This window comes from Mercenaria mercenaria, chromosome 2 (assembly GCF_021730395.1).
Source record: "Mercenaria mercenaria strain notata chromosome 2, MADL_Memer_1, whole genome shotgun sequence".
In the NCBI taxonomy this organism is placed as follows: domain Eukaryota; kingdom Metazoa; phylum Mollusca; class Bivalvia; order Venerida; family Veneridae; genus Mercenaria; species Mercenaria mercenaria.
In genome coordinates, this window is record NC_069362.1 from 81,523,227 (window position 1) to 81,658,360 (window position 135,134).

At 35.0% G+C, this 135,134-nt stretch overlaps 1 protein-coding gene across 1 annotated transcript; it reads left to right on the forward strand.

The window, feature by feature from the left end:
* Positions 1-298: 298 nt before the first annotated feature.
* LOC123564419 (transient receptor potential cation channel subfamily A member 1-like) lies at positions 299-94,110 on the forward strand. The gene is made up of 30 exons (XM_053526829.1): positions 299-713; positions 24,556-24,712; positions 25,278-25,453; positions 26,565-26,672; positions 28,175-28,283; positions 32,092-32,195; positions 33,790-33,837; positions 43,241-43,365; positions 43,860-43,908; positions 44,463-44,657; positions 46,818-46,901; positions 47,542-47,624; positions 50,373-50,534; positions 50,702-50,813; positions 51,438-51,607; positions 53,920-54,004; positions 54,158-54,217; positions 56,767-56,844; positions 58,334-58,404; positions 58,768-58,957; positions 63,261-63,377; positions 66,098-66,112; positions 75,737-75,903; positions 77,422-77,482; positions 78,252-78,320; positions 81,666-81,839; positions 84,007-84,075; positions 84,407-84,520; positions 87,429-87,547; positions 90,194-94,110. Exons 1-30 carry the CDS (start codon positions 405-407, stop codon positions 90,345-90,347), a joined length of 3,534 nt encoding a protein of 1,177 aa, XP_053382804.1. The 5' UTR covers positions 299-404; the 3' UTR covers positions 90,348-94,110.
* Positions 94,111-135,134: the final 41,024 nt, after the last annotated feature.

A 135,134-nucleotide genomic window follows, 5' to 3' on the forward strand; every position in this document is an offset into this window, starting at 1 on the left:
TGGGAAAAAGTGGCTGCTTAATGCAGGTAATCTATAGAATGAATGGCTGTTTGGGAAATGAGACACTGGCTGCTTAAGACAGGTTGGCTGCTTATTAGAGGCGAATGCTAAAGCAGGTTTACTGTATTTAGCTGAAATGATGCTTGACCATTTTTACCACCATCTCTCGTTTGGCTATAGCTACTGACTGTTAAGGGCAACATATCCTGGTTATTGTATGTTAACATTCAAAAATGTTCTGAGTTTTTTTATGTAGACTTGTAGTATTGTTTATGGTAGCTTAGATAAAGTCATATCCTATTATATTCATGGTCTAACTTAAATTTTCAGATTTTTGATGAGCAAGTCAAATATCCTTAAACAATAGGGTTGTTCCTGTCTATGAGGGAAGTACTACATTTGAAATGGATGTGAGAGAGACACAGGCTAGTTTAGGAAGTGCAGGAGATGGTTTGTTAGAGACACGGTATATGACTGAAGCAGGTAGTTCCGAAAAGGAACAAAATGATCACGAAATTGAAGATTCCAACTACAAAGCTGGACGGTCTAAGAGGACAAAAGATGTAACACTATCCAATGGTATAAAGAGGCAAACTAGTTCTGTTGGTAGTGTTTCTGTAACATTCTCAGACAGTTTGAGAAAGGACAACATCCGGGATGTCCCAAGCAGCCCATGTAGATTATATAGAGATATTAGTGTGGATTTATGGCTGGTAAGTTTGTTTAGTTTAACTTCTATTTGCAGACTCACAAAAAAAAGGTTGCACATAAAAGAAATGAAAACCTAATTACATGTAGAGTTTAACTGAAACCCTTCTTGTTGTTGTTTATAACAGTCTGTAAGAATTTTTAAAATAGAACTAGTAACTGAAGGTTTAGAAAATGGCTGATCACGGGGGCAGCAATTTTGAAGTTTTAAGATGTCACTGTCACTCTTTTGAAATACTTTATATTTGAAATACCCAGAAATTAATTGTTCAAGTACTATGATTTTTTGTCTGTAAGCATATTGTGAATTAGTTCCTTAATTCAGGAGAGACCAATTCAGTCTAATACCCTAGTTGTTATCGTAAAGACCTGTAATCTTACCCACAGTCATAAAATGCTTTATAGTATTATTATGTTTCCCCCCATGATGGGGGGAGAAAAACTGTTTTTGTCCTGTCCGTCAGTCAGTCCATCCATTCCTCAAAGGTCAAGGTCACAAGGGCCTGAACATGGAAAGCCACTTCCATTCAATAACTTGAGAATCACTTGACACAGAATGTAGCAACTTTGTAGGATTATTAGACATGCCGAGTAAATGACTTTTATTGATTTCGGGGTCACTCCATCAAAGGTCAAGGTAACAGAGGCCAGAATCAGTCAAACTTCATTTCTGATCAATAACTGGTGAACCATTTGACCTAGAACCTTGAAACTTAAAATAGATGTTTGAGGTCATTACATTAAAGGTCAAGGTCACAGGGGCCTGAACATGAAAACTGTTTCTGGTCAATAACTTGAGAATTACTTGATCCAGAATGGTGAAACTTCATAAGATGACTGAACATGCAAATTAGATGACCCCTATTGATTTTGGGGGTCACTCGATCAAAGTTCAAGGTCACAGGTACCTGAACATGGAAAAACCGTTTCCGATTAATAACTTGAGAACCTATTGACCCAGAACATTGAAACTTTATAGGGTGATTGAACACTCGATCAAAGGTCAAGGTCACAGGGGCCCGAACATGGAAAACCATTTCTGACCAATAACTCAAGAACCATTTGACCAAGAAAGTTGAAACTTTATAGGTGATCAAAGGTCAAGGTCACAAGGGCCTGAACATGGAAAACTGTTTCCGATCAGTAACTTGAGAACAACTTGACCCAGAATGTTGAAACTTCATAAGATGACTGGACATGCAAAGTAGATGACCCCTATTGATTTTGGAGTCACTCGAACAAATTTCAAGGTCACAGGGACATGAGCATGGAAAAACAGTTTCCAATTTGTAACTTGAGAACCTATTGACCCAGAACATTGAAACTTTATAGGGTGATTGAACATGCAGAGTAGATCAACCCTATTGATTAAGGGGTTACTCAATCAAAGGTCAAGGCCACAGGGGCCTGAACATGGAAAACCGTTTCCGATCAATAGCACAAGAACCACTTGACCAAGAAAGTTGAAACTTTATAGGTGGTCAAAGGTCACAAGGCCCTGAACATGGAAAACCGTTTCCGATCAATAACTTGAGAACCACTTGACCCAGAATATTGAAACTTCATAGGATGATTAGACATGCAAAGTAGATGACCCCTTAAGATTTTTGGGTCATTTGATTAAAGGTCAAGGTCACAGGGGCCTGAACATGAAAAATCATTTTCGATCCGTAACTTGACAACCATATAACCCAGAACCTTCAAACTTCATAAGGTGATAGGACTTACAAAGTAGATGAACCCTATTGATTAAGGGGTTACTCAATCAAAGGTCAAGGTCACAGGGGCCTGAACATGGAAAACCGTTTCCGATCAATAGCACAAGAACCACTTGACCAAGAAAGTTGAAACTTTATAGGTGATCAAAGGTCACAAGGCCCTGAACATGGAAAACCGTTTCCGATCAATAACTTGAGAACCACTTGATCCAGAATGTTGAAACTTCATAGGATGATTAGACATGCAAAGTAGATGACCCCTTAAGATTTTTGGGTCATTTGATTAAATTTCAAGGTCACAGGGGCCTGAACATGAAAAATCATTTTCGATCAGTAACTTGACAACCATATAACCCAGAACCTTCAAACTTCATAAGGTGATAGGACTTACAAAGTAGATGACCCCTATTATATTAGGGTTCACTCCATCATAGGTCAAGGTCATAGGTGCCTGAAAATGGAAAACTGTTTCTGATCAATAACTTGAAAACCACTTGACCTAGAACTTTGAAACTTCATAGGATGATTGGACATGCTAAGTAGGTGATCCCTATTGCATTTCAGTCGTCACTAAGCCAACCATCAGTATCACTTTGATTTTCTCTCCTGTCCACGATTGACTTATTGCCTTTTGCTACTATGATTTGGGGGAGACATATGCTTTTCTACAAAAACATCTTCTAGTTTTAAACTGTCTTTTCTCGCATGGTAAGACTAAATCCAAGAGAATGTTGTAAACAGCTACTGAAATATCATATCTCCATCACACAGCGACAACTACAAATTTCTTGTCGGGAAATGGAGTTATCAAACTGGACATGAGCAGCATATGGGTTTTAGAATTTGTTGTTGAGCAGAACTACATTATAATATAGAATGTATTCAGTAAGCAATGAAGTTTGTTACCCTTTGGGAATTAAAGCCCTGTTATGTTCTGTTGCTTGCTAATGACCATTGATTTAGTCATTAGGGTTCAGTCATAGCTTTTCTTTCAGAGATGATTTACTAAGAATAATTGGATCATTTTGGAGAAGAAGCAAACAGTTTTTTTCAGCAACATTTGGAAACAGTAACACCTACTTCTATATAGCTCGCCCACTTAACTTAATAGGGAGAGCGCATATCTACGGATCGCTGGGTCGTGAGTTCTTGCCTTTGGCGAGAAGAATGTTCTCAATAACGATTTGATAAAAGATATTGTGTCTGAAATGATTCGTCCTCCACCTATGATTCATGTGGGGAAGTTGGTTGTTTCTTGCAGAGAACAGGTTTGTACTGGTACAGAATCCAGGAACACTGGTTAGGTTAACTGCCCGCCGTTATATAACTAAAATACTGTTGAAAAGGGGCGTTAAACACAAAACAAACAAGCCTACTTATATATAATGTGTTTCATGTAATCTTGAATGCTGGTTATGTTGCATGACAAGATAATTGGTCTTGGAAAAAAATCTGACCCATTTGTCATATGTCTAGAGTTGGATATTTCAGTTGTCATCTCAGATTTGTCTTAACAAATATAGTTTGCAACCAATACCATATTTATTGTGATAAACACACCCTTCCAATACAGTCAGCAAGAATTTCTGAATATTGTTACATATCTATTTGTTTTGTTATAATTGTTTAGCTGAGAAATGAGGTGTATTCAGAGTTCTTACCTAAGTATTATGTGGCATCCTGTAGAGGTTAATTAGTTAGAATTTTGTATAATAGGAAAGACAATGTCTACCTCTGTAGGTTGTTGTTAACAGAGGTAAGATTGTATTTCAAATATTAAAAACTATTTAATATGTAGCGTTTAACAATAGAAGTATTTAAGAAGGTGTAAAATTTGAAATTTTGAAGAAAATGGTAAGACTGTCTGGGTCTGTTACCTGCTTTCAATGTACAATGATTAAATGTTTCTAGAATGCTAATTCTAGTGCAGAATTTCAAACTTCTGCCAATGCATGATCTTCAACTAATCTTCCCTGCCACCAAGCAAATCACATGACTATGGTAAAACTGTATGAAGGCTTTCCAAAGCCAGGTGATTTATGGTCTAACCTTCAGGAAATTGCCAGTTTATGTTTCCAGTATTAAATTTATTTGTGTGCTTCACAATGCCTGGAAATGAAGTAAATTATTTTCAATATTTTGCTCAGTTTATTTTGTTTCGTTCATTTTCTTTGAGTTAGAAACACATTGACACAATTAAGGTCATACGGCAACTTCTCCAGGTTCAGCCTCTTCTTGGGTAGAACTGCTGACCAACTGAATGGCTTCCTCACTTGAAGAACTCTATACCTCAAGCAAGGTTTTGAGCCAACATCCATGAAGGTCAAGTGATTCCAAAGTCAGTGACTTTACCACAAGGCCATGGAGGCTTGATCTTTTTGTGTTTCTTGGTGTGTTTTGTTTACTCTTATTACATGCAAACTATAAAGTTTTTAATAACTACTTTAAGGTATAACTTTGATAAAATTCAGCTCAATTTATATATTGTGGCAGTGTCTACTATATAGAGAAGGGGAAGTAACACTGTCTCAACAGAAAGCCTAGCATTCCTTACAACATAGATTATGTCCTAACATTAATTAGATTATTTTCATACAGGTACCTAGACTAAAAGGTACCAAGCTACTTTTCAGACAGATTATGCTGTTTATTGCTGTATTCAGCACATATATTTTGTCTAACCTTCAAATATACCGAGAGTTTTGGTTTTTTGTCTCTTCACTAAATGAATTTATTTAAAAAACAGACTTTTTAGGTTTTTCTGATAAGCTGTAAAGATGAAAGTATTACTGAGAAAATAGTCTTCCCTGACAGGTATGAGCTATTTACTTTAATCCTTACCCTGCTAAATTTCAATAATGGACTTGTCCATCTTTCAATCTGGACAATACCATTAACTGTTAAATGGGGTGCTTACCAAAAAAAGATAACTGAATGGCGAACAGTGCAGACCATGATCAGACTGCATCTGCACTGGTCGCAAAGGCTAAAGCATTTGCCGCCAGCAGGCTAAGTGTTAATATATATATTGTTATATCATTTTCTATCAGTATTTATGCATGAAATAAACTACAGAGGAGAAGATCTTCCTTGCTTTGAAATTCTAGATGTCGGGTTTTCCAGGAAATACAATTACATGAAATTACCTGCTGGTGTTGAAATATCTTGTGTAACTTAATAAGAGTCACAAAAGTAATTACCTCACCATGGAAGCACCTTTCTCAGTTGAAGTAAGCTATATTCTGTAATACTATTCATGAAACTTTCTTACAAATTGTTCTGTTACTTCTAGATTTGTCTGAAAAACTGCTTTGGTCAATGCTGAATATTTGCTAAAATTGGCATGATTTAGTAAAAGTTTAAGAAATATTCAGCTGTATTTGCTGAAATTGTCAAACAGTACTTAATGAGTATCCAGCCACATTTCTGTGTTAATCAGAAAAGCTTTACATCAGTTCATCAATATTCAGGAATATTTCTGACTATATAATTATAAATTTGCACAATTCGGTACATATTCAGACTGGCTGAAAACTGTCTGAACTATAAGAATCAGAACTTTTGCTAAATTGTTTGATTCTGACAAGAGCTCTCTAATGACAACACACTCAACTATTTTAAGCCCTTCTACCTAATACTAGCTTACATACAAAAGCTTAAGCAAAACTTTGTAAGTTGAAAAAGGGACATAATTTTGTCGGTTTAAGCCAGAGCTTTGAAACTTGCTCTAACATATAACATCATCTCATGGCACAAAAGATGTGTTGAAATTATGAAAAGATTTTGTCCAGTAGTTCCTGAGAAACATGCTTTATTGCCAAACTTTGAGGTCATGATGCAGGAGACATGTGTGAAGTTTGAAAAGATTTGAGGAACCTGTTTATATGCAAAATTTAACCAAAATTTCTTACTTGAAAAGAGGCATAATTTTGACAAGAAATAAAGCCTTGTTGCTTAAGCCATCAATGATGCCAGATACATATATGAAGTTTGAAAACATTTGGAGGAAACTTGCAAACTTCATAAAGATCCATGTTATTGGTGAAACTGTTTGGAATTTTTAAGTTGTAACTTTACATTGTTAAATTATTAAATACCAAAAAAGCATTTCCTTCAATCTGTTTTTTCCTCTATGTATATATTTATGAAAAATTGACTTCTGATGGCTAAGTTTGTTAATGCTTGACAGCCATGCTAAAAATATATGCATGTCAGCTACAAAGTTTAGAGGGGGCCTCTGTGGCCGAACGGTTAAGGTCTCTGACTTCAAATCATTTGCCCCTCATCGATGCGGGTTCGAGCCTCACTCGGGGTGTTGAATTCTTCATGTGAGGAAGCCATCCAACTGGCTTACAGAATGTCAATAGCTCTACCCAGGTGTCCGCTCATGATGAAATAATGCACGGAAGGGCACCTGGGGTCTTCCTCCACCATCAAAGCTGGAAAGTCACCATATGACCTATAAAATTGTGATGATGCGTCATTAAACCCAACAAAAAAACAAAGTTTAAAAATGTTTACTTCCCAAACTCACCTCTTATACATTTCTTACATATATATGATAGGCAAATATGTTACAATTCTAAAATGACAATGAGGATGCAGCTTAGCCATTTGAAGACAACACTATAGTATCTTAATCAAATCTTTGTGCTGATGATGACAAAATCTAATGATTTACATTACACTTCTTGAGAAATGTGTTTCTAAAGGCAAATATGTTGCATGTTTTGAGATTGTAAAATTAATGCATTATGCATTGAAATATAAGATATTTCAGAACAGCTGTGAAAGACAATGAACTATCAAGTTTTGAAATTAAATAAAGATAACTCTCTTCAGCTGTGTTTGTACATCTATGTCATAATAAATTCTTGAAAATATTTTCCAAATTATATAAATCATACTGTTCTTACAGTTGCCAAGTAAACAATGATGGGATGCTTCCAGATATTGTACAGGAAAATAAACATTTTAATGAGGATAACATATTGAGCAAGTTTCATTAAGATGGGGCCAAAATTGTGACCTCTAGAGTGTTAACAGTCAAATTGTTGACGACAGACACAGGGCGATCACAAAAGCTCACCTTGCATGAGCACCATGCTCAGGTGAGCTAAAAATAGAAATACCTTTAATTGATTCCTTCTGATGATCCACTTGATGAATCTTCATCAGACTTGGTCTTTAGCATAAAAATAAGGTCCTCTTCTAAAGTTTTTCAAAAGGGGTACACTTGGCACCTGTCTGGAGGCCACTCGTAGTAAAATAGAAATAGCTTTAAAAGGACTTCTTCAGATGAACTGCTTGATAGAACTTCATCAGACTTGGTCTGTAACATCTGTGTGAGGTCCTCTCTTAAATTTATTCAAAAGGGCACACTTGGCACTACAGGTAAGAGTAGAAAAACCTTCAAAGGATTTCATCTATTGAATTGCCTGATGTATCTTCATCAAACTTGGTCTGTGACATCATAGTTAGGCCCTGTCATAAGTTTAATCAGATTGGGGCACTTGGCCCATTTAAGGGGATTCTGGATTTGAAAAAAGATTAACCTTAAAATGACTTCTTCTCATGAACTGCTTGATGGATCTTCATCAAACTTGATCCGTATTATCATTTGAAGGTCCCCTCAAAATCTGATTCAGATGGAGGCACTTGGACCTTATATAATTGAACGATTTCTTTTCCTAAACCACTAGGTGTTAGATCTTTATGGAACAAAATCAAAAGCACCATTGCTTGGAACTGTCTCAGTCTTTTTCCAAAATATTCTTCCTGACTGCACTTAGGGACTAAAAATTGATAAACATTCGATGAGTTCTTCTTGTTAATGTGAATCTTGGTCAGAAGCATACTAAATGCATGGGTCTTTCTCCAGTTTATCAAGTTGGTGTTGCTTAATTGCACAAAGGGACTGCCATAGAAAAAAGATAAAAAAAAATCTTTGAATACTTCATCTCTTTAACTGCTTGATTAATATTTACCAAACTTGGTCAGACACAAGGTCAAAAGGTCAAGGTCAGGTGAACATTTTAGAGTCTTCATCTCCCTGTCATTTAAATACACAAAATGGTGAATGTGCATTTGTGAACCATAAAGTTATGATGAAAAGATCCATAAATAATGATTTTTAACATACATGTGTTGTCTGAGTAAGCAGATGCCAGTGCATAATACATTCTGTGATGTATGTCATATTTCATAAACTGCATAAAAAGAATTTTTGAGAATGATGGCATTCATGATATTTTGCATTCACTTTTGATAAGGAGTTGGAGTGGTATTTATTTTGTTGGGTTTAACGTCGCACCAACACAATTATAGGTCATATGGCGACTTTCCAGCTTTTATGGTGGAGGAAGACCCCAGGTGCACATCTGTGCATGATTTCATCATGAGCGGGCACCTGGGTAGAACCACCAACCTTCCGTAAGCCAGCTGGATGGCTTCCGCACATGAAGAATTCAACGCCCAGAGTGAGGCTCGAACCCACATCGAAGTTGGAGTGGTAAGAATGAATATTGTGAAAACTATTTTATATGAAAACAACTGATAATATAAATTAAATGTCACACACATATTTGCAAAGCAGTCCTTGTTAAGAACTATTCTTGTTACATTTTTACAGGATTAAGTATTATTCTTCAACTTTTTTTATGACTGTACAAGCACTGTTGTAATAGATTATATGATTTTCATACGCTCCTACCTAAAAGTATAAAAAGTAGTTCTGTAGGTCAGAGGGCACTAAATTGAGGAAATAAGGTCTTTCTTAATGTTAAACATGCTGATAGATGAATACAATAGAAAAAATCTTTTTGAGTAGCCTGGTGTTAAGGAATTATATTGTAAGCCAATGAGCCATAGTTTCTTTTTCCTTCAGTTAGATAGTTTCTCAAAATACAATAATAGGTGATGAGGATGTGAGTACATAATAATGTTGATACCTAATACTGATAAGTATAGTACTAATATTTTGGCCAGTGGCATGTTGCTTTTCAGTTGATATGTCGCTATTAATTGGACATTTAATTATCTAATTGATTATGCTGTACCTTTGCAATGCAGTCAGGTATTTCTGACTAATCCACAGGGGGAATATTAATGAGTGTAGTTTTATTAGGAATAGAATTAAATATATGCGTGACAGAAACAAATGGATTTATCTGTTAGTGACCACTCCAATCAATGCAAATTTTAAACAATTTGATGGTAATTTACTTTAAATGGATTAGAGCAAAGCACTATGTTATATAGCAGAACACCAGTAATTTTTGATGTTTGATGAAAATAAATAGATGAACAGAAAGGAATACCTAGATGAAATATGATTGGCAAGGTAAGACCATCAAGTGTATTGTCACAATGATGTTATATTTTGTACATGATATTTACAAAAGTATTTACTATCATATTAAATAGGTGAACACTATAAGAAATAGGTTTGAATTTTCGGCCCGTATGTCACACTTTTGCTTCATTATTTTGAAAACCACCCATTACAAGCAACTCATTTGCATTTTTTTCAAAGCTGAATAACAATGTAAAACCACACTTTAGTTCTTTTTCTTAAAGTACCCGGAATATAGCAATAGAATTATGTCTCCCCCAGGAGACATATTGTTTTTGCCCTGTCCGTCCGTCCGTCTGTCCGTCCGTCCTTCCGTACGTCACACTTCATTTCTGAGCAATAACTGGAGAACCATTTGACCTAGAACCTTCAAACTTCATAGGGTTGTAGGGCTGCTGGAGTAGACGACCCCTATTGTTTTTGGGGTCACTCCATCAAAGGTCAAGGTCACAGGGGCCTGAACATTGAAAACCATTTCCGATCAATAACTAGAGAACCACTTGATCCAGAATGTTGAAACTTCATAGGATGATTGGTCATGAAGAGTAGATGACCTCTATTGATTTTGGGGTCACTCCGTCAAAGGTCAAGGTCACATGGGCCTGAACATTGAAAACCATTTCCGATCAATAACTAGAGAACCACTTGACCCAGAATGTTGAAACTTCATAGGATGATTGGTCATGAAGAGTAGATGACCCCTATTGATTTTGGGGTCACTTCGTCAAAGGTCAAGGTCACAGGGGCCTGAACATTGAAAACCATTTCCAATCAATAACTAGAGAACCACCTGACCCAGAATGTTGAAACTTGATAGGATGATTGGTCATAAAGAGAAGATGACCCTTATTGATTATGGGATCACTTTGTCAAAGGTCAAGGTCACAGGGGCCTGAACATTGAAAACCATTTCTGATCAATAACTAGAGAACCACTTGACCCAGAATGTTGAAACTTCATAGGATGATTGTACATGCAAAGTAGATGACCCCTATCGATTTTGGGGTCACTCCATTAAAGGTCAAGGTCACAGGGGCCCGAACATTGAAAACCATTTCCGGTCAGTAACTTGAGAACCACTTGACCCAGAATGTTGAAACTTAATAGGATGATTGGTCATAAAGAATAGATGACCCCTAACGATTTTGGGGTCACTCTGTGAAAGGTCAAGGTCACAGGGGCCCACACATTGAAAACCATTTCCGGTCAGTAACTTGAGAACCATTTGACCCAGAATGATGAAACTTCTTAGGATGATTGGTCATGCAGAGTAGATGAACCCTTACGATTTTAGGGTCACTCTGTGAAAGGTCAAGGCCACAGGGGCCTGAACATGGAAAACCATTTCCAATCAATAACTTGAGAACCTCTCAACCCAGAATGTTGAAACTTCATAGGATGATTGTTCATGCAGAGTAAATGACCCTTATTGTTTTTGGGGTCACTCCGTTAAAGGTCAAGGTCACAGGGGCCTGAACATTGATAACCAGTTCCGATCAATAACTTGAGAACCACTTGACCCAGAATGTTGAAACTTCATAGGATGATTGAACATGCAGAGTAGATGACCCCTATTGATTTTGGGGTCAGTCTATTAAAGGTCACGGTCACAGTGGCCTGTTCATGTAAAATCATTTTTTGGAAATAACTTGAGAACCACTTGACCTACAATGTTGAAACTTAACAGGATGATTGGACATGCAGAGTACATGACCCCTATTTATTTTAAGGTCACTTGATCAAAGGTCAGGGTCAAAGGAGCCTGAACAGTGACTTGAGAACCACTAGGCCACGAGTGTTGAAATTTAGCAGGATGACTGGACATGCCAAGTAGATGATCCCTATTGCAGCCAACATTCAGTGTCTCTTTGACTTTCGCTCCTGACCCCTATTGACTTCTTGCCTATAGGACTTGTATTGGGGGAGACATGCGCTTTTTTACAAAAGCATTTTCTAGTTAATTTCAAATTATTATTTGTTCCCTGTGTTTTTGTTTTTTTTTTAATATATGATACAGTTTACCGAACAAACACATTGTTAGGTGTAGGGATTTATACACACTTGTGTTGTGAAAAAGAGTTGAAAAAAACACCAAAGCCATAAAACTAAAAAAAAAATGCAAGAAAAATCCGCAATAATAATTAGCGTGTTTGTGAGGGGAGATCGAGATAGGTGAAGTCACAGATATATTTTTATAAAAAAATCATGAAAGCTCATAATGTATAGAATGTATATATTGTGATTGTAAGTATTTTTTGAAAAGTCTTAAGTAAGGGCATATTATGGCAGACTCCTGTGATAATTATTTGTCTTATGGATATTTAAGAGACAAGTAGAATGTATTAATACAAATTCTAATATGACAAGCAATGATTAAATCATCACAATGTATTATGTTGATGTCATGTTGTCATGATATTTAGCGCCATGTATGCATCTAGAAATAGCGCTTTCAAATTTGATCAAATATTTTACTTAATAGCATGCTTAAAATGAAAATGACATTGCACAACTGTCTTGATTAATTTATATACATACTGAGTTGGTTACTCGCATTCATCATTTTTGCCCAAATTGAACTCTTCTGCAAGACGTATTACCATTTCCGGTCATGCCTGTATAAACAAAGGAGCATGACGACCTACCATTTGGCACCATGCATGTCATGTGCAAAGAAACATTTCTATCAATTTGATCTAAATTTTACAATAAAAAACATATTGAATTAAATAATTAAAAGCAAACCCATGTTTGAACACTATTTATACACCCAGATGGTTATATGTATTAAATTCTAAATAATTTCACAAGTGCTGTGGCCTGTGCCCTCATGAAATTATAACTCCCAACATATAACTGCCCATCATGTTAAAACATGGGTTTGCTATAAATTATTTCTTAAATGAATGGAGAAAAACATATAAATTTATATGTATGATTATTATTTGGAATATCTTAATTATGCTTTCATGACTAACATAGTAACCATCTGGATAGAAAATACATAATATGCTGTTTAAAGCGGGCGGAGATGGAAACCGCAACTTATTTTGTTTATGAAACAGTGATTTTATATTTCATGGAGAAGTCATTGTTTGGTGTTTAAATGCATAGCAATTTATGTTGCATATCAATGAAAACAACAAAATCTCCACACAGCAGCAAATATTTGAATTTTTTACATCATATTACAATGCAGACTTGCCATGTAAAACATTTAGATAATATGCAAATTTTCCTACAAGCATAATTTCTTTAAACTGTGTGTACTGACTGAGAATCAAGTTTAAAACGGAAATATGTATTAAAAATCATAGGTACTCAGGCTTGATCTTGAGTTATCTGCCCTTGAAAATCAGAAAATACTAAAAAATCCAATTTTCAAGGGCAGATAAATCAAGATCAAAGCAAGAGAACTGTGTATTTTAAATTTTACTTCTGTTTCAGACTTCATTTGCAGTCAGTATATAAAGTCCATGGGAAAGACGAGGACTTTGTGGTATCATTTTGTTATGTTCATAGTTAAGGTCATTTGCAACAGTCTCTATATTGACATGGGGCAAAAAATTTCTTACAGAAGGAATTTCTTCTCTAAACTTTTTTACTGACAGAGAATCAAATCAAAAACAGAAATATGAAATAAAACAAACCATAGGAACCCAGCCTTGGTCATGAATTATCTGCCCTTGAAAGTCGGAAAATACTGAAAAAATCTACTTTCAAGGGCAGATAATTAAAGATCAAGCCAGGGTATCTATGCTTTTTTGATACATATTTCTGTTTTAAACTTGTTTCACAGTCGGTACACAAAGTTTAAAGAAATTCTGCCCGTAGAAAATTTTTGTCCTTTATACATATAGGCAACTGTGGCATTTCCCCTTAAAGGTTAAGTTACTAGTTAGAGCTGATGTACATCAGCTGCATGCATAGCTTCATCTGAAAATGTATTTTGATTGTAAATTTCAAGCTGTATCACGGGTGGTAAACGCACAATCCAATTCCCACCGGGAATACGCTTAAAATGTGTTGCGCAACGTCCGGTGCTGGTGTTGCGCGTAAAAAAAGATGAAATTGAGGTATGTGCAGTTATGATTTTGCTTAGTATGAGACAAGAATAAATTTTCTCGAAAAAAGCAAAATGCTATTCGACACAGATATGATAATACATCATATGGGTAAAATATCTGGTTTATAATTTATGATTCGGCTCTATTATCACAAAAACTCTGGCAACACGAAACGTGAAAAAAGTATGAAATCAACAAAAATGGAAGTTTCTGACCTCAAATGCCTAATCTGAGGACATCTGATGCTTTTTATGATAACTCAACAGTTAAATTTACTGTTATAAAGTAACGAATATCAAAATTATTTGTTTCAAATCCTGCTTACGGGGACATAATTGACAAAATAATCATCGGGAATGGGGTTGCGCACCGGGAATTGAGTTGCTCGTATATATCATAATGTATATAATGTATACGCGCAACTCCATTCCCGGGGCACAACCCCATTCCCGATTATTTTTTTGCCAATCTTTCCCGCAAAAGCAACATTTCATTCAAATGTATGTAATATTCATGTCTGTTTTACACGTGCTTGATCATTCGAATCGTCACATTTCCAGAAGGAAGGCACAAGAGTTAGAAAACTTGCATTTTTCATGATTCCATGCTTTTTTGACAGCTCGAGCCAGCAGAGTTTTCTTGATAACAGAGCTTATTCTTAAATTAATAAGTTGGTATTTCACACATATGATCCTTATTCATTTTTGTGTCGAATAGCATTTTGCTTTTTTACGAAAGCACCCGTAAATGTGTAATTATTTACAAAAATAAAAACCCACCTACCGTGTCGAATAGCATTTTGCTTTTTTACGAAAGCACCCGTAAATGTGTAATTATTTACAAAAATAAAAACCCACCTACCTCGATTTTGTATATATTGATGCGCAACACCAGCACCGGAAGTCGCGCAACCCATTTTTAGCGTATTCATTCCCAGTGGGAATTGGATTGCGTGTTTACCACCCGTGTGTATACTCTGTTCAAATGTTCTTTTCATAACAATGTAGACTATATTTTGAGCATGGCCAGCAATCATGTGACACAAACATGGTTTGGCCTCATTCATCTCTGCATTTGTGTACAACTAATATAATAAAGTAATTTTTACAAATATTGTAAAATGGTACTAAGTATAAAATGAGCACAACAGATACACCTTGTACAGTGGCACTATTTATGAATAGAACATTATGATTATGTATATATGTATATTTTATAACTATTAAACAAGTGATCATGTGGCACCATACATGAGTCAAAAACATAACTCAAAAATGGTTCAAAAATAATTTTTGTCTTTTGCCGTCTATCCCTCTGTCTGCTTTTTAACTCTAAACATATTTGCTTTTTAACAGAATAAACAGTAGATTTATTAGGATTGTGAAAAGTAGTCTACTTTAATTGAATTTTAATTACATACACTTGAGGTTTAAAGTTCTATAAGGCTTTTAATTTAAGGTTAAAAAACAAATGAAACAGCTATCCAAATAGAAGTTATGCATAATTATATGGTTAAAAAAGCGCTACTTTTAATACTGCATATGAACTCTTACAGTTTATCTCATAAAGGGAGGTAATAAAAACAATGTGTTCAATAAAACTTTCTACTTTGCTCATGTTCATAACAGGAAAAGTGGTAGTCACATTTTAAACAAAGGCACTATGAGCCTTTAAGTATTAAGTATTACTTCCTTAGTAATTTAACAGACGTGAAGTCTTTAGATGGATGGAAGCCTCAACCGACAACTAAAAACTGAAAGTATCTAACTACACACAGAATTAACAATTTGCATACATTAGTTAAAATTTTCAAAAACTTTGGGGGATGAGCCACGAATACCCCCACAACTTTCAAATGGAAATACCAAACATAATTGTTTGAACTCATTATATAGACTGATTAATGTATCTGTATATAAATTTAATTTCTATTTAGGTTCCTTGTGTATTGTACTATTTTATTTACCTGTCAAAATGCATATTGATTACATGGTCGGTGCACAGAATATTTAATCTTCGGTTGATTTTCGGTACATTCCGTACAGTGTACGGAAAGTAACCTGCAATTAAAATGGTTTATATTTAAAGCGTGTATACCGAGGTTCAACAGTCACGATAGCTCAGTGGTCACTGTCAGTAGCATGAAACCTCGAGCTATTAAGATCGAATCTGTGCAGTATCTGTATTTTTTTCACAAACACATTGTACATGTACATTTTATCTAATATTTCTTCCATTGTATTTTTTACAACTATTTTTTTATATTTTTATCTCTTTTTTAATTTCTTTTCTTTAATATCATTTTTATTCATGGTTTATTTCAGTATATTACAATTTCATAGATATTAATTAAAACAAGCTTTATTCATGATTCAGTTTCGATCGCTATAATTTCAGTATGAAACACATTTAAACGTGAAGCCCGTGTATTTTGATTTTCACCTGTCCCTTTGTAATTTAAAACATATAAACCAATAAACAATTAAAAATGAAAATAAAAAATGTTCTCACTTATGGGCTCGAACCAGCAATTTCCTGCATAAAAGCCATGTGTTGTAACCACTGAGCCATCGATACGAACGACAATAAAGGTTTCACTTACAATACTAATAATGGCATTTAGACACTTAACCAAAATTTATTCCCGTAAAACATACGGATAGCACCGAAGTTGGGCCGAATATTATAATATCGAATGCACAGAGCGTATAATGTATGCACATTTGACAGGTTAAAAAAATAGCACAACACTATTATCCAAAAGTCACCGTTTGCAGGTTACCAAAGTTTTGAAACTGTTTAAAATAATAAGGATTTTTCTACATGATGAAAATCTTACCCACAATTAAATACCAGATTTAAGCATATTGTACAAATACAATGCTACACCTTTGATAATTATAGTTGGTTGTCTTTTGATGTAAAACAAACATAATTTACATTAGATTGATTGAAGGGATTTCAGTGTCACTGCTTTGTCGGACAGCAGTGTCTGAGTTATGGAAGTTTTGCATGTAAGCATGTTCCCAAAAAGCTACTAGACCAACTGCATCTATCAAAATTGACTGTATGCTTTTCAATTTTCTGGTTTAATTAATATGTACATTATTAGATAATAATCTTCATACAGGTAAAGCATGTTACTGGATTTTCAAACTATCCATTTACCTTTCAAATAATCATCAGATTAGATTCTATGATGATGAAGTGAAGTCAATAACAGTATTATATTTAGATTGAGCAAAAAAATGTTGTTCATGAATTGTTGCAAGTTTGGTTAAGCAAGCACTAACCAATGTCACCCCTGTTATCAAGCTGTATTCTTAGAATTCTGTCTGCAGATGATTAATTAATTAAATCAGACAGATTTGATGGCATTTATTCAACTGGGACTTGACCATGAATAAATACAGACAATTGTTTTATTCCCCAGATACCTGCTGTTCTCAAATATATCCATAGGCATCAGTCATTGTTTCCTTCTGGGATTAAATAATTATACAAAAGGCTTTATTTAAATGATTATTATCTTTGAAATATTATATCATTAGGAAGTGTCCTGGTACCAAATAGCACTGATCTAAAAGCCAAAGACCTGACTAGGAGTAAAATATTTAATTAGGGCTATGTATCTCCTAAATATGACTTACTTCCCCTAACTATGACTGAGTAACTCCTAATTAGCACTTAGAATCTCCTAATTGGTCCTAATAAGTTGTTGCTAAGTTCAATGAGGAGTTACTAGATCCTAATTAGGAAATTTATAAATACTAAGAAGATTTACATGTTTATATTAAAGAAATGGAGACACCAAGTTGTAAACAGGATCTACTAAATCCTAATTACTACAGAGTTTTTTAAGTCCTTATAAGGAAACAAAAATCTCTCTTCTTTAAATTCGGCTTTTCAAACTCATAATTAGGAGTTAGTATCTCCTTGTTATATGAACACCCGTGGTGGGCCGGTGTCTGGTTGGTGTCCAAAGCATGTCTGTTCTTTAAGTCAAACAGTTTTCATTTGATCTTCACCATACTTGCAGACAATGTTTGTGGGCATAATATCTCGGTCAGGTTTGATAACCACCCAAATTGCCCCAGGCACTTTTGGATTATGGCCCTTGAATTACTCGAAAAACTGTGATTTAGCCTTGTCCGCTTTCTTAAGTCAAACAGTATTCATCCGATCTTCACCAAACTTGCTGACAATGTTTTGAGGCATAATATCTCGGCCTAATTTGATAACTACCTAAATCGTCACAGGCCCTTGGCTTGTGAACACGATAGAGACCACATTTTGCAATCAATTTTAATCAAACTTGCACACAACTTGTATTGGCATAATATCACAGTTCCTTTGGAAAACTGGTCAGATACCATCATGGGTTCCAGAGTTATGGCCCCTTAAAGGGCCAAAATTTACTTTTTTGGCCTTTGCAGCCATATAGAGACTTCATTTATGGTTTGACTTGATATAAATTTGAAATAAAATAAAATAATAATAATAATAAAAATCCCGAAAATAAGCCAGTTTTGAAAATAAGCTGGTCTCGAAAAGAAGCCACAATTTTACTACAGGCAAAAAGGGCTCATAAATAACCGCACTTGAAAATAAGCTGTCCAGTTTTTTGTATCAGTAATTATAGTATCAATGACTTTGTTAGGACACCATAATGAGATAGCAAAAGTTACCTATGTGTACATAGCAGATTTATTTCCACATGTAATTGCAATAAAACATACTTTGGAATAAAAGCAATAATGCAAGTTGTGCTGATTTTTAAAAGCAAAAAAAATCCTGTCTCAAACACTTCCTACTAATTAACATGCTGCCCGGTCTTTATAACATAATGCAGTCACGTATTGTATAAGTAATTCATACCCGTTGGCCAATTAAAGACCTGCTCCAGTCCTTCTTTTTAACCTAAAATTGTCACTGAAAAAGCATGAAAATCCTGACTATGAATAGTGACGCCTGTCAAAATAGAGTCTATTTTATGTAAAATTCTATATTAAACACCTGTGGTTTTGTGTGCTAAAGTGTTGCACGTGACCGTTAATTGTTACCTATTGTAATCATGGGTTGCATAGTATTTAATTTATTTACACACAATAGAATTTTATTAGCTGCGGAGCAGGGCTTTAAATCATAGGTATATTTGTTTGTTAGGCCAGACAAAACTTTTAATGGGTAATTATCTGTTAGCATTGGATTTTTTTCATTAAGAAATTGTAACAAATTGTAACAAAACTGGTATGTCAGAAGTATAAGTATTTACCGATGTTGATGTTTTTACTAAAAAGCAAAATATATGACATCCGTATCTTCAGTATTTCGGTACTCAAAAATATGCCGGTTTTTAAACCATTACTGAATATATGTACTCAAAAGTTCGCCACCAAATCTTTACGAAAATTCAAAATAAGCTGTGGCTCATTTTCGGGATTTCAGGGTATCTTTAACAACAATAGATCTTGGATTCCATGATAAATCTGTCAGATCCAATCATAGGTGCCGGAGTTACATCCCCTGATTGACCCCTGAAAGAGACAAAATTTGTTAATTTTCACCTTGTGAACTTGATAGAGGTGACATTTTACATTAAATTTTGATTTTAACCACACTTACACACAACTTAAGTCACAATAAGATCTCCATTCCTTTCGAAAACCAGCTAGATTGCATCATGGGTTCTAGAGTAAATTTTCTATTTTGGGTCTTTCAGCCATATAGAGGTTTCATTTATTCTTTGATTTGATACAAACTTACACAGAATATTTATCTTGATGATCTTTAGGTCAAGTTCAAAAACTGGGTTATGTTGGGTCAAAAACTAGGTCACCAGGTCAAATCAAAGGAAAAGCTTGTTAACACCCTAGAGGCCACATTAATGATCGTATCTTCATGAAATTAAAATGATCAGAATGTTTATCTTGATGATTCCTATGCCAAATTTAAAACTGTGTCATACGGGGTCAAAAACTAGGTCATCTAGTCTTATCAAAGGAAAAGCTTGTTAACACTATTGAGGCCACATATTTGACCCCATCTTCATGAAACTTGGTCAGAATGTTTATCTTGATGATTGCTAGGCCAAGTTCCAAACTGGGTCATGTGGGTTCAAAAACTAGGTCACCCGCTCAAATCAAAGGTATATCTTGTTAACACACTAGGCCATATTTATGACCCTATATCTTCATGAAACTTGGTAAGAATGTTTATCTTAATGATTCCTAGACCAGGTTCGAAACTGGGTCATGAGGGTAAAAAACTAGGTCACCATTCAGATCAAAGGAAAAGCTTGTTAACACTGTAGAGGCCACATTTATGACCCTATTTTCATGAAACTTGGTCAGAATGTTTATCTTGATGATTCCAAGGTCAAGTTTAACAGATGAGCAATGTAGGGTCATCATGACTCTCTTGTTGGGTTTTGAGTCACTCTGACACAATTTAGATTATATGGTGACTTCTCCGGCTTTTATGATGGAGGAAGACCCAGTTGCCTTTTCAGGCAATGGGCCAGCACCTGGGTAGAACCACTGGTCTTTTGAAAGGCACCTGAAAAATTCTACACCCAAGTGATCCAAAGTCTAGAGAGCTTAGCCACTTGGTCAAAGAAAAAAAGTACAGGAATATGTTTTATTATGTGCTGTATATAACTTTGTTGGTTCCAATCAATTTTTTCATCTTTGATGTTATTTTATATTATCACACATTCGAATGCATATGGGATTTTTTTCTCTAGGTGCTTTCTGTACAAGTATACAGCATGGAAAGCTCATTTAATGGATGAATTGTGAAAAACATAAAAATCAAAGTAGAAAATAGTATTTTTATGTCAGAAAATTTGTCTTAGTTCATGGGAGACTTGAACTGTTGAAAGTTCTCCAACAGTAAATTAATGGGTAAAGTAATTTCACTAGAACAGACACAGAAAATATACCTGAAAGTCTGAATGTTGGTTTATCTATTCATTATGTCTCCCACACCACTGTAGTGGGAGACATATTGATCTATTCCTGTCTGTGTGTCAGTGTGTCTGTCTGTCTGTCTGTCACAAATCTTGTCCTCACTCTAAGTCGAACATTTCTCATCCGATCTTCACCAAACTTGAACAAAATGTGTTTGCCAATAAGTCCTCGGCCAAGTTTGATAACTAGCCAAATCGGCTCAGGCACTTCGGAATTATGGCCCTTGAATTACCGCAAAATACTGACGACTTAAAATTTTGTACCAGAAATATCCCAGAAAGTAGTTGACCTAAGGTCATCAAAAGTTATGGGAATGTTATTCAGCATGTGACAATGTGCACCTTGGGATTTATTTGGGATTTGACTTTAATAGGGTCATGAAACCTCATAAGAATTTTATTCAGTGTGTGAAGTTGTGCCACTTGGGTTTTATTTGGGGTTTCATTCAGTCAGACCAGAGTTATTGCACTTGGCTTAAAGTTCATGAAGTATGTTTCACATATATCTCAGAAAGTATTACCTAGAGACTTGAAACCTTACAGGATGTTAAGTTGTTGCACCTGAGGCTTTGTTTGGTATATCTCTCAACACAACCAGAGTTATGACCCTTGACTTATTTAAATATTGTACAGGGCCTTCAGTTAGACTAGCTTCTAGACTATTTTAATCTTTTTATTGTTAATATAACCAGTCTTTATCTCTGGTTCAATATCATAAAGAAATGTAACATGGCTGAAATTCAGCTAAATTTATATATGGTGGCCATGTCTACTGTATTTGATAATGGGAAGTAATGTCCAGCAACTGTCAAGTGTCCCTTGTAGTAACACTCTAGAGGTCACAATTTTGATCCTACCTTAATGAAACTTGGTCAGAATGTTTCCTTCAGTAAAGTCTCTGACAAGATCATTATTTGGTAGTCTGGTGGGGGAGGGGGGTTGGGGAGTCAGAAACTAGACCAGAAGGTCAAATTATATAAAAACATGGTTAACACTGTTGATACCATTTTTATGCCCCTGAAGGGAGGCATATAGTTTTTGAACCGTCTGTCAGTCTGTCGGTCTGTCAGTCTGTCAGTCTGTCCGCAATTTTCGTGTCCGGTCCATATCTTTGTCATCGATGGATGGATTTTCAAATAACTTGGCATGAATGTGTACCACAGTAAGACGACTTGTCGCGCGCAAGACCCAGGTCCGTAGCTCAAAGGTCAAAGTCACACTTAGACGTTAAAGGTCATTTTTCATGATAGTGCATTCGTGTCCGGTCCATATCTTTGTCATCTATGGATGGATTTTCAAATAACTTGGCATGAATGTGTACCACAGTAAAACGACTTGTCGCGCGCAAGACTCAGGTCCGTAGCTCAAAGGTCAAGGTCACACTTAGACGTTAAAGGTCATTTTTCATGATAGTGCATTCGTGTCCGGTCCATATCTTTGTCATCCATGGATGGATTTTCAAATAACTTGGCTTGAATGTGTTCCACAGTAAGACGACGTGTCATGCGCAAGACCCAGGTCCGTAGCTCAAAGGTCAAGGTCACACTTAGACGTTAAAGGTCATTTTTAATGATAGTGCATTCGTGTTCGGTCCATATCTTTGTCATCTATGGATGGATTTTCAAATAACTTGGCATGAATGTGTACCACAGTAAGACAACTTGTCATGCGCAAGACCCAGGTCCGTAGCTCGAAGGTCAAGGCCACACTTAGATGTTAAAGGTCATATTTCATGATAGTGCATTGGTGGGCGTGTCCAGTCCATATCTTTGTCATTCATGCATGGATACCACAGTAAGACGACGTGTCGCGCGCAAGACCCAGGTCCGTAGGTCAAACGTCCTAAACTCTAACATCGGCCATAACTATTCATTCAAAGTGCCATCGGGGGCATGTGTCATCCTATGGAGACAGCTCTTGTTCTACCTGATCTTCATAACACTTTGTCAGAATGTTTATCTTTATGAAATCTAGGTCAGATTTGAATGTAGATTAGCTGAGGTCAGAAACTATTTCTTCAATAGGTCAAATCATAGAAGAACTGTATAGGCCACATTTTCTTTTTGATGTTAGTATGTTTATCTTCATTAAATCGAAATCAAGTTTGAAACTGGGTTCCATAGGTAAAAAAGTAGGTCACTAGTTCACGAAATAGAAAAAAATATATGTAGCACTTTAAAGACTGCACACCATCCTGATCTTCATATGACTTTGTCAGAATGTTGTCTATATAAAAATTTCATTCAGGTTTAAAACTGGGTTATCCGTAGTGTCCTCGGCCATTAGGTCAAATCGTGGAAAAACCTTATAAATGTAGAGTACCTAAAAATTCAAAATTATGAAAAACAATGAAAAAAACTGTCTTTGAGTGCTTACATATAACATTTAAGACTGAGATTAAGCAGGCTATTTTAGCATTTCCAAAACTTATTATTTAATCAACATATAATTCCACATGTGAATAGTCCTACCTACCCTCACGTCTTTGATAAACAAGAAATCCCCAGTTATTACAGGAATTTACCTGACTGCATATTGTTTGACATCACAAAATGTTTTATGCCTAATAAAATATATTTAGATCTAACACTAAACCTTAAAGTTTAGATATAATGTTATTATCATATCAAACCTCATATATAATAACAAGAAAAAAAGCTTCAATAAATACCTTGAAAACTCAGACATGTGGATGAAATTACCTAACCATACCTCATAAATGATACATCACTACTACTTTATCTGTCCAAAGGCAACATTTTCTAACTGATCTTCATATTCTTTTGCTAGAATATATCACTCAGTTAATTACTTACTATGTCATCTGGGTTCAAAAACTAGGTCATTTGGTCAAATAATAGAAAAACATTGTTAACATGCTGGATGCAACATTTTTTGCCTGATCTTCATAAACATTTGTCAGAATGTCTCAATAAAATGTAAGACAATGAGAAAACTAGGTTATGAGAGGTCAAAACTAGGTCGTATCATAGTTGAAATCATGTTTTACCACATCTTCATGAAACTTTGAAATAATATTTTATGTTCATAAAGACTACAGTAAGTACAAAACTGGGTCAGCTTAGATAAACAAGAGGGTCATGATGACCCTATATCACTCACCTGTTAAACTGGCCTTGGAATCATCAAGATAAACATTCTGACCAAGTTTCATGATGATAGGGCCATAATTGTGGCCTCTACAGTGTTAACAAGCTTTTCCTTTGATTTGGGTGGTGACCTAGTTTTTTACCTCAAACCAGTTTCCAACTTGGCCTAGGAATTATCAAGATAAACATTCTTACCAAGTTTCATGAAGATAGGGACATAAATATGGCCTCTAGGGTGTTTACAAGCTTTTCCTTTGATTTGAGTGGGTGACCTAGTTTTTGACCCCACATGACCAAGTTTCCAACTTGGCCTAGAGGTCATCAAGGTAAATATTCTGGGTGAGATGTATCAAATCAAAGCATAAATGAAACCTCTTTATGAACTTCTTTTAATGAAATTTAGGTCAAATTGGATACTAGATTATCTGAGGTATAAACTAAAAGACATCACTCTCTCAAGGGATGGGTCCCTTACTTTTGCTTTGCAGAGAGGGAAGCTATTAAAATGTAACAGATTTGGTCTTGAAAAGTACATGATCCTTTTACAGCAGAGAGGAATCAAACAGTTATTAGTTAATACAATAAAACCTGATATATATATATAGCTAATATAAAACACTGTTTTCAGATTATTCGGGATGATCTAGTCGCTGACCTTGAATATCAGCTGAAGTTGACCCCAGAGCGAATCAGTGTCACAGACAATGCTGGTAACACACCTGTTCATGTTGCTGCTAAGTACAACAGAGTTAGGTCCCTTGCTGTACTGCTTCAGTTCAAAGCACGTGAGTTTCGTTTAATTTTTCCAAAATATGTTTACTTGGTTAAATGGGTCTTAAAGTGTTCACTATTACTTAATGTGATACATGCCATGATCATGAATTATGCTTTTTAGACTGATGCAATATTAATTTACAAATTGTTTCGTATTTATATTATGCACACTTCTCATTTGTCATATCACAATGTAGAGTTTCTCAATGCCATTAACGTGTTTTGTAGTCTCTGTGACATTTATTTACTATGTATGTTTAATATTTATTAGATCAGAATGTAGCAACCGAAGTTCCTGCGACAGAATAACTTACCATTAGATGTTTACATTTGTAATTTGTTAGATCTGACTGCCAAAAGCAGGTTACTGCTTGTACGTGAATTGGAACAAAGTAGAAGTTTACAGTGTGTCTGGTTAAGGCAAGCGGTTGCTAAGGCATTTTCAGATATAGATCTGAATAAAGCAGGCTGTTTGACAGTTACTTACGTCATGTTTACATTTATCAGTTGGAGATCCCGATGCAGCAGAACCCTTTAACATTTAACTGTTTAATGTTTCCTATTGCTCATTTTCAGATCCAAATGCAGCAGGACCCTATGACATGTACCCACTCCACCTGGCAGCCAAGTATAATTCTATAGAAGCTGCCAAGTACCTGTTAGAGCATGGAGCTAACATCATGTGCCGGGACTGTAAACAAAAAACGCCCCTTCATCATGCAGCTAGGAAAGGCCATGTTGGCATGGTTGAGGTAAGAGATAGTAGTAAAATTCAGTAGTAAAATTCATTAGCAATCTAGGCTAGGAGCAATCTGAAGTACTAAAGTACTTGATCTTCTAAATGAAGATCTGAGAATGACCCTCTTCTGTATATTTTGGATTTCCGATATTGCTATTTTTATTTTCGCAAATCTATTTTTATTTGAACCAATCAGACGACTCATTTCAACAAGCATTTGGCTGAATCATCAAAATAGCATAGAATGTCACAGGGTGAGAAAAATGTGCATTTAGTCCGGGGCTCGAACCCAGGACCCCTCGCTTATAGGGCGAGTGCTCCACCGACTGAGCTAACTGGCTGCCTGACACATATTTTCCCCTTACATGACCAAGTCCGTACTGTGACATATGATACCTCTCAAAACACGACGGGGCAGTCATGATGTGGCCGTCATAATAAACATGAAAAACCCAGGCTAAATATAGACTTTTTAAACTTCTACTTTCACATACAAAATGTTGTAAGTAAGGCTCTGATTGGCTAGCGGAAGGGTTGTCAGAACGAGGCTATCAATAGCACGTCTTCAGATCCAATGTGCGTAGCGTTAAATGGAGATGTACTGTAGTCAGATTGGGCTTGGAGTGGCTTAATCATGTCATAACAGATGCACGTCTAGTTTTTCATCCTGACTAAAATTTAGGTGGTATGTAATATGTGATATTTAGATTAGTATCGTTGTTGTAAAAAGTCACTTACTTACTTTACATGGTTTAGCGATGATAAAGGACATAATTATTTTTAATGACATTTGTCACCTACAGGACATTTTCTGCTAAATTAAGGCTAAATAAACTCAGATATGAAAAAATACAAATAGGGTTGAAATAATGTATAGGTCCCAACAGTCTGGCATACCTTGGTAACCTATTCAGGTTTAATGTTACTTTGTAATGTGTACTTTGTCTGATGAATACAGAACTTTACCCATATTCTCAAATGGATCTCTCATATATGTATTTTTGAAGTGAATATAAATTATGGTAGCTATTACCATAACTGACTGGCCTTGCACCAAGTCAGTATTTGTTTAGCTTAATGCTTTGCTTCAACCCATATTTCATACGTTTCTGTATTACCTCTAGATGCTGTTATTTACTGAGGGGTGTGCAATAGATTGTAAAGATGAAGACCGTCTTACACCATTGCATGAAGCTTGTCAACTAAAGCAGTCTCTTGTAGCTAAATACTTGGTAAGAAATTTAATAGCCGCTTGAATTTGATATTTATCCATGATTAGTAATATAAATTCTATTCTGTGGTATTGTATCAGTTTGAGCTGAAGTTTTAAATGTTGTTGTTACAAGAAACTAAAAGTTGACTGTAACACTGACTATTGAGCAATAATACGCAGCAAGAAACATACAGAACAGCTGATGTGTAATATATAACTGCATGTATTCTTTTTTTACATAACAGTATTTCTGGATTCATTTGTAAAGAGGAGCCAGCGTGGTCAAATGGTTACGGTCGCTGACTTCTCTCGGGTTGTTGAATTCTTCATGTGAGGAAGCCATCCAACTGGTTTACTGAAGGTCGATGGTTCTACCCAGGTATCTGCCTGTGATAGAATAATACAAGGAGGGGCACCTTGGGTCTTCTTCCACCATCAATGCTGGAAAGTCACCATGTTACCTTTAACTGTGTTGGTGCAAAGTTATAAACTCATCAGAATTTTTTTAAAAAGTCGTTTGGAAAGAAATGTATATAATGATTTTGTTCATGTAGGAATTAGGACATAGTCTGCCAGCTTAACAAAAAAATTAACGAGTAACTGCTGTTGCCAGCAAGATATGAGCTTACTGTTTTAAAATTTAAATCTTTCTGCACAGATCTTCCATTAGTGATAATTCATATAAAGAGTTATTTACAAGACAGCTTGGCATTTGAGCTATGGGCCCCGCCCGCTTAGCTCAGTAGGTAAGAGCGTTGGTCTACGGACCGCTGGGTCGCGAGTTTGATCCTGGCTGAGGCGTATGGTTCTACCGAGATCACTGTGATGAATAAACGGGCACTGAGGTCTGAACATCATTAAAATCACCATGTTATTTACTGTGTGGGAAGTAACTAGCAGTTTTTTAAAGTCGTTGAAAAAACAGTGTTTGTAGGAATTAGCATATTCCAGTAACAAGTTACGGTAACTGCCCAGCAGATTACATGACTGAAATTACTTTTGAAAGACGTCCTATGTTTCAAAAAAAACAAACAATATTTGAGCTATGGGCCTGACTTTTGCCTGAGACCTATTTCTAATCAAGGGTAACATTTGTATCTAGTATTATTAAAAACACTTGATGAATTGCAAAGCTATGTAATGGTATAAACATAACCTGTAAACCTTTAGCCCTTCAAGTGTGACCTTAACATACAGACCTTGATTCTGCATATGACTCTGCCTTCTTATGGAGAACATTTATGCAAAATTATATTTATTAATAAATCCTTTCATAGATGGCAAAGTTATGGATAGTGAATGAAAGAGGCAGCTAGTGGCTTTGGTCTTGGGAAAAGCACATAGATTATTAAGGGACAACAAAGTCATAAGAGTTGAAGATTTATGTTATCGATCTTAAAAACAACTTATTTGTTAATACCGTTAATTGTACTGGTAATTAATAGATTTGAAATGTGTAAACTTAGTATTAATAAACTACATACGATATCTCTTGTTGAGTTTTATGGCTTATTTACCCAGATTGACCATGGAGCTGATACAAATGCAAGGGATATCTCTGACAGTACACCACTGCTGTTTGCTGCAGCCGAGGGGCTTACTGATATCATAGATATAATTCTAGAGAAAGGTAATCATTGATTTCAATTTAGTGAAGGTGTGCTCAGATTGGCTCCTTGGGGTCTTCCTAATCCATAAAAAGCTGGAAAATTGCAATATGACCTATAATTGTGTCAGAGCCCACCGGCTTAGCTCAATAGGGAGAGTGCCGATCTATGCATCGCGAGGGGTCAAGAGTTCTATCCCCGAGCATGGCATATGTTCTCTGTGACGATTTGATAAAAAACATTGTGCCTGAAATCATTCGTCCTCCACCTCTGATTCATGTGGGGAAGTCGGCAGTTACTTGCGGAGATCAGGTTAGTACTGGTATAGAATCCTGGAATGCTGATTAGGTTAACTGCCTGCCATTACATAACTGAAATAAAGTTGAAAAATGGCGTTAAACCCAAAGCAAACAAACAAACAATAATTGTGTCAATGTGACATTAAACCCAACAAACAAACAACAGAGAAAGGGATATCATAAATATTATTTGATGGAAAGGTATATCATAGATATTGTTTTAGAAAAAAGGGATATAATAAATATTCAGTGAGAGAATGGTATGTCATATATTTTACTTCAGGGAAAGATATTTCATAGATATCATTTTAGGGAAGGTATTGTCATAGATATCATTTTAAAAAAGATGTATCATAGATTTTTTGTGGAGTGGGGACAGGTATCATAAGTATCATTTTAGGGGGAAGTGAAGATATCGATATTATTTTAGAAAAAGTTCAATCATAAGTATCATTTTTGAGAAAGGTACATCATAAATGTCATTTTGGAAACAAGTTGTCATGAATTTGACTTTAGAGAAAGATATTGTGATAACTGTCATTTTAGTGAAAGGTTATATCTTAAATATCATTTTACGGGAAGGTATTGTTAGGAATATCAGTACAGAATATATAAGGAAAGCTGTTGTCATAGATGTAATTTTAGATAAATACATCATACCGTATTTTCCCGAATTAAGGCCCCCCCTCTAATTAACGCCCCCCACCCATTTTGGAGGAAAAAAAAGTCAACAAGAACGGGAAAAAATCACCTACCTCATTTTTATAAGTCCACATAATAAGTAATTTACAGTACTAAAGTCCAATGTATTAAAAATTAAACACACTTTTAAACAGTCCATGTACCGTAAAGCCAAAACATTTGTACTTAGTACGGTACGTAACAGAAAATTAAACGGTAAATACATTTTTGATTTGTTTTTACACCACTCGCGCACACGCTTCCTGCCGACTTTAAACAAACTTGCAGCAATGTGTTTACGATATACCCTTTTCTTCGGCAGTTTTAAGAACTTTTAATTTAAAAGCAGGCACAGCAGCGTGTCAAACCATTGACATTGTGTATTGCGCTATTAGCTACCCGCATGTACTAAGGAAAATGTTATCGGAGTACACAGCTGTTTGGGTCATGACGTACTGTGTAGTATCGCGAGCGTGTCAAAAAGCCAGACATGGAATACACGAGGTACAAATTGGATGCCAAATAATTACGTTTTAGGGGGATTAAACAACACAGAAACACTTTATAGCTAGTTTGAATGATGTTTTTAAGTTTTGTAAAAATTTTCATTTTTCATTTTTTTACCTCAAATAAACGCCCCCTCTTTGGAAAATGTAACGCCCCCGGAGGCGTTAATACAGGAAAATACGGTAGCTGTATTAGAGAAAGATGTTGTTGTAGCTGTCATTTTAAGTAAATGTATTGTTATATAGATTACTTTAGAGAGAAGTATGTCAAAGATATCATTGTAGGGGAAAGTGTTTTCATAGATGTCATTTTAGCAAAAGATGTTGTCATGGACACAATTTTAGAGAAATTCATTTTTAGCCCACCATCTGATGATCACTCTGCGTCCGTGGTCCGTCCGTCCGTTAACAATTTCTCGTTATTGCATCTCCTCAGAAACTACTGATTTGTCAGAATGATGTATTGGTACCTTAGTTGTGTCCCTCTGAAAATCAGACTGGTTCAACAATTTTTGAGTGAGTTATGGCCCTTTGTTTATTTTTATAATTTACATAGATTTATATAGGGAAAAACTTTGAAAATCTTCTTCTCCAAAACCACAGAGCCAAGGGCTTTGATATTTGGTATGAAGCATCATCTAGTGGTCCTCTACCAAGATGATTCAAATTATTTCCCTGGGGTCAAATATGGCCCCGCCCCGGGGGTCACATGGTTTATATAGACTTATATAGGGAAAAACTTTGAAAAACCTCTTGTCCAAAACCACAGGGCCTAGGGCTTTGATATTTTGTATGTGACATCATCTAGTGGTCTTCTACTAAGATTTTTCAAATTATCCCCCTAGGGTCAAATATGGCCCCGCCCTGGGGGTCACCTTGTTTACATAGACTTATATAGGGAAAAACTTTGAAAATCTTCTTGTCCAAACCACAAAGCCTAGGGCTTTGATATTTGTAATGTAGCATCATCTAGTAGTTCTCTACCAAGTTTGTTCAAATTATCCTCCTAGGGTCAAATATGGCCCTGCCCCGGGGGTCACATGGTTCATAAAGACTTATATAGGGAAAAGCTTTTAAAATCTTCTTGTCAATAACCTACAACATTCAAATTTGGACCACATGTATAGTTTTGAGTGGCAAGATGAACCCTGACATGAGTTGACCTTGATTTTGAATTAGTGACCTACTTTCACATTTCTGTAGCTACAGCCTTCAAATTTGGACCACATGCATAGTTTTGTGCACCGGAAAAAACTTTGACCTTGATATTGACCTAGTGACCTACTTTCACATTTTTGAAGGTACAGGCTTCAAATTTGGACCACATGCATAGTTTTATGTTTCGAAATGAAATTTGACCTTGATTTTGACCTAGTGACCTACTTTCACATTTCTTAAGCTACAGCCTTCAGATTTGGACCACATGCATAGTTTTGTGTACCGAAAAAAACTTTGACCTTGAGATTGACCTAGTGACCTACTTTCACATTTTTGAAGATACAGGCTTCAAATTCGGACCACATGCATAGTATTTTGTTTCGAAATGAAATTTGACCTTGATTTTGACCTAGTGACCTACTTTCACATTTCTCAAGCTACAGCCTTCAAATTTGGACCACATGCATAGTTTTGTGTACCGAAATGAACTTTGATCTTGAGATTGACCTAGTGACCTACTTTCACATTTCTGAAGCTACAGGCTTCAAATTTGGACCACATGCATATTTTTGTGTTCTGAATTGAAATTTGACATTGTTTTTTACCTAGTAACTACTTTCACATTTCTCAAGCTGCAGCCTCCAAATTTGAAGCACATGCATAGTTTTGTATACAGAAATGAACTTTGACCTTGAAATTGATCTTGTGACCTAATTTCACATTTCTCAAGCTACAGATTTCAAATTTGGACCACATGCATGGACCACATGCACAGTGTTGTGTACTGAAATGAAATTTGACCTTGATTTTGACCTTGAGCTAGTCTTGAAATTTGAAACATTCAAAAATGACTCAATGGTGGGCGCCAAGATTGCTCTGTGATCTCTTGTCATATTTGTAATGTTAGAGACAGGCATTTTCAAATATGTCAATTTAGAGAAAATAAGATAGTTAAAGATGTCATTTTCGAAATGAGTATTGTCACTGGTATCATACTAGATAAAAACTTTCATCATTTTAAAGAAAGGCCTCATCCTAGTTTCCACTGTGGGAATGGAATTCCAGGGAATGTCTTTTTAAGAAAAAGATGTTGTCATAAGTTTAGGTTAAATAATCACATTTTTAACTGAATTTATTTTCTGTTCATTTGATGCAAAGAATATATCAAAACAATTTTGTTATTAAAGCTCAGAAATGGAGAGGTGTAGCTGGTAAGAACGCAGTGCTGAACCATGTTGATAATGAGGGAACCAGTGCTCTTCATCTTGCTGTACAGAATTATCAAATGGAGGTAAGAAAACAGTAGTGGAGTTTGTACAGAACAAATGTCCTTCATTTTCTGTAGTTGACCTTCTTGTCTGTGAACCACTCTTAATCAATCACAGCTTCACATTTGATACCTATACTTGACCAATGCTTCATATTTGTAAGCAAAGTTAGATCACACTTACTGATTTAGAAGATAACTTGAATTCTCCTTGTAAATGATCAACGTTTGGCTCTTTATTGCCTTTGAAAATTACTCCAGTTTCTTTCAAGCAACCTTTACTTGACCATTTTCTCATGTTTATGGCCAGTAAGTAATGCTCCTTGTTCATGATTGCTTGTTAATTACCAGTCCTTTACCATTGTTTCATGCTCATAACAAGTACTAGTTTTCTTGGTTGTGACCACTGCTTTTTATGCCCCCGAAGGGAGGCATATAGTTTTTGAACCGTCTGTCGGTCTGTCGGTCTGTCAGTCTGTCCGCAATTTTCGTGTCCAGTCCATATCTTTGTCATCGATGGATGGATTTTCAAATAACGTGGCATGAATGTGTACCACAGTAAGACGACGTGTCACGCGCAAGACCCAGGTCCGTAGCTCAAAGGTCAAGGTCACACTTAGACGTTAAAGGTCATTTTTCATGATAGTGCTCGTGTCCGGTCCATATCTTGTCTCCATGATGATTTCAGTACTTGGCATGAATGTGTACCACAGTAAGACGACATGTCACGCGCAAGACCAGGTCGTAGTCAAGTCAGGTCACACTTAGACGTTAAAGGTCATTTTTCATGATAGTGCATTCGTGTCCGGTCTATATCTTTGTCATCCATGGATAGATTTTCAAATAACTTGGCATGAATGTGTACCACAGTAAGACGACGTGTCATGCGCAAGACCCAGGTCCGTAGCTCAAAGGTCAAGGTCACACCTAGATGTTAAAGGTCATATTTCATGATAGTGCATTGATGGGCGTGTCCGGTCCATATCTTTGTCATACATGCATGGATTTTAAAATTATTGGGCATGAATGTGTACCACAGTAAGACGACGTGTCGCGCGCAAGACCCAGGTCCGTAGGTCAAAGGTCCTAAACTTTAACATCGGCCATAACTATTCATTCAAAGTGCCATCGGGGGCATGTGTCATCCTATGGAGACAGCTCTTGTTCATGACTGGAGTCAGAATGTTTGTCTCTATAAAATCTACACCAAATTAGATATATTTAAACTGGCTCGAGAGACCATGTCTATTAAGAGACCACCTGTATTTAGAGACCACTTCTTCAGTTTCTTTTTGTGTAATTACAAAACAAGTTATGTTAGTTGTGTTAAGAGACTGCTGTTTGCCCTTCCCTCAGGTGGTCTGTTAATGCAGGTTGTACTGTACTAGCTTACCTAGGGTAAGAACTACATCAGGTGAGTATTACAGGGCCATCCAGACTTTTTTTGTTGTAAATGACCTGTACTTCACTAACTTACTGTTTATTGTTCATGGCAGTACTTGACCAATGGTTCTGGTAAATGACCAGTGCTTCTTGTTCTTTGACCATTGCTTCTTGTTTATGACAGTACTTTAGCACTTTTACTTACTAACTTTATTAATTTTTCATGTATTTATAGGTTATAGACCTGTTGATTGAACATGGAGCAGAAATCAACATGCAGAATGTAAGTATTAATATATACTATGCAAATCAAGATCTTGTTAGATACAGTTATCATAAAGAGACATTGTTGTTTGTGGCAAAATTACAAAGGAGAGAGCCTATGCTGCTGAGTAGTTATGGTTACAGAGTTGAATCAGTTGCCCCACACCCATGTCGGTTTGTAGCCTCACTTGGGGTGTTGAATTCTTCATATGAGTCAGTGAGCCAGCTGGCTTACAGAAGGCCAGTGGTTCTACCCAGGTGCCAGCCTGTGTCTTAAACAATATATGAAGGGGCACCATCAAAAGCTGGAAATTAAATTAAAAGTGTGACTCAAAACCCAGCAGCAAAAGGAAAAAAGGAGAATTTCATCTGCAGATGCTTTGTAAAATACACAAGTACTTTATTTAATTTCACCTGAATGATGTCATTCAATTTGGTTGCAGTGCATCCAATTTGTCAGTATGATTTAAGAATCTTCTTTTAGTCAGGTAGTCTCTTTCATCATTAGAATTTGTTGCTGCGTAGAAAAGGTTTTACTCCTGGAAATGTATCTCTTCTGTTTCTTTGAATATTGGCAAATGTTACCTGTAAAATATTTCCTTGTCTTGTTTATTTTAGCTGATTGGTTTAGAAATACATTTGTAGTTACATCAATGTTTATTTACATTTATACCCTGTCTGCTTTATCCTGACTCTCCAAACCATTTAATCTGTTGATTTATTCCTATAATCACAAAACAAATTGAACACTGATAACAAACTTGTTAAATATTGAGGTGTTAGGTAAAACACCTGTGAAAGATTTTCTTAAGTGCTTTTTTACAAGAATTAATTGACCACAAAGGATAATGAATGCTCTATAGACTAGAGTATCTTTGTTTCTTATATTTGATAATTTATTTTCAATATATTTGATTGAGTTCTACTTGGCTCTGGTCCTATTGTCTGGTTTGAGAAACAAAGAAAATTTGAGTAGCTCCAGGAATAGTCTTTGAACAAAACTATGAATATCTAAGTTAATTTATTGTTGCCACTAATTGCCCATTATGGTTTACTCCTCCAGAAACAGTGTTAGTCATTCTTAGGTTTTCAAGGATAGTGTAACAAACGAGTGTATATCAAAATCCCCTTGATCAAAATCCCCTCCACTGAAAAATGACTGGGTGTTACAAAATCCCCTTCGCACATTTGCAGGGGGTATCATAATCCCCTCTGTGATTAACATTATAGATATATAGATATCAGTGCTCCAAATTATATTATGTTCGCTAAAGGCATTGTATTTACGTGCTTTATGCAGTAGACTTTTAAGTTGTATATAGTTGTATTTGAACTTGATGAAAGAAGTAAAAATCACAGAGGGGATTATGATACCCCCTGCAAAAGTATGAAGGGGATTTTGTAACACCCTGTCATTTTTCAGTGGAGGGGATTTTGATCAAGGGGATTTTGATTGTCTCCCTAACAAACACCAGGTGCTCCAGTTTAGAAGTTTCACTGGTTCATTAGCATGCCAGGTATAAAACACCAATGCACATGTGGCTTCTAAACTGAAATTATGAAACTGGTTTTGTGGTCCGGCATTGTACAACTGAACCATTGAGTCCCCATAATGAACATGAAGATTAAAGAGAAAGTAGAACTCTGTAGTAAGTGTAAAACTGTGAGTTCCTTCAATACTCCTGAATAGTGTCTTGTGAAAAATTTTTAATTTGAAAGATCTTGTTTTTTAAAGTGTTTTTTTAAAATTTATTTATTAATTACAAAAAAATCTTTGATCCTCTTTAAGGCTACTTGCCCACTATTGGGGAGAAATATTTCATCATGTTAATTTCTATAAAATGCAGATAGAATGTATACATGAACATGACACTGAAAGTGGTACAGAGAGTGATAACTGATAGAAGTGTAAAAAACAAACAAAATATTGATTTCCACTATTGTTCCAAAAGTGTAACAATAGTTTTCTCCCCTCTTAACAATAAGTTTAATAACTTGCAAAGTTTGTATATCATTAAGTTTATACCACCAGTCACTTTCACAGAATTCACATTTTATCATTTTTTTGAGAAAAAAAAAGTTTTCCAAAAAAGTATGAATGACTTCCTGTAAAGTAATATTTTGTATTTTTTATATAGTGCTGCATAAATGCAGTAAGCAAAAAGAAAAATGGGGTCAGGGTTAACATTCCTCTTTAAACCAGATACCATCAATGTGTTAAAAAAATTGAAAAAATGACCAAGACTTACAATAGAAAGGAAAAATGATATATTAAAAAAACAAACCAAGCCTCTTTTAGTATTCTTTTATGAAAGAACACATAAAATGGGTTTGATTAGACATCATATCTATGTATACTGGTTGCACATACATATACAAATTAAAATATTGAAAAAATGGTACCCAAAGTTATGATGATTCATAGTCACTAAAGTGAGGTCATATATTTATACTTTGTACGTTAGAACAGTTAGGGATGTTAGATGGTCTGTTAAGTATGATATGAACCAGAAAAATGTTGTTTATCTCTGCTCTGTTTCCTTTTTATTTACAGTTACAAAAGTTTTGTATCATGAATTGAATACCACCTTTGTTCATATTTATTTTTATGAGTATATCTCACCATATAGTGAATCTGAAAAAAACAACATTATTGCAAAATATCCTATAGATTATCTAATCATTAACTGAACTTTTATATCTTCAGCGTGCTATACAGGTGTAGTATATATTTGATATTTTAGGTGATTGATATCAGTGTAATCACATAAGAATTTTTTTTCTGGATATTAACTAATACATAGTAAGTCACATGAAAATTGTTTGATCAATGCATATAAGTTTAGTCAGTCATAACTCTTAAGGTAATTCTGCATATTTGGTGAATCAGAAGTGACAGCATAACTTTATTTCTCTGGAAGCAGTAGCTGTTACATGGGTGGTATAAATGTTGACTGGAATCTATTGCATCCAGTGTATTTAGTGTTAAACATTCAGTGCTACTGTCTGGATTATGGTTAATTTTGACAATAGACTTATTTTAATGACCTTAAAATATGCAGCAATGTAAGAACTCCAATTGATATTTGACAAATTGTGAAAAATAAAGCACTCAGACCTTTTACTTTGAAAACTGTCATTTGAAAGTTACTTTAACTGTAAACCAAGGGAGTGTTTCTTTCAAACATACAAAAAAAAAAAGAAGTTGCTTGACCAATTGAGACCTATTTAAAACAACATTTCAAAATTATTTAGAATACTTCACATGGTAAAATGAGGACCAACCTAAAGTTTGATCATTGTTTATTGGAATTAAGGAGAAAAAAAGTATGGGAAACAGCAGTAGTTTTTCATAAGCAAATTGTTTTGAAAACAAATTCCTAAGAAATATTTTCAGTCGGCTTCACAATCATGTTAGTTATTGATTAGTCACTTTATGTCACTTCACACTAATTAAGTCATTAATTCTCAAGCTTCAGGTGAACACAGAAAATGACACATACCATACCTTTTTTAATTAATAAACTACCACAACTTTTTAATGATGAATTACATTAAAATATGTAACATCTAATGCACCTATCTAACCTGGTTCAGTGTCTTATAACCTATATTTATGCCCCGCTTCGAAGAAGGAGGGGTATATTGTTTTGCAGATGTCGGTCGGTTGGTCACATGGTCTGTAAAACAATCGGTTTACAGATGATAATGCAAGGATCATGAAACTTAATTAGGAGGTTGATCATGACCAGCAGATGACTCCTATTGGTTTTGAGATCAGTAGATCAAAGGTCAAGGTCACAGTGACCCAAAACAGTTAAACTGAGTCCGGACGATAACTTGAAAAATAAAAAAGATTACTGAATGCTTCAAGGGGGGCATTTTGTGTTCTATGAGCTCTTGTTTTTAGGAATTTTAGGACACAATCATTGTGTTTTGACTAACAGACATGTCTTGACTTTTACTGTAATATAAATAATAAATTATTTGATAAATATGGTGATAAAGTTGGGAGTACTGCCGTGTGTCGGCCAAGGTTTGGGGCTTTGTGAGTAATGTGGATTTGGTCGTCTAGCACCTCCAGGTGGTCTGCTGGGGGACTGCAGTATTCTCTTATCAGCTACACCAATTGCAGTGTGCTGGGTGCGAGGATGTTGTGGATTTGTTCCTGGTGACTTGGGCGTGCTTGCTGATTTTGGTCTACATTGCTTGTTGGGTCACTTGCATTGACTGCCATGCAGTGATGCTCATTTGATCATAAATGAAACATGTGATATGAGTAATAGATGAGATATAGCAAAATATGAAAGAATATGTTTATATAAACATATGCATAGTCTCTTGTAGTTCAAATTTGAATGGCCATTTACTTGTGTTTTGTTATGTATATATCATGTTTTATATTGTAAGCATGTAAATGGAAGAGGCAGAAATAATAAGCTAATAATAAACATGCCTGCTTGTAAAACATGCTCTATATTTGATTGAGTTGTATGATATTATGTCTGTGATATCATATTGTCTCTTATAACTGTGCTTAACCCTTATCATGCTGGACATCACTGATTCTGCCTTTGCGACCAGGGTAGATCATGATCAGCCTGCACATCCATGCAGTCTGATCATTATCTGCACTGTTCACCATTCAGTCAGTATCATTTTGGTAATAACCCCTTTTAACAGTTAATGGTATTTAATTGTCCAAATTGAAAGATGGACAAGTTCATTATAGAAATTTAGCAGGGTAAGAGTTAAAGTGGTAATGTACTTTTGTATAGATAACAGTATGGTGTTTTAATTGTAATTGATAAAACATAGAGAACTGCCCCAACATTGTTAATATCTTCACAGATGCTCTGTCAGTTCTCCAAGCTTTGGAAAATTCCAAACAAACATCCATCTCCAGGGCACTGTTCAGCCTATGCAAATCAAGAGTTGTGTCCTTACAATTGATACCTGCACACTGTGGTGTACCTGGAAATGAGAATACAGACAGATTAGCCAAGCTTGGAGCTACAGATAACCAGCCACAAAATGCCATTACTCACAAGGAGAAGGTGACAGTGATCAAGGTACTGACAAAGCCAAGGCCAACCAAGGATGACTACCACCTACTAGACAGATGGGAACAAGTCATCATCTTTAGGCTCCGCACAGGACATAATAGGTTAAATGCTGATATGTGCACAAAGCTTAAATTGTCTCCTTCTCCGATGTGCCCTTGTGGCCTGGAACAGCAAACTGCTGAGTACATTCTGCAGAGATGTCCACGTCTGGAAAACCAAAGGAAAAGTGTGCGGCCAAACAGCACCCCAATGAAAAGTGCACGGCAAGATAGAGGACCTGAAGAAGACGGCATCCTTCATTGCTGGATCAGGGGTGATGGTGTAGGCGGTGAACGCCAAGAAGAAGAAGAAGATAAACCATAAATAAACAATAAAATCATGTGCTATGTCTGCTTCTGTGTCTTTATTCTATTCGGAGCTGGTTATGCATGCAAACATTTGAGAAAATATCTTCAGCAAGCTGCTGATTTACATTTGTAAATGCATATTCAAAATATTAAAAGACTTCAACTTATTATTACTGGTTCAGTGCCTAAATCCGGACAGTGCTTAATTATTCGGACACCGTTTAAAAATGCTTTACAATCATGATATTTTACTGAAATGAACAGGATCGACGCAAACGAAAACTTTGATGACCAGCTGTCAACAATAGTGTATGAATGTAAGCTTTTCAAGAGAAAACTACCTTCAAATATCCGCACCGCATAAACTTAACATTGTGTGTGTTGGGGGATGACGTCATATAGCGCGCGCCAATTATTTGAGGCGCGACGAGGTACTGATTAAATAAGAAAAATATTCTGCCTATTGCAGATGACTCTTTTTGTTTGCTGATCAAAACTGATGTAAAAACATGTTTTAGAATTCTGTACTACCCTAGTATTTATTTAAAAGATTTAACCAATTTCTGTTACATATCAATTAATACAAAAGAGAAAAAATGCCAGCATTTTGCAGACAAGGGAAGCAATTCATTAGATAAAATCGGCGCAGTGTCATTATAATGATCCCCGTAGTTGTGTCAAAATGTATAACGACAGCGACAGAATCTACATGTAAGAAAGAATAATTTTAAACATTAATTTTTGCTCAGATAAATTTTATTATATTATTGTAAGTTAGAAACTAGTCCATATGATCACGTGATGAACAGGTAATAAAATTTTATTTGGACGGAGATTTTTGTATATTTTTACAGGACTGTATTTGACTGCTTTATTTTAAACAAAGTCATGCTTATTGTTATTTTTGGGTGCACATATTCGTTGCATTTTATACCCAAATAGTGTCCGAATATTTAAGCACTCTGAAGGTCAATTTTGACAGCTTTTACTGGCCCAATTCGGATGACATTTTTATGATGAAATCAGCAATATATGATTTTGTTGTTTTGCATAGAGATTTATAAAGAACCTAAAATTATACAGTTAAAATCTTATGCATGTGTGGTTTCATAATGCAAAGTTACTGTAAAAACCCACCAAAAGTGTCCGGATTTAGGCACTGGACCAGTAGATGAGAATAGTTCATGATTGCATCCAAAATAAATTAAGACTACCTTCCAGTTTGACTCATTTTGTACAACTTAAATCATGGCTGTCAATGCAAATCAAGCAGACACAATGTCTTTTTGATTTTACAACCAAAGCATATTTGATCTAGAAAACAAATACCAACAGTTTTCTTTGAATAAATTATCTTCACAAGGAAATACGAATTATGTGACAGTTTTTCTAGAATGAATGATGTCAGGTCCACATATATAGTACAGTTAGCTGAATAGACATTGTGCCACTGGATGTTTACAAACAACAAGGCATCTTGCTATAGCAGCCATAATATTATGTACCAAACGGTATTGAGGGATGTACATTGTGCATAGTTATAGTGCATATTTTCTGACCTGGCGGAGATATTTATAGAAAGGTCATAAATGGGCCATTCTATCATTGAGTTTAGGGTAATCGGTTATATCATTAGATTTCGTTTTATTACGTCGGATAAATCCGATAAGCACCAAGTTACCTATTGATTTTAATGGTAAAGCCTGTACTAAAAATATCTTCGCCAGGTCAGAAAATACGCACTATATGTTTTAATGTTGTTGTAATATACCGGTACTAATAAGCTTTGATAATGTGGCATTAAGTCCAGGGGTGTATAAAGATAATCTGTCATAGATCCATTATAAAGCAAGTATCGGATTTACCTGTATTGGAAAATAAACAGTGGCGATTGTATTGAGGTCAACTGCCACATTATCAAAGTTTATTAGTACATGTAACATTATTTGCAGAAGTGATTTCTTTGTTTGCTTGTTGTTGTTTTTTACATGATATGTTATGATATCACAAAAATATTATCTTTTAGATGAAGTTATATGTCCAACCAAAACCTAATTATCCTTTTTAGCTCGACTTTTTGAAGAAAAAGTAGAGCTATTTCACTCCCCCCAGCATCGGCTTCGGCATAGCCATTGGTTAAAGTTTTTTGATAAAGTCAAATATCTCTGTTACTATCAAAGCTATTGACTTGAAACTTAAATTAGTTATTAACTATCAAAGTCTACACAAGGAAAAACAATCCCCATCACTCTGATTTGAATTTTGACGTAGTTATGCCTCTTTTTAACTTAGAATAGTTTTGGTTAAAGTTTTATATAACATCCAATACGTATCTCTGTTACTTTCAAAGCTATTGACTTGAAACTTAAGATAGTTATTTACTATCAAATGCTACACCAGGAAAAACAATCCCCATAACTTTGCTCTGAATTTTGACAGAATTATGCCCCTTTTACTGGCAAAGCTCTAATTCAGAGTCCAGCACTGAGAAAAGTCGAGCATGCTGTCTCACAGACAGCTCTTGTTAACCCTTAGTCTGCTGGCAGCAAGTGTTTCTACTTTTGCAACCAGTGCCGACCAAGATCAGCATGCAGGTCCATTTTTCAGTAAATTTTCAGTGAACACTCATTTGCATAATAAGTGGTACAGCCCAAATTAAAATGATGGGCCACTCCATTTTAGAATTTTAGCAGGGTAAAGGTTAATTAGTGGTAAAAGTCATCAAACTTAAAAAGATAATTTGTATGAATTTTGGTAGTAGTAAACAATTACAAATATTATTATGCGGCTTACTTAGGTCAGGTCAGCGAATTCATGAAAATAAACATCAGATTCTTTGTCATCTAAGAGTGAAATGATACATTTATCTAAATTATACCTGTCAATTAAATGTGAATAATAAGTTTTCTAATTCTCAGAAGGATTTTTTTCATGCACTATCATCCTACCCCAGGCAGCAAAATCAACAGAATATTACTTTTTTTCACAGACACTTGCGGGTTGAGGCTGAGAGGTGGTAAGATGTGATGGATTACCATCTATATGGTTGTCATTCCAGAAAATAAATGGTTTCAATGGAAACAAATTGATATCATATATCATTCAAAAGAGCTTTTTAAATGGGAACATTTTCTATTCTCACACAGTTTGTACCTACTGAGATTGTGGTGCATGTTAGGTCTTGCTTGCCCCTGACCTGTTAGAAAAATGTGAAATAGGCAAGCAATTCTTGCATACAAAATGTATATACGATATAAACATACTATTAGCATAGCAAAAAATCATTTAAGGGTTTAGTCTAAGACTTTTTAAAGTTTAATCTACCCATACTTTTTATCAAAGTAACTTTGGTTTTGAAAGAATACTTATTATATTGATTGACATGGAAATAACAAAGGGGAGTAACTCAGACTATCCTGGGTGAACAGCCTGTCTTGCCTGTAGGAACCTTGAGTCTTTGTGATATTGTAAAGCTTTGTATTTATTGCTAATGGTAACACTACATCTGTTGTCAAAATAACTTTTAAAATTATTTTTGTCTGTGAGGGGTTGATATTGGTCGCAGGTTCCATTTAGATATAATACTAACAAATATCTTTATTATCTGCTGCATTTTGTATATTGTTCAATCAGCATGTATACAGTCATAATAATATTTTATGTATTTTTTGAATTTACCCCTCTTTTCAAGATGAATGAATCAACAGATATTTCAAGACAAATAGAACTACTGTAATCAAATGATAAATATGTAGATTTTGGTGCTTGGCAACAATCATTTCAATATTACTAAGAAACTGATTACAGTACATGATTGTGACTTATTATTGTATGAAAGAATGATACAGTTTCTTGTAATTCTATATAGAATGCATGGTCATTTTGTTACTAAACTTAATAACAGTTGTAACAATCCAGTTTTCATGTACAAAACTGCCCTGGAGCAAACTTTTGAATAAAAAGACCAAACCACTAATTTTGGTAATATGTATTTAAAAATTGTTTCCAGAACACAAACTATACCCCACTGCATATGGCTGTGATTGGTGGACAGATAAACATTGTGAATCAGTTACTGGACAAAGGGGCAGACATGGAAGCCAGAGATGGAGATCACATGACCCCAGTACACAGGTATGTAATTTGTATGTTAGGTAACATGTCATTGACCCAATGCTACCAAGAAATGCAACATATAATTGTTACATGTTATAGTACAAGAGAATGATAAAGTCTCTCGTAATTCTGTATAAAATAGCCATTTGCTTGTATATTATGTATTATTTTATGTTTTTATATTGGTACAAAATGTAACTGGATGAAACTTTGATAAACAATCTAATCACAATTTCTTCTTGTGACTGGATTGAAGTTTAAAGATTTTTTTTTTGTTATTGATGTTCGCACTTCAGTAAATAATATGAGGTACACATATTCTGAACGTTTGCCAGTCCAATATATGTATCATATGACAAAAGTGAATTATAGTTTCATTTGATTAACGTTATATATGGAAATCTGTTTAATCACACATTTATTTAAATGATTAATATCTTTTTTTTTCAAGCCTTTTGGAAATTTCACCTTTTGCTTTTCATTTGCTGTAGTATTGTTTCTATGATTTTCAGGTGTGCTATGTATGGTAAGAAAGATGTCCTTCAAGTTTTGCTGCAGAAGGTACGTAACACAATAACACAATACATTAGGGTTATTATAACAGTGCCTGGATATGCAATGTTGTATTCGGCTTGAGTGGATTTTCCCAGGCATGGATCCCAAGAGGCGCTAAATGTGCTGAGTGTGATTCGGCCAGGCAAAAATCTATGAGAGTGGAATGCATCGTTGCAGATCAAGGTATCATTCAAATGACTCTTTTATGATATACATATACCTGTTTCTAGCAGTATATCTTCCAAACAATGAGACTATAATTTTAGATAGATAAGACTAAAAACTGGTTTAAAACAGTGAACTATTTGACCTTTGGATGGTTAAGATGCCATTATTATGTCATTTCTGATTGAATATTTTTCTGTATCTGACAGTAGTTGAATACAGGGTTTTGTACAAAATTCAAATGCAAAATCAACAGTCAGTTACCAAGGTGATTTTATATGTCAGTTGTTCATATAATAGCAATTTAGCGTATCTTAGAACTTTTTCTACAATGCATATAAATGAATTGAAACTAAATGAAGTTATTCTGTAGAATTTTCCTTATTTTTCTTTAGGGAGCTAATTGCAATGCTCGGACCAGTGAGCAGATGACTCCACTATTGGTTGCCTCGTGGAAAGGTCATACTTCAGTTGTTGAGTACCTTTTGTACCACAAGGCCAAGGTCACTGCTACAGATAGTTGTATGAGGACTGCATTACACTGGACAGTAGACCAAGGTCACTACCATATACTCCAATTACTTATGAAGGTAAGAATAAAGATGAAGGTATACTTGCTGTGCAATTGAACAAGGACCAGTTACACCCTATAGATAATGATAAAGTATAATTATTGTAGGATGAAAAAGGAAAGAATAGATGAAAGAGAGGTTCAAATTGTAGCACAAACAAGTATACAATTCCTATCCTAGTAATACACAACATTTTTTAAATAAGTTTTTACAAGTGTTTTATCAAATTATGTGAAAGTTTTAATGTTTTAATTTTAATACATTTGCTGTGTAATGAAGTATACAATGAACAGTTTAGACACACAGGCATTAGATATTTTATAATAATTTTTTAAGATGTCAAAATTGGCACAGCATATGTTTTAAAAGAAATACAAGCAAGGTTTTCTAGTCAAGTAAAAGTTGTTTCCACTCCATTACTCTTATATGCATTGATGGATTATCTTAGAAATGCACACAAACGTTCCCCATGATGAGACAATGTGTTGCATACATGATCTATGCTTGTAGGTCAATGTCACTTAAGAAATTTATGTGAAAATAGTTTTTGTTTCTTAGCTCCTAATTTCCTTGAAGCATTTTAACTCACCTGTCACGAAGTGACAAGGTGAGCTATTGTGACCGCTTGTTGTCTGTCGTGCGTAGTACGTCGTGTGTAGTACGTCGTCTGTCAACAATTTCTAAAAAAATCTTCTTCTTTAAAACCACTGGGCAAAATTACACCAAACTTCACAGGAATGATCCTTGGGTGGCCCCCTTTCAAAATTTTTCAAAGAGTTGAATTCCATGTAGAACTCTGGTTGCCATAGCAACCGAAAGGAAAAACTTTAAAAATCTTCTTGTCCAAAACCACAGGGCCTAGGGCTTTGATATCTGGTGTTTAGCATCATCTAGTTGTCCTCTACAAAACTGTTCAAATTATCCCCCTAGGGTCAAATATGACCCCGCCTCGGGGGTCACATGTTTTATAAAGACTTATATAGGGAAAACTTTGAAAAACCACATGGCCTAGGGCTTTGATATTTGGTATGTAGCATCATCTAGTGGTCCTCTACCAAGATTGTTCAAATTATCCCCCTTGGGTTAAATATGGCCCCGCCCCGGGAGTCACATGGTTTATATAGACTGATATAGGGAAAACTTTGAAAATCTTCTTGTACAAAACCATGTGGCCTAGGGCTTTGATATTTGGTATGTAGCATCATCTAGTGGTCCGCTACCAAGATTGTTCAAGTTATCCCTCTAGGTTCAAATATGGCCCCGCCCCGGGTGTCCCCAAGTTTTACATAGACTTATATAGGAAAAAAAGTTAAAAAATCTTCTTGTCTGAAACCACAACACTTAGATCTTTGATATTTGGTTTGTAGCATTGTCTTATGGTCCTCAACCAAAATTGTTCAAATTGTACCCATTGGGTGAGAAGAGGCCCTGACCTGGGGGTCCCAAATTTTATATAGACTTGTATAGGAAAAAGCTTTAAAAATCTTCTTGTCTGAAACCATACGACCTAGGCTTTTGATATTTGATATGATGCATTGTCTAGTAGTCCTCTACCAAAATGTTTCAAATTATGCCCCTGGGGTTAAAAGAGGCCCCGCCCTGGGGTCACTTAGTTAATATGTGAGTTATATAGGAAAAATACTTAAAAATCATCTGATCCTATTTCCAGGACTGTTTAATTATAATTACATGATGACCCCAAGTAATATGATGTCACTTGACTGTGACCTTGACCTACTGACCTACTTTCTTGTTTTTTAATATACAGCCTTAAAATTTTGATGACATACACAGTTTTGCAGACAAATCATAAAACTGAATTTCATTGACCATGAGTGTGACCTACTGACTTTCTTAATATTTTATCATCAGTTTGACATTTGAAACATGTAGCTCATATTACTCAGGTGAGTGGTCCAGGGTCATCATGACCCTCTTATTAGTCTACTGTTGCCAATAACCACAAGGGATGAACACTACCAAAGTTTTATACTGGTAGGGGACTTCTGTATTGCCACTGCAATACTTGGTCACTTGTTTAATTTGAAAATATTAAAGAAGCAAAACTATTCTGGTTGAAATAAGCAAAAATCAGACAATGAGAAATACACTGAGTAAACTGTCAAGTGGTTTATACTTGTAAGTTTAGGTAAAATGTGTTTGTAATTTTCCCTGCAGAATGGAGGAGAGGAGCTGCTGAGTGCTATGGATCACAGAGACCAGACTGTAGCTCACTATGCTGCCAGGACTGGTAACACTATGGTATGATGTCTTATATAACTGATTTATTTGTCTATTAGTATAGGTATAATCAGAAAGAGATTTCTTCAACATAAAACTAACAAACAAATATGAAGATCGGACCTTGAAGGTTTAAGATTCTCCTACTTTAAGAAGTGCTAGTGTAAGGTTGGATTATTTTTATCTGAGTATTTGCCTTTTGATTATTCAACATTAGTTAACTATATGACCATCCTTATTTGTAGTATTTCTATGCAAGCACTTGTTAGAATTCAAAATTTCGTAGGAAGCTTCCCTCTCAAGAGGAGTAGCCCAGGGGCCTCTTTGGCCGAGTGGTTAAGGTCCCTGACTTCGAATCACTTTCCTCTCACCAATGTTGGTTCAAGCCTCACTGGGGGCATTGATTTCTTCATGTGAGGAAGCCATCCAGCTGGCTTACGGAAGGTCGGTGGTTCTACACAGGTGCCCGCTTGTGATGAAATAATACATGGAGGGGCCCCTGGGATCTTCCTCTACCCTCAAAGCTGGAAAGTCGCCATATGACCTATAATTGTGTCAGTGTGATGTTAAACCCAACAAAATAAAAAATAGATACATTCTCTGTCTTTGAAGTCAGATATATTTGTTGTACAGTTCTATTGAAGCAGTGGTTATTTTACAGATGATGAAGTTGTTGATAGACTTTGGTGTGAATCTAGCAACCAGAGATCAAGATGGCAAAACACCACTACATATTGCTGCTGAGTAAGTTATACAGTAAATCACAATGTCATATCGATGCTGAGTAAGTCATATGGTCAAACACTGTTGAATACTGCTACTGAGTAAGTCATACAGTAAAACACTGCTTAATATTGCTGCTGAGTACCGGAAGTCATACAGTAAAATACTGCTGCTGAGTAAGTCTGTGAAACATTGCTGAATACTACTGCTGAGTAAGTCATACAGTAAAACACTTCTGAATAATGCTGCTTAGCAAGTCATACAGTAAAACACTGCCGAATATTGCTGCTGAGTAAGTCATACATTAAAACACTGCTGAATACTGCTGCTGAGTAAGTCATATAGTCAAACACTGTTGAATACTGCTACTGATTAAGTCATACAGTAAAACTCTGCTGAATACTGCTGCTGAGTAAGTCATACATTAAACCACTGCTGAATACTGCTGCTGAGTAAGTCTGCGAAACACTGCTGAATACTGCTGCTGAGAAAGTCATATAGTAAAACACTGCTGAATACTGCTGCTGAGTTTACACTGCTAAATATTGCTGCTGAGAAAGTCATACAGTAAAACACTGCTGAATATTGCTGCTGAGTAAGTCATACAGTTGAACTCTGCCAAATACTGCTGCTGAGTAAGTCATATAGAAAAACATTGCCGAATACTGCTGCTGAGAAAGTCATACAGTAAAACACTGCTGAATACTGCTGCTGAGAAAGTCATACAGTAAAACTCTGCCAAATACCACTGCTGAGTAAGTCGTATACTAAAACACTGCCGAAAGCCGCTGCTGAGTAAGTCATACAGCAAAACACTGCCGAATACCGCTGCTGAGAAAGTCATACAGTAAAACACTGCTGAATACCGCTGCTGAGAAAGTCATACAGTAAAACATTGTTGCATATTTTGCTGAGTAAGTCATATAGTACAGCACCTCTGCATAAAGTTGCTGAGTATGTCATACAGTTAAGAAAGAACCTTTGTACATAACTGCTGAGGAACTGATACAGTACAACATGGCTGCATATTGCTGCTGAGTAAGTAATCAAATGAAACATCATTCCATGTTGCTGCTGAGTTAGTCTTACAGTAAAGCAACACTGCATATTGCTGCTGAGTAAGTTATTTAATCTTACTGCTGAGTAAGTCATCCAATAAAACACGGCTGCATAATGCTGTTTAGAAGGTCATACAGTAAAATGCAACTGCATATAACTTCAAAATTAGTTACACAATTAAACATTGCTGCATGTAATTGCTAAGGAAGTTGTACATCATATCACTTTGTGCTATGTGTTTAGGGATACGATACAATACAAAGTAGAGAAGTTCCACATGATAATTACAGTAAACATTGTCCAAATATTGCTGTGAAAAGTCGGGAACATTTGCTGTCTATGTTGTGACCATCATGCATCTGTCATTATCATATGATAATTAAAGATCAGGCATATCCATGGCAACAGATAAAGCAATTTGTGGTAGAAGTATAGATGTCCTTGTGGCCATTGTTATTGCTGTCTAGTTTTGCCACATTGAAAGGTTTGATTTGGTCCTGTAGGAAGTAGCAGTTGTGAAATATTTTCTAACAGCTTTTTAGCTCAACTATACAAAGTATATGGTGAGCTATCCTACTCACCCCGGCGTCGGCTTCGTTGTCCCCACCTTGGTTGAAGTTTTTCTACATTTTCTCTTTTTTCTCCTAATCTCTGTAATTACTAGATGGATTTACTATAAACTTAAAATAGTTATTCCTCATCATCACCCACATCATCTGGCATAAGGGCCCTAACTCTCACACCAATATTTTATGAATTATCCCCCCTTTTACTTGGAATTTCAGGTTAAAGGTCTGGTGTTCTTTCACTCTATCTCAGTTATTACTATATGGATTTGATTCAAATATAAAAAGGTGTTCCACTTCATCACCCACATCATATGACACAAGATCCATAACTCTTAATTGCACCAATTTTTCATAAATTATCCCCCACTTTTACTTAGAACTTCTGGTTAAAGTTTTGATGCACTTTCACTCTATCTCAGTTGTTACTAAATGGATTTGATTCAAACTTAAAATAGTTGTTCAACATCATCACTCACATCATATAACACAAGAACCATAACTCTTGCACCAATATTTCATGAATTATCTCCCATTTTTACTGAGAATTTCAGGTTAAAGTTTTGATGCACTTTCCCTCTATCTCAGTTATTACTAAGTGTATTAGATTCAAACTTAAAATAGTTGTTCCACCTTATCACCCACATCCTATGACACAAGGTGCATAACCCTGGCACCAATATTTCATGAATCATGCCCCCTTCTTCTTAGAATTTAAGGTTAATTTTGATGCATTTTCACTATATCTCTCTTATTACTAAATGGATTTGATTCAGACTTGAAGTAGTTGTTTCACATCATCACCCACCTCATATGACGCAAGGTGCGTAACTCTTGCACCAATATTTTTATGAATTATGCCTCCTTTTTGCTTAGAATTATACTTATTTAGTGTTTTCGTACACTTTACCTTTTTCTCTCTTATTACTTGATATTTTTGACACAGACTCGAGCTATTGTGCAATATCTTCATCCACATTAGAGTCATTAAACACTCCAGTGACAGCTCCAGCTTCCTCAGATGTGCCCAGTTTCACTATCCAACAGCGAAATAGTCGAGCGCACTGTCTCCTGTGACAGCTCTTGTTTGTTCTCTTAGTAACACTGTAGGATAAAGTCATGAATATGTACATGATCTTTACAGGTGTGGTAATTACACGTGTGTTGAGATGCAGATAGACACAAGTAAGTCAGAGTTAAATGATGGCGACAGTGATGGGCGTACACCACTCATGCTGGCATGTCTCAGTGGTCACTTCAAGGCTGCAAGGTCACTGCTTGCTCTAGGGGCAGACAACTCTGTAAGGTAAACTTGATATTTGTTACATTCAGCTACAAAACTTTGTCTTGTTGCTTAGGTGAACACATTGTACAAGGTTTTCCCAGTAAAGTATAGTCTTGCCTTTGTTTGGTACAAATAGTTTAAGGTAAAGATTTTGGACTACATATTTTCACTTTTTCTTTTGTTAACAGGGATGAGAATTACTGTACAGCCATGATTTTATCAGCATCTAAAGGTCATGTGAAGGTCATGCAGCTATTAATAGATAACCTTACAGAGGTCAATGTCTGTGATAAACTGAAGGTTTGTATACTTTATCAAGAAAGATTGAACAATTCCTTGGCTGAAGACTGTCAAGACCACTTCAGATGCAAATGAATGTTTTACTTAGGCAAAGTCAGTAATGGTGATTTAGCTTTAATTCTAATAAATATGAAAAGTTGATGCATATTTTCATTAAAACACATCAGTTTTGACATCAAGTCTACATTATTTGGTGCCATACAGGCACCAAGAAAAAGTGCTACCCCATTTTACCAACTATCTTACAGAAAGGACATTTCAGGATAGAAATGATATAACTGAACTGAGTAACACTTAATACACACACTCTGAATCAATTATTATGTGTGCAGAATAACTCACTTCAACTCTAGTCAGTCTTGTTCTGCAGTGTTACCTCCTGTTGTTAAATGACAGTATTGCATTGATATCATATCAATGCATAACTTTATTTGGCATTATACATGTAATAGTACTAAAAAAAAATCCCTGTCTCATCCACTTAGGGTGTAAAAACATGGTTCTGCTTGGTATTAAAAGTATCCTTAATTCTGAATAAAGTTTAGCCCAAAACTGAAACGTTTTATTTAAATGTAATAACTTCCAGCATACATTAATATTATTTAGTTATGTAATTATTTCCAGAATACTGCATTACATATGAGTGCTGCAGGTGGCCATGTTGACGCAGTGCGACTATTGTTAAACAAGAATGCTTCCCCGACCATGTTGAACAGCTACAAGAAGTCTGCCCTAGACATGGCACTAGACTACGAGCAAGTTGATGTTGCTATAGCCATGATGAAACATAAAAAGTAAGCCTTCAATCAAAAATATGTCTGTGTATCATACATCGCTTTGGTTGGTAATATGAGGCATATAAGACTTTGATGTGTGATTTATTATAACTTACATCTTACTTGTTATGCACTGTCATTAACATCTGTGATTTATACTGTAGTTAACATCTGTGATTTGTACTTTTGTTAGTACTGTAGTTAACATCTATGATTTGTACTTCAGTTAGTACTGTAGTTAACATTTTACTGTAGTTAACATCTATGATTTGTACTGTAGTTAGTACTGTAGTTAGCATCTATAATTTGTACAGTAGTTAGTACTGTAGTTAACATCTATGATTTGTACTATAGTTAGCACTGTAGTTAACATCTGTGATTTGTACTGTAGTTAGTACTGTAGGTAACATCTATAATTTGTACAGTAGTTAGTACTGTAGTTAACATCTATGATTTGTACTGTAGTTAGCACTGTAGTTAACATCTATGATTTGTACTGTAATTAGTACTGTACTTAACATCTATGATTTGTACTTTAGTTAGTACTGTAGTTAACATTTTACTGTAGGTAACATTTTACTGTAGTTAACATCTATGATTTGTACTGTAGTTAGTACTGTAGTTAACATCTATGATTTGTACTGTAGTTAGTACTGTAGTTAACATCTATAATTTGTACTGTAGTTAGTACTGTATGAAACATCTTTGATTTGTACTGTAGTTAGTACTGTAGTTAACATCTATGATTTGTACTGTAGTTAGTACTGTAGTTAACATCTATGATTTGTACTTCAGTTAGTACTGTAGTTAACATTTTACTGTAGTTAACATCTGTGATTTGTACTGTAGTTAGTACTGTAGTTAACACCTATGATTTGTACTTCAGTTAGGACTGTAGTTAACATTTTACTGTAGTTAACATCTATGATTTGTACTGTAGTTAGCACTGTAGTTAACATCTATGATTTGTACTGTTAGTACTGTAGTTAACATTTTACTGTAGTTAACATCTATGATTTGTACTGTACTTAACATCTATGATTTGTTCTGTAGTTAGTACAATAGTTAACATCTATGATTTGTATTGTAGTTCGTACTGTAGTTAACATCTATGATTTGTACTTCAGTTAGTACTGTAGTTAACATTTTACTGTAGTTAACATCTATGATTTGTACTGTACTTTACATCTATGATTTGTTCTGTAGTTAGTATTGTAGTTAACATCTATGATTTGTACTGTAGTTAGTACTGTAGTTAACATCTATGTTTTGTACTGTAGTTTACATCTATGATTTGCATTGTAGTTAACATCTATATTAAAACAGAGTTTCTGAGGTGCAGCAGAGTTTTCATCAAGCCAGTTTATGTCAAAAGTTATGTGTGAACACATCTGTAACATCATGACTCTACTTCCACGCTAATTGTTGACATTACTGGTAATATGGCTTATAGTGACATGACTATATGTTATACTGCTGATGCTGTTGAAGCATGTCATTGGTATACTTTATACAGTAAAAATAGTCATGTAGTGGTGTTTAAAAGATACCTTGGTAAAGTTAGAAATGTCGAATATTCTGAAAAATGTTTTTGTATATTTGATCTAACTTTTCATGGTAGATTTCCCTCCCATTTTAGCTTTGCTTACATTGGGAGGGGGAATGGGCAAGATTTTGTTCAGCAGAACTGTAAAAAGATCACTGTCACACATGATTTGCATGTATTTTCAACAGTAATGTCATTTGTGCCATATTACTGGTCATACAGTATTAATCACAATGCCATATTACTAGAAGTGCCATATTACTGGCTGTGTCGTATTACTGGCCATGTCATATTACCGGCAGTGCCATATTACTGGCCATGCCATATTACCGGCTGTGCCATATTACTGGCCATGCCATATTACCAGCAGTGCCATATTACTGGCCATGCCATATTACCAGCAGTGCCATATTACTGGCTGTGCCATATTACTGGCCATGCCATATTACCAGCAGTGCCATATTACTGGATTTGTTGATACTGAGTTTCTATGCAGTATTATTTAGGGTTGACGCCATTGCTCATTGTAACTGATATGTAATCTTACCATGATCTGAAGGAACCATGTTGTTTTTACAGTACTGAACTAAGTTGCTGTAATCCAATTTTAATATTTTTCAATATCAAATCTTAATAAAAATACGAACATGTCTGTCTTTAAAAGTTTTCCATCCATTACTAATGCACAAATGGTAGTAAGTTTATTTTCCTAAATTTGAATGTTGAATCTGTATGACAAATCTATATATTTTAACATTTAGATATGTATACACTATATATTTAGGTGGAAGGAGATAATGTCTGTTAGAAATGATCAGGGATACACACCCATGAAGAAACTGATTAGAAAAGCTCCTGAAGCTGCAATGGTAAGTGCTCATTTTGTTGTTTTGTTTAAAATTTTACATTGAAACTTTTGTTTTTGCACTTGATTAGGGTGCTGAACTAAATACAAAGAAATGAAGTTTGTGGTATAAAAACACGAGTTTTATTCTGTTATAAAACTGGCTGTATATTTACAGGTAGTGATGGATAGTTGTGTAGAGGAATCAGACCACAGGAAGGATGACATGGAATATTCAGTATGTTATTTATATACCATGTTTGTACTAATCATGTAGGAAACCTTGGTGGCTGAGCAGAGAGTCATAAACAGGTGTATTATTTATAATTGACATCTGTGAAAACAATTATCTGTCAGTAAATGAAATTTGGCTCTCTTGTATTAAAGGTGGATAATCAGATTTTGGCCATGTAAGGGATTTGTTCGAAACTTTAGCATCTGATCATTTACACTCATTTATGTTCACTTAACACTTAATACAAATTAGATTTTCACTGGAGGTATTTTTAAAATTTCATTTTCCTATCCTGTTTGCCCAACCAAGATAGAATTATTTTATCATAAGTATAAATTTGATAAACATACTTTGCCTAAGGAAATGTATAAATATTAGACTTTATTGTAATATATTTGTAAAATATTTGCATTAAAAATTATGTCTTTAGATGGAATTCATTAGAAACGCAAGTTTGAAAAATTATTATTACCTTCCTTTGCCTATCTTGGTTGCGCAACCAAGATAGATTGGAAATAAATGAATTCAGAAGCTACACACAGCTTTAAAACTTGCATTTTGGTTCAGATTGTTCAATAGTTGATATGTCTATCAAATGCAAATGTAAAACTAGACATTGTATCGAAATAAAAAGAAATACCCATCTTTTTATATACTTTCATATTAAAAGGGAGTAATTACAAAATTTTATAAAAATAATAAAATATACATTTCAAATAGGAATCTAACTCTATGTAATCGGTCTTTTTGTTCCTTAACTCCCTGAGGCCGATATCATAATATACATGCTGCGGCGAGATAAGAATTACCACCTAACGTCGAAGAACATTATCTGATCTTATCATAATTACACTCGCATGCAGTCAATTGAAATCATGCATGGAAATATTATTAACAATGGGTGTAAATCAAACTATACTTATAAAATCTTCCAAGTTTGAACAAATATTTATATCCACTTTCGTCTATAACTTATATCCAAATATAATAATAATTTCACTTCGAAACATTCACCATTTTTACACACCTATTGCGTTTAATAAATAATTGAACATTTCCGATTTTAATACATTTTTCACATGTAAACACATTAAATTCGAATAAATAGAAATACATTATTAACACAGAGTATTTACATCAGCATTACTCAAAATTAACACCCATTTTTGAGTGAATATCGATGGTTTATTTTGATGTAAATTAATTTCTAAACATGTACATAAACGTTGTGTGACATGCACTGAGACAGTTATGTTGTAATATTTACACCCATCTTTGAAGAATTATTAAATTTACAAAGCGTTTATTTACACACATTTTTATGTATGAAACATGTTTTGCTGTGTTATTTTTTTCCATTTGAATTTAATGCGATGTAAGTGAACGAATATTTCAGCTTTCTAAAACTAAACATTTTCCGACCATTCATTTCTCTGATAACGAAATTTTATCGTCGGAATCATCATCCGACGGAACTGATACGTCAAAATCAGCATGATAATGAATATTTTCTTCAATGTAAGAAAAATCTCTGGCAGCCGACATTATTTTAATCTTTTGAAATGCAGCATGAACGAAACACAGCGGAGTTCGTCTTTTTTTATTTCCTTCACCGCATTTTTACAAACATTTATTTTAACAAGGAAACTAATGATTAGCATAATTAATAATTATAACATCTAAGAAATAATAGCCGGTATGCAAAATAATTTTGCTTTTATCAGGATTATCAAAAATTAACAAGTATGTGACGCAATCAGCATGATCTCGGTGCCGCGACTATACTCGTCAATCGCCGTCCTGAGGAGTCCTGATAACGCGCGTATCGGATATTGACGCTACGGGGATAGAAAATATAGCGCCTTTAGTCGCATTTCGGCCCCAAGGAGTTAAATAATTCTCTACCAGAATATACAAAAAGTAAAAAATGTCATTAAATGTTGATTAAATGTGATTGACCACCTTTAAATAATAAACATGTTTATATTGAACTGCTAGACCGACATCTTTTCAGAAAGAATTAGTGCAGTACTGTAAACAAATTGCATTATTTTATATGAGTGAAAACATTAAATAAAGAAAACTTGTATATAAAAAAGTACATGAATTTACATGAAGTTGTTTCTTCTACTATGAATTATCTAATTCCTGCCACAAATTACTGTGCCATTATAATTAACAGAAAACATTACAGAACTGTCTAACTGAATTTATTAAACTTGTTGAATAAAACAGTAATACGTGTTGTATTATAAGCTCTGTTAAGCATTTCATCAACTTATTCAACAAGTCTAATGATTTCAGTGTGGAAAGACAAAAATATAATATTCTTTGTATCACATTTTACCTTTTCTAACTAAAACAGTTCTATACCTTTTGTAGACAAAGTCAATTGGAACAACATCTCATACACTTAAAACAATGTCCAAGTGTAATTACATTAGTGTGATACCAAATTATAAAATGGCTTTATTTCATTGCCAGTGTGTCAGACATGTGATATATTTTGTCATGTAATGATTGGATACAAATGTCATATTGTTACATTTCAGTTAAAGTATGACTTCCATTACATTGACCCTGGTCCTGATGACCCCAGCTGTGAAAATAGAAGATATTTTGCATTAGATGTAAGTTTGGCAGTATAAGATCATAAGTTGTTCAGGTGTTATTTGTTTCCAGTTTGTATAAATGAGACTTTTGAAATGAATGTTGCTACATTGTATATTGTCATAAAATAAGAGAGTTTACATTATCTGGGCTATCTTACTATTCCATTGGTAAGTACATGTATCTAGTTAATTTTAGACTGTTAGTAAAGTTAGTGGGAGAATATAGGTGCAAGATACAGAAGATACTCCAATTCATCAAGCTTCCTGGTTCTTTAGTGTGCTAAGGTGTAAAGCACCCATATATGGGAGTCTTATCCCAGTGTTATGATATTTTTAGCTCACCAGAGCACAAAGTGCTCAAGGTGAGCTATTGTGACTGGTCATTGTCCCACGTTTGTCTGCGTCCGTCGTCAGACGTGCATCGTCCGTTGTGCGTCGTGTGTCAACATTTGCCTTGTGAACACTCTAGAGGCCACATTTGTGACCCAATCTTTATGAAACTGGTCAGAATATTAGTCTTGATGATCTCTAGGTCAAGTTTGAAACTGGGTCATGTTGGATTAAAAACTAGGTCACCTGGTCAAATCAAAGGAAAAGCTTGTGAACACTCTAGAGGCCACAGTTGTGACCCAATATTTATGAAACTTAGTCAGAAAGTTTGGCTTGATGATTTCTAGGTCAAGTTTGAATCTGGGTCATGTGGGGTCAAAAACTAGGTCACCTGGTCAAATCAAAGGAAAAGCTTGTGAACACTTTAGAGGCCACATTTGTGACTCAATCTTTATGAAACTGGGTCAGAATGTTTGTCTTAATCATTTCTAGGTCAAGTTTGAATCTGGGTCATATGGGGTCAAAAACTAGGTCACAAGGCCAGATCAAAGGAAAATCTTTTCAACACTCTAGATACCACAATTTAAGTTTGAAACTCATGAGAATTAGTCAGAATGTTTGTTTTGATAATCTATAGGTCAAGTTCGAATCTGGGTCATGTGGGGTCAAAAACTAGGTCACCGGTCAAATCAAAGGAAAAGCTTGTGAACACTCTAGAGGCCACAGTTGTAACCAAATCTTTATGAAATTTAGTCAGAATGTTTGTCTTGGTGATCTTTAGGTCAAGTTCAACTCTTGATCATGTAGGGTCAAAAACTAGGTCAGTAGGCCAGATCAACTCTGGTGAGCGATATATAGGGCCATCATGGCCCTCTTGTTTTAGTTGGAGGAGTGAGGGCTCGAACTTACAACTACTGGATTTAAAATCAGCTAGTGTTACCACTGCATCCACTCAACAAAATTTTGATCAACCCAGAAGGACATGACCTCAGTTTGGAGACCAGTCTTGCAAAGCATGCGTCTGATTGGATGTTAATGAGCACAATGTTGAAATTGACCAATAGGAAACTTGTTTTATGAGACTGGTTTGCAAGCTTAACATCTTAACCTTGGACTGTATATTTGAAAGAAAGAATATGTCATTATGTTTGAAGAATATGTTGTATCATCTTTTCAGACTATGATTGAGTTCAATAGAGAAGATCTGTTATCCCACCCACTTACACAGAGCATGCTCATAATGAAATGGTACGTGTAGGGGGAAGAAATGATACAAGTTATTTGGTATAGAAAATCTAAACTGTTGTCAAGTACTAATAAAAAATTTAAATGCAGTGGTATTTCTTTTTGTCATATTTCTTAAAAAACAAGAAATGAAATGATTTTAAAAAACTCCATAGGCTCCTATAATTGTGAAAACTAAATATTGACAGTCACAGTTATTCTACTCTGAGAGTAGTCAAATCACTACCCCATCTGGTTGATAACATGAATTTTCTCGGTATATTCTAAAAACAAAAAGTTACATTTAAATTAAATTCAAGTTGATATAAAAGTGTAGACCCTAATTTGAACAACTATCCTAACCTAGAAATGATTTTTACATTGTAGGAGAAAGTTTGGGCGCTACATCCTGTACAGCAACCTGTTTATATATATTGTTTATGTGGCAACATTGAACGTTTACATGACACTGGTACCAGCAATGGCATCACCTATTTTAGATAACCTGCGTCACTGCCCAATATACCTGAATGAGACGGATGCTGCAAACGTGACTCTAGTTAATATCAAGAAAGAGGTAGGAATACATGTTAAAGTCACATGCTGATAGTACTTATTGAGTACACAACCCCTACTGACTTTGGGGTCACCAGGTCAAAGGTCAAGGTCACAGGGGCCAGTGTTAACTTTTTGCAAGAATGCACTTTACTCGCGAACCACTGCACCCAGGACCTTCAAACTTCAAATAGTACTTATTGAGTACACAACCCCTACTGACTTTGGGGTCACCAGGTCAAAGGTCAAGGTCACAGGGGCCAGTGTTAGCTTTTTGCAAGAATGCACTTTAGTTGCGAACCACTGCACCCAGGACCTTCAAACTTCAAATAGTACTTATTGAGTACACCACCCCTACTGACATTGGGGTCACCAGGTCAAAGGTCAAGGTCACAGGGGTCAATGTTAACTTTTTGCATGAAGGCACTTTACCTGCGAACCACTGCACTAAGGACCTTTAAAGTTCACATGCTGATAGTACTTATTGAGTACACAACCCTTATTGACTTTGGGGTCACCAGGTCAAGGTCACTAGGTCAAAGGTCAAGGCACTGCGGGGGCATTTGTCACCATTAGTGACAGCTCTTGTTTTGTCTGTGACTATTTGTACTGCAGTAATGGCTCTTTAATAGCTGTGCTATATAGAATATAGGGAAAAACCTTGTATGTCCAACTTCTTCCACACTATCAGCCAGATTTGTTTCAGACTTGCATAGATGAACAAGCTTGATGTGCAGATGACCATAAAGGAAGGAACTTGTCTGGAATTTCACCAGCTTTTAATAATAAATTTTAATAATCCTTTGTTAGTTATGCCTCTTGTTTGACTTGCACACATCTATCTAATTCAAATGAAACTTGGAGTAAATTATCATCAACAGAGGCACATGTACAAATTATTCTGAGTTTCATGTCAGACTATTATTTTTAGTTCAGCACTTTTTTACTTAATATTTTTACATATTCATCTGAACCTTGTGTATTAAACTACAGTTTCCATTCAATTCAAATGAATCTAATGTGTACATAATTATACAACATGGAGAGGACTTTTGCATATTTCCAGAGTTTTCAGTTAATCTTTTCTTCCTTCTTTGGACTTCATAACATTGTTTTATCAAGCGTTTTAGGCAGAGGGGGGAAATTGTGTCATGCAGTGTTGATACCAGTCTTATTTTATGTATAAAATAAAAGATATGGGCTCTAAATTGCATAGAAATTTCATACATCTCTTGATAATTGCTTTAAAATGTGCACAACTGCAAGCAGAATGATTCCATTATTGTTGTGGGTTTATACAGCAAGGCAGGGGATTGCTTTGTCCTTGGTATCAACGACAGACTGAACAAAATCAGAAGGCTGATCTGACATGATGTTGAAATGAAATTTTGCTATTCATTTGAATTGCATGGTTGCAAAAATTAAGACAGTTGTTTTATATTATATTAATATTAGCTGTAGATCTACAAGTTAACATTAAATTATCAAAGCAATTAACTTAAGTTTTGGGGAAAAACATGCATTTAAGAAATATTCTAACACGACCAGCTAATAATCTACATACTTGAAGAGCAATGTCTGTCTCAGGTTATTCTGCAATAAACGGACCTTGAACTATGCTGCGCATGCACCGTGTTTTAGCCAAATGCTGTGGCATAGCACACAGTTGTAATTTACGTTTGATGAAAATGCTCCTCTGATTCTCTTATTTATAGTACGTTGTGTTACAATTGAAATAATAGATATCTAAATAAGGTTTATCATAGAATAACCCTCATTTGTTGTTCTTATACATAGAAATTCATCACGAAGGTCTTCGTGATATATTCATACACATAAGAACTCCAAACTCAGGTTATTCTACAGTAAACCTTATTTTGATACTTATTATTTCTTAACTCTTAGCCTGCTGCAGGCGAATTTAACAGCCTTTGCAAACAGCTTGGAACCAGATCAGACGCCGATTAAATCGGCGTCTGATCAGGTTCCAAGCTGTTTGCTACTCTGACAATATTTCTTCCATTTTTGGAGCAAATTGAATGAACTTTACAATTTTAGCAGACGACATTTCCAGCAGACGACAATTTATCTAGCATGCTAAAGGTTAAATATATAGCAGAATCATGTTTTAACATATCAAAATGGCAGGAAGAGGTTATATCACTTCTGAATAATTTCACGAGGGCATAACCCAATATTGCCTTGAGTTATTGATTCATATTATTGAGAGATATTAAAACATGGTTCTGCTGTATGTTATTTCTGTTCTAATGTGTCTGATATGTTAACAGGTAAATGAAATAGCGAAGCAATACATTGTATTTCATGGCACATGTATGGTGCCAAGTATAGGTAGTTGACATGACATCAGTGAGTTACTCTATCTGAACAGTGTTAAAATATAGGAGGCCGCGCCACCCAAGGAAAAACATAGGATTGTGTAGATGTCTAGCAAGATTTCTGTGTGCCTCATAATCAGTTCTTGATGGAATAGAGCCCAAATTTCTAAAAATTAGTTCAGATATAATCTCAAAACCTCTGTCAAAAATATCTAACCTAGTACGTATTTCTAGTGGGAAATTTCCACATCATCTTAAACTTGCCGAAGTGACTTCTGTTTTTAAAAAGGGAAACAAATAGATAGAAACAACTTTAGACCTTTTTCCATTCTACCAATCCTATCAAAAATTATCGAAAGACACATCTCAAACAGTATGAAAACCTTTCTGGAAAACTATAAACTATTACATGAACAACAGTCAGGGTTCTGAAATTTCCACTGTGAAACAGCACTTACAGAATTTATAGATGAATGGATTTCAGCAGTCAATAATAACAATTTGGTAGGAACCATAAATCACAAGCTACCCATTGAAAAGCTTAATGCTACAAGTTCAGCGCCAATTGTATCAAATGGTTTTCGTCGTACTTATCAGAGCGATTCCAAAAAGTAAGCATATCAGGCAGCTTATCCACAGTACAACCAGTTGTTGCAGGTGTTTCTACAAGGTTCTGTCTTTAATAGGACATGTACTCTTCATTATTTTTATAAATGACTTACCCCTACATATCGGTAGCAGAAATTCTAAATTAAACATGTTTGCAAATGACACAACAATCTCTGCTTCTGGAAAAACTGTTTCAGATATACAAATTTTCCTCTAAGAAGATCTTACTATTGTAGAAAGCTGGTGCAAAGACAATGCCATGATACCAAATGCTGAGAAGACAAACTTAAAGCAATGTTTCTTTCAGCCTCCAAAAAGATACATCATACCTTTTGGAAATAACAACTCCCTTGAATTTACATTAAACCAACAGATGCTTGAAACTGTTCACGAAGAAAAACTTCTTGGCATACAAGTTGACCAAAATTTAAATTGGAAAAATCAAATTGACAAAATACTAAAAAAGTGCAATCATTACTTTACATTTTGCTAAGAATTAAGAATTCTGTCTGAACTTAAACTCCCGCAAATTATTCTACAATGCCTTTATTTTACTCCATCTGGATTACTGTAGCACAATTTGGGGAAACTGCAGCTCACAACTACAAAATGATCTGATCAAATTTCAGAAAAGGGCTGCGAGAATTTTACTTGACAAACCATTTGATACCCCTTCAAATGAACTCTTCAAGGAATTCCATTGGATGACTTTTGCGGAAAGAGTTGATTATGAAAAAAGCTGTAACAGTCTATAAAGCATTGCAAATAGAATCCCAAAATTGTCCAGATGAACTACTTAAAGAAAAAATTAATAATAACAAACTCAGATCATCACAGCAACAACTTCTTTATATTTCAAAACCAAATTTAGAATTTTTCTGGAAATCACTAAAATAATAGGGACCAAAACTGTGGAATGACATTCCTTTACATGTAAGATCTTCTGCATCTAGAGCAGAATTCAAAAGAAAATATATCCAATAGAAGTTTCCTTGTTGAGCAAACTGACAATCAAAATAAATTGTTTTTGTTCTGTACTGTTGATTATGTAAAATGTATCTGTTTTTATTCTTTGTTCATGTTGTAAATATGTAAAATGTAGTATGTTGTTATTTTGAGGCCGATACAGAAGATTGTTCTGTACTGTTGATTATCACTGTAAAATGCATCTGATTCATTCTTTGTTCATGTTGTAAATATATAAAAGGTATTATGTTGAGGCCCATACGGAGGATTGCTTCGGCAAGTATACTACTAAAATAAGTCTTTATTATTATTATTATTTCCTTAGAATTCCTTTTATGGCAGTTTGCTTTGATTTATAGTTATTATTATTTATATTATATGAATAAGTTAATCATAACATTTATGTTTTAGGAAAGCTATCTGTCCACACTAGATATAAGACATCCAGCTTTGTTCACCATGCAGATTATACTAGAAGTGTTCATACTTTTACTGATGGGAAAAGAACTATTTATGCTGTGGGGGCAGGTAATTTATTATAACGTATCTTCATCTTGTAGGAAGCGTTCTTGTCAAAACTGAGCAAACGTTACCCCGACCTGTTTATCTTGCGGCTAATTCTTGTGGTGTTCATTCTGTTACTGCTCGGCAAAGAACTGTTTACGTTCATAGGTCAGGTAGGATTGTTGGTAAAATCATGTATTGTAGTGTGTATTTTATTCATAGGCTTCCATCTTGTCTGATGTCGTCGTACATGAGCTGGTTCTGTTTATACTACAATGTAATCTTGAGGGGTTTATTTTGCTTCTCATGATAAAAGAACTCTTCCTATGCTGGGGACAGGTATGTGAGAATATTTATGGGAGGGTTTTTCATTAATTTACTAAAATTGATGGGTGTTGAACTCATGCTCTGTATGACATAGCATGTACTAAATACTATGGTATACTACTAACAAAAATCTTCAGAAAGAAAAATCATCAGATCGGTAGTTTATATTTTCTTTCTTTTCTATTTCAATGATTTTAGGGAAGAAGAGTTAAATTTGTGGATTCTGTAAGTTCATTCAAATGGCTTAGTGTAAGGAGGATTGAGATTTTTTTGGCTTTTTGAGATAGTTGCTGATTGTATCCATCCAAAGTGCATGTTTCCAGAATAATACAGCATTGCCATTTAGATTTAATAACACATTATTTAGTATGTTCAAAGTCACTTTGATGTATGTAAACTTTTGTTTGAAAATCATGCATATTTTGTTAAAAAGAGCTATTTTTTGTTAATGTAAGGTTATACCTTACTAAGTGCCTGCTTCAACCATTTACATTCTAATTATGTAATAGTAAGGCTTGGTGTCTTCAAAAAACAAAGTTGAAAGAAAAAAAAGGTTTTAGTTTTTGTTTATTTAAATTCATTATCATTGTTTTGTTTTTTTCATGAGTTTCTTTTTGTTTCACTTGCCTCATTATGACCTTGACCCTTGACATATAGACTGTACACATACTGTATAAATTTATGATTTAATTAGAATTTCTTAATTTATTGAGTGGACTGGGTTATTTTATGCAATTCTTACTCAGCCGAGGTGATTACTCTCAGAATAGTGGTTCAGATTGCTTGTCATTGGACTTAACGATCAACATTCTTGATAGGTTGGTTTAAGAACCAAATAAAGTCACTTAAATCATTGAGCAGTTACTGTTGATAATAGATAGCATGCATGTAGACTACTACCTCCGGTTGGTGCTTTGTGAGGCAACTGTACATTTAATGGCCAATTTTTCCAAAATCTGTTACAAAATGTTCATGAGGATCGTATTTTAAAGTAGTGTATTTCATGAATGAGCAGTAAGAAACAGTTTCATTGGCATTTAGTTATCACTTGTTTGTTCATGATTTGATCTTGTTGCTTTTATATAGGAGCGCTTTTTGTACATGCATCCCAAAGGCTTGAAATATTGAACGCTGACTGGCATTCTTTCTATTCTTGAACTTGTAGTTCTGCATGTTTGATAAACCATAAGTCATTGCGTATGTTTCAACACCAGTGTCTGGTCGTGTGTGTAGTTTACAATTTCTGTGTTGTAGGCACCACAAATGTCAACTAGATTCTTCTTTGACAGTAAATAAATCATAATTCAAGTTCCAATCTTCCAGACTCAAGTATTTACATGTTTATATGCCACCACAATGTTCTGGCATGTATGTTTCAGTGCCATCATGTAGGTGACGTGCACTATTTTTAGAAACTGCATATATAAACTTTGAATGAAGTATTTACTTCTGATCTCTATATCCGACCTTAGATAATTGAAAATAACGTTTTTACAGCAGTAACTACTTAATGCTTTAATTAAAATTTGCTGAATATCGGAAAATTCCGTTTTATGCAACGCTTTCCATTCGTGGGGAGGTTTTTATAATAGCATATGGCCAGCCGAATGACATATCGAGCTAAAATGTAGTGCTGTTAAATGCGAAGAATTTGCGTGGTTAGAATCGAAATAATAAATATGTTCCAATAAGTTTATCAGTTAATAAAATATGGGCAGTCGTTGGGATGCGAATATTAAATCACTCATGCTACGCACTCGTGATTTAATTATTACGCATCCGAACTCCAGCCGGTATTTTATTAACTGATAAAATATAGGCACATATTTATTATTTCTTAAATAATTCCAAATAATGCTTTCAAATAACTTTAAGATTTACAGATCCTTCAGATCATTGGCAGATATTTTTGAAATAAGCACATGGACCTGTACCTTTTATTTGACCAAATAATAGACAGTATGTAATTTTACAACTGTGATAAGTTTCATTAAAATCTGACAGAAAAAAAAAATTCTTTGCAAAATTGTCCTCAAAACTGCAATTTTCCCATAGTCTGCTATTGTGAAAATTTGAGTAAAAGTAAGTTTTTCAAATAAGTATAGCAAAAAAATCAAGAACAGAAGCCTACCTTTTTATTTGCTGAATATTCAAAGTATACTCTGAATTTTAAAAACTTAGGCTTTAATAAAATTAATAAAATTCTTAATTGTAGAAAAAAATTTGCTCTGAAACATGCAGAACTACCTTGTTTATTAAGCCTCAGTTATAAGATATTATTAATATATTGAATTGAAGATATTTTAAGTCTTGCTTTAATTAGTTTTATGATCTGTAAATAAATACAATTTATTAAAAGTTTTTATTGATGTAAAACAAGGGTATTGATCTGAGGATGTTTTCTTTCTTTATTAAAGTTTTCTTGCAAGAAGGTAATTATTTTATAAGTGTTGCTAGGAATAATATCAGGGATTTTCAGCAAACGTTTCTTTATCAAAGAGAACTAAAATAATAAATTTATTGTATGGACATTTTCAGCAAGGACATTACAATTGTTGTTATACACTTTTTATGTCCAAAATGGGGCTAAATTATGTACCTTATTAATTTATTTTTTTTGAGAGTATATATTGTGTCTGCCATGCTAACAACAATCTGCAACCAGGATTTGTTTTGTTACTGTTAAATGGCAAAAGGTTATTTAGCATGTGAGGTTTTCACACAGCCAGTCCAGAGTTATGGTCCTTGACTTAGTAAAAAATATATGCATACAGTGACAGAAGTGCGGGAAGCAGTGTTCTTTGGCCACACATCTAGTTAGTAGAATATATCAATAAAATTGTCTAATATTCGTACTAAAATAATTACCTGGTATCAGTTTTTAGAGCTGATTTTATGATATGTTATAAAAAGATGTGTAAAACTAAGTGAATTTATACATGTTGCAACAAGAAAGAGTTTTAACAAATGGGGTCACTTTTTCTGTGCTATAAGCAAAGTGTTAAAGTATGTTTTGAAAATGGTTTCTGTAAGACAGACAGGTTCCTTAATTTTTTTTACTAAACTGTTGTTAATATTTCTTGTGACAAATGTTTTCTCACTGAGTCCCATATATTATGCTTAGCAGCATTATCTGCATGATGTGGTACTATGTGGTATCTTATTTACTTCATATTTTATTGAGAAAAAAAATGCTTAACAAGGTTTTGTTTATTGCATGGAATGCATGCTCACACTATTTGTTCATTCCCTGCATGGCTATTATAGTGGACGCAACTTGACCCCGATGGTTGACCTTTGCATTATAATACATAATGAGGCACAACCTATTATTGAAAAGGAGTGTACGTAAAACATGAGCTGCACGAGAAAAAGGAAATATAAATTTGTGTAAATATAAATTGTTGTATTGGAAGGTTTTAACTGATCAAATTAAAGTTATATACTTTGATACTACACTGTATACAAACTAATTCCATATAAATATACACGGCTACCCTAAGCACCCTTGATTGCTATAATGAAATAATCGATATGAATAATCAGCCTAAGGTCAACCATCGCGGTCAAGTTGCGACTACTATAACTGTTGTTATTACATGACTACTTATATATAAACCTCTTGCACATGGTTTGTGCTAATATGACTGGCATATATACAGCACATGTTTGCTTGCTATTTTTAGCTCACCTGAATGCTCAGGTGAGTTATTGTGATTGCTCGATGTCCGGCATCTGTCTGTCTGTCTGTCAACATTTAGCTTGTGTATGCAATAGAGGCTGTATTTTTCAATTGATCTTCATGAATTTTGGTCAGAATGATTGCTTTGATAAAATCTAGGCCAGATTTGAATATGGGTCATCTGGGATCAAAAACTAGGTCACTAGGTCAAATAAAAGAAAAACCTTGTGTTTGCGATAGAGGCTGTAGTTTTCAATTGATCTTCATGAATTTTGGTCAGCTTAATTAATTTGATGAAATCTAGGTCAAGTTTGAATATGGGTCATCTGGGGTTAAAAGCTAGGTCAATAGGCCAAATCAAAGAAAAGCCTTGTGTGTGCAATAGGGACTGCATTTTACACCGGATCTTCATGAAATTTGATCAGAATGTTTGTCTGGATGAAATCTAGTAGAGTTTGAATATGGGTCATCTAGGGTCAAAAACTAGGTCACCCGGTCGAATTAAAGAAAAACCTTGTGTATGCCATAGGGGCTGCATTTTACACTGGATATTCATAAAATTTGATCAGAACGATAGCTTTGATGAAATCTAGGTCAAATTCGAATATGGGTCGTCAGGTCACTAGGACAAATCAAAGAAAAAACTTGTGTATACGATAACGCTGTATTTTTCAATTGAGGTTCATGAAATTTGGTCAGAATGATTGCCTTGATGAAATCTAGGTCAGGTTTGAATATGGGTCATCTAGGGTCAACAACTAAGTCACTAGGTCAAATCAAAGAAAAACCTTGTGTAAGCAACAGGGACTGCATTTTACACCCGAACTTCATGAAATTTGATCAGAATGTTTGTCTTGGTGCAATCTAGGCAAGCTTTGAATATGGGTCATCTGGGGTCAAAAACTAGGTCACCTGCTCAAATCAAAGAAAAACCTTTTGTACGCAATAGGGGCTGCATTTTACACTGGATATTAATCAACTTTAGTCAGAATGGTTGCCTTGATGAAATCTAGGTCAAGTTTGAATATGGGTAATCTGTGGTCAAAAACTAGGTCGCAAGGTCAAATCAAAGAAAAACCTTGTGTATGCAATAGGGACTGCGTTTTATACTGGATGTCCATGAAATTTGATGTTTGTCTTGATGACTTCTAGGTCAGGTTTGAATCTGGGTCATATTAGGTCAAAAACTTGTCATCCAGTCAAATCAAAGGAAAACCTGGATAAGACTAGAGGCCACATTTATGACCATATCTTCATGAAATTTGGTCAAAATGTTTATATTGATGTTTGAAGTCTTGCATGATTTCGAATGTGGGTCGCCAGGGGCCAAAAACTAGGTCACTAGGTCAAATCAAAGGAAAAGCTTGTATACACTCTAGCGGTCACTTTTTTCATTTTTCCTGAAACTTTGTCAGAATGTTTGTTTTTATGGAATCTTGGACAAGCACGAATCTGGGTCATGTGGGGTCAAAAACTAGGTCACTAAGTCAAATCAAAGAAAATGCTTGTTTACCCTCAAGATCTTTGGTCCAATCTTAAAGGGTAAGGAAAGCCTGAAAATAAGGTACTTAGTAATTTGATATGAAAGCCATCATCAAGCCTTTCATGACACTGAAAGAATTTTAAAAATCGGACAACTATTGAATAAGATATGGCAGTTTGAAATTTAAGAAAATGTCTAATGATAGAGGCAGCCATTTTAGTGTGTTAATGACGTCATTTACACACTGTAGAATACTTTATTTAGCAAATAACCTTTTAAAAGACTAATTTTCATATGTTTCTTGAGTGTAAGGTGTAAAACATGATAATTTCTTTCATTATAGCTGGGAAAAGTAGAGAAACTATTTTACAGTAATAAGTAAATGCAGTTCAAATGTGTATCTAAAAATTTTATAAATCCGCCATTTTGTTTTTTGTTGCCATGGAAACAAAATGGCCACCAATTTGACCAAATAGTTAAATGCTCATAACTTTCTCATTTTTCCTCCAATTTTGAAAATTCTTTCACTTCTTTAAACGATTTAAGATATCCCAGCTGACAAAGTTAACGTTAGAACAACGTTGCCTTTCCCTTTAATGAAAATTGGTCAGAATATTTGTTTCTATGAAATCACTAGGTCAAACATGTGTACACTGTTATGATGTGTTTCTCAGGTGAGTGACCTAGGGCCGTCTTGGCCCTCTTGTTTCCAGATGTCATGTAATAAAACATTTATTGAATTTGTTTATGTCTAATTGCCAAAATTATGTTAGGATTGAATGACTGTTTTACCAGTCTTACAGATGTTAAGTGTTGAATAATGTACCTGCCTTGGTGTGTGTAATTTAAAAACTCAATGTGAGAATGTCATCAGCCTAATTTATGGACAGTCTATCCAGCTGACTGTCAATTTAGGGCATTTATTAAAGGAGGAGTGCCACCTTAAGAATTAAGATATATCTATGAAAAATGAAAGGAGGAAAATTGAGAATATTTCTGATTAATTTCTGTTTTCCCCTTGGCTCTAATCCAAGTCACACTTTGTTTTGTACGCTGTCAAACTTAGCCACTAACGGAACTTTTTGGGCATTATTTCATTGCGTCATTTTCACTGTTTCTCCCAGGTTTTCAGTGTATCCCTGTTTTAGTTGGAAGCGGACACGTATGAAATTAATATATTTTTAAAATATTAAAGAATTACTTTCCTATGATAACTTTCGTGAATGATCTATGATGTATGTTAAGAGTATGACATATTAAAGTGCCAGACTTACATAAAGCGTAACGTAGAGTTTTGCTGGAAAATTGTCCGTTTTTCGAGTATAACTTTTTTACAAGTCTAGGAATTTTGTTTAAATTTTAATCATAAATGCGAAAATATATTTACTTGCGTTTGATTAACTATTCATAATATGTCACCAATTTAGTTTTTCCATTAGGACCAGTTTTCTTTCCCCACCTCCGAGCTAAGACGCAACGTTATTTGGTGGTATTTTTAAAGTTACGTCGAAGGTTTTGGACAATTTCAGAAAACTTGTACTTAGTATGGAGCATATTGTTGACGTTTTATCATAAAAATATACGTTCAGTAAAAGCATATACTGAAATATAAGAAAATAACACTTATAATTCGAATTATAACAGAAAAGTAAGTCCCGACTAGTTTTGAGCTGCGAACTTTCGGTTTTTACTTAAAGTATAATAAACTTTATTATTATTTGATTTTAATGTGTGATTATACTGGAATTACTTCTGTCAAAAAGTGCATCATTAGAAGCAAATCTTCTTTAACTTTATTAGTATTAGATGTGAATGTTTGATTTTAATGGAATAATAAATGTTTTCATTTCAAAATTATCCAAAGGTGCCACCAAGGTGTTCTGTTAGGGCCAGTGCCTGCTCGCTGTGAATGCGAAGTGCAAATGTATGACTGTAAGATGGTGAAGTGCGACAATACGAGGCAAAGTCCGACACTACGGAAGCACAACAGTGCAATGGTGATGCGCGACAGTACGATTGTGAAGCACAACAGTCACCATCATTCTATGTGCTTTGCCGTCTTACTGTCGTGTTATTGCCATCGTACTGTCGCACTTAGCAATTGTACTGTCGAACCTTTGCGCTTCATGTTCATGTGGAGTAGGCGCTGGCCCTAACAGAACACTGTAAATCCCACATTCAAATCGTTGAAGAATTTTTTTTTCTTATGATGCCCTTTTTGACAAGAATATTTTAATCATAATCAGTCATTAAAATTGAATACTAAAAAAGTTTATTAATCCCCTGCCACAAGCTGTGGGGGGTTATAGGAATGGTCTCCATCCGTCCTTCAGTCCGTCCGTCTGTCCGTAACACTTTCGTGTCCGCTCCTTGAAGGATTTTCATGAAACTTGGGTCAAATGATCACCTCATCAAGACGATGTGCAGAACCCATGAGTCAGCCATGCCGGCTCAAGGTCAGGGTCACAACTTAGGGTGAAAGGTTTGAGCCTTCTATTTTGTGTCCGCTCTGTATCTCCTAAACCCTTTGAAGGATTTTCATCAAACTTGGGTCAAATGATCACCTTATCAAGGCAATGTGCAGAACTTATGAGTCAGCCATGCCAGCTCAAGGTCAAGGTCACAACTGAAGGTCAAAGGTTTGAGCCTTCCATTTTGTGTCTGCTCTGTATCTCCTAATTCCCTTGAAGGATTCATATGAAACTTGGCTTAAATGATCACCTCATCAAGGCAATGTGTAGAACTTATGAGTCAGCCATGCCAGCTCAAGGTCACAACTGAAGGTCACAGGTTTGAGCCTTCCATTTTGTGTCTGCTCTGTATCTCCTAATTCCCTTGAAGGATTCATATGAAACTTGGCTTAAATGATCACCTCAAGGCGATGTGCAAAACTCATGAGTCAGCCATGCTGGCTCAAAGTCAAGGTCACAACTCAAGGTCAAAGGTTTTAGCCTTCCATTTCGTGTCCGCTCTCTATCTCCTAAACCCCTTGAAGGAATTTTATAAAACTTGGGTCAAATGATCACCTCATCAAAACGATGTGCAGAACTTATAAGTCAGCCATGCTGGCTCAAGGTCAAGGTCACAACTTAGGGTCAAAGGTTTGAGCCTTCCATTTTATGTCCACTCTGTATCTCCTAAACCCCTTGAAGGATTTTCATCAAACTTGGGTCAAATGATCACCTCATCAAGAACTCATGAGTCAGCCATGTCAACTCAAGGTCAAGGTCATAACTCAAGGTCAAAGGTTTGAGCTCTGTATCTCCAAAACCCCTTGAAGGATTTTCATGAAACTTGGGTCAAATGATCACCACATCAAGACGTACAGAATTCATGAGTCAGCCATGTCAGTTCAAGGTCAAGGTCACAGCTAAAGGTCAAGGGTTTACCCTTTCACTATCCATAGCAGTGGCGGGGGATTTAGCTGTCTTTCAGACTGCCTTATTATAACTGAAGTAAAACCGAATAGATTTGTACTGGTATAGAATCCAGGAACACTGGTTAGGTTAACTGCCTGCCATTACATAACTGAAATACTGTTGAAAAACGGCGTTAAACCCAAAACAAACAAACAAACATATCAATGAATGCCTGCAGAATATCTCCAAAATTTTCTAACATTTGATTAAACTTTCACACACTGACTTAGGACATTGAGAGGAAGTATGCTATACAAGATTGATAAGTCTTTTATATTATTTGAATTATATAGTTGCTGTTTGTCCGGAACATAACTGAAAACAAACTTTTCAAGAGATTAAGTTAACATTTCAGACAATGATAGAGGTATATCTGCAGGAACCATAGCTGTTCCTTTATACATCTTTTATATGCCTGAAGGGACATATTATTTTATACCCCAGTGTCCGTCCCTTCGCAATTTCGTGTCCACTCTATAACTCTTGAACCCCTTGAAGGATTTCAAAGATACTTGACACAAATGTTCACTACATCAGGGTGACGTGCAGAGCGCATGTTCTGGATGGCTCGCTTCAAGGTCATGGTCACACTAAGGGGTCAAAGGTCATATGAGTGTTTTTTGTGTCCACTCTAACTCTTGACCCCCTTGAAGGATTTCAAAGAAACTTGACACAAATGTTCACCACATCGAGGCAACATGCAGAGGCCCACTTTAAGGTCAATGTCACACTTAGGGGTCAATAATCATATGAGTGTGTTTCGTACCCTTGCTTGAAGGATTGTAAAGAAATTTGTCACAAATGTTCACCACATCGAGGTGATGTGCAGAGCGCATGCTCTGGATGTCTCGCTTCAAGGTCAGGGTCACCCTTAGGGGTCAAAGGTCATCACTCTGTAACTCTTGAACCCCTTGAAGGATTTCGAAGAAACTTGACACAAATGTTGATGTGCAGAGTGCATGTTCATGATGGCTACCTGCAAGGTCAAGGTCACACTTAGGGGTCAAAGGTCATACCTTTGGGCGTGTATTGCTCCGCATTGTGGTGCTCTTGTTGCTCTTTGTTATTTGGGTCCTACACAGCTGTTGCTGATAACAACTTTCGTATACAAGCCACATTTTTTACTTGATGTAGTCTATTTCACAACAGTGATACATAATTTGAAAGGATCCTCCAAGTGCTGATGCATTAGTTATAATTAGATCAAACGCTTTCGTTGTGACTGTATTTACATTTGTAACATTTTTGTAGAGTTTACTGTAGTTTTTTAGTGTGCTTGAAGTTAGTGATATTGTAATATTTTAATATGAACAATGTTGTTGAAATATGAATGAGTATTTCTTAGAGAAATTTATATTTATATGGAAAATTATTTATGTTAACTGGTCATTAGAGATATTTTGTAATCATATTATGACCAAACTTTTTGTTATGATCTATGTATGACTAAGATTCCACATCGGAGTTACCGTGAGAAGCCTGTTGTTGTTGTTTTTGCTAACAACAGTCTTAGGCTGATATTCAGCAGTGCTTTATGACAGAATTTGAACTTTAATTTTAAATTATTGTTTTTATGAGGAATGTGCTGAGAATAATGACAGAATATATTACCATAGTCATAGTGAGTAAATAAGGTAAACTTTGTGAAAAGCTAGAGAAAAAGGCCAATTTGTTGTGCTTACTGTTCAACATAACCAGATCTTCAGCTATGACCTATTGATCCTATTAAATGTTCAACATAACCAGATCTTCGGCTATGACCTATTTAACCTCTTAACTGGTCAACATATCCAGATCTTCGGCTATGACCTATTTATCCTTTTAACTGTTGAAAATAACCAGATCTTCAGCTATAACCTATTAACCTATTAACTGTAACCAGATCTTCAGCTGTGACTTATTTATCCTATAAACTGTTCAACATAACCAAGATTGAAACTTCTATGGCTATGACCTAATTATCTGATGTATCCACATTCCCTTTAAAAACAAGGCAAAGGGCACATATAGACTGCCATTAAATGAAGAAACTCCTTGGCCCAATTAATAAAAACATTATCCATTAACCTTTAGCCTACTGGCGGCAAGTGGTTTTCCCTTTGCAACCAGTGCAGACCAGGATCAGCCTGCACAGACATCAGCCTGCACAGATATGCATCATGGTCTGCACTGTTCACTATTCAGTCAGTATAATATCAGTGAACACCCCTTTGAATAAGAAGTGGTACTGCCTAAATTGAATGAAAGACTAGTCCATTTCAGAAATGTAGCAGGCCTATTTATAACAGGAATATTGGTTTCAATTTAAAATGTTTTCTTTCAGTAAGGATCTTCCCAATATATGTCAGTTCTAGCTGGATTTAGATTTAAATTTAACTTTGAATGACTTGTAACTGTAATGCATGTTGAAACATAGAGTATTGTTCATATACTGTGGCATACCATCAATAGCAAGAAACAGTTTTTTTGGCAACTGTCAATAAGTTAGCTGGTTCTTAGCATTTCACTTGCTTATAGCATAGAGTGCGAGGTGAACAAAGCTTCAAGTATTTTAAAGCTTAGGACTATGTCTTAAAACAAAATTTTTATCATGCTTACAACCTCAACGGTTGGGAATGGCTGGAATCAGAGATAGACTGAATAGGGGGTTCCGGAAGATTTTTCTGTCATAATTCTCTGCAGAAAGGAGGAAAATCAGGGTTGCCACATACCTTGAAAAGTCAGGGATTTTTTTTTTCAAGGTCAGTGAATTATTGGGGAAATCTTGATATTGGTCAGTGAAAAATAAAATTTTAGAAAAGTCAGGGAAAAATGAAATTCTGGATCTATGTTTAAAATGGTCAGTGGCTAATGCAGCCTTCAAACAGTATTTATAAGTATTTCCAATCTGGTGGTATAGTGGATGCAACTTGACCCCGATGGTTGACCTTTGCATTATAATACACAATGAGGCACAACCTATTATTGAAAAGGAGTGTACGTAAAACATGAGCTGCGCGAGAAAAGGAGATATAAATTTGTGTAAATATAAATTAGTGTATAGGAAAGTTTTAACTGATCAAATGTAAGTGTATATACTTTGATACTGCACTGTATACAAACTAATTCCATAAAATTATACACGGCTACCCTAAGCACCCTTGATTTCTATAATGAAATAATCGATATGAATAATCAGCCTAAGGTCAACCATCGCGGTCAAGTTGCGACTAATATATTGGTTAGTGAAAAGTATGGGTCAGGGAAGTCAGGGAATTTCATTTTATCAACTAAGTGGCAACCCTGAAATAATGTATATGCAGTTTAAATGTAAGTGAATAGCTTTCCGCAACCTTTCAACATGAATGGTTTCATTCTTTGTCAGAAATTAAACATAACATATCTTTTTGGTTCAAAAATAAGATTAAACATATCCAACGAAGGAAGATGAGTCAAGTTGTTTCATTATATACATATAGTAATTGGTTTTCAGAAATGGCGATATTTCATCAACCCATACACTTACATTAATTGGATGATGATGGCATCTACCCTAGTTTTCATCAATCCACCAAACCTTTACCCGTGTGAGACAAACTGGCGAGGGGCATGGATATCCTCTCTCTGTGCTTGGTTTTTACTTATTTCATACCTTCAGAGGTAAGCTGTATACAAAACTTAATTTGTATTTATAGATAATAGTTATTGGAGGGGCCTCTGTTGCTGAGTAGTTGAGGTTGCTGACCTGAAATCACTTTCCTCCCAGAGGTGTTTGCTCAAAACCTTGCTTGAGGTGTAGAATTCTTCTTGTGTAGCGTAGCCGCTAATTAAATCTGTTGGATAAATAACCCAATACACTGTTTTTGTTTCTAACTAGTTTATTTTCCGTCACCAATAGTATAACTTCTAACTGACAGAGCTAACAAAATTCCATGTAGCACGAATAAGCCTTTAAGCATTTCATAACTCTCTGTCTCCGTCTGCAAATGTTCTCAGGCTGCGCACAGCGCAAGGCCTTAGCCCTGGCCAACTTCCGAGCCACCACGTGGTTGCTGTGTGAGCGGGCGTCCCCCTCAGCTTAGTCCGACAATATACATTTTTGTCTCCATATTTATACAGATTGGTCAAATACATCATTTACATAAGGAAAATGAATGAATTCTGGTACAAACAGAAAGTAATAATAAAAATATTTTTCGTAAAATATAGATAAATTGTCACTCAAGTTACACCCAATGTCCATCATTTTACCGCAATATAACACTTATATGACCTGACTAATAACTTTAGATGCATTTTATGTGCACTTCGTGAGAAAAACAACATGTTTTTCTATAGTGACGCACTCATTAACTAACCTAGATCTTAACCTGTTTAGTCTCACCTTTTTGTAAGAAAAGTGTTTCTTAACTTATGAAAAGATATAAGGAGAGTGTGCTTTCTTTCAACAAAAAGAAATTATATCAATTTCTTTACACTTGTGAGGAAGCCACCCAGCTGGCTTACAAAAGGTAGGTGGTTCCACCCAGGTGCTTTTCTGTGCCAGCAACAATGCCCTGAGAGACGTCTAGGGTCTTCCTCCACTATCAGAACCTGAAATTTTTAGATAGAATGGAAGGAAAGTACAGTCAAGTTCTAAATTCATTAATACACAAAATGTGTTTTATGTTACTGAACTACTTTCATTTAACCCTCATCATGCTGGACACGACTGATTCTGCTTTTACGACCAGTGTAGATCATGATCAGGCTGCACATACATGCAGTCTGATCAAAATCTGCAGTGTTCGCCATTCAGTTAGTATCTTTTTGGTAAGCACCCCTTTTAACAGTTAATGGTATTGTCCAAATTAAAAGATGGATAAGAACATTGTAATTTAAGACTGTATGTTTTTGGTATAAATTTTAGACTATTTGATATTGTAATATACTTCATACTAGATGTTATGGTATAAATTGTAGACTATTATGATATTGGTATGAATTTCGGACTTGATGTTATTGGTATACAACTACATGATATTGGTATATATTTCAGGCTAAATATTACTTACTGGTATATAATTCAGCCTGTATGATTTTGTTATACATTTCAGACCATTTGTTATTGGTATATATTTCAGACTTGATGTTATTGGTATATATTTTCAGACTTGATGTTATTGGTATATATTTCAGACTCGATGTTATTGGTATATATTTTGTGATGTTCAGTGAAGTGATGATGAGTTTAGCCAAGGTAAGCAAAATAACATATCATTTCTTTGTTTTCTTTTTAGGCAGGGAAATATATTTAGTTTATGAGATTGTTTCAGTGGCTGTTTTGTATATTATTATATCAAAATAAAGAAATGATTGTAAAGATACCAGACTGTTTTTTATTGAAATACATTTGGTCATCCTACATAAACAAATAATCTTTGCCTTGCTTTTCATACATTAGTGTATCCAGGTATATAAAAATTGCATTTTAAAGGAGTTTATTAGTCACATACCGGTGAAACACCAGAGGGGACTAGAGATCCCCTACCAGTGAAATGCCAGAGGGGACTAGAGGAATGCCTTCCGTCCATCTGTACGTCCGTCTGCAAATCTGGATCCTGCAATTACTCGGAAAGTGTTCAAGCTAGGTTCATAAAACTTGTTATATAAACAGAGGGAAATATGTAGATTATGCACATACATGACATGCTTGTAGGTCAAAGGTCAAAGTCAATATGGAAGGTCAAGTAAAAATTGTTTCTGCTCCATAACTTTTATGTGCATTGATGGATTTTCTTAGTGCTACACACAAATACATACCATGATGAGCCAATGTGTGTCAACACATGATCTTTGCTTTTTGGTTAAAGGTGAAGGCCACCAGTAGGGGACTTCTGTTTTGCCACTGCAATACTCAGTCACTTAATGTTTGTTATTTGAACTAAATTGTTACTTTATAAAATTTCAGTAGGGATTGAAATCTTACAGCTGTAAGAAGAAAAACCCTAACTTGTGACTTTTTTCAGGTGATGTTAGTACTTATATTATTCCTGATGGCCTTTGCCCAGGCTTTTGGTGCAGTTATAGCACAAGTGGTAAGAACTTTCACCATTTGCTTGTGGTAAATAATATAATACAAAAAAGTGTATTTCATTCGTAATTCTTTGACCAAGATATTGAACAACTTGTACCATTAGATAAATCTTTAAAAAATGGTCACAGAGTGAAGTAAAACATATACAGTGCATTCGCGATGCTACGAATCGCAATTTATCGAAATACCGGTATACTACGAAAAGGTGTTGTGGACCCGGCTGCTTTCCTTCTTATTTCTATGTAACAAGTCGCGGTTTTACGAAAATGCGCTTTTACGAAAAATGCGCTCCTACGAATGTATTGTCAGCCCTTAATTAAGCCTGTTTTCAACTTGTTTTAGTTGCGATTTTACGAATGTATCGTCTAAGTTTTCACACCTTCCTTAACGGTGTGAAAATGCTTATGAGTGGAAAGTGTCACTATCATTTAGCTGGGCGTATACAGTGATTAAAGTGTGAAAACTTAGTAATTAACTTCGAAACACATACGCTGTACACTATGAAACAAGTTAGTGGTTATTTTTTTCTCCTATAACTATCCGATCGGATGGCATACAAGTCACACTTGCATCGATATCTGTACGTCTCAAACAATCACTGCATAAAGAAAATAAAACAATATTTAAGTCCTGATCGTCTGTATATTGTCGTTTTATTATACCAAACAATTCAGTATAGGGTAGCTGAGGGTATCGGATTATGCAACTGCAATTTTTTTTTTCTCGTGCAACAATGTACCCTGTATATGTTTTATGTACAGTGAATAATCAAAGCCTTGAGATGTCTGGTGGTTGCGGGTTTTGCTAGAGTTATTTTCATTTTAAATGCCAACCCTTACAGAAGAAAAAGGCCTGCTGCGTACTCTTGCTGTGTACATACAGCGTATATGATGCGTACATGATGAGTACTGAAATCAATAGTACGCAGGATATACACCGCACATACACCGATAGTACGTTTGTAGTACACTTTTGACATGCAAATGAGCTCTGCCGCGTACTACTTGCTGCGTACATGCTGTGGACTACATAGTACACAGGATGTACGCTGGAGGAATTTAGTATGCGAGAAATAGTACGCAGCATGTACGCGGCACATACACTTTTCACATGCAAATGAGCCTGTGGTGTACTACCCCTGCGGCGTACATGCTGTGTACTCCTGCGGCGTACATGCTGTGTACTCCTGGTCCGAGTCCTGCGGCGTACATGCTGTGTACTCCTGCTGCATACATGCTGTGTACTCTTGTGGCGAAACTGCTGTGATAATGTAAATTCCTTACCCCACCAACTTTCGTATGCAAATGCTGATCATTTGGACAGAAAAAAACAGAAAAAAGATAAGTGACATGCATCAATAAGTATTTACCCTTACCAAAATAATGTAGATTGATGTTATCAAATAAATTAGTATGCTTTTCTCCATCCACTTTTCAATGAAATAAATCAATTTTTGTAGCATGTAATTTGGTAAACATTTGAAGAAAATGGCGTAACTGCATCAAGGGGAAACAACTTTAATGCAACTAAATATAAGTGTTATGATTTATTATAGACGATGTGTGCGTAGTATGTATTTATTTTGATTAAAATCCATCTGAGAACAATCTAGGACTGGAATTATATAAGCATTTATACACTTTTACGTCCGTAAAAAGTAGCGCACCAAAAAATTTTGGATTGATTTTTTCCAATGGGGCAAGCGCAATTAGCCAAAAACGTTCTGAAAATATACGAGCGGCAAATCCGATGAACAACTTTTTAATTTGGTGAGGCCTTAATGAGTTAACATAATGAGCATTAAAGCCTTTATAAAACATGATAGAGTGGTGTTTTGCTTAAGAGTATTCAAATAACAGTGAGAGCTATCAATTCTTCTCATTCGGGCGCTGTTCAGGCATTATCTTGGTAATTATTTCATGTATTACAAAATGTAATGCAACAAAGTTCAAATAAGGCTTTTCAATTATCCAAGTTAGAAAGCTCCAGGATTAATTCAAAATGAAAAAGAATATATTTTTACACTGCATGCAAGGTGCAGCTCAGAAATCACTAAGATGTAAGCTTCACAAATGAACATTGCAAATAGTTTGGCAAATTTTTATTGTTCAGAATACCGGTAATCTGAACTATTCTATGCTATTAAGATAAAAGTTACTCGGAAATCAAGTTCTTGCTTCCAAAAAAAAAAAATGTACAAATCCTTCCTGCATGAAGTCCCTCCCGCGTATATGAAGTTTACTTCAGACTTTAACTTATAAAAAAAAAACTAAGTATAAATGCCAAAAGAAATTGTACAAGTCTTTCCCGCGTATATGAAGTGTACTGCACAAATTTCAAAGTATCTGCGGTGTACATGCAGTGTACTATTTTCTTGTACAAGTCCCTCCTGCGTACATGCAGTGTACTCCTTAAATTTTCAGAGTCTGTGCTGCGTACTTGAAGTGTACTAGTGACCTCCTGCGTACATGCTGTGTACTCGTTGAAATAGTACACGGCATGTATGCGGCATGCGGTGTATGTAAAATGTACTCCTCTGGCGTACTACTGTGTTCGCGGCATATACACAGCAAATACGCAGCATGTACGCCACAGAGGCTTGCTTCTGTAAGGGAATCTATAAATATACATGTATACGAAACAAATACTAATGTGCCTCATATCTAAGATAAACTCTGCCTGACCTTACATGAACAGCTGGAAGTCAGTGATGTAACCATGGACTGGAATACCTAATCATTGACAGATCTTATATAATCTAAATGGCCAGAGTGAATGGATAGAGGATGAATAAGAACTGCTTGATCATTGATAATTCATCCGCATTGTTCATGAATGGGACTACTTTGTGTAGCACATGAACAAATTCCTTTGGATGTGATTTGGAATCAAGTAAAGATGCTACATGATTGTCAGAAATACACTTAACTTTGGTAGCGGGATAAACCCGCAACCAAAAAGTGAAGAAAAAAAACCCGTTCTACATTCTACATACCATCTGAGCTCTGATTCGAATAAGGTTTGTAGTAAACCCAGGTGTACATATAAAATTGGTATACATGTACTCCGATACGAAAATCACATGTTTAAATATCATGGGTTACGACGTGTAGATATTAATGTGCTGTATAGCGAAATTTCCTATGCTACGCTCGAACGAAAATGCGATATTACGAAAAAAACGACCGGTCCCTTGGCTTTTCGTAGGATCGCGATTGTACTGTATATGTCATTGTAATATATAATGCAAGCTATCCCTAGATATGATGGGATCAACACAATTTCACTGTAAGCACCTTGTAATATCTGACCCTTAATACTTATTATGATTGTTTCATACTTTCAGCCTGGATTTCGAGACAATGATGTCTTTCCATTGACAGTGTTAGCTATGACTCTTGGTGAGATCAATTTTGTGGACGTTTATGTGGAACAAGACAACTCACCTTTCACTGCGGATGCTTATATCATAGTGACAATGTTTATGATTGTTATGCCAATAGCACTTATGAATTTATTGGTAAATATCATAGTAACGATGTTGATGATAATCATGCCAGCAGCACTTCTGAACTTGTTGGTAATAAGTGTTCTATGCTCCTGTTTCAGTGTGACTAAGTTGTTGGTTATTATGCCAGCTGCTTATGGACTAACTTGTAAATATCATAGTCACAGTGTTCATGTTCATCTTGAACTAATTGGTAATGACTTAGAAGTGATATAGTTCATGTATCTTTATTACATTGTCCATGATTGAATACCAATATCTCAGATGAATGTACATTTACAGATAATGATAGTAATAGTCTTAAAATTACACAAATGCTTATGCTCTTCTTTTGAGAAAGAGGGGGAATATTATTTTTGTTATGTTAGTTGACACTTTGGTTTCCTATTGATAAACAGAGCACATTTTGTCCTAAATTGGTTAGTTTTACTAGGATGATTGCTTGTGGTCAGTAGATAAACCCTATTTTGAGTTTCAGCAAAGGTCATGGTGAACAGTTTCTGGTAAAGATAACCCTTGGACTAACAGCGGTAAATCTTCTTAAAATGTCTGTCTATGATCTTGAAATGACTTCTGTTGTCATTGTGGGTTCAGGAGGTCAAAGGTCAAGGTAACAATGATTTTCAATCAATTACTTGAAAATGCATATGTTTGAAGTGCTCAAACTTGGTTGATTGTTTGTGGTCAGTGATAGTACCAACTGTTTATAAGTAGGAGGTTAAAAGGTCAAGGTCACAGTTACTTTGCAATTGCAATAAGTGTTAAACTTCATATGACAATTACCTGTGGTCAGTAAATGGATGACACCTATTATTTAAAGGTTCAGTATGTCTAAGGTCAAGGTCACAGTGATTTTGAGACTTAAAATGGTTTGTAAGAAATTGTAGGGAAAGCTTGGACCCTTTAGCCAGCTGAAGGTTAAGGGTCATTAGGTCAAATATCAATATTAATGAACAGTATACATGAGACTGAACATCATACACCCAAGCTCTTGTTTTGTATGGAAATTTGTTGTCTTATAGCACTGACTGATCTCAGTTAATGGGGCATAACCTATTACTAAGTGTAATTAAATATCTTCAGAAACCAAACCATGTGTAAATGAATCATTGAATCAAAAGGAACAAATAAAAGAAACATCCAATATCACCAGACAGTGTACAACACAACACATTATGGTGCCACAGCAGTTAGCCAATTCGCTGCAAAAATCATGCTATTTTCCCTTTTTTCTTGATTATTTTACACGCACTTGCATTTATTCATAAGACAACATCAGCTCTCAAAATTTCAGCTAAACATTCTAGCAATAATAGGTAAAATGCACATTTTACTATTTATCAAGTTGTTGTTGTACAATTTTGGGTGGATAGTGATTTATTACAGAGAGACGCTATATAAGTGATTATTCACCCAAAACAGAATAGTTTGATATATGTTCTTCTTGAAAAATGTGACAAGTTCTTCTTTTACGTATGTCTAGCCCAAAGTTTCAATCTTTTAGATGTAGTGTATGCCTCTTTAATTTTGTAACATTAAAGTGTTGTCCAACAAATTGTTGAAATGTTCAGTCCAGCAAACCTCTGTACTTTATTTTCTCAAAGCATATAACCTAATTCTATTTATTTTTTAGCTCGACTATTCGAAGAATAAGGGCGTTATCCTACTCAACCCGGCGTCGGCGTGAGCGTCAAACAAATGTTAAAGTTTGCATATCACCCCAGATAGTCCATTGAGATATTGCTTTCATATTTTGCATACTTGTTAACCATCATGACCCCAGTCTGTAAAAAGGAGGAGGCAACTCTTTCAAGCATTTTGACCGAATTATGGACCCTTTTCGACTTAGAATATGCTTATTGTAATGTTAAAGTTTGCATACCACCCCAAATAATTTCAAAGTCCATTGAGATATTGCTTTCATATTTTGCATACTTGTTTACCATCATGACCCCAGTCTGTAAAAAGGAGGAGGCAACTCTATCAAGCTTTTGACTGAATTATGGCCTCTTTTCGACTTAGAATATGCTTATTGTAATGTTAAAGTTTTACTCATAGCTTATATTATACTATCAAGCACTGAGAATAGTCGTGCTCACTGTCAGCTGACAGCTCTTGTTTTATTTTGTTTCTATGTTGAAAGTAAAAATATAATTGAACAAAAAGATGTCTGTTGTAGATTGGTGTGGCAGTTGGTGACATTGACAAGATTCAGAAACAGGCATACATCAAACGTATAGGGTTGCAGGTATAACTATTAGTTGTTTCATAAAAAATTCTCTTTTTTTTTTATGCATAGTTTTAGTGTATTGTTTACCGAAAAAGAAAGTTTAAGTTACATGATAAAATATATGTTACAGAATTTTATTATTTCAACTAAATAGTTTTCAGTGAAATTTCAACAGAAATCCAGTTATTACAGTGTAAGATTTATCATTTTGCAGTCAAAAACATGACTGTAGTGATTTGTGCATATCATTATGGGCATCTAATACCAAAAAAAGATAGGGTCACCAGCCATTTAAATGTTATCTATTTGTGGATTGGATACCTTAATATATTTTATATTGCACTTGTAGTCTGAACAAGTGAATGACAGTGAGAACAGGTTTCCAAAGTCCTTACAGCGTCGTGTTTATCAGAGGTTCTTTCACATCAAACCTAATGAAGAGAAGAATACACGCTGGGCAAGGGTATGTATTACTTTAATAGCTGGAACTTAAAATTAAATAGAATGAAAAAATTCTCATATGCAGTGGTCATTCAGAATACATATATAGTGCAACCATTGCTTTAAATTCCTTAGTCTTTGATAAGTCTGTGGTACATCGCATCTCTATTAATTGTATGCAGATTGATCTTCATCAAAATTGGTGTAAAGTTTTTCCTAATACTATTCGACTGGGGATGCCAGGCCCTTTTTAGAAGTCACTAGAGCTAAAAAATAGAAGAACCTTTAAACAACTTCTTCTCAGGAACTGCTAGTTATAACTTTATCAACTTGGTCTGCAGTATCATTTTAAAGGCATCTTTCAAATTTGTTCAAATGGCCCTTTTAGGGGCTGCTACAGCTAAAAGTATAAATACCTTTAAACAACTTCTTCTCATAAACCATTCAGTGGAACTTCATCAAACTTACTGTAGCATTATTATGAAGTTCTCTTCCAAATTTAGGCAAATGTAGGAGCTTTGTCCCTTTTAGTGTCCTTAAGAGTTAAAAACAGAAATATCTTTAAATGTCTTCTCATCAATTACTTGATGAATCTTCATCAGACTTGGTCTGTAGTATCATTGTAACTTTGTTCAAAGGTGGGCGGGGGCCCTGCTTAGTCCCTTTGAGGGCCTGCTGGAGCTAAAATTAGTAATACATTAAAACAACTTCTTTTTGTAAACCACTTGGTGGATCTTCATCAGACTTGGTCTGTAGCATCATTACATGGTCCTCTCTAAAATTTTGTTAAAAATGGAATGCTTGGCCACTTTTAGAAGCATAGAGTGTTTGTACTGTTTGTTATCTGCCACTCAGATTTATACAGATCTAATCAATTATTGCTGCTTTTGGAACTTTTGACATTTGAAGCATTTATGTTCCTCTTCTAAGTTGCACATTCTCTAGTCTGTTATAGCAATGAAACTTAGGTGAGTGATTTAGGGCCATCATGACCCTCTTGTTGTATTCTAGGACCATTACATGGGTGGAATGTTTTGCCAGTTGTTTCTTTTTTAGTTCAGGATCACTAAACCAATGCAGTTTTTTAGCTCACCTGAGCATGAAGTGCTCAAAGGTGAGCTTTTGTGATCGCCCTGTGTCCGTCGTTGGCGGCGTCAACAATTTGACTGTTAACACTCTAGAGGTCACAATTTTTAGCCAATCTTAATGAAACTTGGTTAGAATGTTACACTCAATAAAATCTTGGACGAGTTCGATATTGGGTCATCTGGGGTCAAAAACTAGGTCACCAGGTCAAATCAAAGGAAAAGCTTGTTAACACTCTAGAGGTCACAATTTTGGCCCAATCTTAATGAAACTTGGTCAGAATGTTACCCTCAATAAAGTCTTGGGAGAGTTTGATATTGGGTTATCTTGGGTCAAAAACTAGGTCACCAGGTCAAATTAAAGGAAAAGCTTGTTAACACTGTAGAGGCCACATTTATGAGTATGTCTTCATGAAACTTGGTCAGAATGTTAATCTTGATGATCTCAAGGTCCAGTTTGAATGTGGGTCATGTAGGATCAAAAACTAGGTCACCAGGTCAAATCAAAGGAAAAGCTTGTTTACACTGTAGAGGCCTCATTTATGTCCATATCTTAATGAAACTTGGTCAGAATATTAATCTTGAGGCTGTATAGGTTAAGTTCAAATCTGGGTCAGGTGGGGTCAGAAACTAGGTCGCTAGGTCAATTCGAAGGAAAAGCTTGTTAACACTCTAGAGGCCACATTTATGACTGTATCTTCATGAAACTTAGTCAGAATGTTAATCTTGATAATCTGTAGGTTAAGTTTGAACCTGGGTCATGTCGGGTCAAAAACTGGGTCACCGGGTCAAATCAAAGGAAAAGCTTGTTAACACTGTAGAGGCCACATTCATGACTGTATCTTCATGAAACTTGGTCAGAATGGTAATCTTGATGATCTCAAGATTCAATTTGAATCTGGGTTATGTAGGATCAAAAACTAGGTCACCAAGTCAAATCAAAGGAAAAGCTTGACAACACTGTAGAGGCCACATTTATGACTATGTCTTCATGAAACTTAGTCAGAATGTTAATCTTGATGATCTCAAGGTCCAGTTTGAATGTGGGTCAATACTCATGTAGGATCAAAAACTAGGTCACCAGGTAAAATCAAAGGAAAAGCTTGTTTACACTGTAGAGGCCTCATTTATGTCCATATCTTAATGAAACTTGGTCAGAATATTAATCTTGAGGCTGTATAGGTCATGTTCAGATCTGGGTCAGGTGGGGTGAAAAATTAGGTTACCAGGTCAAATCAAAGGAAAAGCTTGTTAACAGTGTAGAGGCCACATTTATGACTGTATCTTTATGAAACTTGGTCAGAATGGTAATCATGATGATCTCAAGGTCCAGTTTGAATCTGGGTCATGTTGGGTCAAAAATTAGGTCACCAGTTCAAATCAAAGGAAAAGCTAGTTTACACTTTAGAGGCCACATTTATGACCATATCTTAATGAAACTTGGTCAGAATGTTAATCTTGATGATCTTTAGGTCAATGGGTCAGGTGAGCGATACAGGGCCTTCATGGCCCTCTTGTTGCCAGTTATTTTTGACTTTGAGCCTATATATTGTTTTTGGTTATTTTGCCTCCCCAAATGTAGTCACATCTACTACAAGAAGCCGGGAAGCCATGCCTTTCTAAGAAAAAGTAGAGCTATTGCACTCGCCCCAGCATTGGTGTTCAGGCATTGCCATTGGTTAGAGTTTTTGATAAAGTAAAGTATCTCTTAACTATCAAAGCTATTGACTTGAAACTTAAAATACTTACTTACTGGTACTATCAAAGTCTACACAAGGAGTTCTCAAACATAAATTACATGGATCACTTGGTTTTGTAGTAATTATAGCTTGTTTTACGTTTCAGTTCAAATATTACATGTTTGGGATCACTACATCTGTGGAATTTATTGCCCAGTCAGAGAAAGACTTTACAGTAGAGACACTACAGGAAATACAGAGAAATGTCTACAAAAATAAAACCCAGTATGTATTCTAGAAAACAAGTTTAATCTATCTTTCTCATGTTCAAAAGCGGTTTTTGGTTGCAGGTTTATCCCGCTACCAAAGTTAAGTATATTTCTGACAATGTAGCATCTTTTTTTGATTCCAAATCACATCAAAAGGATATTCATGTGCTACACAAAGTAGTCCCATTCATGAACAATGCGGATGAATTATCAATGATCAAGCAGTTCTTATTCATCCTCTATCCATTCACACTGGCCATTTAGATTATATAAGATCTGCCAGTGATAGGTATTCCAGCCCATGGTTACATCACTGACTTCCAGCTGTTCATGTAAGGTCAGGCAGAGTTTATCTTAGATATGAGGCACATTACATGATTAGTATTTGTTTCTTATTGATTGGCATTTAAAATGAAAATAACTCTAGCAAAACCCGCAACCACCAGACATCTCAAGGCTTTGATTAGTTCACAGGTTATACAAAAGTAAATCTTTTTATTTGGTATGGCTGGAAATGACTTAAGTGTAAGAAGGGAAGAAACCTGGCAATCAACATTCATTTTCTGAAAATACTCTCAGATACAAAATATAGGTTAGCTTACTTGACTTTATTGGATCATGCATGTCTGTAGGTCTGTTGTTCAGTTGTTCATATTATTTCAATGAGAAAAATGCATACCATAGGTAACTCAGTCTAATATCAGGGCCATACTTGTAGATCAAATGTCAACTAGCTTTATTTCACATCACCTCTATCTTCTAGATGACTTCAAAAAACAAGCATGGATTGTTTACCAGATGTAGACAACGTGCAGAGCACCTAGTACAGATTAGTAGGTCCAAGTCATACTTGTTAAAGATCATATAACTGTAGATCTTGTCCACTCCATACCTTCACTACCAGAAGAGTTTTTTTTTTTACAAAACTAGTATCAGTTTTTTACCGTGTGAGGACAAAATACAATGCCTTCTCTCTCTCTTTTTTTGTTTTTGTTGGGTTTAGAGTCACACCAATACAATTTAGGTCACATGATGACTTTTCTAGTTCTTCATGATGAAGACCTCAGGTCTCCTATTTGTCACTTAACTTTACCTACATTTTCATGCAGTTCAAATGAAACTTGGAATGTATCATCAACATGAAGTGGACATGTACATACATTCAGAGACTTTCTTGTCCGATAGTTATTTATATTACAATTACATTTGTACCTTGTGTACTCAACTACTCCTGCAGTATCCATCCAAATCAAATTAGGCTTTGTATATATCATCCACAGGAACTGGATATGGCCATATTTTGGGGACTTTCGTGCTTGATTTTTTTTTTTAGTTATCCCCCCTTTTTTGGATGTAGCCCAGTCAGAACTACCTCATTACCTTGTGTACTTAACTTATATAGTTACAGTCAAATTCAACTGAAACGTAACATACATCGTCATCATAAAGTGGACATATGTATATCTTTGGGAATTTCATGTCTGGTTATTTTTTCAGGGGTTATGGCCCTTTTTGGACTTATACTTAATTTTAAAATAGACTGTGTACTCAACTCCTCCAACAAAAATGAAACTTGGTGTACATGAAGTGCACATATGCCTAATTTTGGGACTTTATTATCTATTTTTTAGTATTGGCCCTTTTTTGGCTTTATTTATTATTCTATCAAGTATTTTCTTGGGGGCATGTGTAATTCAATGTTGACATTATTTTTTTTAGGATGAAACCATCATTTTGTTCAGCAGCATATACCATTTCACTAAGTGTTCTTGTTTATAACAGTGCTCACTTATGAAAGCACAGTATAGGTGTTTCTATTACACAAGTTTCTATTGCATGTGTTTCTGTTACACTGATTTCTGTTTCATGTCTTTCTGTTACACTGATTTCTGTTTCATGTGTTTCTGTTACACTGATTTCTGTTTCATGTGTTTCTGTTACACTGATTTCTATTATATCTATTATTATTACACTAGTTTCTATTACATGTGTTTCAATAACTCTGGTTTCTGTTACACATCTTTGTGTTCCATCAGTTTTTATTACATGTGTTTCAATTACATGTCTTAAGATATAGGTCCATGTTTCAGAGAAAAGTTATCAAATCAAATCAAATCATAGAAAGAAAGCATTGCTTTATATGAAAATTTAACAGCATATAAAACATTCATATTTTTCTACAAAACCATTGTCAAATTTCTGATATATATATATGTATTGAATTCTGGAAAGGGACAGCATGAAGGGGCCATACTTCTGGACAGTTCAGCGCCTTTAAAAACTCACCATTTTTAAAATGCTGTTACATGTCTTCATTCTGATGCATTTGCAACATCATAGAAGTGTTTAAACTTTACAAAACTAAGTAAAACATCGTTTTTGACAATTGTTTATATTTATTTCTTTACATATGGCATTCTTATTTAAAGGAGGACAATTCATCCAACACCATGGGAGAGAAAAGTAAAACATGTATTGGACAGATAAGTTGTTGGTCAAGATGCTGTTCATTTACTGAAATAATATGTTCTTTTGTGATATACTGCTAAACCTTAATGCTTCTCCAGTTTCTATTTCATGTATTTCAATTACACTTGTTTCTATTACACACATTTCTATTACATATGTGTTTCAATTACACTGGTTTCTATTGTTTTTGCAGGTTGAGCCAGATGCAGCACAATATGAGATTACAACAAGATTTACTAAGGAATCTGTGTGACCATTTCCATATAGAGATCAAAAATGACCAGTATGATAACATCTCCATAGTCAGTGACAGGACAGAGTTCCCAAACAGATTTGACTTTGTCTAGTCACCATTGTGCTTCTTTATTATGTCTCCCCTCCCCCTCTGGGGGGAGACATATTGTTTTTGCCCTGTCCGTCCGTCCGGTCGTCCGTCCGTCCGTACGTCACACTTCATTTCCGAGCAATAATTGGAGAACCATTTGACCTAGAACCTTCAAACTTCATAGGATTGTAGGGCTGCTGGAGTAGACGACCCCTATTGTCTTTGGGGTCACTCCGTCAAAGGTCAAGGTCACAGAGGCCTGAACATTGAAAACCATTTCCGATCAATAACTTGAGTACCACTTGACCCAGAATGTTGAAACTTCATAGGATGATTGGTCATGAAGAGTAGATGACCCCTATTGATTTTGGGGTCACTCCGTCAAAGGTCAAGGTCACAGGGGCATGAACATTGAAAACCATTTCCGATCAATAACTAGAGAACCACTTGACCCAGAATGTTGAAACCTCATAGGATGATTGATCATGAAGAGTAGATGACCCCTATTGATTTTGGGGTCACTCCGTTAAAGATCAAGGTCACAGGGGCCTGAACATTGAAAACCATTTCCAATCAATAACTTGAGTACCACTTGACCCAGAATGTTGAAACTTCATAGGATGATTGTACATGCACAGTAGATACCCCTTTCAATTTTGGGCTCACTCCTTTAAAGGTCAAGGTCACAGGGGCCTGAACATTGAAAACCATTTCCGATCAATAACTTGAGTACCACTTGACCCAGAATGTTGAAACTTAATAGGATGATTGTACATGTACAGTAGATGACCCCTATCGATTTTTGGGTCACTCCGTTAAAGGTCAAGGTCACAGGGGCCTGAACATTGAAAACCATTTCCGGTCAGTAACTTGAGAACCACTTGATCTAGAATGTTGAAACTTCACAGGATGATTGTTCATGCAGAGTAGATGACCCCTAACGATTTTGGGGTCACTCCGTTAAAGGTCAAGGTCACAGGGGCCTGAACATGGAAAACCGTTTCCAATCAATAACTTGAGAACCTCTTGACACAGAATGTTGAAACTTCATAGGATGATTGAACATGCAGAGTAGATGACCCCTATGGATTTTGGGCTCACTCTGTTAAAGGTCAAGGTCTCAGGAGCCTGAACTCCAATCAATAACTTGAGAACCACTTGACCCAGAATGTTGAAACTTCATAGGATGATTGAACATGCAGAATAGATGACCCCTATTGATTTTGGGGTCAGTCTATTAAAGGTCAAGGTGACAGGGGCCTGGTCATGTAAAATCATTTCTGGAAAATAACTTGAGAACCACTTGACCTAGGATGTTGAAACATAATAGGATTATTGGACATGCAGAGTAGATGATCCATATTGCAGCCAACCATCAGTGTCTCTTTGACTTTCGCTCCTGACCCCTATTGACTTCTTGCCTATAGGACTTTGCATTGGGGGAGACATGCGCTTTTTTACAAAAGCAATTTCTAGTTTGTAACAGAAGTGTACAGTGATTTTTCTACTGTAGATATTTAGTACACCAGAGTAGACTGAAACACTTGAAAAGACTATGTAAAAGCCTGTTACACTGGTGTGCACTTCAAATACTTTAAATGCAGACGCCGGTGACATGTGTAAGCCAACCTTTCTTCATTGACAAGTAATCCAGGCATTGGAAAAGGTGTTTAAATATGCATCAGCCAAAATTTGGAATAAATACAAAACTATTTTATTTACAAATAGTTTCGTATGAGTTGTACTGAGTCAGTGTAATGGAAAATAAAATAGAATTATCATAGTAGTAACTCGATCTGGGATGCTATAATTGGCTCCAGATCAAGCTACTATTGTAATGACCCTTTATTAATACCTCCACTTTTATGGGTTTTTTATTGTTATTGAACAAAATCATAATTAATTGTCAATGTTAAAACAGAAATGCACTTTTCATACAACTATGTCAGGTTGTGCCTTTAACCTTTGCCTTGCTAAATTACTATAATGAACTCGTCCATCTTTCAATTTGGACAGTACCATTAACTGTAAAAAGGCGTGCATACCAAAAAGATACTGATTGAATGGCGAACAGTGCGGACCATGATCAGATACGGATGTGCAGGCTGATCTTGGTCTGCGCTGGCCGCAAAGGCAGAGTTGCTGCCAGCAGGCTAAGGGTTTAACAAGAGGGTCATGATGACCCTGAATCGCTGACCTGAGTAACATGTTTCAAATGGCAAACTGACGCTAAAATATTAAAATAAAAGACAGTTTTAAGATTGGTGTGCAAAATTGTACATTACTTCCAAATTTCAAGGCTGTATCTTGAAAAACAAGAAAGTAGGTCAGTAGGACAAGGTCACAGTCAAGTGATCCCTAATTGCTTGGGTTATCAGGTAATTATAATTAAACAGTCTAGAAAATATGACCTGATAATTTCTTAAGTCATTTTTCCTATATAACATATAATTATAACAAGTGACCCACAGGGGAGGGCCTCTTTTCACCCCTGGGGGCATAATTTGAACAAACTTGTTAGAGATCAACCAGGCAATGTTACAAACTAAATATCAAATGCCTCGGCCTTGAACTTTCAGACAAGAAGATCTTTAATTTTTTTCCTATATAAGTCTATGTTAAACTTGGTACCCCTAGGGCAGGGCCTCTTTTCACCCTAAAGTCATACTTTGAACAATTTTTGTAGAGAAACACTAGGAAAGGCAACATACTTAATATCAAAAGCCTAGGCCTTGCAGTTTCAGGCAAGAAGATTTTTTAAAGTTTTTTTCCTATATACGTCTTTGTAAAAAATGAGACCCCAGGGGCAAGGCCTCTTTTCAACCCAGGGGCATAATATGAACAATTTTGGTAGACGACCACAAGGCAATGCTAAATACAAAATATCAAAGGCCTAGGTCATGTGGTTTTAGACAAGAAGATTTTTCAATTTTTTTTTACTTTATAAGTCTATGTAAAACTTGTGACCCCCAAGGCGGGGCCTCTTTTCACCCCAGGGGCACAATTTGAACAATTCTGATAGAGGACCATAAGATGATGTCACATGCCAAATATCAAGGCTCTACACTTTGTGGGTTTGGACAAGAAGATTTTTAAATTTTTTTTCCTATATAAGTCTTTGTAACAAATGAGACCCCCGGGGCAGAGCCTCTTTTAAACCCAGGTGCATAATTTGAACAGTTTTGGTAGAGGACCACAAGGCAATGCTAAATACAAAATATCAAAGGCCTAGGTCATGTGGTTTTAGACAAGAAGATTTTTAAAGCTTTTTACAATGTAAGTCTATGTTAAACTTGTGACCCCCAGGGCGGGGCCTCTTTTCACCCCTGGGACACAATTTGAACATTCTTGATAGAGGACCATAAGATGATGTCACATGCCAAATATCAAGGCTCCACGCCTTACGGTTTTGGACAAGAAGATTTTTAAAGTTTTTCCTTTTGGTTGCCATGGCAACCAGAGTTCTGCATGGAACTGAATTCTTTGAACAATTTTGAAAGGGGACCACCCAAGGATCATTCCTGTGAAGTTTGGTGTAATTCTGCCCAGTGGTTTTCAAGAAGATTTTTTTAGAAAATGTTGACGGACGGACGACGGACATCGAGTGGTCACAAAAGCTCACCATGAGCCTTTGGCTTGGGTGAGCTAATAAAAGTAGCCTGGCAACATACAATACAAAAGACATAATACGCAGTTTTTTTCTGAATGTTCATATTGTGAAATACAAGCTGTATTTTTGACAGAATTTACAATTATAAAAATTATAAGTATATAATAAATATTTTAATGTAGTAATTTGTTTCTTAATTGATTTGAAATCAGAATCCTTTACAGTATCACAGCAGTTCTGTCACATAATGATTATTTTAACTTTCATGATACTCAATCTTTATTACCCAACAATTTTTGTAGGACACATACAACAGACACCTACGAATTGACAGAAAGGTCTCCCCAAAATGCCCCACACAACAGGAAATGTTTCGGTTACCAAGAAGTTGGAAAGGGACAAGCTTGCAGTTGTATTGCTTGCTGTCACACATTTTATTCTATATATGTTTTGATTATTATATGGCCACTGTGTAGCAGAGTATTAATTATTATATCAACCCAGTTAACAAGTTTAGCAAATACATGAATATTTCTTGTCTACATATTATACAAATGTAAATACTTACAAGCCATGCCCCTTTCAAGACCAAACATATAAAAAAGACAATTTCAACCCAGTGTTTCATAGGATCTTGGTTCTAATGACGTCACAAATTATTCTGGCATCACAGCGGTTAAATTTGTTTATTCTGTCTACTAAATTCTGCTGAATTTAAGTTTTCTAAATCAAATAATGCTTTTAAAACTGGTATAGACTCAAATACTTTATGGTATAACCATGAATGATAAAGACGAAGCTGTAACTTTAGTCTTTTAAGTATCCTAATTTTGAAATAGAACACATTGAATGATCAACTAAAGATAGTAAATTCTTTAAACAATCTTTTATTTAATATTGCAAAATTATACTGTTTCTAAACTATCCGTCAATCCTCTATTTTTGAGTCACTTAATAAATTAAAAATATTCTCAATGTAATTCAGAAATAAAATGATTTTTTTTTTGGTGCTCATGCGAAATGAACAACAGAATAGGATCCGCAAATCAATGAATCATGCTAGCGATTCATATTTAATTTGTTGATCTTATTCTGTCGTTCATTTCTCATGAATACCAAAAAAAAAACAAGAGTTGTCGGAGGACAGCAACGCTCGACTATTCAACAGCCTTGTCAATTGAATGAATACAAAAGTCGAAAAAGGGGCATAATTTTGTAAAAATGGAAAAAAGGGTTATGGAACCTTCACAGTGCTTATCAGCTCATAAAGTGAACAAGTGCGTGAAGTTTCAATACTTTCCCATAAGTGTATACTGAAATACAAGCTTACATATAAAAACTTAACCAAAAACTGCTAAGTCGAAAAAGGGGCATAATCTTAAAAAAAAGCAAAGTAGAGTTATGGGACTATACAGTGCATGTCAGATCATGACAGTGAACAAGTGTGTAAAGTTTCAATCCATTCCCATTAGTGGGTACTGAGATACCAGCTTACATACAAAATCTTAACCAAGAATTTCTAAGTCAAAAAGGGGGCATAATTTTGTAAAAAAGCAAAATGGAGTTATGGAACCTGTGCAGTATAGGTCAGTTTATCACAGTGAATAAGTGTGTGAAGTTTCAATCCATTCCTACAAGTGGTTACTGAGATACCAGCTTACATATAAAACCTTAACCAATTCGGGACACGGATGCGGACGCCGACGCATGAGTGAGTCCAATAGCTCTACTATTCTTTGAATAGTCAAGCTAAAAATGGTTTCATTTCTTACATTCCATTATAGATCTATTTCCTTTCCATTTGTAAACTATATAATATTATGATAATTTGTAGCATTCAACATTAAAATCATGAGAATTTGCTGTTTTTAAATTCATATTCTAATGTTCATAATATGACCAAAACTTCAATCTGAAAAAAATTAATGACATTCAGCAAAAATATAGAACATTTTTCAGAAAACAAGAATTGTACTTCAGCCAGTTTTGCACCAATTACCACTACCTAAAAACTGCCTTTAAATATGTTCAAACAGTCATTCTTATTTCAGATACGCCCAGAATGTATCACGATAATTTAACTGGGTTATTTTCAAAAATACAACTTTGTTACTTATGTTCCACGTTAATTGTACAGAAAATCGTTACAATTTTGATTAGCAGATTATTTAAGAACTTGGGGGAAATTTGTGTGGTTTGTTTTTGTTTGCAATCGTATCATTGTCAATATTTTTCTTTGTAAAATAAAATTTCCTGTTTCATGAAGCATTCTCCACTTTGACAGAAGAGTATGCCCGATTAACTTTCAGACAAATATCAAGACCTGATTAGAATTTAATGTTAAAACTACAGTAAAGTCATGTTTAGATCAATTTTCAAGATATGTAAAACAGTTCGGATTTTTTTTCACTTAAAAGTTAAAACGTACTTTTTTAGCTCGACTATTCATAGAATAGTAGAGCTATTGGACTCGCCCATGCGTCGGCGTCCGCGTCGGCGTCCGCGTCCCGATTTGGTTAAGTTTTTGTATGTAAGCTGGTATCTCAGCAACCACTTGTGGGAATGGATTGAAACTTCACACACTTATTCACTGTGATAAACTGACTTACATTGCACAGGTTCCATAACTCTGTTTTGCTTTTTTACAAAATTATGCCCCTTTTTTGACTTAGAAATTTTTGGTTAAGGTTTTGTATGTAAGCTGGTATCTCAGTAACCATTTGTGGGAATGGATTGAAACTTCACACACTTATTTATTGTGATAAACTGACTTACATTGCAAAGGTTCCATAACTCTATTTTGATTTTTACAAAATTATGCCCCTTTTTCGACTTAGAATTTTTTGGTTAAGGTTTTGTATGTAAGCTGGTATCTCAGTACTCACTAATGGGAATGGATTAAAACTTCACACACTTGTTCACTGTCATGATCTGACATGCACAAAGCAGGTCCCATAACTTTATTTTGCTTTTTTACAAAATTATGCCCCTTTTTCAACATAGAAATTTTTGGTTAAGTTTTTGTATGTAAGCTGGTATCTCAGTATCCACTAATGGGAAAGGATTGAAACTTCACACACTAGTTCACTGTCATGAGCTGATAAGCACTATGCAGGTTCCATAACCCTATTTTACTTTTTTACTAAATTATGCCCCTTTTTCGACTTTCTTATTCATTCAAGCGACAAGGCTGTTAAATAGTCGAGCGTTGCTGTCCTCCGACAGCTCTTGTTTTTCAAACAATTGATACAATATTTGAGGAGTCAATCACGCGTTCACATGTCATGCACGGACTTCTCATGATTCTACTGCACTGTTTCAGTCGCTTACGCATGACTTTAAATTTAATCTCTGACATGTGCATAAGTGTGTCGACAATTTGGCTGAGTGGTTAGAGCATTGGAGTAGCACCGGAGCGACTCGGGGTTCGATTCCCGCTACAGACACTCGAGATTTTTGTGTAGACAGTAGAAGTAGGACAGGTCTTGAAATTGTTGTAGACCTCTTAAGCGGTCTATAAGGTGTTTAAGTCCTCATCGGAACAAAGAAGACGGTAGGTAACATAGATGGTGATTGGTCATGCAATGCTTTGTTTGCAGTTTTGACTATGCATCAACAATTTGGGGAAACTGCTCTAAACAACACAGAAAATCTTTAAAATTCCAAAAAGAAAGTTAGACTAGTTTACTCTATGGAATTACTGTGATATTTTGATTTGTATGTGAAAATGGTATTGTGTACCGTATAACTGGTTATTTCTGCGGGTAGGTAATTTCTGTGATATTTTGCGGGTCTCTTCCAGTCGCAAAATTAAATTCGCAAATATTTCGTATATCGGATCGCCCCGTTTGTCGCCTCTTTTTACCTGTGTACTTTAAATTACTTAATCAATACATGTATTCCGCTAGTAGCCATGACCATTTTATTATATTTAATCCCCCGCCACAAATTGTGTGGTTATAGGAATGGTCTCCGTCCGTCCTTCCGTCTGTCCGTAACACTTTTGTGTCCGCTCCATATCTCCTAAACCCCTTGAAGGATTTTCATGACACTTTGGTCAAATGATCACCTCATCAGGACGATGTGCAGAACCCATGAGTCAGCCTTGTCGGCTCAAGGTCAAGGTCACAACTAGAGGTCAAAGGTTTGAGCCTTACATTTTGTGTCTGATCTGCATCTCCTAAACCCCTTGAAGGAATTTTATAAAACTTAAATGAAATGATCACCTCATCAAGACGATGTGCAGAACCCATGAGTCAGCCATGCCAGCTCAAGATCAAGGTCACAATTTAGGGTGAAAGGTTTGAGCCTTCCATTTTGTGTCTGCTCTTTATCTCCTAAACCCCTTGAAGGATGATCATGAAACTTGGGTCAAATGATCACCTTATCAAGACAATGTGCAGAACCTTTGATTCAGCCATGTCGGTTCAAGGTTAAGGTCACAACTGAAGGTCAAAGGTTAGAGCCTTCTATTTTGTGTCCGCTCTGTATCTCCTAAACCCCTTGAAGGATAATCATGAAACTTGGGTCAAATAATCATCCTATCAAAACGATGTGCAGAAACCATGAGTCAGCCATGCTGGCTCAAGGTCAAGGTCACAACTCAAGGTCAAAGGTTTTAGGCTTCCATTTTGTGCCGCTTTGTGTCTCCTAAACCCCTTTAAGGAATTTTATAAAACTTGGGTCAAATGATCACCTCATCAAGAACTCATGAGTCAGCCATGTCAACTCAAGGTCAAGGTCATAACTCAAGATCAAAGGTTTGAGCTCTGTATCTCCTAAACCCCTTGAAGGATTTTCATGAAACTATGGTCAAATGATCACCTCATCAAGACATTGTGCAGAGTTCATGAGTCAGCTATGTCACTTTAAGGTCAAGGTCACAGCTTAAGGTCAATGGTTTACCCTTTCACTATCCATAGCAGTGGCGGGGGATTTAGCTGTCTTTCAGACTGCCTTGTTTTATTACATACCTCCACCTTTATGTCTGTTGTTTTGTTATTGAATGACATCTTAAATATTTGATTGTCGATGTTAAAATCGAAATGAGTGAGGTTTATAGAACTACATCATCAGGTTGTGCATATTAAATAAAAGTAGCCCGGCAACATTCAATACAAATGATATAGTACAGAGATTTTTTATGCCTGTTCATGATTTACTTGTGAAACACAAGCTATATTTGACAGAATTTATACAAGTATATAATAAATATTTTATTGTAGTAATTTGTTTCTTAATTGATTTGAAATCAGAGTCTTATAGAGTATTACCACAGTTTTGTCACATAATTATTATTTATTGAACTTTCATGAAACACAGAATTCATGACCGTGCAATTTTTGTATGACAAGTACTACAGACACCTGTGAAAAGATGGAAAGGTCTCCCCCAGAATGCCCCACACAACGATGTTTCAGTTACAAGAAGTTCGAAAGGGACAAGCTTGCTGTTGTATTGCTTGCTATCTAACACATTTTATTCTATATATTTTGTGAATATGGCCACCGTAAATGTGTAGCAGTGTTAATTATTGTATCAACCCAGTTAACAAGTTTAGCAAATACATAAATTTTTCATGCCTACCTATTAACCAAATGTATATATTTACAAACGGGTGAAACACAATGTAGGGAGCATTTAGAATATCACATTGTTATACATGGTTTTCATAAATTTCCTAACCCTTTATTGCAATTTAACATTTACACTTCATAACACTAAATATGAAGAAGTTCTGTGCCAAATTTTATTGATGTAGCTCAAATAGTTTTCAGGTAGTGGCAAAAAATGCATCTAGAAAAAGTCATTTTTGAAGCGTTATGTTGTTGCACTTAGAATTTTCCATATTTTTCAAATAAAATAATGGTATGAAATTATACATATCCATGTAAATTTGTGTTATCAACATAAAGACAATTTTTTAAGGATTATTTTGGTGTTTGATTTGTCATGATCGGATGAAAATTGTAGAAGCTGTCGAGAAATGTGAAATGGGTAAGATGTTATGCAGTTTTTCACTGAAATTCCTTCCCATTGTTATAATGAATAATTGCAATGTTAACATTATTTTTTCTTTAATATTTTGGTCCAGAATCATTTCTCTGTTGTAATAGTACAAGAAAAAAAATCAAAATCATGTTTTTCTGAAATTTAATTGTATGAATTTTTAAAATTGATAATCAGGTTTTTATGAAAAGATGTAGAGTCCGTAACCAACTGTATTTTTAAGATTTGTTAGATATTATGAGTCTTAATTGATTTTTTCTTATCAAATTTAACTGTTGACATTACATTTTTATGCTGTTCCTGTATTGTTAACTACATTTTTGCTGTAGCACCACTAATATGGTTACGGACACTACAAAAACCCTGTAGTGATTCTTTATCTCTCGTCGCTTCCATGTTTGCTGTGACATCTTTCAATTTCATGCTGCAGCAACAGAAAATGATGCTGTATATAAAGATACCGCAATAAGGGTTTTCCAATGTGGTTGCAACATCAACAAGTTGATGAAAAATAAAGTTGATTAATTAACTTGTGAAATCAGTTTTTACTTTCATAAGAATAACTATTAATAAAATGCAAAAAATGTTTATTTACACCATTGAAAGACTACTTATTTGGTGATGATACACAAGTCTGCAAAGTTTCAAAATTAGTGTAAGAAATTCATGTTGGGAATGCAGTTTTTAGGCAAGTAGTTGGTATTCCCATGGGAACAAATTGTGCACCCATTGTCGCAGATTTGTTTTTATATTGTTATGAAAGAGACTTTATGTTGAGCCTTTCTCCAGATATGCAGGCAGATATTATAACTGCATTTAATAAAACTTAAAGCTACCTGGATGATTTTCTTAATATGGATAATCCGTTTTTTGGTCAATTGGTGGGTACTATTTATCCTAGGGAGCTTCAGTTAATTAAAACTAACAATTCGGATACTGATGCCTCATTTTTAGATTTACATCTCTCTATTTATGACAATATTATACATACCAAAATCTATGAAAGAGAGATGATTTTAATTTTAGTATTGTTTCCCCATTTGGATGGGGATGTACCTCAGGCTACATCTTATGGGGTATATATTTCTCAATTAATTCGGTTTGCCAGAGCCTGTAGTCATGTCAAGCATTTCAATGAACATAATCAATATATTACAAGTAAACTTCTTCAGCAAGGCTACCGTTATTACAAATTGCGTAAATATTTTGCTAAATTTTACTATCGTAATTCTGATTTAGCTTTAAAATTCAATAGTAATTTAAAGACACTTCTGCGAGAAGGTATTTCTAAACCCGTTTTTATGGGGATGTGGTTTACAAACTTCGTAAGATCTTGGGTCATGATAATTTTCCAAATGTATTTGGTAAAATTATAAAACGTTTTATTAAAAGAGGTTACGACCCAACTGTTTTGAGACATACCGCATGTTTAGTGTTCAACCCGTTTACAGTTGGACACTACGCTTCCGTCTTTGATTGTGTCTGACGGAAGAGGGGGGGGGGGGGGGGGACTCTATGATAAGCAGTTTTTAAATCCTACCAGGACTGAACTGGTTTGATATCTGTCTTCTGGCCTGTTTCGTCGAGCCCTTAAGGGTTTTTCTCTTGTTGCTCTGTCTTCTGAAAAGGCACTGAGTACATACGTTTTTGGTTCTAAAGGTTTGCTTTTTATGTATTTATACACGAGCATTTTTGTGTTTTACATACCATGCCTTTTTGTTTCCATTGCGTGTGTTAGAGATTCACCTGGAGGGGATTACCTTTATTTACACTGTCCCATGGTGGGGGTAAGAGTGAGGTTGGGTGCGCACCATAAACCGGTTTAAGCTCCCTAGTGGTGTTTTTGCCACTGACTGTTCCAATGTGGTGCCCCACTGTGTTCCTTTGTTTGTTCGTTTTGTCCATATGTGTTGGCTTTGTGTGTGAGCGCGTGTATGTGTATGTGTGTGTGTGTTTGTGGTGTGCGCGTCTGCATGCTGTGGGTTTTGTTTAGGAGAGGCTGCGTTTTTGGTACGTGGCATTCCCTGTTTGATATTTGTCTGTTTTTTTTAAGAACAAAAAGTACCACTAGAGTTGTCACAGGAGTGATGAACTATACCCATATAATATGGCCTTGTCAAAGAACTAAGCCGATGTCACAGCCGAACTTGCTTGACCTTTAACCTACTGATATAAAAATCAATAGGGGTCACCTGCTGGTCATGATCAACCTCCCTATGAAGTTTCATGATCCTCGGCCTAAGCGTTCCCAAGTTCTTGTGCGGAAACGGTTTGATTGCTCCAAGTCACAATGACCTTTGACCGTTGAAATCAAAATCAATAGGAGTCATCTGCTGGTCATGATCAACCTCCCAATTAAGTTTCGTGATCGTAGGCCTAAACGTTCTGAAGTTATCATCTAAAATATGCTTAAAGGTTCTGGGTCACTGTGACCTTGACCTGTGACTATTGATCTCAATATCATGTGGGAATCATCTGCTAGTCATGACAAACCTTCCAATCAATTTTCATGATCATAGGCCCAAGCCTTCTTAAGTTATCATCCGGAAACCGTTAAATTGTTTCGTGTCATTGTGACCTTAACCTTTGACCTAATAACATCAGTCAAACCTGACCTGTATTTTATCGTTTCACACCTCTGTACAAAAATTTATGACCCTAGACCGAAGCATTCTCAAGTTATCATCCGGAAACCGTTTAACTATTCCAGGTCACTGTGACCTTGACCTTTGACCTCAAAGTAAACGAAGACCAGTATTTCATGATGTTACCAAAATATATGATTCTAGGCCCAAGTTATCTCAAGTTATCATCAGGAAACTGTTGAACTGTTTCAGGGTCAGTGTAACCTTGACCTTTGATCTACTGACCTCAAATTCAAACCTGACCTGTTGTTTTCGATGTTACACCTGTGTACCAAAAATCATTTAAACCTGTCAAGCTTTTTAGCTCACCTGAGCACGAAGTGGTCAAAGGTGAGCTTTAGTGATCGCCCTGTGTCCGTCGTCGTCCGTCCGTCCAACGTCAACAATTTGACTTTTAACACTCTAGAGGTCACATTTTTTGCCCAATCTTAATGAAACTTGGTCAGAATGTTACCCTCAATAAAATCTTGGACGAGTTCGACATTGGGACATCTGGGGTCAAAAACTAGGTCACCAGGTCAAGTCAAAGGAAAAGCTTGTTAACACTCTAGAGGTCACAATTTTGGCCCAATCTTAATGAAACTTGGTCAGAATATTACCCTTAAAAAAGTCTTAGACGAGTTTGACATTGGGTCATCTGGGGTCAAAAACTAGTTCAACAGGTCAAATCAAAGGAAAAGCTTGTAAACACTCTAGAGGTCACATTTTTGGCCCAATCTTTATGAAACTTGGTCAGAATGTTACCCTCAATAAAATCTTGGACGAGTTCGATATTGGGTTATCTGGGGTCAGAAACTAGGTCACCAGGTCAAATCAAAGGAAAAGCTTGTTAACATTCTACAGGTCACATTTTTGGCCCAATCTTAATGAACCTTGGTCAGAATGTTACCCTCAATAAAATCTTGGAAGAGTTCGATATTGGGTCATCTGGGGTCAAAAACTAGGTCACCAGGTAAAATCAAAGGAAAAGCTTGTTAACACTGTAGAGGCTGCATTTATAACTGTTTCTTCATGAAACTTGGTCAGAATGTTAATATTGATGCTTTTAAGGTTCAGTTTGAATCTGGGCCATGTAGGATAAAAAACTAGGTCATCAGGTCAAATTAAAGGAAAAGCTAGTTGTACCCCCCGACAACAAAGTTGTAAGGGGGGGGGGTATACTGGTTTCAGGTTGTCTGTCTGTCTGTCCGTCTGTCCGTAGACGCAATCTTGTGCGCACCATCTCTCCTTATCCCCTTGACAGAATTTAATGAAACTTCACACAAGTGATCAGTACCAACAGTAGTTGTGCATGGGGCATGTTAGGTTCTTTTAGAAAAAAAAATGCAGAGTTATGGGACTTTGTTTTTTTGTTACTATACTATATACATAGACACAATCTTGTGCGCACCATCTCTCCTCATCCCCTTGACACAATTTAATGAAACTTCACACCAGTGATCAGTACCAACAGTAGTTGTGCATGGGGCATGTTAGGTTCTTTCAGAAAAAATTTTTTCAGAGTTATGGGACTTTGTTTTTTTTTTGTTACTATACTATATACTTAGACACAATCTTGTGCGCACCATCTCTCCTCATCCCCTTGACACAATTTAATGAAACTTCACACAAGTGATCAGTAACAACACTAGTTGTGCATGGGGCATGTTAGGTTCTTTCAGAAAAAAAAATTTCAGAGTTATGGGACTTTGTTTTTTTGTTACTATACTATATACATAGACACAATCTTGTGCGCACCATCTTTCCTCATCCCCTTGACACAATTTAATGAAACTTCACACAAGTGATCAGTAACAACAGTAGTTGTGCATGGGGCATGTTAGGTTCTTTCAGCGACAAAAATTGCAGAGTTATGGGACTTTGTTTCTTGTTAACATACTATGTACATACAGTCTGCATATGCAATCTTGTGCGTGCCTAATCTACCAAACCCTTACACACAATTTAATGAAACTTCACACAAGTGATCAGTACCAACCCTAGTTGTGCATGGTGCAATTAACATTCTTTTAGATAAATATTCTGCATAGTTATGGGACTTTGTTTTTTGTTACTATACTGTATACATACAGTCTATATACATACAGTCCACATAATTATGCAATCTTGTGTGCGTCAAATTGCAATGTACTGTGTCAGTACATGCGGGGGGTACATTCATCACCTTTAGTGATAGCTCTAGTTTACACTGTAGAGGCCACATTTATGACCATATCTTAATGAAACTTAGTCAAAATGTTAATCTTGAAGATCTATAGCTCAAGTTTAAATCTGGGTTAGGTGGGGTCAAAAAGTAGGTCACCAGGTCAAATAAAAGGAAAAGTTTGTTATCACTCTAGAGGCCATATGTTTGACTGTATCTTCATGAAACTTAATCAAAATGTTAAACTTGATGATCTTTCGAACAAATTCCAATCTGGGTCATGTGGGGTCAAAAACTAGGTCACCAGGTCAAATCAAAGGAAAAGCTAGTTAACACTACAGAGGCTACATTTATGACCATATCTTAATTAAACTTGGTCAGAATGTTAATCTTGATGAGCTTTAGGTCAAGTTTAAATCTGGGCCAGGTGGGGTCAAAAACTAGGTCACTAGGTCATATCAAAAGAAAAGCTTGTTAACACTCTAGAGGCCACATTTATGATTATGTCTTCATGAAACTTAGTCAGAATGTTAAACTTGATGATCTTTAGGTCAAGTTCGAATCTGGGTCATGTCGGGTCAAAAACTAGGTCACGGGGTCAAATGAAAGGAATAGCTAGTTAACACTTTAGAGGCCACATTTATGACCATATCTTAATGAAACTTGGACAGAATGTTAATCTTGATGATCTTTAGGTCAATAGGTCAGGTGAGCGATACAGGGCCTCTTGTAATGAGTTATTGTTTGGAATCCATGAAAACTAACGGAATAATAGACCGACCGACAGACAGACCAACAAACTCACTCCTATATACACCCCCCCCCCCCCCCCCGCCCCTATCCCAACTTTGTTTTGTTTTTCGTAAAGTGCCTGAGTCGATTTGGCTAGTTATCGAACTTGGCTGAGGACTTATTGGCAAACACATTTTGTTTAAGTTTGGTGAAGACTTTATGAAGAACAAGCTTTATGACAGATAGACACACAGACGGGAGTAAATCATTAGGTCTCCCACACCACTGTGTGGTGGGAGACATACTCATCTCATGAAATATAAAGTAAACAAACTTTGTTTATTACATTAAATTTTGCAAATGTTTATTACATTACAGTTTGCAAATGTTTAAACATTATTACCTGCATAGACAGTTTGACTGAAAATTACACATGTTTTCTTTCTTATACATTTCCTAAACTCTGAAAAAGATTGTTACAAATATATTATTTTTACCATATTGTCCACTGTAGTTCTGTTTTGTAAAGCTGATTTCAAAGAAACATAACTAACAATAAGAGGGTCATGATGACCCTGATTGCTCACCTGAGTAATATGAGCCACATGTTTAAAATTTTAAACTGATGCTAAAATATTAAGTAGGTCAGTAGGTCACATTTATGGCCGATGAATTGGTATGCAAAACTGTACATGACATCCAAATCTCAAGACTGTTTCTTAAAAAAAAAACAAGAAAATGGTCAGTAGGTCACGTTCATGGTCACTGAAATTCAGTTTTAAGATAAGTCTGCAAAACTGTACATGTCATCCAAATATCAAGGCTGTATCTTAAAAAAAGAAAGTAGGTCAATAGATCACATTCATGGTCACGGAAAGTCAGTTTTGAGATCGGTGTGCAAAACTATACATGTCATTCAAATATCAAAGTTGTACCTTAAAAAGCAAGAAAGTAGGTCAGAAGGCCACACTCATGGTCACTGAAAGTCAGTTTTAAGATTGGTGTGCAAAATTTGTACATGTCATCCAAATTTCAAGGCTGTATCTTGAAAAGCAAGAAAGTAGTTCAGTAGGTCACATTTCACATAACCCAGATTTGAACTTGACCTGAACTTGACCTAAAAATCATTATGGTGAACATTCTGACCAAGTTTCCTGAAGATACAGTCATAAATGTGGCCTCTAAAGTGTTAAAAAGCCTTTCCTATGATTTGACCTGGTGACCTAGTTTTTGATCCAACCTGATCCAGATCTGAACAGAATCTAAAGATCATCAAGATTAACTTTCTGACCAAGTTTCATTAAGATATGGTCATAAATGTGGTCTTTAGAGTGTTATCTAGCTTTTCCTTCGATTTGACCTGGTGACCTAGTTTTTAATCCTGCGTGACCCAGATTCAAACTTGACTAAAAATCATCAAGATTAACATTCTGACAATTTTTCATGAAAATACAGTCATAAATGTGGCCTCTAGAATGTTTAAAATCTATTCCTTTGATTTGACCTGGTGACCTTGTTTTTAACCCCATCTAAAGTTTTATGGTGATACAGGCATAAATGTGGTCTCTAGTGTTAACAAGCTTTTCCTTTAATTTGACCTAATGACCTAGTTTTTGACCCCAGATGACCCAATATGGAACTCATCCAAGATTTTATTGAGCGTAATATTCTGACCAAGTTTAATTAAGACTGGGCCGAAATTGTGACCTTGTATAGTGTTAACTGTCAAATTATTGTTGACGGAGGACTGACGACGACGGACATAGGATGATCACAAAAGCTCACCTTAGCACTTCGTGCTCAGGTGAGGTAAAATCAAACTATTTCTAGACCAAAAGCCAATGCCTGTAACATGAGCTAAAAAACAAAACAAACAGTCTTAAAAAGATAAATTTGGGTGTTCTATCATTTCTAAACAAGAATTCTACAAAATATCAGTTAATAGATCAGGAAGACACTGCCATGTAATATGAAATAAAAAGAATCGGAAATTTGAATCTGCCATTACACACTTATCAAATTTTATTTCTTTAGCAGGAGAAATTTGGAATTTAAAATTCTTGTGCCTGATTATATTCTTGCCTAATTATTTTATAGAATAATTAAATAATTAATCACAATTATTTTGGCAATCTTCTCAATTAAATTACAATTAATTACTTGGTCTTTGGGGCAAGTTATAAATCATACTTAATTTTCATCAAAGCATGCCTTAAAATTTCCATTAAATTGTATCTTTCGGAAAAATAAAACATTCAAGCAAACCAGACTAATAATGTGTTTCCTATAAGTTGGGCTCCACTAAGAAATCACTTTTCAGTTATATAAAATCATTTTATAAATGGTAAACAGTACTAGACAAAAACTTGTTTCCCTGCTGTTTCAATAGATTGCAAAAAGACAAGAGCGAATTACTATCAGTTATATTATTTTTATCAATACAATATTTTTTGAAGAAAAAAAATGCAAATGACAGCTTTTGTGTGGCAACCACAATTAAAGTTAATACAGACCAGAAATGCACCTTAAAGCTATGAGTGATGAAAAAATACAAAAGGTGTTGACACCTTGTAAATAGGTATAAGGTTATAACACACTAAATAGTTGTTGTTCTTAATTCTATATAAGATTGACCTATTTCCAATGGCTGCAGCACACATCAGGACCCATTTTAAATGTCTGTTACCTACATTTCCTTGAAGAATATTGTCAGTGCTTAATAAAAATCAAAAGAAAAGTTGGGGTCATGTTTGATGCAAGAAAACTAATTTCAGTCAAACACACTAACTGCAAAATCAGCTAAAAATGAGACCCAAATTATACTGGTGGTGTATGATCTAAGTTTCCATGAAATATTTAGTCATGTTATTTCATTATGTTACCTACACGTTAAGCATAGATCTCTCATGTGATTTTAGCAAAAAAAATTGCAAAGAAAATAAGGAAAATAGCTCTACAGAGCAAAACAATCTTAAGGACTATTTGTATCTGCCATTATGCGACTATACCATTCTTTTCTCGCCATTTTTCTATTAAGTGTCTGTATGCCTATAAGAAAAAACGTTTTTTTTTTCTCTGACACTGTGTCAGTTTCATTTGAAATGAACAAGAAACCTAAATGCATGAAAATATATAAGTTTTTAGCTTGATATCAACAGTTTCTAAGGTTTATAGCATTTTCAGTACCATAAGACAAAGCATCTGATTTTGTCAAATATAACTGTCACGACATAATTTTGAAGCAGTTACCCTAAATGCGGCCTTGTTTCGTCCTGTTTTGACATTTTCTACTTTGATCTGCATGCAGATTACACATTTAAACTGTTAAATATGTTCACCTTTACCTCTGATGGTCTAAAATTAGCAATCAGTAGGCTATAAATTGTAATTTTGAAAAAAAAAATCACTCAAAACAGTGAAAATGTGATATTTTGAGGTTTTATCCTCATGTTCAACACAATTGCAATAAATTTGTCATTTTCTATCAAACTCTAATCAAAGTAGCCCATTCGCCAATGTCATCTTATAGGCTATTACAACACACTAAATAGTTGTTGTTCTTTATTCTATATAAGATTGACCTATTTCCAATGGCCACAGCACACATCAGGACCCATTTTAAATGTCTGTTACCTACAGTTTCTTGAAGAATATTGTCAGTGCTAAATAAAAATCAAAAGAAAAGTGGGGGTCATGTTTGATGTAAGGAAAATAATTTCAGTCAAACACACAAACTGGAAACAGCTAAAAAGTGAGACCCCAAATTATACTGGTGGTGTATGATCTAAGTTTCCATGAGAAATATTGTCATGTTATAACTTCATTATGAAAATGCTACCTACATGTCAAGCATAGATCTGCCATGTGTTTTAAGCAAAAAAAAAAAGTGCAAAGAAAATAAGGAAAATAGCTCTACAAAGCAAAATAAATGAGGACTATTTGTATCCGCCATTTTGCGACTACATTTTTTCTGGGCGTCTGTATGCCATAAACTATCACTACTTTACAGTGTGAAATTTCACCTCAGCTCTATTAAATAGAAGAGGCACAATAACTAAGAATAATTAGATTTAACTGACAATAATTGGTCAAATCTAAGTCAGTAAATAATTATTTACGATAGTTTTCATTGACTTTTGATAATTACTTTCAATTATTTCAAATTTGTAAATCAGTTATAATTGATTAAATTATAATTATAATTAGGTACAAGCCTGTTTGGAAATTATAAAATACAATAGAATGATTTATTTAGCTTTAAACACTGTTACAATGTTTCTAGCTACAAAGTGTCGAGGAGAGCACAAAGAGAACATGGAATTTCCATATTGAAGTATAACTTGCATATATTCATTGATAACAAATTCAATTATTTCAAAAAATAATACCAGATTATTAGTTTCAGCATCTTGCTTTAGCATTTTAAATGTCTGTTTAACAAGAGAATCATTTTTGACTAATGTTTGAGCATGTTAACTTTACGATTAACTGTTAATGTAACTCGACCGGTCTCTTGCCGTAGAGTCACATGTTTGTTGGCCATTTTACACCTAGGATGCACCGAACAAATTTTGTATGCAGTTTCTCAATATCAGGAGCGTTATGGTACCCCCAAATTTCTGAGCAAAAATTAAGAATAGAGCTAATTTATGTTTCCAAAAGTTAGAATTTCTGCATTTTTAAACAAGCGAAACAAATTAAACAAGGCAAAAGATGTATGTTGAGATATAAGTTTCTAGCTTCTAAACCAATTACCTTTTTTCAAAATGTTCTCATGAACTTTTAGTTCAAACAAGATCCAGTACAAATCCAGGACATGGCCATATCTTAAACCTAACTTAAAACACCAGCTTAGGTTTTATCTGACCAATCAGTTAAACATATAATGGAGAATAACATCACTAAAAAATATTTTTATAGCCATTTTTATTGCACTGAATTACCAGCCAATACAGCAGTCATCTTGTGGTCAGTGTAATATGCGCACAAGGAAGTAAAATCAAAAAGGTGTGTGTGGGTGGGTGAGTTGGTGGTACTGCACCAGAGGAAGGGAGGGGTTTGTGCGTAATCTGCAAATAAATATACACTATGGCACTGTATCAGAACTAACGGAGACAAACAAGTTCAATATATTAAACAGTAAGTCTGTATAATTCCGTTTATGCTGATTAAGGGGACGCAGACTTTGAAATTAGAAAAAAGTGGGTGGGGTATGATACAATTTACCTGCAAAAAAGTACTAAGTTTTGGTACATGAAATGGATACTGTTTCAACTGTTATAAGTACACAAAGGATTGCTCACTAAAATAAAAACGAGAAAAAGTCAAAGAAGAAAGTCATTGTTGAATTACATACGACTTATTATGTACATTGACTTTAAATTAGAATCTGTAGGATATTGATAAATGTTTGGACAAGCTAAAGCACTATTATGTTTGCACAGAAGAATGTTAATTGTATTGTTGCCAACAATAGGATTCGTTATTTGATAAGAAATTATAATCATCAACCTGTTTTTTTTTAAATCATACACATGCTGACACCTAAGTTGTCTCCCGTGGTTCATTAGAGTTACCGTTCGTACGGCGCAGTAATACTTTTGGCAGTGAATCGCCGAGAAGTCGTGGGAAAATTAAAAACCATGTAAATAAACTAAAATTAACCACCTTTTCAAGATCAATTTCAAGTGATCGACGTTATGCATTTAACCCACAATACCTGTGTAGCATCTCAGATATGTCTTCTAAGGTATTCATTGTGTAGAATGTCATGTTATAGTCTTGCAATGCTAATCCCAGTCTGATTTTTTTGTTTACACATTTTATCAATGAGAAAGATGGCATCCATCCCGAGTTGAAATGACGTGGCATTAAATTTTTACATGTTTAAAGAGAATTCCTATAGTTTTTTTTCCTTTCATAGAATTTTTTTAAATTCACATATATGATAGGAAAATTTGTGCTGAAAACAATGAACAAATAAAAACAATAGGTCACCAGGCTTGTTTTTGTGAAAAATTGTTTTGAACACACCCACTGTTGCTGAAACTGCCAGCGATTTTTGAACATTTTCATAATTTTCTGCTTTTTTATAAATACCAACCAAAATATACATCCAGGCAGCACAATACGGTTTTTTCTTTTTACAGACTTTATTATATACTTATTTGATATCATAGTCATATTTGTAATACTCTATCCTTACAATAATGGGTACAAATGAAAAAAAAATATTGTTTCATATTTACTTTTGTGAACTTTTTCAATGAAAAATACCTATAGTGAAGAATATTTTTTTTAAATTTTGAAAAAACTCTTTCATAGAATTTTTTCTTTTTCTTCTTGTGTATAGATAATTGTATTGAGAGCATAAAAATGGCTAAAAATGTATGGGTCACCAGGCTAAATTTTATGTTAAGACCGCTAGAATACAACACCTGTTCGGACGGAAATGGCGCGAACCTGGCCAAATTGATTACATGTATATCTGCTAAAAGTTAAAAAAAAGTTTTAAAAATTCTTAATTTTTTCTATAATTGAATACTAAATAATCTGAAAGGTGATATTGTCTTATCAGTACTAAGTCAATTATCTTACATTATATGAACAACACTGTCTTTGTACTAAAATGCGATGTGAAAACACAACCACAAAAATAGCAAGATACCTGTCAGGCATGATACTTGTCAATACAACATAAACTAGTATCAACATTTGATTACTGATATAACTTATCAAAAATGTTATTTCATTCAAAATTCCTCATATTTAAGATTGTCTGTAACATGTTTCAACAAATGTTGACTTCAGTTCAGTTTTCCATAGAAAGTGTCGGCTGCGCAGAAAGATGCGCATAAAAAACAATAGGACTTCCCTTTTTTAAGGCGCAAACCGTAATGCTGTTAAGAAAGAAACATTCATCCCTTTCAACCATTATTTGTAACAGACGGTTTGTAAAAAACCTGATTTTCCTAAAAACACAAGCATATATTTTGTGTTGATGTACTTTCACAAAGACCTCTGTTTTCCTATAAACATTCATAGTACACATTCTTAATCACAGGTACTGAATCATTGAGGTGTGTTCCATCAGTATTATATCAGTTTAGGGCATATGTTTTTTTTCTTCATCATTTCTTGAATACGCACCCTTCCCTTTCTGTATGACCTGTGAATGTACAACATGCGACCTCCCTGTTAATTTGTTATTTTGTTTACCCCCTTGGTTTTCTTTTAAATTTGTTTTTTTTTTTAATTTTTTTTAATTTCCCCTTTTTTTTTCTTCTTCCACCCTTTTTTTTCTTTCCTTAATTTTTAATTTTCCCTTTTTTTTTTACCCCATTTCTTAAATCAATATCATTTATTGTAAAATACTTTACGACAGAACGAAAAAAGTAGGATATATATAGGTCATAATCATGTTACTGTTGGTTGGAACCAAACTGCTTAGAGATACATGTAAAACAAAGTTCAAAGACCAAGAAGGACCCTTCCTGCATTAATTCTGGGCTAAGTCTGAGGGCCATAATTTCTTGTATTGCAGGTTGGTTTGAAAAATACCAAATAAACTTAGGTACACAAACTTACATGCTTATTATTATGTTATTATGGCTTCAGACTCTGAGTCAATATTATTTCAGCTTTACCACGCGTTGACACACCTTATCCGCCCTTGAGGCATCTTTTGCCTATGTAAGGGTTATCACTCTGGTCTTAGTGAGAGAGACAATCCCTCAAACCTGCTGAAACCAAACAAATGATGTCACTGACTTTAAGTCAAATACTTTTTTTTTCGAGACATACATGACATTGTGATGCAGACAGACAGAATACAGCCAATTTCAAGAATAAAGTGCGCCCTCACCAAAAAAAAAAAAACATAATAAAGCCAGAGCATTAGATACTGTTATAGCCAAATGGGTATACGCGATCATTTTGATTTCAAATTTTAGTTATCAGTTTGGTTGTTCCTAATACAAGCCTTATAAAATCTGGTAAACAAACTGTGTAGTCTACACCTCAGTAGAACCACCATTTTCCTTTCATATTCAGGATTAATATTATTATTCCTTTCCAATACACATTATTATATGAACTACATGCTTGCAATATAGTTTACACTTTTGTCAATTTATAAAAAAAGTATTGTAATACAAGTATAAAATGAAAATTTAACAACTTTACTTTTTAAACCAGCCTAGCCTAATGTGAATCTTGTCCATCATGCACGTATTCAGTATCAGTCATCATTGCATTAATGAAAATTAAACAATAAATACTTCTCACAGTTACAGAAATGCTTTAAAATGTTACTTTAACATCCACAATGAACTTCCTACATTTCAAAGATCTGGACCAAAACACTTCATTTCATAGGAATATGATTTGATGGAATTCAACCATTAAATGAATGTGAATTTACTTATTCAATGGTATTAATTTCATGGATTGCCTCAATAACAAAATAAACGAGAGTGACATTGACCCTAAGTGCTCACCTGGTCAAGGCTTCACGTGTGTTGTATAATGTAATGATCTACAGTACAGAGTTAGGTTTAGCTATGTTAGCCTATATCATATACATGCCACACCACCTTTCTGATCCTTAGGGCCTATTTGAACAACTCCAACAGACAGTTAAACTCTAATATCACTTAACCAAATATAATGCTCTAGTATTATGAATTCAGAGAAGAGATTTTAAAGTTTCTTAATATAAGCCTTAAGTAAGTCATGTTTTACCAGAGGCGAGCCATAAAATGACCCCCCCCCCCCTATTGGACAAAAAAGTGGACCCATTATGGTTAAACAGGCAAAACTCTTCTAATTCTACAATATTAAGGTCTAGAGCAGGAAAAGATTTATACAGGTTGATAGCTTGACACTTATTTTTAACCCAAAATACCCATATGTGCACTAAACCGGAACCACTTGAACAAAATGAAAAAGGGCTACCCATAGACCTTTATGTAAAAGTTTCCTCAAAATCCTTCTGTAGTGTTTGTTTTAAAGACAAATTGTTGCTCAAAAAAAGGAACCCGCCGCTGGCGGCCATCCTTTTTTTAACATTGAACATTATTTGTAGAAGGTCTCAAAAGGACAATTTATTGAATATTTTAAAATCGGGCTCTAAACAAATTTATACAGAACCATTTTCACTGTTTCTACAATATTATTATCACACTGGTTATTCGTGGTACCTACTCGTGTGAGCGATACCTTCCTCGTGTGGCTTATTGTACAATTTGGGGTGAACGGAAATTCACACCTATAACACTTCATAATATCCGTATTTTACTGAAGATTTGAAAAGTTTTAGTAATTAACTGTCGTAAGATCTACCTTTACTATTATCTATGTCAAATCTTTCTCATATGACTGAATAACTGTGACAAAAATACGATTTTTGCCGCGAAAAAAGAAAGATATTTTAATGCGAGGTCTATATATTCACGTTTATGGTATTAATTCGGATCATATATTAGGAATTTTTTGTTAGGAACTGAAAACAGTAATTCTATGTATTAGCCATTGCTTTCATTCACAAAAACTTTGAAGCACAGAAAATTTGATCGACTTTTTCGAAGCAGTGTGCAGAAAATAAGATACCTCTGACTAATGTACCATGGACACATCTCGTTGTTCTGTCAATCCAGCGGCTATTCGTCCTCGTTATTGAAATAACATTACATTGACGCAGACCCCCTTTTATATGTTTAGCGATTAAAAGCAATGACCAGCTAGGCTAAGTTAACACTGGTTCTTTTATACTCTCCTGGGCTACTTGGACGCAGCCTACTCTATCGAAGCAAACTTCTCCACATAATTTCTTCAGTTCGTTTCAAGCTCAATCTACATAGATACCTTCTTTAGTTGCATTTTCAGTTGACTATGCGACTTCCATACGTTTTGTCTTGTTCGGTTATTTTGGAGTTATGGGGTACAAAATGTATGCAACCCCAAACCAATTAAATTTGATCCGAATCTATTGGGGTTTTGGTGAAATATTTTATTGCGATCGCCCCCATGTTTCGCTTCGTTTTGAGGACTAAGCCAGTACTTCGGTCGAATATGGGGTTTATTATGCCTCGTATGCGTAGTCGAAAGAAGTCGTAGTAAACATATCCTTATTTCCCATTTTTTGTGCGAAAATTTCGTGTAGAAAAAAACCAAGTGCATTACTCACACCTTTAAACTTGCTGGATATACATAGTGCCTGAGCTATGTAACTGAGATGCGAAATGTTATACACTTCACATAAAAGTTTTGCTAGATCGAAACCGAAAGTGTGGGGTTTATTGTGCGGACAGGAGCCATTAACGCACCATTTTTAGGGTAGCTGAACCACAACTGACCGGCATTTTCCTAGGAAACTATATAGCTATTGTGCTCCCTCTTTCTTTTTATCGTTCTTTAAAACTTATGATAGAACTTTTCATGAATAAATGGTGTTGGGAAAAAGTGATTTTTCAATTACGGTAGTTTAAAGAGGGCCTGAAGTTTATAAGGTTGCATGTTTGTCGCAACAATTCAAAGCCTCGAAGCAATTATTTGTTATCATCCAACTGTTGACAGCCGAGCCTAAAATGGTGGGACTGAAACGAAAAAAGAAAGCGACGAGCAAATTATGCTTGTTCTTAGTACCATTGTACATTATTCCAAGTTATTACAGCTCGTTCTGATACTTAAAACTTTAACAAAATATATTTACCTGTCTTATAGTCTGTTGCTAATTCTGTATAGCAACTGGTGATATGAAACTAAAGGCAGTACGTTAAAAGTATAAAAACAATCTGCTCATATATTATGCCATTGTAGATTCAAGAAAGCGTTTTTGATTCTGTCGATCGTAATATGTGTTTATGGAATAAATACTACAGCAGAACATGTGTGGGAAAGGGTTTTTTTTTTTTTACGGCTTGGTATATTATGCCTATCTGATCACGCCAAATATGTGTAAAGAGTAGCCAAAGTCTCTCAACTTTTCTTTATTAGCTCAAAGGTGAATGAACAAGGTGGGCCCTTTATCCCCAATATTATAATCATTCTTGTCTAATTAATTGTACAGGACTAGTTTTTTAGAATTATCACACAATGTATAGGACCAGCTAATGATGATCTTTTCGAACGTTCTTCAGCTATTTATGTTATGCAGCTGATTACAGTGTTATTTCAGACTCTTAAAATGCTTTCCAATCTGCCTTATAAATGTATGTCAGAAGCTTATGATATATGGAAAACTTAACAGGTTAATTCAAATCAAACTAAGCTTGTTCTTTTTTTTCGAGGGAACCGTCAACCAAATCAGTTACCTTGCGTATTATGCTAATGCGGACACTTTGCAGTAGTAGATGACTTCAGTTATCTAGGAATTAAATTTGCCTACACATGGTAACTTCAAATAAACTAAGTTTATTTGGTGGACAACAGCTAGCCAGGTATGTATGCTCTTTAGAACCGCACCTGTAAGGACGTTGCAGCTTAGTATTAATTCCATTACATTCATTTGAGTCCTTGGATTCACCAATATTATTGTATGATCAGAGGTATGGGGATTTGGTAATGCTAGCATTGTTAAAAGTTTTTCCTCTTAAATTTTCAAAAACATTACTGAAGGATTAAAATGTCAACACCTATATCATTGGTTTTTGGTGCGCTTGGGTCGTTTATACCAATCGAATTATAACTAGAAATCGCATATTGATACTCCTGGTGTACAATTTAATACCTGGTAACCCAAGACCAGATCTAACTGTATACTTTGACAGCGTCATGTATAGACTCCATCAGCAAAATGTAAATTATTGTGTCTTGGATTTCATATGTAAACGACATCTTTAGCACAACTTGAATCTGCTGAATTCTGGTTGAACCAGTCAGTACTTTCACCAGTGTCATTTCCGCAATATTCTTCTTTTAGCATGTCCCTACCTGATTTGGCAGAGTAAAATATATACAGATGACTTTTCAACTGTCAAAATAAAATGTCATTTCCACGTATATTTCAAAGTAATGATGTACTCTTCTTTTTTAAGTTAGCCTTGTTTATACGAAAATACTTCAAATTTTTTAAGTAGGGATAGGTCTTTGTCATGGCAGTTATTTGTGGCCCAGTTAAACACACCTATTTTCAACCTGGTTACTTCTAAATGTACACATCTTCTATTTTTTAGCTAACAAATATGTGTATAGATCAATTAAGACCGTTAAAAACTATGTTTTATTCTATGTATTAGTGTTTGTTTTGTTAAATTTGTAGTATTCATGCCGCTGCGTATGGGCCTGGTTATAAATACAATCTTGAAATCTTGGGAATCTCACAGATTTCCTCTCTGAGTACATGTACCGTTTCCCCCGCCCGTGGGAGTTGTGTGAAACACACATAAAAAGGCACGACTCTGCTACCCAGATTCCATAACTGCTTCTGATTCTTCAGTTAGTCACCTGTAAGGCCTTATCAGTAGTGTTGTTTATTGTAGCACTTGTCCCAAGTCGCGTAATTAGTAAAAATAAGCACTACCTTACTCCGAGGCGAATCTTACCAAATCCGATAAACGGCAGATATAGAAAGCCGGCGCACTCCTTAAACGAATGACATGGCCCGAGGAGGGCCACGCTCCCTTTCAGACAGAACAAGAAGGGTCTTAACTTAAGCACTTCTGACTCGGTTTGCTACAACTTTGGTCGTTTTCATACTGAGACTGACGGCGCAAACGCGGAACTGCACGAAGGCAAGATATAAAATGCGTTAGATAGGAGGGTGGGTGTGAGGGCAGATTTAATGCACCTGTCAATATTTAGCCCGCGGGGGCGGCGGGCTGGACCGGGGGAATTTGACATTTAAAAAGAAATGTTGTCTAAATCCCACCCTAGAGACCCCCTTTTTTGTTCTACATCCACCTAAGCGCCTTGTTGGTACATCAAATGTTTGTCTTAAATTCCGACTGGTCGGAAGGGCCTACTGTCTAAAGGTCCGTGTTGCCCGCCGTATCCCCCGGGCGGGCACAATATTGACAGGTGCATAATCTTGGGTGAAATACTGCTAACCGGTCCACTACATTCTTTATATCTTCTAAAGTTAAAATTCTAATCACTATAGATCTAATAAAGGTCGGGTTTCACATTTCAGTTTTAATTTTCAGATCCTCAAAGGCAGTTACCTTCAAATTGCGTTTATTTAGTGTACCGTATGGCGGACGCACTCGCTGCGGGGAGTTTTATTAATGATCGTTGACATCACGAGGACGGTACCCATGTGCAATCTCGTGCAAAACGGGTCGAGGTATCTTTGTTTATTTTTCATCACTCGTCAGAGGTACCCTCAAAAAACCGAAAGGATGGCATATAATTGAAATTTTTTATCACACCAAAAAGAACTTGCAGTTACATGATCAAACGATTTGTCGTTGAGTATGAAAGTTTACCAAGGTGAAGAGGCAATTCAGTTATCTCCCTTTGAACAAGAAAAAATACGTCTCAACACGTCAAACTACATTGATTTCCTAATTTCTTCAAGTTTTATAGTCATATCAATTTATTGAGGACTGCTATTTACCACCATGTGCGAATATTACTGGCATTGCCTCGGCACGAATCTGTCTTTACAATGTTCCACATTCTTACCTATGTGTCATACGGTGGCATTGTTTTTATAATACCCTAAACAACCACATGTACATACATCACACCGAGGACGGTATGCTCAAGAGTAGTACCGAATAACAAGTGTGCTGTCTAGTGACAACTGACACGCCCTGGCGCCCTGTTTATTGACGAATCACAATATTTTGAACTATCTTGGCCTAGAGGGAATCACACAAGGATCATTTGTGTAAAAAATTATTTTTACACCAGGCCAGCAGTTTTACACTTTTTTTTTTTAATTTTCTAAATCTACATATAGGAAAAAATGACTACCGCCCCCTGGCGGCCAGTTTTTAGACCAATCGGTATAACTCGAACGTCTTGGTTAGAGGGTGACACAAGGGACTTTTGTGTGAAAATTATTTTTAAATCGGACCAACCGTTTCGGAAGGGAGATGCGTATAAAGTTTTTTTTCTATTTTTAGCTCATGTGGGTCTGTTTGACCCTGTGTGCAAACAAAGCAGAACGTTTGAATACACGTTGGTAGAGGACACCCAAGTAACATCCAGGCCGGGTTTCAATCCCAATCCCTTCAGTGGTTTTAGGAGAGCTGTCGTTTACAATCTTTGTTGGCGATGGACGACGTGGACACAACTGGCCAGACGGACGGACACAGCGATGATCACAATACCTCTCCATGAGCACTTTGTGCTCAGATGAGCTTTAAATCAGTAAATCAAAAACATATAGGACTTCACAGTAAAGGAAGTCATAAGAAAGTAGCAGCAATTTCAAAAAGTTAAAATTAATGCAGTGAAATGTTAGAAACTGCTGAAATTGCCAAATACTGTGATTCATTACCGTAATAACTAGCAAGTTTCTAAAACTATGTTTGGCAACCAGTCTCAGCATACAACATTATCACTGATCAATTATAAAAAAAAATGTCAAAAACAACCAGTCAGATGCTTATAATTTGAGACTAGTTCCTAAACTCAAACTTGTAGCCCTGGTGCCCAGTCTCCTGTGAAGCTTTTGTATCTGCCTACCCTGCTATACATTACTAAAGACAATCTTTTTCACACAGTTTTTTTCTCCTTATTTGTCAACATCCAAACAGAATGGTAGCTTTTCACAATAGTAGAACCTCCTATAGTTGTATCTTATACAACCAAGGATACCAAATCAAATACATTGAGACAGGTAAAAATAACATTCTGTAGTTGTTGACATTCATTAACTACTCATGCTGAGTGGATGTCAGCAAGGAAATGAGTTACAAAACAAATTTTAGAAGCCACTGACGCACAAACACACACTTGCAATCTTGTTAAGTTGATAATAAATTATACATGATACTTTTCACCAGCCAAGTAGACTTTTACACATCAATATTTCTTCATGATTTTTTTTTAATAATGCTGGGCCTAGACAGAGATAAATGCCTCTATAGCAAAAGCTGAAGAACTAAAACTCTTGTCAGAGATCATACTAAACAAACATAAATTATGTCTAAAATTCAAAGATCATCAACTGTCACTGTCATCTATGCGTCTTCTTTTCTTCTGTCTCTTTTCTTCCTCTCTCTATCTTCCTCCAGCTCAGTGTCACTATTACTGTCTTCTTTTTTGGCTTTTCTTCCTTTTCACTTTTTTATTCTTTTTAGTCTAAAAATGAAAAATATCTGATTTCCACTGCTGAAAAAGAATGCTAAATTGCATTTTGTGACTATTTCTTGGAAAATCTATCTATCAGGTGTAATGGATAAAGAAATTTTTAACTGTTCTTCCACAAAAAACCCAACTGTTCTCTGCCTAAACAAAGATGCTAAAAAAACTTTTATTCTAAAGATTCTTGTCTTTCCCAAAGCATCTAAATGCCTGTCAGATGATAAAGTGAATGGCGAACAGTGCAGACCATGACAGACTGCATGGATGTGCAGGCAGATCTTGATCTGCACTGGCTGCAAAGCCAGAATCAGTCGTGTCCAGTATAGTAAGGGTCTCATGAAACTTTAGTTCAAAAAAGATCCAGTACAAATCCGGGACATGGCCAAAATTTTAAAACCTAACTTAAAACACCAGCTTAGGTTTTATTGACCAATCAGTTAAACATATAATGGAGAATAACATCTTTAAAAAAAAAATATTTTTTATAGCCATTTTTTTGCACTGAATTACCAGCCAAAAACGGCAGTCATCTTGTGGTTCAGTGTAATATCGCACAAGTAAAATCAAAAAGGTGGTGTGGGGGGGTGAGTTGGTGGTACTGCACCAGAGGAAGGGAGGGTTTGTGCGTAATCTGCAAATAAATATACACTATGGCACTGTATCAGAACTAACGGAGACAAACAAGTTCAATATATTAAACAGAAAGTCGTAAAATTTTCCGTTTATGCTGTTTAAAGGGACGCAGACATTAGAAAAAAGGGGGGGGTATGATACAATTTACCTGCAAAAAAGTACTAAGTTTTGGTACATGAAATGGATACTGTTCAACTGTTATAAGTACAAAAAGGGATTGCTCACAAAAAAAAAAAAAAAAAAAAAAAACGAGAAAAAGTCAAAGAAGAAAGTCATGGTTGAATTACATACGACTTATATGTACATTGATTTTAAATTAGAATCTGTAGGATATTGATAAATGTTTGGACAAGCTAATGCACTATTATGTTTGCACAGAAGAATGTTAATTGTATTGTTGCCAACAATAGGATTCGTTATTTGATAAGAAATTATAATCATCAACCGTTTTTTTAAATCATACACATGCTGACACTAAGTTGTCTCCCGTAGTTCTTTAGAGTTACCGTTCGTACGGCGCAGTAATACTTTTTGGCAGTGAATCGCCGAAAGTCGTGGGAAAAAATTAAAAACCATGTAAATAAACTAAAATTAACCACCTTTTCAAGATCAATTTCAAGTGATCGACTTTTATGCATTTTAAACCCACAATACCTGTGTAGCATCTAAGATATGTCTTCTAAGGTATTCATTGTGTAGAATGTCATGTTATAGTCTTGCAATGCTAATCCCAGTCTGATTTTTTTGTTTACACATTTTATCAACGAGAAAGATGGCATCCATCCCGAGTTGAAATGACGTGACATTAAATTTTTACATGTTTAAGCAAACCTAATGCGTTAGAAAGAAAATCTCATCCCTTCAACATTATTTGTAACAGAGGTATTGTAAAAACCTGTTTTTCCTTAAACAAAAGCTTAATATTTTGTGTTGAATGTACTTTCACAAAGACCTCTGTTTTCCTATAACATTCATAGTACCACATTCTTATCCACAGAGTACTGAATATTGCAGGTGTCCATCAGTATTATATCAGTTTAGGAATATGTTTTTTATCTTCATCAATTTCTTGAATACGCACTCCTTCCATATTTCTGTATGAACTGTGAATGTAGCAACATGCGTCCCCTTAAATCATATCATTTATTGTAAAATACTTACGACAGAAAGAAAAGTAGATATATGGTCATAATCATGTTACTTGTTGACAATGCTAGAGATACATGTAACAAAGTCAGACCCTTCATGCGTACTTCTGGCTAAGTCTAGGGCCATAATTCTTGTATTGCAGGTTGAAATACCAAACTAAACTCTAGGTACACAACTTCACATGCTTAATTATTATTCTTATATGGCTTCCTGATTCTGAGTCAAATATTATTTCAGCTTTACACGCGTGACAAAACCTTTTAAGCCATTGAGGCATCTTTTGACTATGTCAAGGGTTATAACTCTGGTCTTAGTAAGAGAGAAATCCCTCAAACTGCTGAAAAACAATCATTTGATGTTTAATGACTTTAAGTCAAATACTTTTAGAGATATACATGACATTGATTCCCAGACAGCCAGACATACAGACAATTTCAAGATTAAAGTGCGCCCCCACCAAAGAAAAAGCAACATAATAAAGGGCAGAGCATTAGATACTGTTATAGCCAAATGGGTTATACGCGATCATTTTGATTCAATTTTAGTTATCAGTTTGGTTGTTCTAATAAGCCTTATAAATCTGTAACAAACTGTGTAGTCTACACCATCTGAAGAACAACATTTTCATTTTCGTTTTCATACTTCAGACTTATTATTATTCATTTCACTACACATTATTATTTGAACTACATGCTTTGCAAATTTAGTTTACACATTTTGTAAATTTAAATAATGTATTTATACAAGTATAAATGAAATTAACAACTTTAATTTTTAAACAGCCTAGCCTAATGTTTATCCTTGTACATCATGAAAGTCACTTCAATATAAAGTCATCATTGCATTAATGAAAATTAAAACAATAAATACTTCCTCACGGGTTACAGAATTTCTTAAATGTTAATTTAAACATCCACCAATGAATTTTCCCCTACATTTCAAAGATCGACCAAAACACATTTCATGGGAATATGAATTGATGGAATTCAAACATTAAATGAATGTGAATTTTACTTATTCAATGGGTATTAATTTCATGGATTGCCTCAACCACAAAATCAACGAGAGTGTCATTAACCCTAAAGTGCTCACCTGTGTACAAGGCTTCAAGTGTGGTTGTATAATGTAATGATATAAGTAAAGAGTTAGGTTTCTTCTATGTTAGCCTATATCATATACATGTCTCACACATTTCTGAACCTAGGGCAATAATTTGAACAACTACAACATACAGTACAACTCTAATATCACTTACCAAATATCAATGCTCTAGCTATTATGAATTCAGAGAAGAAGATTTTAAAAGTTTCTTTAATATAAGCCTTAAGTAAGTACATGTCATACACAGAGGCGTGGCCATTTTTCGACCTTTGGACAATAAGTTGGACAATTATGGTTAAAAGGCAAACTCTTATAATTTATACCAAATATAAAGGTCTAGAGAAAAAGATTTATAAAGTCTGATAGCTTAAAACTTATTTTTAACCAAAAATACCCATATGTTCAATAAACCGGAACCACTTGAACAACATTGAATAAGGGCTACCCATAGACCATTTATGTAAAGTTTCATCAAAATCCATTCTGTAGTTTTTGTTTAAAGAAATTGTTGATCAAAAGGAACCACGCCCGATGGCGGCCATGCTTTTTTACGAATCATAAAAAATTGAACATTATTTGTAGAAGGTCACAAAAGGACAATTTGTGTGAAATTATTTTAAAATCGGGCTAACAAATTTATACAAGAAAATTTTCAATGTTTCTACAATATACATATACACACTGGTTATTCGGGTACCTACTCGTGTGAGCGATACCGTCCTCGTGTGATTAATGTACATGTTGGTGAACAGGAAATTCACACCTATAACACTTAATTATTCCGTATTTTACTGAAGATTTGAAAAGTTTTAGTATTAAATTTGTAAGATCATACCGTTACAATATCTATGTCAAATATCAAATCTCATATAATCTAAATTTAACTGTGAAAAAATACGATTTTTGCCGCGAAAATGAAGATATTTAAGGCGATGGTAATTATTTTCACGATTAATGGTATTATTTCGGATTATATTAGGAATTTTTTGTTAGGAAAATGAAAAACAGTTATTCTATGTATTAGCCATTGCTTTCATTTCACAAAAACTTGAAGCACAGAAAAATTTGATAGACTTTTTCGAAGACAGTGTGTAGAAAATAAGATACCTCTGACGATGTACCATGGTACCATCCTCGTTGTTTCTGTCAATCCAGCGGATATCGTCCTCGTTATTGAAATGAACATTACATTGACGCAGACCCCTTTTCTAAATTTTAGCGATAAAATGCAATGACCAGCTAGGATAAAGATAAAACTTTGGTCTTTTATACTCTCCTGGGCTACTGGAAGCAGCCTATCCGAAAAAAAAACTTCTCACATAATTTCTTCAATTTCGCTTTCAAGATCAATCTACATAGATACATTCTTAGGTGCATTTTCAGCGAATATTGCGACTTCCGTACGTTTTGTCTTGTTATGTTATTTGGGTTGTTAGGGGGTTACAAAATGTATGCAACAAAAAACAAATTAATTTGTCAGAAATTCTAATGATTTTTTGTGAAATATTTTATTGCGACGCCCCCATGTTTAGCTTCGTTTGAAGAATAAAGCCAGTAATTCGGTCGAAAATGTCTTCGTTGAGTAGTCGAAAGAAGTCAGTAGTAAACAGATCCTTATTTCCCATTTTTTGTGCGAAAATTCGTGTAGAACAAGTGCATTAATCACACCTTTTTACTGCTGGAATACATAGTCCTGAGATAAGTAAATGAATGAGATATGTTTATACACTTCAATCCCAAGTTTTGCAGATCGAAACCGAAAGTAGGGGTTATTGTGCGACAGGAGCAACACGCACCATTTAGGGTAGCTGACCACAACTGACCGGCATTTTACAGAACTATATAGCTATTGAGCTCTCTCTTTATTTTTATCGTTACTTTTAACTTATGATAGAACTTTCAAAAAAAATAGGTGTTGGAAAAAGTGATGTTTCTATTAAGGTAGGTAAAGAGGGCATGAAGTTTATAAGGTCTGCAGGTTTGTCGAACAATTCAAGCCCCCGAGCAATTTGCTTATCATCCAACTGTTAAAAAGCAGAGCTAAAATGATGGGAAAGAAAAGAAAAAAAGAAAACGACGAAAAAATTTTGCTTGTTCTTAGTAAACCATTTGTACATTATTTCAAAGTTATTACAGCTCGTCTGATATTTAAACTTTAACAAAATATCATCTTACCTGTCTTACAGTCTTTTTGCTAATTCTGCATTGCAATGGTGATTATGAACCTAAAGGCAGTAAGTTAAAGTATAAAAACAATCTGCTCTTATTTAAAGCCATTGTAGATTACAAGAAAGCGTTTGATTCTGTCGATCGTATGTGTTTATGGAATAAACTACTACAGCAAACATTGTGGGAAAGTCTTTAAGGCTGTATATTAAGCAATATATGATAAAGCCAAATCTTGTGAAAAAGAGTAGCCAAAGTCTATCAAATTTCTTTATTAGCTCAACTGGTTTTACGACAAGGTGAACATTTATCACCAATATTATTTTCATAAAATGTCTAATTATTGTTCAGGACTAGTAGAATTACAAACAATGTATAGGACCAGCTAAGTGATGATATTTCAGAAATGTTCTTCAAGCTATTTTTGTTATGCAGATGATACAGTGTTAATTTGCAGAATCTTAAAAATGATTTACAATCTGCATTAAATGTATGTCAGAAGATTATGATATTTGGAAACTTACAGTTAATTCAAATAAAACTAAGTTTGTTCTTTTTTCACGTGGAAATGTACAAAATAAGTCTACCTTTTATTATGATAATGCGGCACTTTAAGTAGTAGATGTACTTCAGTTATATTGGAATTAAATTTGACTACAATGGTAACTTCAATAAAACTAAGAATTTTTGGGTTTTGACCAAGCTAGAAAGGCTAGATGCTCCTTTTGAAAAGAAAATGTAGGAATTGCAGCTTAGTATTAATTAAACAGTTACATTCATTTGAGTCCTGGTTCAACCAATATCATTGTATGGATCAGAGGTAGGGGGATTTGGTGATGTTAGCATGTTAAACGATTTCATCTTAAATTTTCAAAAACATTACTGAAGGTTAAATGTCAACACCTTATATCATGGTTTTTTGGTGAGTTTGGGGTATTACCAATAGAAAATTATAACTAGAAATCGAATATTGAACTACTGGTGAAACAATTTATTAAATGGTAAACAAGAAAAGATAACTGTATACTTTACAGGTTCATGTATGACTCCATCAGCAAAATGTAAATTATTGTTTTTTGGATTTCATATGTAAAAAATCTTTAGAAAAAACTTGAATCTGCTGAATTCTGGTTGAATCAGTCAGTACTTTCACCAGTGTATTTCCGCAATATTTTTATTTTAGAATGTCCCTACATTGATTTGGACAGAGAAAAATATATACCAAATGACTTTCAACTGTCAAATATAATTCATTTCAACGTTATTTCAAAGTAATGATAGACCTTCTTTTTAAGTTAGCAATTTTTTGTACAAAAAACTTCAAATTTTTAAGTAGGGATAGGTCTTTTTTCACTGGGATTATTTGCTGGCCATTTAAAAAATGTTTTCAACCTGGTTAATCTAAATGTACACCATCTTCTACTTTTTGCTTACAAAATATGTGTATCAGATCTATAATGACCGTAAAACTACTGTTTTATTTTATGTATTAGTGTTTGTTTTTTTTAAATTTGTTGCTATTATAATGCTGATGCCGTATGGGCCTGGTTATAAAAAAAAATCTGAAATCTTGAACTCACAGATTTCCTCTCTAGCTACATTTAACGTTTACAACCGCCGTGAGGAGTGTGTGAACAAACACAAAAGAGATAGAATCTGATACCCAGACTTCCATATCTGCTTCTGTTTCTTCAGTTAGTCACCTGTAAGACACTTATACAGTAGTGTTTATTGTATGCACTTGTAAACAAGTCGCGTAATTAGCACTACCTTAATCAGAGGCGAATATTACAAAATACGATAAAAGGCAGATTTATGAAGCCGGAGCATCTCCTTAAACGAATGCATGCCCAGAGAGAGGGACCACTTTCCCTTTCAGGAAGAAAAAGAAGGTCTTAACATAAGCACTTCTGCTCGGTTTGCGACAAATTTGGTCGTTTTCATAATGAGACTGAAGGAAAAAACAGAAGAATTGCAAGATGATAAAATGCGTAGAATAGATTGTGGGTGTGAGGGAAGATTTAATATTGGTGAAATGCTGCTAACACGGTCCACTCTCATTCTTTATTATCTTTAAAGTTAAAATTCTAATCAAATAGATCTACTAAAGGTCGGGTTTCACATTTCCAGATCCTCAAAGCAGTTACCTTCAATTGCGTTTATTTAGTGTACCCTATGCGGAAGCAATCGCTGCGGGGAGTTTTATTAATGTTCATTGACATAACAAGGACGGACCCATGTGCAAACGGGTAGGTATCTTTGTTTATTTACATCCATCGTCAGAGGTACCATAAAAAACAGCAACAGGATGCATATAATTTAAATTTTATCCCAAAAAAAAGAACTTGCAGGTACATGATCTAAACTTTTGTAGTTGAGTAATGTATAGTTCACCAAGGTGATGGCCAAAATTCAGTTATCTCACCCTTTTAACAAAGAAAAATACGTTCTCAAAACGTCAAAATACATATACATGAACTTCGCTACATTTCTTCAAATTTTATAGCATATCAATATTATGAGGACTGATATTTCGCCAGTGCAATTAAGCATTGCCTCGGACGAATCTGGGCTTTTAAAATGTTCACTTCTTAAATATGTGTCATACGTTGGCATTGTTTTTATATACCCTAAACACCTACATGTACATAAATCACACGAGGGCGGTATCGCTCACATGAGTAGGTACCCGAATAACCAGTGTGATATAGTGAAAAGTGACCACGCCCCCTGGCAGCCATGTTTTTTGACGAATCAAAATATTTTGAACTATCTTGGTAGAGGATCACACAATGATCATTTGTGTAAAATTATTTTAAAATCAGGCCAGCAGTTTTACAATTTTTTTAATTTCTACTATATACATATAGGAAAAAATGACTACGCCCTCTGGCGGCCATGTTTTAGACAAATCGGTATAACTCGAACAGTCTTGGTAGAGGGTGACACAAGGACTATTTGTGTGAAATTATTTTTAAATCGGACCAACCGTTTCGGAGGAGATGTAGTTTAAAGATTTTTTTCTATTTTTAGCTCTTGTGGTTCCTGTGTGCCCCTGTGTGCAAATAAGCAGAACCGTTTGAATAACGTTGGTAGAGGACCACCCAAGTAACATCCAGGCCGAGTTTCATCAAAATCCATTCAGTGGTTTTGGAGGAGATGTCGTTTACACATATTTGTTGGCGATGGACGACATGACACACACACGGACAGACGACGGACACAGCGTGACCACAATACCTCTCCATGAGCACTTTGTGCTCAGATGAGCTTTAAATCAGTAAATCAAAAACATATAGGACTTCACAGTAAAGGAAGTCATAAGAAAGTAGCAGCAATTTCAAAAAGTTAAAATTAATGCAGTGAAATGTTAGAAACTGCTGAAATTGCCAAATACTGTGATTCATTACCGTAATAACTAGCAAGTTTCTAAAACTATGTTTGGCAACCAGTCTCAGCATACAACATTATCACTGATCAATTATAAAAAAAATGTCAAAAACAACCAGTCAGATGCTTATAATTTGAGACTAGTTCCTAAACTCAAACTTGTAGCCCTGGTGCCCAGTCTCCTGTGAAGGTTTTGTATCTGCCTACCCTGCTATACATTACTAAAGACAATCTTTTTCACACAGTTTTTTTCTCCTTATTTGTCAACATCCAAACAGAATGGTAGCTTTTCACAATAGTAGAACCTCCTATAGTTGTATCTTATACAACCAAGGATACCAAATCAAATACATTGAGACAGGTAAAAATAACATTTTGTGGTTGTTGACATTCATTACCTGACGTAACTACTCATGCTGAGTGGATGTCAGCAAGGAAATGAGTTACAAAACAAATTTTAGAAGCCACTGACGCACAAACACACACTTGCAATCTTGTTAAGTTGATAATAAATTATACATGATACTTTTCACCAGCCAAGTAGACTTTTACACATCAATATTTCTTCATGATTTTTTTTTAATAATGCTGGGCCTAGACAGAGATAAATGCCTCTATAGCAAAAGCTGAAGAACTAAAACTCTTGTCAGAGATCATACTAAACAAACATAAATTATGTCTAAAATTCAAAGATCATCAACTGTCACTGTCATCTATGCGTCTTCTTTTCTTCTGTCTCTTTTCTTCCTCTCTCTATCTTCCTCCAGCTCAGTGTCACTATTACTGTGTCTTCTTTTTTGGCTTTTCTTCCTTTTCACTTTTTTATTCTTTTTATGTCTAAAAATGAATATATCTGATTTCCACATGCTGAACATGAATGCTAAATTGTCATTTTGTGACTATTTCTTGGAAAATCTATCTATCAGGTGTAATGGATAAAGAAAGTTTTAACTGTTCATCCACAAAAAAAACCAACTGTTCTCTGCCTAACAAAGATGCTAAAAAAACTTTTTATTCTAAAGATTCTTGTCTTTACCAAGCATCTAAATGCCTGTCAGATGATAAAGTGAATGGCGAACAGTGCAGACCATGATCAGACTGCATGGATGTGCAGGCTGATCTTGATCTGCACTGGTTGCAAAAGCAGAATCAGTCGTGTCCAGTATAGTAAGGGTTCTCATGAACTTTTAGTTCAAACAAGATCCAGTACAAATCCAGGACATGGCCATATCTTAAACCTAACTTAAAACACCAGCTTAGGTTTTATCTGACCAATCAGTTAAACATATAATGGAGAATAACATCACTAAAAAAATATTTTTTATAGCCATTTTTATTGCACTGAATTACCAGCCAATACAGCAGTCATCTTGTGGTCAGTGTAATATGCGCACAAGGAAGTAAAATCAAAAAGGTGTGTGTGGGTGGGCGAGTTGGTGGTACTGCACCAGAGGAAGGGAGGGGTTTGTGCGTAATCTGCAAATAAATATACACTATGGCACTGTATCAGAACTAACGGAACAAACAAGTTCAATATATTAAACAGTAAGTCTGTATAATTCCGTTTTTTCTGATTAAGGGGACGCAGACATTAGAAAAAAGTGGGTGGGGGATGATACAATTTTCCTGCAAAAAGTACTAAGTTTTGGTACATGAAAATGGAATGTTTCAACTGTTATAAGTACACAAAGGATTGCTCACTAAAATAAAACCCAAAAAGTCAAAGAAGAAAGTCATGTTGAATTACATACGACTTATTATGTACATTGACTTTAAATTAGAATCTGTAGGATATTGATAAATGTTTGGACAAGCTAAAGCACTATTATGTTTGCACAGAAGAATGTTTAAATTTTATTGTTGCCAAAAATAGGATTTGTTATTTGATAAGAAATTATAATCATCAACCTGTTTTTTTTAAATCATACACAGCTGACACCTAAGTTGTCTCCCGGGTTCATTAGAGTTACCGTTCGTAAAGGCCGCAGTAATACTTTTGGCAGTGAATCGCCGAGAAGTCGTGGGAAAATTAAAAACCATGTAAATAAACTAAAATTAACCACCTTTTCAAGATCAATTTCAAGTGATCGACGTTATGCATTTTAAACCCCCAATACCTGTGTAGCATCTCAGATATGTCTTCTAAGGTATTTATTGTGTAGAATGTCATGTTATAGTCTTGCAATGCTAATCCCCGTCTGATTTTTTGTTTACAATTTATCAATGAGAAAGAGGGATCATCCCCAGTTGAAATGACGCGACATTAATTTTTTACATGTTTAAGCAAACCTCATCCCTTCAACATTATTTGTAACAGAGGTATTGTAAAAACCTGCTTTTCCTTAAACAAAAGCTTAATATTTTGTGTTGAATGTACTTTCACAAAGACCTCTGTTTTCCTATAACATTCACAGTACCACATTCTCATCCACAGAGTACTGAATATTGCAGGTGTCCATCAGTATTATATCAGTTTAGGAATATGTTTTTTATCTTCATCAATTTCTTTAAAACGCACTCCTTCCATATTTCTGTATGAACTGTGAATGTAGCAACATGCGTCCCCTTAAATCATATCATTTATTGTAAAATACTTACGACAGAAAGAAAAGTAGATATATGGTCATAATCATGTTACTTGTTGACAATGCTAGAGATACATGTAACAAAGTCAGACCCTTCATGCGTACTTCTGGCTAAGTCTAGGGCCATAATTCTTGTATTGCAGGTTGAAATGCCAAATTAAACTCTAGGTACACAACTTCACATGCTTAATTATTATTCTTATATGGCTTCCTGATTCTGAGTCAAATATTATTTCAGCTTTACACGCGTGACAAAACCTTTTAAGCCATTGAGGCATCTTTTGACTATGTCAAGGGTTATAACTCTGGTCTTAGTAAGAGAGAAATCCCTCAAACTGCTGAAAAACAATCATTTGATGTTTAATGACTTTAAGTCAAATACTTTTAGAGATATACATGACATTGATTCCCAGACAGCCAGACATACAGACAATTTCAAGATTAAAGTGCGCCCCCACCAAAGAAAAAGCAACATAATAAAGGGCAGAGCATTAGATACTGTTATAGCCAAATGGGTTATACGCGATCATTTTGATTCAATTTTAGTTATCAGTTTGGTTGTTCTAATAAGCCTTATAAATCTGTAACAAACTGTGTAGTCTACACCATCTGAAGAACAACATTTTCATTTTCGTTTTCATATTTCAGACTTATTATTATTCATTTCACTACACATTATTATTTGAACTACATGCTTTGCAAATTTAGTTTACACATTTTGTAAATTTAAATAATGTATTTATACAAGTATAAATGAAATTAACAACTTTAATTTTTAAACAGCCTAGCCTAATGTTTATCCTTGTACATCATGAAAGTCACTTCAATATAAAGTCATCATTGCATTAATGAAAATTTAAAAAAATAAATACTTCCTCACATTACAGAATTTCTTTAAATGTTAATTTAACATCCACCAATGAACCTTCCACATTTCAAAATCTGGACCAAAACACTTATTTCAAGGGAATATGAAATTTATGGAATTCAAACATTAAATAATGTGAATTTTTTCTTATTCAATGGTATTAATTTCATGGATTGCCTCAACCACAAAATCAACGAGAGTGTCATTAACCATAAAGTGCTCACCTGTGTACAAGGCTTCAAGTGTGGTTGTATAATGTAATGAAATAAGTACAGAGTTAGGTTTCTTCTATGTTAGCCTATATCATATACATGTCACACACATTTCTGAACCTAGGGCAATAATTTGAACAACTACAACAGACAGTACAACTCTAATATCACTTACCAAATATCAATGCTCTAGCTATTATGAATTCAGAGAAGAAGATTTTAAAAGTTTCTTTAATATAAGCCTTAAGTAAGTACATGTCATACACAGAGGCGTGGCCATTTTTCGACCTTTGGACAATAAGTTGGACAATTATGGTTAAAAGGCAAACTCTTATAATTTATACCAAATATAAAGGTCTAGAAAAAGATTTATAAAGTTCTGATAGCTTTAAAACTTTTTTTAAACCAAAAATACCATAAAGTTCAATAAACGGAACCACTTGAACAACATTGAAAAAGGGCTACCCATAGACCATTTATGTAAAGTTTCATCAAAATCCATTCTGTAGTTTTTGTTTAAAGAAATTGTTTATCAAAAGGAACCACGCCCGATGGCGGCCATGCTTTTTTACGAATCATAAAAAATTGAACATTATTTGTAGAAGGTCACAAAAGGACAATTTGTGTGAAATTATTTTAAAATCGGGCTAACAAATTTATACAAAGAAAATTTTCAATGTTTCTACAATATACATATACACACTGGTTATTCGGGTACCTACTCGTGTGAGCGATACCGTCCTCGTGTGATTAATGTACATGTTGGTGAACAGAAATTAAACACCTATAACACTTAATTATTCCGTATTTTACTGAAGATTTGAAAAGTTTTAGTATTAAATGTGTAAGATCATACCTTACTATATCTATTGTAAAAATATCTATCTCATATAATCTAAAATAACTGTGAAAAAATACATTTTTGCCGCGAAAATGAAGATATTTTAAGGCGATGGTATATATTTTCACGATTAATGAAATTAAAATTTTTGGGATTATATTGGGAATTTTTTGTTAGGAAAATGAAAAACATTATTCAAATTTATTAGCCATTGCTTTCATTTCACAAAAACTTGAAGCACAGAAAAATTTGATAGACTTTTTCGAAGACATGTGTAGAAAATAAGATACCTCTGACATGTACCAGGGTTACCATCCCGTTGTTTCTGTCAATCCAGCGGATATCGTCCTCGTTATTGAAATGAACATTACATTGACGCAGACCCCTTTTCTAAATTTTTAGCGATAAAATGCAATGACCAGCTAGGATAAAGATAAACTTTGGGTCTTTTATACTCTCCGGGGCAACTGGAAGCAGCCAAACCGAAGAAAAACTTCTCACATAATTTCTTCAGTTCGCTTTCAAGATCAATCAACATAGATACATTCTTAGGTGCATTTTCAGTTGAATATTGCGACTTTCCGTACGTTTTGTCTTGTTATGTTATTTAGGTTTTTAAATGGGGTACAAAATGTATGCAACAAAAAAAAAATTTAAAATTTGTTCAGAAATTCATGATTTTTGTGAAATATTTTATTGCGATCGACCCCTGTTTAGCTTCGTTTGATGAATAAAGCCAGAATTCGGGCGAATATGTGCTTCGTTTGATAGTCGAAAGAAGTCAGTAGTAAACAGATCCTTATTTCCCCCTTTTTTTGTGCGAAAATTCCGTAGAACAAATCATTAATCACAAACTTTTTACTGCTGGAATACATAGTGCCTAGATATGTAAAAGAGATGAGATATGTTTATACACTTCACATACAAGTTTTGCAGATCGAAACCGAAAGTAGGGTTTATTGTGCGGACAGGAGCATACACGCACCATTTTAGGGTACTGACCACAACTGACCGGCATTTTACTAGGAACTATATAGCTATTGAGCTCCCTCTTTATTTTTATCGTTACCTTTTTAAATTATGATAGAACTTTTATGAAAAATAGGTGTTGGAAAAAGGATGTTCTATTAAGGTAGGTAAAGAGGGCATGAAGTTTATAAGGTCTGCAGGTTTGTCGAACAATTCAAGCCTCGAGCAATTTGCTTATCATCCAACTGTTGAAAGCAGAGCTAAAATGGTGGGAAATGAAAAGAAAAAAAGAAAGCGACAAGAAATTTTGCTTGTTCTTAGTAACCATTTGTACATTATTTCAAAGTTATTACAGCTCGTCTGATACTTAAACTTTAACAAAATATCATCTTACCTGTCTTATAGTCTGTTGCTAATTCTGTATTGCAAATGGTGATTATGAACCTAAAGGCAGTAAGTATAAAAACAATCTGCTCTTATATTAAGCCATTGTAGATTACA

What these genes read in the sequence shown, in the direction of transcription:
- LOC123564419 (XM_053526829.1), top strand. Translation starts at nt 405, where the DNA reads ATGGATGTGAGAGAGACACAGGCTAGTTTAGGAAGTGCAGGAGATGGT. An exon ending in CCAGGACTGGTAACACTATG is followed by an intron (nt 46,902 to 47,541) that starts GTATGATGTCTT and finishes GTTATTTTACAG; the next exon opens with ATGATGAAGTTGTTGATAGA. An exon ending in GTCTACAAAAATAAAACCCA is followed by an intron (nt 87,548 to 90,193) that starts GTATGTATTCTA and finishes TTGTTTTTGCAG; the next exon opens with GTTGAGCCAGATGCAGCACA.